At 29.4% G+C, this 112,991-nt stretch overlaps 2 protein-coding genes across 3 annotated transcripts; one reads left to right on the forward strand and one right to left on the reverse strand.

Annotated features, from left to right (window-relative positions):
- Positions 1–2,979: 2,979 nt before the first annotated feature.
- Positions 2,980–41,582, reverse strand: Noc1 (Nucleolar complex protein 1). 2 transcript variants are annotated; one of them, XM_043043517.3, is made up of 15 exons: positions 41,422–41,582; positions 39,365–39,473; positions 37,572–37,760; positions 34,292–34,359; positions 20,096–20,308; positions 17,518–17,715; positions 14,730–14,984; positions 13,194–13,373; positions 12,957–13,106; positions 11,526–12,086; positions 7,831–8,062; positions 6,537–6,579; positions 6,404–6,440; positions 3,265–3,346; positions 2,980–3,174 (listed from the first exon to the last, which is right to left on the reverse strand). In XM_043043517.3, the coding sequence occupies exons 1-15, from the start codon at positions 41,470–41,472 to the stop codon at positions 3,068–3,070; spliced, it is 2,475 nt and encodes an 824-aa protein (XP_042899451.2). In that variant the 5' UTR covers positions 41,473–41,582; the 3' UTR covers positions 2,980–3,067. The 2 variants fall into 2 exon arrangements, with proteins under 2 accessions (XP_042899451.2, XP_087016720.1); XM_087160594.1 differs by lacking the exon at positions 11,526–12,086 and having other exon boundaries at positions 41,422–41,580.
- Positions 41,583–41,612: 30 nt separating this feature from the next.
- Positions 41,613–108,273, forward strand: Pi4KIIIalpha (phosphatidylinositol 4-kinase III alpha). Its single transcript, XM_016051775.4, has 47 exons — positions 41,613–42,094; positions 45,150–45,269; positions 47,464–47,557; positions 49,033–49,118; positions 50,351–50,438; positions 52,626–53,113; positions 54,485–54,550; positions 54,641–54,737; positions 55,265–55,474; positions 60,210–60,310; positions 62,180–62,430; positions 63,894–63,989; positions 66,092–66,278; positions 66,873–66,976; positions 67,681–67,840; positions 67,922–67,972; positions 70,530–70,635; positions 71,102–71,232; positions 72,734–72,867; positions 74,659–74,812; positions 76,308–76,432; positions 76,514–76,595; positions 77,370–77,453; positions 77,640–77,729; positions 78,767–78,886; positions 78,981–79,073; positions 79,549–79,648; positions 80,771–80,830; positions 80,908–81,035; positions 82,827–82,985; positions 83,076–83,224; positions 83,297–83,404; positions 85,574–85,695; positions 86,696–86,940; positions 87,761–87,942; positions 90,239–90,371; positions 90,451–90,576; positions 91,978–92,031; positions 92,952–93,072; positions 95,809–95,938; positions 96,024–96,167; positions 97,524–97,695; positions 100,347–100,451; positions 102,154–102,279; positions 106,438–106,558; positions 106,735–106,894; positions 107,910–108,273. Exons 1-47 carry the CDS (start codon positions 42,002–42,004, stop codon positions 108,133–108,135), a joined length of 6,282 nt encoding a protein of 2,093 aa, XP_015907261.3. The 5' UTR covers positions 41,613–42,001; the 3' UTR covers positions 108,136–108,273.
- The last annotated feature ends 4,718 nt before the right edge of the window (positions 108,274–112,991 follow it).

A 112,991-nucleotide genomic window follows, 5' to 3' on the forward strand; every position in this document is an offset into this window, starting at 1 on the left:
TAAAGGAAGATCTTATGCATTTCATAGTAATTTTATCAATCAATTTACAACTACATTATTTACTTTATAAAAGTACTTTTAGCACAGCACATGCTGTTTTTCCTTAAAATAGGGCTGCACAACCTTTTTGAGTGAAGAGCAAGTTGATTAACGAAGGGCCACAGACATACTTAGTCAAGTTGGTAGCAAATATGACAATTTTTATATAAACGTTAGCGTTCTAGCGCTAAATTTCTGTATAAAAAAATTAGTATATTGCAGAAAATTAAATACTTTTAATTACTACTTTTCATTACATTTCTATACTTTTCCTAAAATTTTTTTCTTTTTTATCAATAATTGATTTTGCAAAGTATATATATACATGTACACACACATATATATTTATTGGATGAAAATTATAAATTAAAAAAAAAAATGTAATGCTCAAAAAATGAAAGTGTATAAAAATGCATGCATATTTTAATGAAAGAAAATAAATAGGGTTTAAACAAATCTATTATAAAACAAGATAAGATTTAATATTTTACATTAGATATTTCGATTTCAAGAATTATTAGAAGCATGTGAATTTTAAAAAAGAAACTTTTTCGTTTCGCTCTTTAATTTAAAAGTGAGAAAACTTTCTCTATGTGCCTAATGGTTTTAATTAAATTTCCAATAGATCAGCAGTTTTGGACTATCACTACCCACTAGATCAGCAGATAATTAAGAGAATATTCAAATATTTCCGATTCTGAATTTTGGTTTTAATGAACCCTAAAAACAAATAAAATTTAAACCATATGTACAAGTTTACCGCAGAATAAATTTTTTTCAGAGAGGAGTGGGGGGGGGGGGGATTCCTATCATATTTGTGATATCTGTATTGAAATTGTGTATCGAGTTTAAATTCCACAAATGTAAAATTTAAACAGGCAATAATAAGCACTTTTAAAAAAAAAAAACCTTTTGTTATATTTTTTGAAAATTGTCAGAAATGCAACATTTTGGCATAGGGATAATTATTACTTATTAGCTATTGTAAATATGAACATTTTTAACATACATTTAAGTTAACATGCATGTTAAAATTACAAGGGTTCAATCCTGTTTTTGAATTATTTTAGCATAAAACACTTGTTATGAAAATTACTGTCGAAAACTTAAATTTTGGTGTAGAAAATATTTAATAGTAAATAAAAATTTGTCAAATTGCAATTTATATAACCCTTTAATTTGTTTAGTTACTAAAAATAAAAAAACAATTATCATATAAAAAACACCTAACAATCATCCTTTTCTTTACATGCAAAATCACTTTTTATTTACTTTCATTTTAACTTCTCTTTTCCCCAAAGCATACAGTTACAAAAAAAATAAGTTTTGAAGCCCTCTGTACTGCAAGTTCATTTTTCAGTTTTCTATATGACCGAAATTTGAAACTGTTCTTTTGATTGATGCTCAGCTGTATAGACAAGAATGTTGAACTACTAAACTATTGTAACATAATAAAATAACATGTTTTCAGGAAATTTATTCTAATAACTGTGCTAAATATTGATAATAACTTAATTCAACCTTTGAGTTGATTGATTTAAAAAATTATTAACGCATTGAAACAAACATTTATAGTTTTTTGTAAACCTAAATTAGTTTACTTATCAGGAAATATAATTTATTGAAGGACTTATCAAGAAATAAAATTTTCCCAAAAATTTAGTCTTTTAATACAGTAACTTTTTAAAAATATTTTTGGAAAGTAAAGTTTGTAAAAAAATTTTTTCTTCTTCGTTTTATATAATTCTTGAATAAACGAGCATTTGTTAAAAATCAAAATATAGTGAAATAGTAATAATTTATTAAATTAAAGGTTCCTCTTGTATACTTAAAGAATTCAAACTAATAAATACACAAATTGGCCTTTAACAAGGACACATTTGCAAAGCGACACCCACTTTATAAAAAAAAAAAATTTGTATGAATTTTTTTAGACCGAAAGGTTCCTGCCCGAACTTCTCTCAAAACCTCGTTCGCATGATTAGGCATATTCTGCTAATCTGCATTTAAGAATAAGAACATTAAGAATTAAAAAACTTCTTTTTTTTTTTAAATAATTTGAGATCCCTCAATCATTGGCGACCACTTTAGTTTTGCTTTATCTTAAAAATCTGCCTAAATTGTGGCAGAAAATAATTAAAATCAATATTTAGATTGATAATAATGAACAATTTATAGTTATTACTTGTAATATATTAAGAGTAACATATTTTTAGAAAAACCAATTAATAGTTTAATGATTTTGGGTATATTTTTTATACATGATGTATTAATACAAATTATAACTATAGTAGTAATATAATGCAAGTATTGTGCATGATTTAATGTCTAATAACATGTCCCCAATGTTAATAAGAAAAACTTGTCCTAGGTGTTTGATAGATTTTATCAGATTTCAACAATTTTCGACTTAAGTCAAAAACCAGTTTTTCAAAATCCCAAGCCTTTTATTAGGATATGCGCCCTAAATCAATTTTTTTATCTTCTTCTTTCTATTATCCTTAAGTTCTTAAATACATAAACTAAATCCCCTCCTCAACTTTAGCTGCCAAAAATGTTCTGAAAATCTTCAACCTACATTCAGAAATATATGGCAGTTATTATTTTTTTTAATTGCTTATTTATTATTCAATCGTATGGTTGGCTTTATGAAAATAATTATACAACCTAATAGAATAATCACCCAGGAACTATAATTCTAAATTTTCACTGTCTTTTTCCAGTGAAATAGGTTACTTTTCTTAAAGCATTAAGGGTAAACATTTACTTTGGTATAATAATTTCCTTTAATGAATTTAACTCTCACCAATTTGTATTTTTTTACTATCATTGTTTATTAAGAAAAGTTTTAAATTTCAAGAGTAGATGTCCATGTATTTTTAAAAACTTATACCAGAATATTTTATCTACACTATTCAATTTTAGTAAACTGGGCACTCATTTCATTAAAAACGTTTATTTAAACTCAACAAAGTTCTTTATCGGATTTTACAACACATATAAAATATATTTACAAATCGAATAACCATTAGTTCCTAGATTTCTTATTTCTTTTGAAACTTTTTTTCCTTTTCTGCCATTTTTGTCCTTTGATAAATCTATCTCTTTCCATTTCCCACGCAATTTGCTTGACAGCTAAAGAAGGAAAAAAAAAGAAGTATTAGTGATATAAAATTGCATCGATTAAAATCAAACATTGTTTTAAAAATAAAAATATTTTCATACAAGATTTATCTTTGATTTTGAAAGCTTGTCCAGTTAACGTATCTAATTTAGTCCCAGCATTTTCTTCTAGGAGAGCTGAAAACTGCAAGACACAAACAATAATAAATGCAATATATATAAAAAAAAAGTGTAAACATAATTTTAATTTAAAAAAGCTATTATAAGCTATTTCCAATAGCAATAAATGAAAATTGATAAATAGTTTATTTATTACATATGTCGTCGATCTTTGATATAACGACTCCCGTGTTCGAAAAGGAAACGGATGTTATAACATAAGGTCGCTATATCATGAGAACTACAGGAAATATTTACTAAAAATTCACAAATATTGGACTTTTTTGACAACATTATTCTTTTATAATCTTACATCTTTTTATTTCTGTTTCGAGCTATGTTATGGTGTTATAAATTGCTATTTTTGCTAAATAACATGCACCCAGAAAATTAAAAAGTCTGAGAAGAAAGTGAATACCTTTGTGTATCTGTGTTTAAGTGTTCAAATCAATTGTCTCTTAGAATGTGTGTTTACTGATACTTCTTTTTTAATGGTTTCATCTAATTTATCGGAATATGCAAAATTATGCATTTGGGGAAAATTCATTCCTATAAAAATTTTTTTTTACAGAATACTGCTAAAAATCATTGAATGAGGTGAATTTGACCAATTTTCAGTGTGTGTGAAAAATTGCAATTATTTTACAGGAAAAGTGACTTTTCTAATAAAATAGTGACCTCACTTAAAAAAAAAAAGGATTTTAAGTGACTTGCTGCTACTATTGTATACGTGGTTTATAAAATGCACAAATCACACATTGAATTTATGAAATTAATAATTAAAGATGTTATGTTAATGCAAATACTTATTTACTCCTTGGCACTACAACCCATGAAGGACCTTGGCTTCCTTCACCACACAGCTCTACTTTTTTCTATCCTTTCAATTATTAATTTTTATCTTTTTTTAATCGCCCTCATCCTCATCTAATAATTTTTTTTTTGGCAGGTCCAACCTTTCCCTCTAGTCTCTTTTTATAGATTTCCTTTGCTCCTGGTGCTCAAGTTATCATATTCTTTTTTTTTTTTTTAATATTTACAATATATTTTTTCTTTATAAAGCTTACTTTTAACTCTAAATAACTCCCAATTCTTCATCCTTGATTGGCTAATATATTTTCCTTTCAAAGGAAATAAGTATTTTTTTCTTCATTCTGAGTAGTAATCCAAGTTTCTGCTGCATATGTGACAATGGGTCTAATTATTAATTAATATAATTTCAGTTTTAACTTTGAGAGTAGAGAGGCATTAAACAACTTACATAGTGAACATAGTTTCTAGCTACCAGTCTAACCTTTACCACTGGGTTTAATTTATTTTTTTCAGTTATAATTGAACCAAGATATTCAAATTCTGTCACCCTTTCAAAACAAAGTTTAGTATTTACTGAACTAAAGGTTAATCAATTACCTCTGTCCACAATATATTTAGTTTCTTTTCCTTGTTGATTAAAAGTCCCACACTCTTGGCCTCCTTTTTCTAATTATTATTTTTTTTACCGCCTATTTCTTTGTTCCTGGTTTCACAGAAATTTATTTTAGGCTGGTATCCCTTTTTTTGAGGTTTCTATTATAGAATACATTCAGCTGATGTTTCCTATCTTAGATTGGTTTCCTACTTCCTGTATTCTGCCTCGTTCAAATGCTTTTTCCACGATGAAATATTTTTGAAATGATCTTCCTCTTTTTCTTTATGGAGCATTTCATTTTGCCTTGTTCCATGAGAAAGTATTTTTTTTTTCAATCATGAATTCCCTGCACTCTCCAGCAAACTATCTTTTGCTGTTTTCAGTATGACATTTTTCCCATTTTACTTCAAGCAGATCCTCCTGTTCAATTCTCGAATATTCTTTGTCAATTGTCTCTGTCAATTTTTTTCTGGAAATCTCTTTTTATAATGTAATCGTCCTAAAGCTTTGGTATTTATTTTTTCCTGTTTTTCACCTTTTTTCAACCTAAATCTGATAATTCTTCGTCTATATTTTGTTACAACAAGGTAATGGTCATTATCTGCACCGCTAAAACATTTAAAATAGCGATGGCATCATGACATTGTTAATCTGGTTTTTTGCTTGGCCCTCTGGTGTTTCATGTTTATTTATGTATCTGTTTGTGTCCAAAACAAGTCAAACAATTTATCATATTATTATTACATTCAAAATCCACAGTTCTGAGACCATTTTCATTACACAAGTCATGCAAACAGGGATATATAATCCATAAATTGCAAAAATATGAATAATGTTATGATGCTGCAAAACAATATTTTAACCTTTTTTAAGGTCATGGTAAATATACTAACAAGTTTATTAATAAGGTCAATTTAATTTGTCGATGGGAAGCAATTGTCCCACCTATGATTTGTACTGCCATCTTCTGATAACTTTAAAAAATACAAAACAATACCCATGAAGGGCTTTGTTAACATAAATATGGGCAACAGTAATGGTTAGAGTGATCAAGAAGAGAGGGCAACACTAGAAGCTATTTTCTTTTGCACTTTATGTGATTGTTCATTTTTTAAGTTTATTTGTAGTTATTAACAGAGAATTTATAAATTCGATTGTTTTTAAGCATGAAAGTTCAAATTTATGGCTAATTTTTTATGATAGAAAAGGTAAAACTAGGAAAATTCACCCCACCTTTCAACCAAAAAAATAGCACTAAAAATCAAATCAATTTCAGGTAATAAACTAAATGAATGTGTTTTTATAACTCAATTTTAATACTAAAAATATTTAAACATAAAACTACTAGAAAAAAATGGCCTTATAATGAGTTAATTACAGTTTTTTAATTATTGTTACAGAAAAAAATGTAAGTATTGACTTTATGATATTATATCAGAATCACAACTCCATTCATTTTTTAATAACAACTTTAGTTACACCCTGTTTTATCGAAAGATTCTGTTTTGTCAATAATTTATGTCATGTGATTTATATCATCACCTGAAGTGATAGTGCAAAAATAAGTAATTGAAGAAGGGATTGTATTCGATAAGTAATTGAAGAAGAATGGATTATAATATTTATAATAATCTAATTTATTTAATGCACTTGAAGAAAGAAAAACGAACTTACTTCATCCGCATCGGCTAGTAGTTGCCCATCAGTCAAACTATGTGAAAAGAAAAATAGATTAATTTTAGCTAAGAAATAAGCAAAATGACAAAATTATGTATATAAAAAAAGTTAAGAAAAAAAGAGAGATTACCTTTCACTTTTAGACTTCTTTTTTGGTGGCCTTTTTGATATGCCTTAAGAGATAAAAAAAAAACTTTAATTAAATATTATTGAATTTGTTATTGATAACAATTTTAAAATTAATTATTATTCATAACAGTTTTAAAACCAATCATTATAAAAGTTATTACTTTATTAGTATTGCTTAATGAGACCCACCATTTTAGACAATATTTGGTTGAAATTTTTAACCTAAGAAAAATATTTTAAGGTTTATTTTAATGCACTTACAAATAGTAGCCTAGGTAAAAATGGAACTGATTTTACAATCATTATTCTGAATTTTAAGAACTAATTATAATGAATAAAAATCTATATCAAATAAGTAGAGTAGCATACAGACAAGGGTAGTCACTAAGATTTTTTACAAAAAAACAAAAAATTCTTGGTTTTTCAAGCCCTGGTAATAGGAACTGAAGAAAAAAATCAGAGCAGCATTTCTCGAAAAAAAAAAAGGTTTTTTTTTTTGGAAGGGTAACTGACAAATAATGAGTATGATTTGCTCTACTTAAGTATGATAATAAATATAAGTACTAGAATAATTTCATTTAGAATAAAGGCAAATTTTATTTTGTAAGAATAATAAAATACTATTTTTAGTTTCAGAATTACTTTGTTTGGAACAGTTTTAGCAGTTTCTAACCTAATTTTATTAATGAAATACATAACAACACATAATAGTTTAAGAGTCACGGCACTCTTTGCATTAAAAAGTAAATAAATTGTAAGCATCATAATTAAAATTCCTTGAAACCAATAACTCATTTAAATTTGTGATGAATTTCCGTTATCAAATAATTTTTAAAGTATGGATTAAATAATTTGAAACCAAAAACAGGGTGAATTATTCACTTAACATTTTTGTATATACTTTAATTGATGATCAACTAAAATGTGAATTAGTGGATGGTCCTTAAATTTGAACTATCAAATTTTGCAACTTTTTAATAGCATTATTAATTAAAATAAAAAGGTATTGACTCAAAATTCTACATCCTTAGATTTTTCAAAATTTAAATTTTAATTTTCAATAAATAGAGTTTTTGATATCAAGAAGCGTCTTCCTTTAAGTTTGTAATAGCGAGGCTTGATTTTATTATGTTAAAAACATAGTCTTAATCTTGTTTATCAGATTCAATAGCCTATGGATATAACCTGCAAAAAATAAATAACTGAACATTTCATACATTTTTTTCTTATTAAATTCTTTCAGGTTTTCCTCCTTTAAATTAACATTTAACTTTCAAAACACAATATGGCTTTACCTCCAACAAAATCCTCTTCACACAAATCTTCTTCATTCAGATCATCAAATGCATCATCTTCAAATTCAATTTCTTCATCATCCAAATCACCATCAAAGTCTTCATCCTCATCATCATCAAGAACGTCATCAGGCTCATCATCTGAATCTTCGACTTTTCTTTTATTACCTTTTTGCATTCCTAATTCTTTAGCAAAGTCTAAAGTATCTTCCCCATCATCTTCCGGATGAATCTAAAATATATAAATATGAAAAACTTACTCTGTGAAGCTTAAATATGAATTTCTAATAAAATATACGATAAGTTTAATAACCGAACTCATTTAACCGGAATGTTCAAATACTCACGAAAAAAAACTTTTTTATATTTTTAAGTAAGATTTTTTCATAATTAAGATTATATTTATAAATTCGAATTTTGAGAAATGGCTGATATCAGCTTGGATAGACTCTTGTAAACTATTTTTCAAGACAAATATCAGACATACAATGGCAGTTATGCAGAGAAAGCTGAACTTAGTATGATAACATAAAACTTTAAAATCGTGGTATCCAAACTAAACAATTAAAATTAACAATTAAAAATAACATATAAAACAAACTAAACAATTAAAATTACAAATTAAAAGATTTATTATATTGAATAAAATTTAAGTTAAATTATGAAATTAAAATATTTTTTAAAAATATATTCACTTTAAGTTAAAATGATTTATCTGTTAGCTGTTTTAAAATCATATCGTAATAGGAAAATTTAAAACTTTTTTTTTTTTTAAAAAAAATAAAAATTTAAGCAGATGGATATTTACAGTGGTGGCCGAAAGTGTGGACACTTTTTGAAAGTTTCCTGTTTTTCAACTTTGTGTGCTTGTAGAATAAATTAATTTTCCCTTAAATACAAAAGTTTATATATCAAATTGAAGGTAATTTAATGTAGAATTTAATAATGAATACAGTATTACAATATCTGTATTACAAAAAAAAAGTTATGCAACTAATAGTAAGATCTATCTTAGATTTGCATTTTTTTAAAGTGATACTTACACAATCAATACTTAGTAGGATAACCCTTATTTTTTAAGACAGCTTCCCAGCTTCTTTTCATTGAGTGAACGACTGTTTGAAGTTCATCTTTCGTAATCGCATGGTGCCAAGAATCAATTATAGCTTCAATAAGTTGTCTTTTATTGGATGGACGTTTTTTTCGTGCAAGAATTTTCAAACGTCGCTACAAATTTTCAATTGGATTGAGATCAGGACTGTTTCTTGGCCATGGTAATATATCTATACTTTTATTTTGAAACCATGCTTTGCATACTTTTGCTGTGTGGCATGGAGCTGAATCCTGCTGAAAAATAAATGGTGCGTTGTTGGGGAAGAGATCCCGGATGGAAGGTATCAATTTTGGTTTCAGGACAGTTTCGATGTATTTTTTGGCATTCAAGATGCCAAGAATCACTTGAATTCGGCCCACACCATCTGCAGACATACATGCCCAAATCATAACATTTGTTGGGTTTTTTGTGGTTGCTTTAATGCAATCAGGATGAAGTGCTTCACCTTCTCTACGTCTCACGTATTTTCTATCATCACTACCAAAGAGCGATATTTTACCCTCATCGCTCCAGATTACTTGCTTCCATTGATTTTCTGACCATTTAATGTGTTCTTTTGCCCACTTAACTCGTTTTTCGCTTTGCTTTTGATTTAAATATGGTTTTTTCCTTAGAATTCTAGCTTGTAGTCCAAATCCTGATAACCCTCTTCTTATTGTTCTTGAACTTACTGAAATTTCCCGCCGCATTCATTTCACATCTAATGGCATCTGATGAAGTTTTTCTGTCTTGAAGGCATAGCCGTTTAATTTTTCTATCGGCGGTAGCACTTGTGCATTTTTTCGGCCTGATTTGGCTTCATTTTCCACTGATTTCGTTTTTTCATAACGTAAACAGAACTTTCGTACACCAGAACAAGTCACTGAACCACTAACTTGTCTTGCAATTTCAGCATTAGAGAGGCCATTTTCTCTCAATATGACAATTCGGCTTCTTTTTGTAGATGGCCAATTAGTTCTTCTTGTTGATGACATTGTTTAAAATTAGTTTAATTAAAAGAAAGGACTTTAAAATTTAAAAAACAGCAATACTCTATTTAATTGTACTAGTATGCATCATTCCGCAAAATATTTCCACAACAATAACTCTTTTGCCATCCAAATAACCTAAACTATAGTTACAGACATTTGATTGGTCCTAAGAACAGTGTTTGTGATTGGCTAGTACGCTTTTATTACAAAACACGTCTTTATTCAAAACGATTTATGTTTGTTTGTTCTACTAAAATAGACATAACTTTTCTTGTAATACAGATATTTTAATTCTGGTTTTGTTATTAAATTTCACATTAAATTACCTTCAATTTGATATATAAACTTTTGTATTTAAGTGAAAATTAATATATTCTACAAGCACACAAAGTTGAAAAACATGAAACTTTCAAAAAGTGTCCACACTTTTGGCCACCACTGTAACAAACTAAAAATTTGTAAATAAAGTGCTTCACTAATTTTAATTACAACTAAATGCTTAAAAATTAATTAGTGAACGAACCCTCAGTTAACCATTTAAAAAATTATGCGATTAGTGAATAGTAATTGCATAAAAATAATTTTAAATGCACTGTACAAAAATATTTCAACTTAGTACAATTCAACTTATATCTATCATACAAGATTTGATTTATTCTTCTAAAAATAGTAAATAAGTATATGACCTCCAATTCTCCTCGATAAAATTTCATCATTAGAAAATTTATTTAAATTAATCCTATAAAATCTGAAACAACAAATTGATTATAATACATAACATACTTTAATCACTTTTGTACAATTTATGGATGGTCCCCAGAGGCAACATATTAAATTCAAGCAATTTCAGAATCATCTGAAACAGCAGCTTTCAATTTATTTTTGGTTATGGAACCTTAAATGACTGAAAATTTCTGGTGGAATAAAGTTTTAATAAAGTTATTTAGCAACTGTGAATCTGTTGGGGGAAAAAAAAGTTTGCTGATTATTTTGAAAGTATTTAATAAGAATGATTTTTTTTAACACTTTACAAATATATTAAAATTAAATTCAAATTATGCTTAAAATTAGGTTTAAAGACAAATAATGTAAGTTTAATTTCCGAAGTGACAAAATTCACAATTAATGAACACTATTCTTGGATTTATTTATCATACTTTGAATTAATATTAATGCATTTCTTTTATAAATGTGGACATATTCAATATATTGTTATTGGAAGAAATATTTTTCTTATTTTTTTGTTCACAACTTTTTGCCTATATATTTTCATAAAAACAAAAAAATTAAATAATTATGGATGTTGTCAGCTATCATTACACGCATTTATTTGTAATTATTTTTCACTTTCATGTCTACTTTTTAGAGTAATATTTTTCTACTTTTTAGAACATATTTAGTTCTGAACTCGTTATCTCGAAATTTTTTGAGTGTCTCTTTAACTTTGAGACACCGAGAGTATACTATAAATATAATTACAGGTTTCAAAAATCGTTACTGGGTAAGAAATCCTTTCTCTCTGAACCCTGAACTTTTCTGGGGACTCCCAAGGCTCACAGAAACATCTTTTGGGAAATGCTGTTCCGAACCTTATAAAAACAAATGCTTACATTGTCAAGTAACTGTTCAAACTCATCACTGCACACGCTATCAAGATCCGAGTCTTCTTTGAGGGATTTAGCAGTCACGGTTCTATTACGCAAATACTGGTAGATGAACTTCTCATCCTCAGGTATTTTTACAGACTTCTGTTGGAGATACTCGTTGCTGGTCACGTGCAGCTGCTTGGATGCAGATGCTTTGAACTTTCTGCTCCCAAACACTCTGGTCGTTGGATTCATTTCCAAACTTTCTGAGATCTTTTTTGGATTCCTGTACACAAACCGGTCCAGAAATCGAGCGTTGGTAAAATCGAGTAGTGGGTCGCCGCCGTATTTGATTTCTGATGAATTGGACACTTGGTTAGCGAAGAGGGAGACAGAAGGATGAAAGCTCTGTTTCAGGAACACAAGTTCCCACATGGCTTGGCAGTTTGGGTTGGCATGGAGGGGGTTTCGACAGTCCAAATCGTAAACTGATTTAGTTTTCTGTTTTTTGGATTCGTGCTTGTGAACCCAAGATGATCCAGGTTCATGCTTTTCAACTTTGACAGTAACTTTGTTGTCTTCGTTCTGAAATTTAATTTTTTTCACAATTAAAACTTAATGAATGTTTCAATCAATATAAAATTGTCAAATAAGGAAGTTCTAAGTCTACAAGCGTTTAAAGGCATTGCTTGTGAAAAGTGTCTATTTCAGAATATAAAAGCATTTTGTAGCATTCCAAATTAATTTTTTACATTGAAATTTATAAAGCCAATTAATACATAAAACCATAATCTCCAACTGCTACAGAATTTCGATAGTTTCCCAAAATATTTTTCCAACAGGTAGGAAAGGTACTTCAGTGATATTTTAATAAAATTAAAATTTAAAGAATTTTGTCCATCACTACATATACTAAATAATTAAAACAGATACATAAAAGGTCTAACAGATGAATTTTCATGTTCTTATGCACTATAAAAATTTAATTTATGTTTCAATTCACTACCGCAGAAAAATATATAGTAAGAACTTTAAATAATAAAAGGTTTATAAAACTTATTTTTATTAAAAAAAATTGATAGGTTTTCATAAACTTAGGAAAGTACAGTTCAATCTATACATTCCATTGCATGACAATCAAACAGATAAATAAGTTGTGAAAGTATTTCATAATTTGAGTCAGAAGAAGCAAAAAGTGGATGGATACAATTGATAACAAAACTCAAAATCAAGAATTCAGGAGAAAACTCAAAATATTTTCCCGAAAATCAGGATTACTTGGCAGGTATGGTCACTGAACCTATAAAAAGTCCTAATTTTAAAACAAAGAAATAAAAGGTACCTTACACAGGGAACCAACTTTTTACAATGAAAATCTTTAAACATATAGGCTAGATGCTGCAAAATGTCACTTTTAAAACAATAAAGCATACCAAAATTAATAGAATTACTTACAACTTCAACTACATCTTCGTAATGTTCGTCACTATCTGAATCATCAGGAATCGAATGTTTGATTTCTAAAAGGTTTGGATGCAACTTATTCACTTCAGATATTAAAACTAATATTCCACATTGAAGATTTGGAGGTTGGTAAAGTGCTATCTGCAAACAAGAGAAAAAGACAAATTCATTATTTATGGGTTTTAAAGAAAAAAAGAACAGAAAATGAAAAGAGGAAGGTTAAATTACCTGCAATAAACGTTTTACAAATGCTTTTATTCTTACAACAGCAACATCTTTTTTTAAGGCTTTGTATACAAGATTTAGAAAAAAAGCTTGTTTGGAAGAGGTTGCTAAAGACGTGTCTAAGAGTTTTCTGTATAAAGCACCATAGAATCTATCAGATACTGAATCACTAGAATCTAATACCTAAAACAATGTACAAAATTATCAAATCATATTTATAAAGGTAATATACAGCTTATAGGAAAACATGTTAAATGACACCCAATTATAATCAACAATAAGAAATTAATAATTTTCATCAAGTCATCTAACCTGGTTTCAAAAAGTGATCCAGTTAATTTTATTTTTGTAATGTTTGTATAAAATAAAATCTTTCAAGTCATTCAACCCTATAGCAGAATTTTTTTTGGCTTTCTGCGACGTATCTCACTAGCACAAATAATTTTCTACAAGATATTTTTTTAAAAAAAAGACCTACATCTATATAATAAAACCAAAAGCGATTTTTTTTAAAATTTTGCAACTTTGGTCTAAATTTTTCCTTTATCTAAAAGATTTCTAGAATTTATCTCTTAAATTAAAAAATAATCAAGAAGACTTATTATTAACTTCTTCTTTTGCATAGTAATGAGCTAAAACAAAAATCAAAATTTTTTGTTTCCCAAATAAAAATCTTTGCGCAAAGTTTTTTAAATATAAGATGATGTCCTGCAACAATGTCACTTTGTCAAATCAATTCTGCCACGGGGTCATACAATACACAATGAATCAATTATTATTTTAGGTGTGTTTCCAGATTTTATCCTCATAGCTGCTAGCATGGATAAGAAAAAAATCCAGTAGATATTTGAAAATAATATATATTTCATGATAACTATTGCATAATATATTAAATATTTAACAAAAGGATTTTTATTTCCATCAAAATACAGAAACTTTATCGCACTAATAACTATAAATGATCTGGAATATTTTATATTTATGATTGACATTGAACAAAATTTTTAATTATGTTAACTCATTTTGAATACTATAAGACAAGTAGTTTATTACTGGTAGTTTAAATTTTTTTTTATTAATTTAAAAAGGGAGTTCTGAATAAAAATGAACTGAAAATTTTAGGAAAAAAAAGCTTAAAACCAATTACTATAAATAAAGCTCGCTTCATTATTTATTAGTAATACTTATTTAAATATTCTAGCAAGCATTAAATTCTATTTTTATAGGGATTTTTTTTCAGGAAGCTTACTCAACTTTAAGGAAATTTTTAAGATGTACAAAAATCAGGGAAATTTTTATGAAACCAGCAGACCAAGAGAAACTGGTAAAATCCAGTTGAGTTGGCAACTATGTATCAGAATGTTGCACAACTTCTTAAAAACTTAAATGCTCACAAATGTAATATTCAACACGATAGCATGTTATGTATAATAAAAAAGTTTATGCCTCAGTTATTTCGAAATACTGACAGAATGTTTTAAATATGCACAACTAACACACTTCCTTTAAAGTCAAGTAGCATAATGAAGGATGGCTCACTTGAAATATTAGCATCAGTGCTTGAATGCTTATGTTGAAGCTGACCAGGTGGACAAGCCTGTACATGGCATCCATTTGATCCATGACAATATTGTCTCGAAGTTTGGCATAAGGGTATGCCCTGGCTACTCCAGATAATAAGGCACTCATCATTTTATTGTTCACTTCACCCTTTTTAACAAAAAGTTTAAACTGGCTGAAATAGATCAGTATTAGCTGATTGGCTATCTTGAAGTCATCGTGGCTCAGAATTATCTGAAATAAACAAAAAGTTTCAGTTGAAATACAGAAAATGTTATGTGGAAAATGTTTATATGCAAACATACATGCATAGTAAACGTGTACATATGAAGTAAAATTAAATATAATGAATTTAAACAATTGGGTTTACTTTCTGGAAACTTTTTTGTTGTAAATAAGTGTAAGTTAGGCTTAAATAAATAAAAGTCACATGAGGAATAAAAAAAAATTTCTTTGTCATCAAGTAATTGCAAAGGGTATGGAACTAAATAAAATTTAACAAATCTAGTAAGAGTACACACATAAGTGAACATATTTACATCTAATAAGTGTAAGTCAGACATAAATAAATAAAACAGTCACATGAGGAAATGTTTTTTTTTTCGTTATCAGGAAATGTCAAAAGGTTTGGAACTAAATAAAATATAACACATTTTCGTTAAAAAAATTAACTCATCAAAAATTTAGTTTTAGACATTTTCTAATGCTGACTGCCAATGTTTTATGCCAGAGGCGTCTTTGGGGTTCAATGTTGAAGAGGGGTGAAATTAAAAGAGATTTCGAAATTCTACATACAACATAAACAATTCTTATGTCTGTTAAACATCCACAAAAAAAAAAAAGGAATTTTCTTCCTTTTGTTTTTATCTTTCATACATTAAATCGATGATGATTCATAAAAATTTCTTTACTTGTCTGAAACTATTGTTGGGGACCCTCCACTGTGCTCCAACAACACTCACGTTTTATGCATTTTTGTAAAGAAAGTAGTATATGATTTTTTTCCAAAGCAAGCCATGTGGACAGTTTTGATTTCTTTTGCATAATGAAACCGTTTCTTGCTTTTCTCCTTAAAGTTGCGTTGTTAAAAACAACATAATTAAAAATTTGAATTAAAAAATTAAGATAATCATTTGTGCAGTTTTTTGCTTGTAATACAACAGTAATTTAAATAGTTTACACTTAATTTGAGTGTCTCACACTACATTAATTTATTGGTCAGATTCAGCTGCAATCTTACAAGACACAAAGCATCTATTTTTATTTATTTTTATAATAGTAAAAAAATAATAATAATAAAAAAATACATAATTCAAAATTTTTTTCCAGCTATTTATATTTGCAGTTAAGCCTAAATTTTTTACGTCTTTTTTAGCTACTGAATGCCTAACATGAATAGCAAGAATGGGATAAGTTCAGTAAAAATAAATGCCTTATTTAAAAAGGGAAAACAAATTATTGCAGTATTGAATTCCATTGATTTTAAGGCGGAAACTAGTGAGATGGAAAGGTGTGATTTTTGTCACTTCGGCAACATTCCACTTTAATATTGCTTGGATTAGCAAAATGATATAAGAGGGGAAAAAAAACTACATGGAGTAAAATGTATTTCATTGATTTCGATACATTTAAACTCCATAATGTGCTACATTGTTCAACAGCTTATTTTTCTAGAAATTAATAATTTTATTTTCCAAAATCCTGTTTTTAACTTAAAATATTCTACATTCAGCTGTAATGTTTAGATGCAATTTTATCATAGTTACTGTAAATTTTTTCTTGAATACTATAAACAATTTGTCGATATACCATAAACAATTAATTACAACAAAAACAAAACAATAGACAAGAGCAGATAAACATCTTGCAAATACAAAGAGAACTTACAATATAAATAGCAAAATTGTGATTATAAGCCAGTTACTTCCTCTATTAATAAAAAGAGTTCTAATATAGGAATTATTAGAGAAAAACTGAAAATTGTTAAACCGTTATAAGGCCATGAAAAATATACTTTGTCACCAAAATTTATCATCTTTCAAATGTTAATGTGAAGTTTTTTTCCCACTTACAATTTGCACAGCCATCTACTGATAACTTCGGAAAATAGAAGAAAAAAAATATTATTTACATAAATGTGGCTGATAGTAAATCTTAGGAGAACAAGAAGAGACGATGGCACTGTGAAGTTATTTCACTTGTGTGTTATGCATTCCTTCCTTTAATCTTTTTTCATCAATATAATTTCCAATTATGAACACAGAATTTATGAATTTTGCTATTTATAAGCATAGATGTTCAAGTTTATTGCCGATTCTTAGAGGCTGGTAAAATTTTAAAAAATCTTCTCTCACCTTTTCACTAAAAAAATGGACTTAAAAATTAAATTAATTTGAGGTATTAAATAATTGAATTTTATTTTAAAAATGAATTGCAATCTCAAAAATATTTTAGCCTAACGATACTTGAAAAAAGTGGTTCTATAATTAGTTAAAAAAAATTTAATTTAAAACTGAAATTTGGCTTTTTTTTCTTCAAAGGAGAGCTTATTCCTTATTAGATTAGATAAGAACTGGCTTATGGATATTCTCAACTATTTATATGTCATCAAAGATAATCAGCTGAACAAGCTGATATCAAATACTATTTGAAATAATACAAATTAGCTAATCATAATGAATTAAATGAATAAATAAAAGTTATTAATATACTTGTTTTTATATATTATGTCAAAAGTAAAAACTATTATCAAGGTTATTGAAGTTACCTGATTTAAAAAGCAGAGTGAATAATATTTGGCTCTTTCAGCTAAATTTTGACGAAATATTAATCTTTCAACTTCTTGTACCACAACACTTTTCATGTGTTTGTGAGTATTGAGGAGCTTTCCTAGTAGAAAACATACATGTGAGCCTATTTTAGGAATGGGATCACCTATTTTGTTTACCAGATGATCTAGCAGAAACTGAAAATGGAAGAAAAAAAAATTAATTAATACATTATAGTCCATAAAAGGAAATGAAATAAATTTAAAGGTTTCTGTTTTATATACACTGGTTATCATAAATTAAGGAAAAATCACAAAAATAGCGATAACTCTTTCAAAAGTAAGCCAAACCGTGCAAAATTTGCATATGTTGTCCACTAAGAGTAGCTGAGTAAAATTGCAATATGCAAATTAGTGGCGCTGCACTCGGCTTACGTCATCTGCCTGGAGCATAAAAGTCCAAGTTTGAGAGAAAGCACACAAATTTTACTGTGATTGCGACATTGAAAATCTGAGATAGCCAATTCGTAATAATGACCTCTAGGCATCATTTGCCTGAAGAACTACGATGGAGAGCCATCGGGAGACTAGAGGCAGGGCAGAGTCAATCAGAAGTGGCCAGATGGCTAAATGTGAGTCCATCTGTGGTTCATAGACTTTGGAGGCAATTTCAAACCACAGATTCGGCATCTAGGAGGTTCAGTCAAGGACGGCCAACTGTTACGACCAGTGCCGATGACCGATATTTGACATTAAGTGCACGCAGGAATAGAACCGCTACTCCGACACATCTTAGATCCTCTCTTGCTGCAGCCACCGGAAGGTTGGTGTCAACGTCAACTGTGCGCAGAAGGCTCCACGAAGGTGGTCTGTATGCGAGACGACCAGCCATTTGCGTGCCGCTCACATCACGCCATAGGAGAGACCGTTTGCAGTGGGCCCGACAACATGTCCACTGGACGTCAGATCAATGGAGGCCTGTTCTCTTTACGGATGAGTCCAGGTTTAGTCTAGAAAGTGACAGTAGACGTTATTTGATATGGAGAGAACCTGGGACCCGTTATCATCCATCAAACATCCGTGAAAGAGATGCATACGGAAGAGGCAGTGTCTGTGTTTGGGGAGGCATATCCTTAGGAGGGCGCACATACCTCCATGTCTTTCCAAGGGGAACCGTGAATGCTCAGGTTTATCGAGACAACATCCTTGATGCTTATGTGCGCCCATATGCCGGGGCAATTGGTGATTGCTTCCTGTTACAGGACGATAATGCAAGACCACACAGAGCTCGCATTGTTGATGATTATCTTCAACAGGAAACAATTACTCGCATGGAGTGGCCAGCTCGATCCCCGGACTTGAATCCTATCGAGCACGTTTGGGATGCTCTAGGGAGGCGTGTATCTGCCATCAATCCGCCCCCTCAGACCCTTGCCACGCTTGCAACTGCTTTACAAGAGCAATGGCTCTCACTTCCTATTGAACTGATAGACCGCATAATTGAAAGCATCACACATTGCTGTTTGTGCTGTATTGCTTCTAGAGGCAATCATATTCCATATTAAAGGTACTTTTTCTATTGCAAACCGATACTTCCAATTTGTTTATTTTATACATGTGCTAATTTCTATACTACTATTAATGTCTGATAATTTCTTTTTATGTTGTTTAATACCTTACTATGTGTTGTATATTGTGGGTAAGTTTCATAAAATTCCATGTGTAATTTCTTGAGTTATCGCGATTTTTGTGAATTTTCCTTAATTTATGATAACCAGTGTATAATAAAAATTCAATATAGCAACTCCACTATGTTACAAGAAGTCCGATATTTTGCCAAATTTCCAAGTCATTCTTCAAAATGTTTATAATAAAGATATAAAAATGAAATATTTATAATGAATTAGAAATTATTAGTTTTAGGCTATTATGACAATATATATTTTAGAGAAATACATTTTTCTGCTGTTTAAAAGAGCAATATAATACAAGAAAGGTTTAAATGAAAGATATTTGTATTTATTTCTGATATCAATGCAAAATTTTAACCTCAGTTAAGTTACTTTCTTCCTGACAAAAAAAATATTTTTAATCTACCTTTTTTAAGAACTCTTGTATTTAGGAAGAGTAGTCCATTTATTGACAATATATCTATCAGGTCCTATTTCAAGATGACTATTAAAAATTTTGCAATAAAATATAAGGTTTTCTGATAAGATATCAAATTTCAGGCAGTAGCCTGGAAAAAATAAACTCTGCAAAGTTTATTTTATCCCTCTTACACAGAATTTTTTTTTTTGGCACATAATCCATAGTGGTAAGGTTTTGTTTTTAAACATATCAGAATTATAATTTTGACATAAATTATTATGTTCTCTTCGCAGTATCGATTCATTAATCGGGTTTAATGAATCGAACTTTCTGAAAATTTTTAAAACCAAAACCAATTGTCTCTTTACATGAATAAGAATATGAAGAAAATAACATGTACTATAAAGCATAGACTTTAATTTTTAGACACCTTACACTTAATTATTAATTCTGACAAAATGAAAAAGCTAGATAAAAATAGACTTACTTGTTCTTCTTCAGGATTTTCCTCCAACAACTTATGCAGAACACTCACAGCTTTTATTTTGGTCTTCTCAATAGTATCGTGGCTCACTTTATCAACATTAGTCAAGAACTTTTTATACAGACCTTTTAGGATGTTCTCAAACAGCCAAAGAATAAGGCATCTCTTCCTTGTGGCAGAGTCTTGGCAAATTTCATTAATTTGTGACAGAGGTTGCTGTGTAAAGTAAAACAAATCAGCATGTTTTTTAAATTAATAATTTAAATTAAAAAACTATGGTTCAAAGTATATGTTTTAAAGTATAATTCCTTACAGGAGTATTCTTTTAATACAGTAAACGTGTCACATCAAAATGGAATGAATTGGTTGAATATTAATAGATATTCACACACACAAAAAAAGTACTAATCAGTTATAGGGACCGTGTGTTGGCCACTGCTTTGAGTCGCCATCCACACTAACAATTGACCTTATGACTGATAAGTACAAATTGTAATGTTGTGAGGCATTGTCAACAAATATTGACACTTATCAATATATCAGGATATTTTTCTCCTTTAACTAATTTGTGTTACCTAAACATTGATCAATATTTACAATAAAATTTAGTAACACTCATAATAATATCTTATTCTATAATCATCACTATGAATAATAATTATCATATTATTTTTCTGTTATGTTATCAATAATGATCATGATATTGTTGCATTTAATACATTTATGAATATTATCAGAAGCTTGTAATCTGTGTAAATCTGAATATGGCATTGTTCCTATGTCTTGGCAATCTTGTTTTTATGGGTTCTATAAACGATAAGAACCGAAAGAAAAAAAAAATTATAAATAATCAGATTTAAAAAAATGTAAATCCTACATTACAGTTTTTATTTAGAACAGAACTATTTGTGCCACCATCCCAGCAGAATAATTTTTATAAATCTGTTTAAAATTCTGTTAGCAATTTTTATTCAATTATCTAGGCATTTATGCCTAATTTGATATTAACTAATTAATATTTATTTTATGACATTTTGAAAAATAAAATTGTTTGTCAGTTAAAAAATTAAAATTAGAGAGAACTGTTTATTTTTAATATTATCCACAGCACATTTGCAATTATTAAATCTTGTGGCAGAACATTAATTAATTCAGTTTAATAAATCTGTACTCTAAAGAAACTTGGATACCCAAATAAACATGACTCAGGAGAAATGAACACAATGTTTATTTCATATGGACAGCACAAGAGGGAATAAAAATATAACAAATATGAGAAAGTAAATAATTGGCACAGCGCCATCTATTGATATTAATTTTAAACATAAATTTTAGATATAATTTAACACTCCCCACCATGCATCCATTTATTGGATGCATTAAATATTTATTGCACTTCTAGATTATACAGTCTTCCAATGGGTCTTTTAACAACATTGTTTTCCAATTGAATCTCACATGATCTAATTTTTCCATCTCTACCTGTAAACAAACTTTTTATCCTTCCTAACTTCCAATTATGGCGCTTAACATTATCTTCTCTCACGAGAACAACATCATCAACTTTATAGGTATTCACATTTTTTGATTGTTTAGAAAACATAACAGATCTTAACTCTAATAAATATTCCTTAAAATATCTTTTCCAAAAATGATCCAACAATAGTAATCTATATTTCCACTTTTTAGTTAATTCCACTTTATTTGACATTAAATTCAGATTATTTGGAGAAGGTAAAGTAGTTAAACGTGATCCAACAGTAAAATGTGAAGGAGTTAAGGGGTCAGGCTCATGTAAATCATTGTAAACATAAGTTAATGGCCTAGAGTTAATAACCGATTCTACCTCTTAATACAGTAATTAATTCTTCATAACAAAGAGAAGTTTTACCCAAAACTTTTTTTAAGCAATTTTTAACAGATCGCACAAGACAAGCCTTTCCCAAAAGCCTCCCCACCATGGGACACCTTCTACAATGAATTTCCATTCTAATTGATGCTTCTCTAAGAAGTTACACACATCATTTTTACACATTTTACACAAATATTTAAGTTCTTTATCGGCAGACTTAAAAGTTTTAGCATTATCAGAGTATATAACTTTACTAATACCCCTACGAGCAAAAAATCGTCTTAATGATAGCAAAAAACATTCAGTGCTTAAATTAGATATTAATTCTAAATGAATATTACGAGTAACAGCACATGTAAATAAACTTATATACACTTTAGTATTATCTTTTAAATACAATGGCCCAGCAAAATCAATACCAGTAATCTCTAATGGTTGAGATTTCTCTACTCAATCAATAGGTAAAGGTGAAAATAATTTCTTTACCCCCTTTAGCTGTAAATTTTTTACAAATTCTACAATCATACTAAATAGATTTGACAAATTGTCTCCCTTTTAAAATCCAAAACTTACTTCTTACCTGAATTAAAGTTTCATTAACACCATTATGTAATACTTTTTCATGACAATCATAAACAATTAATTTTGCAAAATAATCATTAGAAAGAACAATTGGACATTTTTCATACACATCTAAAGATGAATTAATTAATCTAGTTTTAACTCTTAGAATACCTTTATCAACTAGCATAAAATTAACATTAGCTAATTAACAATTTTTATCTACACATTTATTTTGTTTAAGATTTTGGATTTCTGAATAAAAACTCTGTGCTTGAGTTATTTTAATCCAGTATTCCCAAGATTTTTCAGTTTCCAGTACAGTAATCGGACCTGTGCACTTTTGTTTTGTCTTCAGAATATTAATAAATCTGAAAACGTAGGATGTCACACGCACTAATTTTCGAATTTTACTGAACTTTGAAATGCACAAAATAGGTTGAATTTCACAATTTTTAACAACAGGTGTCATATCACATTTTTCTTCATCACAAGAAGAAAGTAATGCGATTTCAGAAGAATTTTTATCAGGCCAGTTTTCTTCTGATTCGGATAACCAAGAAGGACCATAGGCCCACACACTGTCACACACTAAATCTTTGATTTTTACACCACGGGTTATCTTGTCAGCCGGATTATCACTGCCTGGACAGTGATACCACATTTCTGGAGATGTACTTTCTTTTATTTCACTGACACGATTTTTCACAAAAGTTTTCCAACGATATGCTGATCCTCTAATCCAGTTGAGCACAATTGAGCTGTCAGTCCATAGACGAGCTTTTGCATCAGGAAATTGCTCCTGCACAACTTTCAACAATCGCACTCCAATAACTGCAGCCATGAGCTCCAACCGAGGCAAAGTCATTTTCTTTAAAGGAGCTACCTTTCCTTTGGATAGAACAAACGCTGTTCGAATTTCACTAGAAACGGTAAATCTCAAATAGATAACAGTTCCATATGCAGTTTGCGAAGAATCACAAAATACATGTATTTCTTAACTCTGTGGAGTCTCTCTCGATCGAAAATACCAACGTGGTATATTGACTTCACATAATCCTTGTAGTTGGTTGTACCAGCAGTTCCAATTGGCTTTTATTTCTTCTGGCACCGGTTGATCCCAATCAATGCCATCTAGCCAGAGTTTTTTAAACATAATTTTTACTTGAATGGAAAATGGCGACAGGTAGCCCAAGGGGTCGAACAATCTCGATGAAATCTGAAGAATAGTTCTTTTGGTCAGTTTCTTCTCTGAAGGAGTATCCACAACATCATCTGGTGAGAATGTAAAACAATCATCTGTTGAAGAGTATCTCAGTCCAAGCACCTTTGATGTAGCTTCAGGCATATTTAATTTTAAAATTTTACTTTGTGGGAAAAATTCTTTCTTTAATTTTTCCGAATTAGTGTTCCATTTGGTTAAATTCATTGATGCTTCATCCATAATTGTTTTAGCTTCATGATAGACTTGACGAGCCTCGTCTTTTGAGTCTACTCCAGTGATGAAATCATCGACATATAAAGAATTGTCTAGTAGTTGGACTGTCTTAGGATAAATATCTTGAAATTTCCTCAGATGATGCTTAATACATGCAGCAAGCAAAAATGGACTTGGCTTGGCTCCAAAAATTAGTCTACAAAATAGGTACACTGTAATTTTAGGATTTTGTAAATCAGACTCATCATCAAGCCAAAGAAAACGGAGGGCATCTCTGTCCTCTGGAGAAATAGAAATTTGATGAAAAGCCTTTTCTATATCCGATGTCATAATTATTCGATATTTTCTAAAGTTCAGGAGAATTTTTAGTAAATCCGGTAAAAAGTTCGGTCCATCCAGTGGCGTAGCGAGCTTAACTCGCGCCCGGTGCACAATACCCTTTTAGCGCCCCCCTCCCCATTCGAAAACCATATAATATTATATGTAAAATATACTCGCAAATTAATAAATAAATAAAGTAAAATAAATAAAGTCATAGACTCAAGCTAGGCTTTAAATTAGAGGCTAAAAATGTAGTTGAGAGAACAAGACTAGATTTTGAAATGTATATGATCATTAGAGCCCGGAAGTTCAGGCAAAATGCCATAAATGCCCTTTTCTGCCTTTTTTAAACGTTTTCTTCTGAAAATGCCTTTTTCTTTCCTTTTGTTCATAAATGCCTATTTCTGTCTAATTTAAATTTTTTCTGCAAAGCTTTTTGTGCTTTTGACCGAGCATAAACGCAAAATGAAGAAATTTTGAAGTACAGAAATGGTTGACTGTCATCCGACGTATTGTAATGCATTTATAGAGAATAGGACTTTATTCCTTTTGTCTTATTAATATTTTCTCTCCGTCTCTTCGCGGCGTCACCTTCGCCCGATGCGCTTTGCAAGGAGAGAGAGAAAGGGAGTGAAAAGATAGGAGCTATTTTTACTTACAGTCAATAGAATTTATTCTTACTTACGGCCCATATAGCCCCATATAGCATACACCATCGAATAACTCGTATGCTCTCTCTCTTATCTACAAAACGAATTCACCAAGCTGGTTGAGCACATTGTAGCAGGAGCACGAAAAAGTTTTCTAGTACTAGTTATTTCAAAAATGCCTAAAGTAAAAGCCTGTACAAGCAAAAAACTGGACAGTTTTGTGAAAGAGTTTGGGTCGGATGTGTTTTCTACTGATGGGAGCATTCTGTTTTGTAAGGCATGCGAGAAGTCAGTAAATTTTGAGAAGAAGTATTTTATATCTCAGCACTTGGAGACATCTAAGCATAAAACAGCAAAAGATAAAAAAGATGGGAAAACACCGACTCTGATTCCCACCTGTTTTCAATTATCTTCTCGCAAATCGGAATTTGCAATGGATTTATGCAGATCATTTGTAGATGCCGGAATTCCGCTGTGGAAACTTGAAAATAAAAGCATACGAGCTTTTTTGCAAAAATATACGAATCAAAGTGTGCCCTGTGAATCAACTTTAAGGAAAACTTATTTAGATGACTGTTACACCGAAGTTCTTAAAACTATTCAAAATGAAATCGGAACGAAAAACATATGGCTATCTATAGATGAAACGACAGATGTAACTGGACGATATGTTGCGAATGTTATTGTAGGTGTTATGGGCCCATTTGAAAAACATAAAATCTTTTTGTTGACATCTGAACAGTCGCAAAAGACTAACAGTACTACAATTGCACAGTTGTTCACTAATGCACTGGCTTTACTTTGGCCAAATGGTACTGAGCATGAAAGAGTGCTATTATTTCTTACAGATGCTGCCTCCTACATGAAAAAAGCTGGAAATGCCTTAAAAGTTTTATTTCCTAATATGATCCATCTAACGTGCCTTGCTCATGCATTGCACAGGATAGCAGAGGAAGTAAGAGGTCTCTATCCTGAGGTAGACTCGCTTGTTTCTAGTGTGAAAAAGTATTTGTGAAAGCCCCTTCAAGAGTTCAAGTGTTCAAAGAAATTGCACCAGACATTCAATTACCTCCTAAACCGATCCTTACGAGTTGGGGAACATGGATTTCAGCAGTCTCAAACTACTGCACAAATTTTGAGGAAGTTACTCGAGTCCTTACCAGCTTTTCGGATGAAGAGGCAATATCCATAAGAAAAAGTAAAAATCTGCTTAGCAGTTCTAAAATAAAAAATGAACTGACTTTTATTTCAACTTATTTTGGGAAGCTCCCTAGAGCTATTGAACACATGGAAAAAAGAAATATGTCTTTGTCCGAGTCACTAAAGATTTTCTACAATACTATTGAAGAACTAATGTCTGCCAGCTGGTGACAGAATAAGGAAGAAATGTGAAAACGTCATCTCTGCAAATACAGACTTTGAATGCATCAAGGACATTGCAAAAGTAATTTCTGATAATACTACAGTTGAACTTACCATTACCATATCTCCTACCATGGCAAGTTGTTTTAGGTACGCGCCCATAACCTCTGTCGAAGTAGAAAGATCCTTCTCTTTGTTTAAAACTATATTGACTGACAGAAGACAAAATTTCTCTTTCGAAAATTTGAAAAAGCATCTAGTTGTGATGTGCAACAACAACCAATCATCAGAATAAATCTGCATACAATATTATTGTAAGTACGAGTTTTCAATTTTTATTTCGCACCTACGCAGTTGAGGTTTTTTTTGTGTGCAATTATGTCCACTTCTTTTGTACTATTGCTACGACAGTCGAGTGAAATGAATATGTAGGTATACCGGATACTTCTAGCAACTTTTTTTATACCTTGGATACCTATATGGGCTTTTAGGCATTACCAACTACCATTTTGCTCCAATTTTAAGTGCCTTTTTTAAGTGCCTATTTCAAGCTTTTTAAATGCCTTTTTGCCTGCCTATTTTTGCATTTTTTATTGCCTGAAATTCCGGGCTTTAATGATCATCTAGAATAAGTTCAAAAGATACCTATTATTTATTTTACATATTTTTAAAGAAATATTTTAAAAACACGCAGTTTTAAAACAATAAAAAAGAAAATATTTATTATCTCTAAAGAGATACATATATTTAATAATCATATTATTATAATACATTAATAAAACTAATTACTATGTCTAAATTTTCCGTGCTTTTGATGAAGCAAATGTATCAATGATATCATCAAAATTGATCATTTAAAATTTTTCTCTTTCCATACTTAAAAATGCTAGGTCACTTAGGCGATCTGTCAAAATTAATTTTAATTTGCTGAATGAACGTTCGCAGCTAGCAATTGATACTGAGATAGTCAGGAGTATTTGAAGTGCCGCTCTCAGATATGGGAAAACATCTTCTCCATTCGAGATTGATTATAAAAGTAAGAAATTCTAATGGAGTTTTAGGTTCAATTTCTTTTCTACTGCGGAGTAACATTTTGCTGTCACATATTTTGATAAAAAGTTCTAATACATTGAAATCTGTAATATAAAATTCACCCAAATTATTATAATTTTTTTTTCAAGGTCGTTATCAACATTATCCTTGTTTAATAAATTTTCAACGTCTAGTAGAAATTCAAATTTGAAATTAAGGTCACTTAACCGTGTACACATTTCTTGTTGGAGACGATCAAGAGTGCTTTTCATAACGCGAGAAATTTCACTTTTTGCGGAAAAACCACCATAGCCAATTGTCCAGGCACGTATTGTTGTATCCATATCCCATTTTTCACAAAGAGACTCCGCTTTTTCTATTGCCTCTTTACAGAGGTTGTCGCAAATTTCGGCTAGTTCAGTCGCTAATGATTCAAGATCATGGAACACTTCTCTAAAATTCATTCTAGGATCTTGTAATCTGAGCTGCACACGATCAATCCTTCTTAAGATTTTATACCAGAAATGAACTAAAGTTATAAAACTAAAGGTTGTTCTATTTTGCAACAGAATTGTAGCTTCACTTCTGTTGTCACTAGTAGTGGTAGTGTGCTCTGCTAATTTTTATAATAGTTCTTTTATATTCTCTAGCCCATAGATGATAACGCTAACAGATTATATTCTGGCGCTCCATCGCGTTTCAGATGTGTGATCTGCCATCACGCAGCATTATCGTAACATTCTGATCTGCAGTTTGTTAATGAAATTTCATCGTAATTTAATTTCTCTAAAATTGTATTTTCGATCGAGGCTGCATCTTTAGCATGTATTTCAATAAAACCCAAAAAAGATTCTTTGGTGGAAACTTTTTTGGTGATAAAATCAGCATCTACATGCCTAACGACTTGGAACATTTGTTCTCGATGAGAGATATCAGGAGTTGAATCAAACAAAAGTTCATAATATTTATTTCTTTTGATATCGTTTATTAGTAGATTTCGAACTGTAGATGCCAGAAGATGAATGAATTCATTTTGAGTCTGTGGTGACAAATATGAGAACAACACATTTTTCTGTTAACAAATTTTTTCATACTCTATTCACTTAATAATAGAATCGTCGAGTAGATGTAGTAAGTAATCTTATTTGATTTATTACTTACCAAGAATGCCTTGAACTTGAAAGGTAGTAACATAGTGAAATATACAATATAATTTATGCTGACATTAAACTTATATGTAAAATTTAATATTTAATAACATTTCATTTTTATTCTAAGCAGAGCGCGATGACAAGTATCCCGAAAGTAACAATTAATCTTTTTTTAAAAAAACAAATAATTCTCAGGCACACAGCAAATACGGCGTTGTTTGTGTCCTTTCCTGGAAACGACAAAACGCTATATTTGTTGTGTGTCTGAGAAGTATCTATATTAAAAAATAGACGATCCTTTAGTTGTTATTTTCCGGACACTTTTTTTCCGTGACTGTACATATAAGTACATTAGAGTGTTATAGTTATCGTTTTAAAATAACAAGCGTAAGCTACATTGCGTTTATACAAATAAAAATAGTGTTCTGAAAGAAAGAATGTTTGTACTTTGTACACTGCAAATATTTATTATAACATATTATGAGATAATTTATGTAACCACACAGCATAGATGCCATAAAGAAGTGCTGACAGACACAGGTCGAGTTAGACAGACATAGGTCTGCCAGTAGAAAAGTCGTGCCATTTCTATTATGAATATATTATTACAGTTTGATTTAGACTATTAAAGTGACATTATGAATTAAATATTAAGAATAATATTTATGAATTAATATTTATTATACACTGCTGGACAATGGATAAGGACGGATAACACTATCATCCATAGTAACCACAAAATGAAAGGAAGCAAAATGTGGAAAATTAAAATAAGTGCGGGATATAGTAAGAAGAGGTATGCGTATGCAAATGTTTTTTCCACGTCTGTTCATCACGTGATAGCGCTGATAAGAGCTTTAAAGGTTTTGACGCGTGTGGAGAGCTGTTGTTTCAAGTCAAAGTTTTACAAGAACGATTTAGTTGACGAACTTGAAATTTTCAGCATGTCTTCCCGATATCACTTAGATGATTTTAAGCGTGGCCGAATTATTGGAAAGATCGAAGAAGGGCAAAAAATAACAGATGTTGCCAGGGAGTTTGACATCGCTCACAGCGTTGTTTCTCGGCTGTGAAAATCATTTAAAACTACTGGAATATGTAGTAGGCGGCACGGGGGAGGCCGTGTTAGAAGTAAGACTCCTGCAGAAGACAGATACATCGTACTATCAACAAAAAAGAACAGTCGCACCACAGCTCAGCAGGTGGCAAATCAGTTTCTTGCTGCCACAGGATCTCCCGAAAAACTGTTGCCAGACGCTTGAGGGGAGGAGGACTATACGCCCGCAGACCTGCTGTGTGTGTCCCATTGACCAGACAGCACCGTACTGCCCGTTTACAATGGTGTCGTGAGCATCACAATTGGACTGAACAGGACTGGGCATGCGTACTATTCCCAGATGAGAGTAGGTTCAGTCTGTCATCATCGGATTGTAGACTCCAACTGATCTGGCGCGAGAGTGGTACTGGTTATCGTCCAGAAAATATCCAGGAAAGGGACCAATATCCGACATACAGTGTCATGGTGTGGGCCGGCATCATGATCAATGGCCGCACGCGCCTACATGTGGTTGCGAATGGGACTATGACGGCCAACGATACATTGATGAAGTTCTACTTCCTCATATTCGTCTTTTCCATGGAGCTGTCGGTGATAAATTTGTTTTTATGGAAGACAACTCAACATGTCGTCGAACACTCGCTCTTCAGGATTGTCTAGACAGCAAGGGTATTCAACGCCTCCTATAGCCATCATGTTCTTCAGATCTAAACCCCATTGAAAATGTTTGGGATGCTTTGGGGAAGCAACTTGCTGGTCGAAACTATCCTCCGACAAACAAGAACACCCTCATCCGCGCACTGACATAGGAATGGGATAAATTGCCTCAACAGCTGCTGGATAATGTTGTGCAAAGTATGATACGACATGTGGAATGTTGCATCACACTCCACAGTGGACATATCCCGTACTGACACCTTTCTTCAAGTTGCCTGCTGACATTTAGATGCATTGTTCCATTTTTCCGTACGCAGCATCAAATGAACTTTTTTTTTCTTTCAGATGTTTCATAGCTTTTGTTCTTTCCAGAACAATGAATATTCTTTATTCTAATGTCTGAACATTGTGGCAACTATATTTTATCCTACTAGGCCTCATGTCTCGCTTAATGTTATGCTACATTGCAATTTGCGATCCGTCCTTAGCAATTGTCCAGCAGTGTATTACACTGGCACTAAATTTGAAATATATTTTCCAGAAATCAATTATAATAAAAAAAAAATTATCCAGCAATTTTTTGTTTTGCGGACCATTTGGCGCCCCTTTGTGAGTTGCGCCCGGGGCATGATGCCCCCCCTTGCAAACCCCTCGCTACGCCACTGGGTCCATCTAAAAGGCAGTCATTGAGAGAAAGTTCCTCTTTTTCTTTTGATGAAGCATCATACACAATCCTTAATTTTGTAGTTGCGTGTTCAGGCCTTATCACTGCATGATGAGGAATATAGTATATTATGTCACTGCATTTTGAATCATCACCAATTTTTTCTATTATTTTTTCTTTTAATTGCCCTTGAACAACTTCTTTATATTCTTCAAATAATTCTAAGTTCTTCCTAAATGTTTGCAACAATTTGAAAAAATGAAATTTTGCATTTTTATAATTATCTTTAAGTTTTATTTTTTCTTCCTTCCACGGTAATTTAATTTCATATCTCTTTTCCTTCTGAGTGATAGATGAAGAAAATAATTCCAAAGCTTTTTCTGTTTCTTCGCAGATATTTTTTATTCCAATTGATTCGGTTTCCCAAAACATTTTCAAGGACTCGTTTATACTCATATTTTCTTCCAGGGTCGGATTAGTCATAACATTCGTCAATTCATTACAGTCTGAGGAGGGGAATTTCCCTTGCACACACCATCCGAAAATAGTTTCAAGTGCAACAGCAGAATAATTAATTCTTTTAATTCGATCATTACTTATAGAACACAATATGTCGGCGCCAAACAAAATCGAAACACTTTCACCCATAAATCTAGAATCACTCCACTTAGGCTCTAATAACGTTATTCCAAGGCTCTTCAGTTTATTTTTTATTTGATTACCTGGCATTTTTATGTTCGCTGATGTAATCACTGAAACTTCGATGAAATCAAAAGTGATACTTTTCTCAGGGTCATTAATATTTCTTAAAGTTAATTCTACAATTTTGTTTTTATATTTTTTCGGGTGATTTTCACCAAATGTATGAATTTGCATTTCTTTTTCTCCTTTAACTTTTAAATTTAATTTTCTGGATAATTCTTTAGTAATAACTGAAATTTGAGAACCTCCGTCAATTAAACATCTTACAAAACAATGATTCTGAGGTCCTTCTGCTATAGCATCTATATTAGATCCAAATTTAGATGAAGAATTTTGACTTACTTCTAATGTTTTGGACTCCTTCTCTTCTTCTTTGTCATTCAAGTCCGATTTTAAACAAATTGATTCATGATGTTTTCCTCTGCATTTTCTACACGAAAATTTATTTCTGGATTGAGTGGACATATGATTTCTTCCGAAACATAAAAAACATCTTCCTTTTCTTCTTAGGAATTCTAGCTTCTTCTCAATATCAAAAACATTACAGTTATACTTTGAATGATTTTCACAGTCACAAAAAATGCATCGATAATTTATTGCTGACAAGGCGGATGCAGTTCCAGGTTTATTCCGATAAAAGTTAGATTTTCCCTTCTGCTCAAATCTTGATAAATCTTGGCTATAATTATTCTTCGTGTGACTAACTAAGCTAGCCACTTCACGACAGTTTATTTCCTTTTTCAAGAAACTCAAAAGTTCTTGTGTATCAAATTCTTTTTCTGATTTCCGACATTGATTGAATTCAAAATTTAGCTCTTCTGGAAGCTTCTGCTGAATAATTGGGCATAGTAAATTTCCATAACTTCCTGCAGTTACATTCAATGATGACAGGCTTCTTATTTGTATTTCACATTCATCATATAGCTTCTTAGAGCTTTTAAGTTGGAAGCATTTCGAATAGGTTCAATAGCAAGAAGTTTCGTCATATGAGAGTTTATTACAATGTCCGTTCTTCCAAAACGCTCTTTCAGAATCTCGATAGAGGAATCATAATTCTGATCACTAATGGCAAATCCAGATTTAGATGCGAGAGCGCTTCCTCCAAGCAAGGATTTCAAATATGCAAATTTTTCAGTCTTTCGTAATTCGTTGTTGTTATGAATAGCTGTTTCAAATTGATTATAAAAATCCAACCACTTGGTAGAATCTCCGTAAAATGTTCCTATTTGCAGACGAGGTAGGTTCATTATTTTTGATTCAGTTTTAACATTAACAGTTTCGTTTCTATCACTTTCGATATTAATTTTAGAGTTAGAAGAACAACGATTTAAAAATCTCTGAATCCTACCTTTCCATGTAACTATTTTTTCTTGATATTCTTGGCAGGTGGTTATTTCGTTAGCGAACTCCTGTTCAGCAACAGTGTATTCCAGTTTTTCATCCAATTGTTTTAATTCCATCATTTTTGCATTTAGTTGCTCACTTAAATCCAATAAAAGTTCTGCTTTTTCAGCATCCTGCGATTCATCTGCAAAACTTGCTTCAATTTTCGATATCAATTTAGTAGTTAGCTGTCTTACCACAGTTGGTTTCATTTTTTGATTCCCTATTACTTCTTTCGCAGCCATCGTTCTAAATTAATTTATCCAAGTATTCTTCCAAAAATTTTCAATTCCATAAAAAGACCCCTATTCCAGGGATTTCGGCACCGTAATTAAATCTGTACTCTAAAGAAACTTGGATACCCAAATAAACATGACTCAGGAGAAACGAACGCAACGTTTTTTTCATATGGACAGCACAAGAGGGAATAAAAATATAACAAATATGAGAAAGTAAATAATTGGCACAGCGCCATCTATTGATATTAATTTTAAACATAAATTTTAGATATAATTTAACACAGCTTTTGGGTGAAATTTCATGAAACTACTGAAAAATACAGTTGTCTAAAATAATTGAAATCAGATCAACTTGTGACAATAAAAATATTTGAATTATAGCGGAAGCATCAATTATTTTATCCTTAAAATTTGAAAATCAAGGTCTTATCAATAATAATACCAGGAGGTATTTAATTTTAAATTGTTATTTTCAGTTGTTGAATAAACCTAGTTGAAATTATAATAACACACATCTTGTTTTACATATATATGGATGACAGATTTAAATGAATATTATATACAGTTTACTCTTGACATCTCAAAGTTAAAAGAGATACTAAAATTTTTTTGAGATAAGACAACATGTTCAGAATTAAAATGTTTCAAAAAGTAGAGTAAGAATAACTACTAATATATATTTATGTATTGATAGCTGATTGTAAGTCTAAATACAGTAATGATAATTTTATTTTTAAAAGTAAGACAAAAATAATTATGCATTAAAGAGAAAATAATTAGTTTACAATACTAAACAGTGTGATTTTTCTGAAAAAAAAAAAAAAAAAAGAATTTTCTATTTTGAAAAATATTCAATTTAACAAGGTTTTGAGCAGACACTATTCAATATATTCAAATTAACATTATGTGGATATGTAATGCGAAGGGGAAAATATTTTTTTGACACAAAAAAGTTTCCGAGATATAGAAATTCAAGATATTGAGAGTATACTGTATTTAGTTACCAATATAAATCTTTTTACAAAATGCTTTTCCAAGCTCTATTAACTGAATTATAAATTAATTTGATCTAAAAAAATAACATTTAACAGTTGCAAATAATAATTAGTTGAATGGAAGTTTTAACTTACCTCATTGAAATATTTAAGTTTTTTATCTTCTATAAGTAAATTACCAATAAACAAATCTCGTAAAGAATCTAAAACAAATCAAAAGTTTTTTTTATAAAGAAAACTAGAACATTACATTTAAATAATAATTAAATACAAATACATAGTTATAAATTAAATTGGGGTAAGCAAGTGTTTGACAATTTTAACCAGAAATAAAATTGCTATGCAAAAAAAATCTGTTTTAAACTTGAACACACTGATTGGGCTTTAAAACAATTTTTAATGCTTAATAAATTAATGAACTTCCTAAAAAAATTACTAAGATAAATTATTTATTCATTAAAGTACCAAGACTTGACTAGATTAAATAATAAAAATCAATGAATAATTCTCAATTTTCGCATTTTTTTATAAACTGAGACAATGCAGTAAATGGAATAACTTTTCAAATACAGCAAAAACATGTTTAAGTTGGCCAACTTAACAGGTCTCAGTGTATTCAAACAACACAACACAAACATTTTCCATTTTCAAATTACTGTGGCTTTATTTCATTCTTTCCACTGACAATGCAGTGGTGGAATAACTTTTCAAATGCAGTTAAACCATTGTAACTGAGGGATAACAATTTGATGGCTCCACTCAGACCCATATAACATACACGAATTTACAAACATCATTCGCAGAAAATTTGTTTAACACCACGAATTTCATCTCTATTATTATTAAAAAAGGAAACAAAAAAAATCTTCCACTTCAAAGAAAGTTTGTCTTTTTTGAATTCCTGAGAAAAAAATATTTATTTCTACGTCTTCCTACCAATGTAATTGAGATTTAAAATTGCATTCACATGATTTAAAATAACACATCGCAATTCCTATTCACACAATTTAATATCGAACATCATGTTTCGTATTTTCTCCATTTCATAGCAAATATCGTGTTTTGTATCACGCATGGTGAAGTGGCTTAAAAATTATACATCAGAATTTGTATTCACGCAAATTTTAAAATAAAACATTGAGATTCATATTCATGCGATTTTGAAATCAAATATCAAGACTCATATTCACGCAATTTTAAAATTGAATGTAGATATTATTACTTTCTTAATTTAAAAATGAAACATTGAGATTCATACAGTTTAAATCATATCGATACTCTTATTAAAATGTTGATAATCTTCTGTGGATAAATGCTTCCTACATACACTTTTTCTTGCACAAAATTTAGGTATTTTTTCAATTATTCAAAAAGTGTATTCTATTTTCAGTTTTTTTTTACAAAAACTGAATTGATATTGATTCATACCCTGTGGTATGAATCAATATCAAGTTCTATAAAAATTAAGCATTTTTAAAATTTAAAATTTTTTTTGTTTTGTTACCAAAATGAGGTGGCGACAAGAGGGTTGAAACTAATTACAAGACTAAATCAATGTGCAGAAAGTTTGTTAATAGTTTTTATTTCTAGTTTCAGTAGTTTTCATTCTTTACAAAAAGTTTTTCATTTTATCTAAGTCTGGCTCCACTCAGTAGTCAACTTAGAGAGGGAAAATTTAACTGTTTTTGAAGTTAGATATTTAACAGGTATTCAAAATAATCACTGTATTCAATAATTACACAGCCAAATTTTTTTTTTACGGTTATTTTATTACACTACAGTTCACACCATTTTCTTAATCTGCACAGAGGAGGATGGCTAAATATATTCAAAATATAATCGAATATGCAAAAATAATTGTTAGAATAAAACCTGTTAAGAAACTTTTAAAAATGGCTTCAAGGTACAGAACTGTGTCTTTTTTTAAACAAAAGTGCCAAATCAAAGATTTAAGGGATGTTTTTACTAATAATAAAGTTAATTGCCCATTGTAAATAAATTGTTACTTAATTATTAAAAATCTAAGCATTATTCATTACTTACTAAATCACAAAAGTGACGCAAATGTCTTACTACTTACTTAATAAATTTTAATGCATTCATTTCTTACTTACACTACATTTTACTTAAAATATATTTTAATAAAATATCTTGTAAAGCTAATCAGCAATTTAAAATCATAGAGTGTTATGTCTGTAAGACCACCTGTTATGTTCGTGACAAATTTAATTTGTGCTCTTCATAATTGTTAAAAATTAGAATGTTTAAAACTTGAATGTGTTCAAAAACATCATACTCTCCTGAATATACATAAAAAACTTTTCCCCCAACAATTTGATATAATTTGTGGAAATACGTAAATTAGCTGCTTACAGAACTACTTTGACATTTGAGTGAGTTGAATCCCTAACAGTAAGTTTATATTTGTAAAATTTTTTTTTCAAAATCATGAAAATTAAAAAGATTTTGAACAAGTATAGAGGACTCCAAGATCTATCTTTAAAAAAATTTTTGAAAGCGTTTGATGATTTTAAATTAATTATAGGCATTCAAAATTTATGAATTTTATGTCCTTGAATTACCCTTAAGCTCTATGGAGAATTTTAAAATTAATATATCATATTATTAAAGGGGTTAACCTGTATACCTGTACTTAATTATAAAAAAAGAAGTATGCTATTTGTAATTGTGAATTCAATGTTTGATTCGTCGTTTACTTGTTTACTATGCGAGTTATTAATTTAGTACTAATAAATTTTGATTAAATTTTAACAGTTCCTTATACAATTATAAATTTAGGTTTTACTATAATCATTTACATAAAATATTGAAGATCTACAATTAATTTAATTTCTTAAGAAAACCATTAAATATTTTTTTTCTTCCAATTATTGCGCTTAAGTTTACTCTATTTAAAAAATAATATATTAAATAGCTTGGAAGTTAATATATTAAACAATTATAACTGTGTAAAAACTATTTTAATGCTATTTCTTTTTAAAAAAGGGTTTTTTCCACTTCGGTTATAAAAGACGTGTGTCTTTGCAGTGGTTTTTTCCACTATGGAAGAAAAGTGACATCCCTGCTTAATTGAAATAATATATAAAGTTACAATGGTATTTTCAGAATTATAATGCATAGCAAAACATTTCGTTTGAATAATTTAAATTTTTAACTGTAATAGTTTAACTGTAATGAGTTTTTTAAGACACTTAATTTTTTTATTCAACAATTGTGTTGAACATACACAAATTTGTATTTAGTACAGATTTAAACTTAAATACAACAGGCACCCTGCTTTTTAAAATATCAATAATAATGTAATTACTAATATATAAAAATAATTTTTGAAGATTTTGACAACACATAAAAAAAAAAAAAAAAGAATGAGATAAATGAAAAAAAAAATACTTACCCATAGCCATTAAGCACTCTCTTTTGCCCTTTGTATTCACCATTCCAATTAAAACTTCCAAACTGTTCAAATTATAAACAGGACAGTCTTGTATCAGAAGTGTGTGAGCAGAAATCTTATCGGACAGAGTGCCAGCTTTTAAGATCTTCTTAATCCACACAAAGTCTTTATCTCTTTTATTCTCTTTCACTATTAAAATCAAATTAAAACTTAATTTAACACCATAGTTAGCAAAGTTTCGAAATCAAAATAACAAAAATTTGCATGTTAACAAAATAGGCATTGAAACAGTAATTACAGAGAACTCAGGTTTATCTCTGACACATTAGAATAAAACATTCCAGCAATAACCAAGAAAGAATTCGGGCACTAAAACTTGTCACCTGAGTTATAGTTTTAAGCGGTAAGCATTGAACACAAATCACCTTTACCCCATCCATCAATCTGAAGTTGTAAGGCTTAAAGCCATCACTGGGGATCGAACCCCAAGCTTTCACAATGAGATTGCAATGCCTCATATGATTGAGGTTCTGCTTCATCTGTAATTCTGTGACTAACAGTATGATGGTAGCATTTAACATTCTGTGACCAGAATAGGAAATGCTTTATAAATATATAATTTTTATATAAATTTTAATATATTTAAGAATAGGCAATATATCACACATATTTTATATTAATAATAATTAAAAAGTACTGAAAAATAATAGAATGATGAAAAAGTACAAAAATGATATGAGTTGCATATAAAATAGCAAAAGTAAATGTTGGTACTGAGGATCTAATAATAAATAAAGTATTTACTACTTTTTTTCATTTATTTTAACATAATAGAGCTTTAAATTTAATAACATCAGAGTTTACAGCTGTGTGGAAATTTCTGATGCTCCTGATGAAACACATTTTATCATTAATTTGTTCTTTATTTTCAGCTTCTGTCCCGATATTTCTGATTTGAGTAAGTTCGAAACAGCGCATTTTCCACAAATACTAATTACTGCACTTCTTAGAATAGTAGCTTTGGATAATCGAAATAGTCGAGCATCTTTCTCTATCTTTTTATTTTAAATAATAGTTCATACAGAAAATTACTTTTGAACACAAATGCTAAGACAATTATCCACTCTGTTTTTGTATCGAAACTAACGAAATCATCCTTAAAAATATTCGAATAAAGAAGTCATGAACTTGATTGCAAATTTTAAATAAATATATTGGTATGAAGAAATATTAACTAATTGATACTGATTATTTTTTAATGAAACAGTTCAACTAAATTTCCTAAATATTGACCTCAAATTGCTGAGTTCCTCAGGGCTCCATTTAAAAAATTCTATTGAAAAAATTGGAAAAGTTTTTTTAAAAATTAAATATATCTGATATAAAAATAGTAAAATTCATTATGTATATATTTTTTTGTATTAAAATTTTTCTTATTAAACTTTAGCAGAGCAAATTAAACTTTTTTTATATAATTTGTTTACTTTTTTTAAAAGTAGTCTGGTGCATGTGCACTGTGAAAAAATTTTCCTGTTTTGTTCTTTAGCTCACTTTGAGGTCTGCAATTTGCTTATAAACATAATGCAGCATTAAATAAAATAAAAATATTGTAAATGAATTCTATTTTTTGCTAGAATTGTTTTTTTAATATAAAAAATACATTTTAAAAATATCAGACAGAAAAGTCACAGAAATTTTTTTCACATCAAAAAAATTTAGTATTAAAGTAACAACAAAATTAAGAAAAATGAAATGAAATTACAGATACGATCAATCAAAATATAAGAACCTACATTTGTGATAAACTTTAACTTCAGAATCTAATAAATTTTCTGCTTCAGCCTTCAGAGCAAAAACTGTGTCTGGTGAAGGCACATCCTTATTTAGAGAACATTTAGGAATCTAAGGATAATAAACAACCAGTATGAGATTTACCATATTTATATTGTATCCATATTTCATTTACTTATGTTTGCATATTTTTGAAATACTTTTTCCAAATTAATATTCTTTAGATATTTTGTAGACATTATGCATTCCCAACAAAGGAAATAACATCTTAAAAAATTGAAGAAAAACTTCCATTTTTGATATTTGCAATAACCAAAAGGTAAACAACCCACTAAATGGTTTTATTTTATTTTATAACTGCTATTGACCCAGTTTTGGGTTTGCGACTTTAAATATTCAACAGCCTACTGGAGAAGGTGAAGAAACTTCTGGATGAAGCATTGAGAGAAGCTAGCCTTTGTGAAGGAACTCACCCACACTTGTATTTCATGGAGAAGAAAAGTCCGAAACTTTTATGGATTAGATAGATGGCAAAGGGGTTCCAGTTCATGATCCATCTACCACTGACAGTATTTTATCTCAGCACTGTGGTCAGTTCAAGTCACAAGCAGAAATCCTATTGACTAGCCATTGCTCGACCGCAAACCTGGAATAAAACCTAAGTTGTCGAGATCTCGGCTGCTCCGGCTTAGAGCAGATGGGAGTGAACAGCCAAAAGGCCAGAGCGAAAAAACTTGGAAAGAGAGCCTTTAAAGACAAGATATCCAATCTATAATAACAGTACACTTAATAGAAATTCTAGATATTGTGAATATTATATATTTTTGGCAATTTCTTAATTTTTTATCATAGTCTAAAAATCATTATTACTACTAGCTTTACATAGTTCAAGACTAAATAATTATGTATATATAAGATATTTCGATTTTATAAAGGAAAAAATCATATTCAATCATGAACACGAGGGGTGGCTATGAGTTGGTCCCTTTCCGTGATGTTTTTCTTCCTCTTCGTTTCTCGCGGGCCACTGCATGGAAGTTGCCAGGACTTGGCGATTATTCTGCCCCAGATAACGATACTGAAATCTCCCCATGAGCACAATTCTTAAACTTCATTCCAGGTGCTTTTAGAAAACCTAGAAAAAACTTTACCCGCATGTAGTATTGGGAACTGGACGTAGTGGGACGACTTATCTGGGTAATTAGCATCAAGAACTAATATTGCATGTTTTCTTGTCCCCGTGTTATATACAGGGATTTTAGTATGGAGTTGTTTGCAAGATTTTATTCAGACAAAAAGTCATCAGAAAGAAAATCTTATGAGTAACTTTATATTACAAATATGCAACAAAAATAGAACATTACTTAATATGAAAGTGAATCAAAATTTAATAAAAAAAATCCTTGCAGAATAAAGTTAGTTACAATTTTGTGTACTAATATCATCTATTTTTTTTAAATAGTTTTTTGTTAATACATTACAAACACAGGTCCAAATAAGGGTTTAATTAATAAGATTATTTTTTACAACATTTTGTTAAATTTTTCACATTGTTATAATAATTTTACAAATGGAGCTACTGCAAAATTGACGTAGGCAGAAGAGTTTTGAATTTATAGCATAGTTACATGGGTTCTTGACAGATTAAGACAATTTTGGACAGGATTGAAAACATTAAAAAAACTTTTAAAAAATATAACCAATGTAAATTACAACAAAACATTTCCAACCTCAAATATTCAGACTTAAATTTTTGTAATCACATAAAAGCTGGAAAAGAAATGAAATAACTAGAGACTGTTACAGAATTCTATGTTAACAAATTAGCTTCGTTCTTTTAATAGGTATATTCAGTTGACAACTAAATCAAATGCATGAGGGTATGCTGTATTCTGGTTACAACCGCAAAAATGTTTACACTCATAAATAATTAGATTTCGAAAAATTGTCATTATTTTTCGAACAATGCTTTATTATTTGCATTGCTCTAAACATTGAGAAATTCCGTAACATAAGGACACATTTAATTCATTCTACAAAGATATAAAAATTTCTAAACCTGTTTGAACCATTTTTCATCAGGTTCTACACTAAGTACTTGTTGATTCATTGTTAATTATAAATAAATTACAACGTGCTATTTAATGTCTGGACATCGCCACACAGATTCACCATTTGTTTTGTTTGTTGACAATTTTTTTTCTTAAACTAATACGATTGCAGTTAAGGTACAAAGACTTATTGTGCATTAGTCAAGAAAAAATTATCAATGAAACCAGTTTTAATAATTTTTCTAAATAATAGTTTTTGAACAAGTGTGTTTAGTTTAAATTACAAAATTAATTTTACAAATTTTGTTTGTGATTTTGATATTTATTTTTTTTATCTCGTGAAGAGAACAGAGCAGATGAGCGAAATTTTAGTTAGCAGAAAAATGTAAACAAACATGATAATAACGAAACTTCTTAGTAAAAAGTATAATTTTAATGAAATAAAGCACGTAAATTGCAATAATTTTAACTTTAGAAGCTTAAAATATTGTTATCAATAAATCCTTGAAAAATTATGATTTCTCTGTTAAGTTTTCCTTGTTCCCTATAGAATACCGCATATAGGAAAACTTAGATAAGTAATTCACAATGGCTGGCGTTAGTAATAAAGAATTTTATTTTAACGCTGTTCAATTATTAGCTCGATCACTTGCAAGTTTAAAACCTTCACCATGGGAAAAGGTATGTAGCTTTGTTTGTGCTAATGTATTGTTTGTACTGCTTGTTGCTTTCGTTCAAAGTTCAAACAAAGCAACACCGATTATAATGTATTTTTTCAAACATGATTAGAATCTCGTTTCATTTAATTTAGTGCTAATTATTGTGATACTTCAATTAGCTATTTTTTATTTAAAAAAATTTATTGAATGAACTTTTTTTTCTTCTATTTCTTAAACATGAACTCATTCTTTAAGAAATAACTTCCTTCTGTAAGTAATAGGTTGGAATGCTTTCCAAAGGATTATTTTTGAGGATATTTCGATATCGCTACCACCAGTCAATTGAAGAAAGATATATAGGGTGACCCGGGGTAATTCACGATCACTCTGTTTCTGGGGTAAATAATGATCACCTAAGTTTTATTTAAAAAAATAATATTTTTTTAAATTTGAGGCATGGACAAGAATGCTTGTACACTTTACTAAAGTATAACTACATTTACTTAATAACAGTTTTTTGTTTAAACTAACAAAATAAGTATCTTTTAAAATGCTTTCTGTATTTTCCATTTCAAAGATGCGTTTCAAACTGTGCACATTTCTGCTAAGATCCCCCTCCTTCTCTTAATAATAAATATTTTGAGTTACTTTCTTTTTATTTGATATAAAAGTAGTGTAGGCTTTTGCTTAATTATTTCACATCTACTACTGTAAACACTATAATTGATTACAGGAAACTATATCAAATGTGGCCCCCTACAGATGGGGTAATTATTGATCACTGGGGTAATTCCTGATCATTGTCATTTCTTCATATAAATACTATAAAAAATAGCTAATAAATAGTCAATTGTCTTTTCTTAAATAACAGTTCATATTTATTAAGTGAAACAACTATGAAATATATTTTAACTATAATCACAAAATTTGTTTTTAACTATATACAAGAAAAATGTGTTCTGATATGCAGCATTTCTAGCTTGTCTTACCATGCTTCTATCTTAATTTTATGTGTGTACATTGTTAGAATAATTTTTAAGTTGATAAATTAACCTAATATAAATATGGTGAGAAATTATAAGCTTAAAAAGGATACTAAGCTTCTAGAAAGCAAAAATAGTGAATTTCTTTTAATGATTGAAAATGAAAATTTCAGTGTGAGAGCTGCTGCCAGAGCTGAAGTGTTAATCTTTATTCCTGACTTTAAATAAAAAGTTTTATTAGCGCTTAATCATATCTTTTTGGTTTATTTGTTTGATCTTAATGTCTTATTTGTTAATTACCATTGTATAATTATTTTTAAACAGCCCATTTACTATAAAAACTGGTGATCAGTAATTACCCGAGAAATGATCAAGATTTACCCGAGAATTGATCAAGAGAAGGGATAATTCCTGATCACTAAAAATTTAAAACCTTTTAAATTCTAATTAGATTTTCAAACAAAAAAAGGTAGCATAAGACTCATCTCATATAGCCTCAAACTTCCAGTAAATATTAAAATTCTATCTTGAATAGTTTTTTCACAAAATAGATGTTTGCATTTTTTGATGAGGAATTACCCCAGGTCACCCTATCAGTTAAAGATTTTCGTGGCCGTACCTATGCCAAAATAATCGCCAAGTTTTTAACAGTTAGTGTCCACTGCGAAAAATTAAAAACATCACGGAAAGTTAACTCGTAACCACCTTTTAAAAAACCTCTAAGCATATGTTTTTATTAAAAGTTTTTCAAGTTTAAAACTGATTTATGATTGCAGTTTGCACAAATAGGAAATATCTTAGATAGCAGCTCGGTTGGTGGAAAAACTTTCTAAGTGCCATTCTGTGATGTTTCTCTCTCTTAGTTTCTTGCCTGTCACTGTCCAAAAGTTGAAAAAATTGGTCATCATTTTGGGACACTTTAAATACGAAAAACTTGAAAGCAAAAGATTCAAGTTCAGTGATTACATTAACACTTCATATTTAAAAAGTTAAAGAATTGTGATATCAAACAAAAAAAATTTTATACATTTTTAAATGCTAAGTTATATTATTTGTTCTAAATTCACTTAAATGTTTTCTCAACTCTTTCTAAGAATCATTTTCTGCTGCTGAAGAAAGTAAAAATATAGTTGTAAATGGTTGGAAGTGTGTCTTCTAACCACTTGAGAAACAGCCTTAAATCTACCTAAAAGTTTTTTTTTAAAAAATGTTGGAGAAAATTTCTACATTAAAACTTGTGAAAAAATAATTGTCAAGTTTTGACGACTGCTGGACAGTGGCTTGCAAAACTGAGAAAAAATCATCCCAGATTTTGGGAAAATCAAAAGCTACAACTTGAATCCACCCCCCCCCTCTCCATCCTCCGAAGAAAGAAAAGCCATCATATAGTTTTTTTTTTTTTTAATTTATTTCAACTGAAATAACCTGCTATTTCATTTGATGCTTTCTCAATTTCAGTTCGTATGAACAAGTACTGATGTCTGATCCTAACTACACTAACTGCGATTGCTAAGTTTCTCAAGTGTCATTGCTCAGAAATTGCCAAAACTTGACAATTATTTTGGTCCAAATTATTACAATATATTTATAGTATTTATCTACTATAGTGCAGTTAATCTTGGTATCAAAGTTTATTATTTTTTATTTTTTACTTATTTCATAATTTTTTACTATCTGCCTATGTATCCATCAATATCCAAATTTCCTTGATGCATATACTACTTATATATATCAGGACTCAAAATTAATGGTGATTTGTTCGCTTAAGATCTTTAAAATTTGATTCAGACTATCGTCAAATAAATTATCAATGGTCCCTTTACCCAGCAAGTAATGTAAGGGGATGGTAAGTTTTGGTAACAAAACACCTTATTTCATCATAATTGTGAATATCTGAATTGTAATTTTTCATTTATATTCACTTTATCAGCTTTTAAAAATAAAATCTAATCAAAACATGAAAACCAACCAGTGCAAATATGTATGAACTAGTAATTTTTTAGTTATTGTGAACCAGTGACAAAATTTTCATAATTTCTCCTTCTGTATATGTTTATCTCTATTACATTTGTTCAAAAAAAGTTTTTCTTACAGGTTAATCATCTAATGTCTATGTGCCCTCAAGAATCTGCTCAGGGAATTTATAAGTTTGACCAGAGAGGTCAAGATGCAGTATTTAGTCTTGGAATTTACTTTTTGCAATCTGGATGTCAGGTTTGTTTTTATTAAAAACATTATTTATTTGTTTGCTAGAATTCACAACTGGAGCACTGAACTAGGACTTCTGGCCTTCAGTACATAAACTATGGAGTCAACTATAAATGATTTTTTTTCTTGATATTTTTGGACCCTTACTTCCCCTTTGTCACAAAGTGTCATAATTTATCATCCCCACTTATCGTATGTCATGCTACATTACATAAACTAATGCTAACAGTTCGGAAGCAAAACATATGTTCCTGATCATATTTTAAATTTTTATTTTTAAACTTTTAACTATCAGTTTTAATGGGGCTGGGAAACCCTGGTTAGCAGGGCGCTTGACCATCGTTCGAGAGAAGGGGAGCTCGAACCCAGCTGGCCAAGGAATCCTCGTGTAGTAAATGGTGACTGGTGCACATTAAGTTTGTCGGGTCAAAAAGTCCTCCATGTTCCCATTTCAAATTATACCTCTGGGGTACTGAATTGGAGAGTGAATGTCCTCTGGTTCAGGTCAAAATTACGATCTGTGGATGAATAAATGGATGTATGAGTGGGTCCGTCTATGAAACTGGTGTGACCTATGGGTGTGACGGAAGTCGAATTCTTGGCCATAGATAGCGCCACTGGAAAACAAGAACAATTGCATCCCCTCTGCCTTAATGGCTGATGACAACAACAACATCAATTTTATTGAGGTTTGTGAGCATTACAATTATATAAAGATGAGGCATGTCCCTATTTTGCGGAAAAAGTATAAAAACAAATAATATAAATGTATTTAATGTGCTAATTTTAAATGCTTTTATTTTAGACTAAAATGTCACACTCTCCCTTCTTGTTCCAAACTTTCACAATTACAGGGATCTGAATTCCATTCTCCCCCTCCAAGCAGTTCCCTTTTTTTTATAAAGGAAAGATTTTTAAGTGGCTATCAGGTTAACTCCTGTGGACAATAAAACTTTGGCAAAATATCTATCACCTAACTTAGACTGTTTACCATCTCACATACCAATCTTCCTCAAAAAAAACTGGCTTGCCAACCTTTTTTTCTGTTGTTATTGTTATAATTATAATTTCAATCAGTTGTGAATATTTTTTCCAAATTATTCTACCCTTTTCAAACTAGTAATCTTGATTACATTCTTAAAGGTTATTGAGCATAACTTTCTTAATAAATTTTTTGAATTTTCAATAAATAAAGATGAACTAAATTTTGATTTTAAATGATAAAAGACGTTTTTACTCAGCAGAAATTAGCACTATAAGCTGTTTGTATTTAACCAAAATCTTTTATCTTAATATCTAAGAAAATTAAAATGTTCTGTAATTTACAACAACAATGTATCCTCTAAGTTAAAATAAAATTAATGCCTTGTCAAATTCTTTAACAGATCCATGTGATTCTGATACATTCTTCAAATGTTTATAAATTGTTATTTTCTACGATAATAATGAATTTTCATCATGCAGACAGATATGTATGAACCCTTTTGAACCTCATGAGACATATATGTCCCATCAGATCTTCCAAGTAGACTGTTAGACTAAATAGATCCCATTTTAACATTAGACTTTCACTTTACAGTCTTTTGAATTTCTCTCCTTCCATTTGGATGGTTGGCAGCACTTTTAGAACTGTCATGGCAGCATAGCTTTGACAAAATCACATTTTTGTGAATTTTTCCGCTACATTTTGTGAGAAATATAACTTAAATAGAGATACGAAAAAGTGAGTGCCATAATATAAATATTATTTATATCTTTTTTCGCTTTGAATCGTAATTTACAAAACTCTGACTTTTCATCTTATGAAAACAATAAAAACAATCTTATCTTTACAACTTCGGATGCATATGCCCTAGTAGTCTTTTTTCTTGAGTCATTAGTCTAGTCACTCAAAAAGACTAATGGGACATTAACGACCCAAGGCCTGACTGCAAGAAGCAAGCCCAGATTTTAAGAAAACTTATTTATAATATTATCAATGGTAAAAATACAATGTGCTGTTAAAAGAAAAATTTTGTTTATAAAAAATTATAGAAGGGTTAAGAATGTAAAAAATAAATTATATTTTGTCTTTTAAACATTTTGAAGTTTCTGATTATAATACTTAAGTAGTTAAAGAAAAGTTATTTATGGTTGTCATATTTTTGTTTGCTATGTTTATATGTTCTGAAAAATAAGTAATGTATATTTTTTGTTTTAGTATCAAGATGCTATTGTTCCATATTTTATGAAGCTTCTCAGAGGCTTAGCTAAAGCAATTTGGGTTGATGAAGCACGGATTCATGATACAGATAGTATGCCTCATTACATTTCTATCAAATTTTATTATTTTATGTTTTGTATTTCTTCCCCTACATTAACATTTGCATTTTCTCTATATTGTTCTTGTTGTACCTTATGGGTCATGTGAAACTAAACTAAACTCAGCGGTGCGACAGCCCTTGGGGGCCAAGGCCTACTGTGCCCATCTCAGTTTTCTTGACCTTGGACTCTGGGGTGCAGGAGCAGATGTTCCGGTCAGGTGGTCAGCCGAACGCGGAACCCCCAGTGTTTAGATCCCAAGCATGCTTGGTACTCATTTATCGACCCACTGAAGGGATGAAAGGCTGAGTCAACCTTGCCCGGCCCGAGGATCGAACCAGGGACCTGTGGCACGACAGCGCACTGGGCGTCATGTGAAACTAGCTTTGTGAAACAAAAAGTAAAGGAAGTCCTTATTTTGAGTTTTCAGAAAAATTCGTAGCAGAATGAATTCATTTTTTATTTTTTTATATCACTTCCATTTAACTTAATTATTCCTTAATATAAAACAAACTTAATTGTATAGATAATGAATTGTATAATAAATTGTATAGATAATACAGTAAAACTTCACCTCTATTTACGACCACTTTTGGGAGGCACAGAATTTTTTCCATAAACTTTGTGTTGAAGAAAACCTTTAAGGGAGACCATTAAAACCTCTCCCAGCGACCGGGCAAACATCTGCATCAAATGTAGAAAAGGTCATATAAGGAAGCGCGAAAAAATATAAAAATGGAAAAGTTTAACGAGACAAATAAGTAGATTAAAATGTATTTAAAATATATTCAAAAAGTATATCTTATCAAAAAGCTCTTTTTGACGATACAACTTCATGTTGCTGTCAGAGTGTACTAAAGGCTATGCTATCAATGATTTACTTTACTCCTTATCTTTTAAAGCTAATTAAATTTTATGATGTAAAATTAAATGTAAATTTAAACAAAAAAAATTTCTAGAAAAGAGAAATTACATTATGCTGTTGCAAAAATAGTTTTTTTCTTTTCTTTTTTTGTATGCTTGAAAGTCTTTATTTTCTTTTAGTAGTGCTTAAAAACTACTGTAGAGGTACGATATAGGTCTGTGAAATGATCACAGAAATTTCAGCTATGTTTTCCACTTGTGGGACATGAGCCTTATAACCATTTAAGTACCATTTTCTTTAAGTATATAAAAATACTCATCTTTTAATTATTAAATAAATCTATGAATATGTTTTGGTCAGTTCAAGGCCATATGCCAACAGGTTTAAAGCTTATGACATTTCAATTTATTTTGGTGAATTTTATTTAGAATATACAATTTGCCAATAAATAATTTTTAAACTTTTATTCATACTTTAAGATGATTTCTGAAAATTTATGATGATGTCTTGTCAGAAATTCTTATATTACTTAATTTGTTGTTAAGTTGAGTTAATTTGTTGTTATGTTGTCTGTTAACATTCAGTGCTCTCTCTTTTTTTTAGGAATTCCTGTTAGTGAGAGATTTGCTTTTTGCATTAACACTCTGCTATCAGATATTGCATGTCTTTGCGAAGACATACGAGATGAGGTACTTTTATCTGTTTTCCTTCATAAATTTCTTATAATGAATAATTTCTTATAACAAATATAACTTAATCTTTTAAAATCAAAATATTATTTATTAATCTTTATATTGATAAGGAATACACAAATTAACAGTTTTAATATACAGTCAAACCTCCCTTAATGACCGCCTCTAAAAAACAGTTAATTCTGAAAAACTTCCATATGTTTAGGGAACTGAATGTCCTTTAATGGGAACTTTTGATCAATGGCCAACCATAGGTAGTATGAATTTTGTTTTGCTAAATGAACTCTCAAAATATGAGTGTTAATAATAGCAAAATATTTCTTACATTGAAAATTAGTGTTATCGAAGATTGTAATAAGGAAAAAATGTGCAAGCTTTCTGCATATTCATGGCAAAACACAATGTTTATCATGTAATAGACTGACACTGCAGGAATGCCTCTGCAATAGCACAAAAGTTTCAATAAAAGTCTGTCTTCATTATTTAATAACAAGACTTTGGCTTGGTACTGTCAAACAAACCCTTAAAATGTTGAATTTATGTAAGATGAGAAACAGTCTTTATTCAGTGAAGATGCCACTTTTATCCTCTGGGGGGGAAAAAACGAACAGAAGAGGAACCACGACCAAGCAGTGGCTAGTTTAGAAAAAGACTGAATCTATGTGTGAACCGAAAATTATCCTCTAATAAGCCAAAATGAATTGACGCTTAACAGACAATTGACTAATCAAGTGCAAAAAAATTGAGGTCACTAAATATGGTTATCCAAACGTACCCTTGTGAACAACCCAAAGTCAGCAAAGCTTTACTATACCCTGAACACATTGAGAAGAACCTCGTAGTGTAATAAAACAAATTAACAAAACCAACATCCAAAATGGGGAAACAAAAAAATCAGTTTAACGCCACTTTTTAAGACACAAGTCATCAAGGACATGAAGATAAAATAAAATTGGACAATTTTCTATTAGTAAAAAAAATAACTCATTGTGCCTGAATATTCAATACAATATTAGCAGTGGATAGGGAGGTATTATTAACAGGAAATAAATCAACTTTTCTAGAAAAAAAAATTAATTAATGGTTATTCCAATAATTTAAATACATAAGTTAGCAAAACCATCAGGGAACACTGTGACATTATTTTTTTATTTATTTTCAAATTTTAAGCTGAATTTGTTGAATGTATTCTTGGTACTGTTTTTAAGCACAGTTGCTTGTTTTACTAGATTATTGCTGCACAAGTTGATTTGCTGGGCACTTTAGCTAACCTTTGCAGGAACTTTAAGGAAAAAGAATCTACTTTTGCTGCAAAAAGTATATATACTTTATCTTATGTATTTGTGTCATGTTTTTTTATGTCTTTTATAAAAGCTGTACTATGTGTTATCCTTTAAAATGTTAAAAATTCAGAGTCAAAATGTGATTGCTAATTAAAAATGTAATTTTGAAAATTAATAACCGACTTAATAATTAATAATTTAATAATTAGTTAGTACAAATTTTTCTTTTTATACTTTTAATTTTTCTGTTTTAAAAAATGTATTTTTTCTTCTTTTCTTTTGAACTATAAATAATAAATCACTTAAAAACAGTTTTCTTTGCATGTGTATTATTTTTTCTTCTTTCAAAAATTTTCTACAACAGATGCAAATAAACTTGGAAAGCTAAATCAATTAGATAACTATTTCAAAGAAAAGCTTATTTTTATGCCATTTACATATGAAAAGTGTCCTGTAAATAATGGTTCAAGCCTTAAGATGGTGTTGGGTACATGAAAATAATGGAGAATTACATAGCAACCCATAACCAGAAACGTGAGTGTTCATCGGTTGTGGCATTGATGAGCTATTTCTTCGTGTACCTTGGATAAAGTATTTTTATTTATCTAAATTATTTTAATTTTATGTTTTCAAATAATTATTCTTGGAATAGATTCAGCATAAGCGGTTTTATGGTAATTGAATGTTGTTTTTTTTAAACTTGATTTAATCCCCAAATTGTTATATTACAACAAAACAGCTATTTCTGAATCAGTTTTTGGCCATTATTATTTGAAAAACACGAAATTAATGTAAAATTAAGCTATTTTAGATAAATACACAAGTTCTGATTCAAAGATCACATGAATAATATCATTAACTCCATAAATCATTAAATTAAGATGAAATAGTTATTTCTTTGCTTATATGAATACAATTTTTCAACAATAATTATTAAAAAACACAAAATTAAAATATTTTAGATTATTACAATTGCTGGTTCAAAAGCAGACAAACAATATTTTCATAATAGGGAAGAATTCTCATTGACGGTCATGGGTAGCTGTGTAATTCTCTATCATTTTGATCAGCTCAACATACCCTTAATGCTTGTACCATTATTGATAGGAGACCAAGTATATGTGAGATATGTTAAATAGTATGTATGTATTAAAAAATAAATTTTTAAAATTGAATTTAAATTTTTTTTTTAAAAATCAAATTTAAAAGAAAATATGTTATTTGATGTCATTATTTATATTTCAGTTCATATATTCTACAATTGTGTTATTTTTGTATTATAATTGTGCTCATTCATTTCTCTCTTTTGTGATCAGGCCTTATTTGTGTGAGTGCTGCACACATAAATTTTGTATTAAATTTCATATCCTTAATTTTACTATTATAATTGATGTTTTTACACTCAAAACTATAGTAGTTATAGCATTAACATCATTGCATTATAATTGAGCTTTTTGTTATAATTTTCATGTTGATTACGATGTTTAGAATAATGAATTTTTATGAATAGAAAATATTAACTTTGGGTCTGTTCTCTGACACAGAGCTTTTGGATACCTCTTCGAGCTGCTCTGATGATGCTGTTTAAAAACAAACTGAAAAGTTTAATCGGTTTTCATTTTTAAAGAAGAATTGAGATATTCTTTCTTACTCTTTTTGTTGTAAATAAACGATTTTGTGTAGAATTCAGATGTTTTGAAAACAAAATTCCTTTTTAATACAAAATGTTTTCCAATGCTACAAAAAAGAAAATTGACACTTTTTTTTTATCAAAATAAAAATTTATCTAAAATATTCATTTAGAAAGTGAGAATATGTGTAGTGATTTAAAGTAGAAAGATCAACTCACATTCAGTAGAATGTGAATTGTATCTTATTATCTTTTAAGATTTTTAACTTTTTTATTGTAGTTTAAATTTTCTGAAAGAAATATTTAAAATAATGATATAAAATTTTTTATTAAATAGAGAATGATGAAGTTACATGAAAACATGAATTGAATCAATTGAAAAATTAACAGTTTAATGATTAACAATCGTTAGACAACAAACTGAATTTGAAGAAATTTAGAGTGAGTTGCAAAAGCTCTGTGTGGCAGAACACACCCAATATATGTTTTGTTAAATTTTCAAGTAGTGCATAGTGTTTAAAAACGTGGTGTTGTTTGTGTCTAATGATAGCTCTATGTTTTTGATACATTATCTGATTCCTTTAATTTCAGTTACACTTTGCAAGTCAGTAGTACCTGTACTGATTGGAACAGCCAGAGCTATGGGAAGGGGCAGTAAATCCGGCCCACCCTTCTTCCTTCGTCTTTTTCCTGCTCCCTCAGCAACGACACCCACGTCACCCGATTCGCCTAAATCGTCCCTCTATGGTTTTCCTCCAAATTGCTCTAAGCAGCGCACTTTCCACAACTTCAGGCCGATACTGCATCGGTCCATGTCCGCCGTGTCCAGGAATGCATCCAGCACCGCCTTGACCAGCCAGGATTCTGGAGCTGATTTGAATAGTTTTGTGAGTAGCAGTGGATTTTCAAGCAAAAGAGCTTCTTTGTACAGCCAGTCTTCCCTGACCTATGACCCAACAAGCTATTACTTCTACAAGTTTGGATCCAGTTTTGGCAAGCTGCCTGCTTTGGGAATGATGAATGATGAAGAACACCCACTACTCTTTACTGTGGCTCATCTTCAAGTAGTGTTAGCCATGGTATGCACCATTGTTTAATTAGTTTTTATTCCTATTTTAAAATCAATTGAAAAGTTAGAAGGGCAGTTTTTAAGTAGTTGGGTTCAGAAATTATAAATTATTTAATTATTGGTGTACTGCTTAAAAAGTTGTGGCTTTGGGCTCAATATGGATGTACACCTGAAATTTTGCCTTCTTCTTAGAGGAGATTTTTAGCTGCCATTTTGAATTAACTGAGGAGTAGACGGAATCAAAAGAGGGTAAAATTTAAATTTCACTGTATAAACAAGTAAAGGTATTGTTTTTTATAAATCTTTTTATGCTCAATCAAATGATAGGAAACTCAAATCCATAGGACTCAGAAGTTGTGAGGAATTTAGCAAGCATGAAGAACATGTTTTCATTATACCTATAAATGCCTCTGAAATCACTTTCAGGGCAATTTAGGTATTATTTCTTTTTTTTTTTTTAATGTTAAATTGAATAAAATCGAAAGAAAACTTATAGGACTAAAAGAACCAAAGTTATTAAATTTTCTTCAGTTTTATAATTCTTTAAATCTCTGAACATGATTATATTGGCAATTTGCATTTTTTTATAGTGCCAATATATTGTTTCAGTAAGTGAAAAGCACACATCATTCCATCTTATTTCCTTTTTACAATATTAATCTTTTTATTCAGAATAAAAAAATTGTAAATGTGTCTATTTCATCTTTTAGTTTATTTTAATGTTAAATATGTGTATTTACCTGGGGTGAATTCTGGTCTCTTTTCTTGCATCATTTTCTTCAGAAATGTCTGAATTTCTTGAATCTTAACAGAATTTTTCTAATTAAATTTTTTCAGAAAATTCAGGTCAAAGTCACTTTTACTCTTTATTATTTTACAATCTCTATTTTGTTAGGCGCTGTCCTTTGAATAAATTTGTTTCCTAGATGTAATTTAGAGGTTAACTTTTATCTTTTAAATGAGTCATTAAATTTTCATTTAAGTAATTTTGAAAAAATATATTTATTATTAAATACATTTATTATCAAAATACTACATCTCAACTTTCTCACTTAGAACCTATAAGGTTTAAAAATTTATGTTTTTTTATTCAAAGCAGAATTATTTCACTAATAAATAAAAAACAGTTAAAATTTTATTGGGTTTTTATTTTAGTAGCTTTAAACTTATTATAGCAACAATTTCATCTAATGTTTTAAGTTTTTGTTATAACTGACTTTTACTATAGTCTACTTTATATTAAAAACTTCTCACAAGGAATTGATTTTAACTTTAGCCAGTTATGACAATTTTTTAAAAAGTTCTTAGTGTTATAAAGTTCTCTAACTATTAATGGCTCTTGTGTTTAAAAAATTTTCAGCTAACAATGTTTATTTTTTAGGCTAAGAAGTTACTTACTACCGATATGCTGAGCTTTTTGGATTCTCAGGCCAATGAAGTATACTCGGTACGATACTTTTTATCTTCCATTGATTCTGTTTGGACTTTTGTTTTATCTGAATTTCTATAAATAATAAGCTCTGTGTTTCTTTTACAGTCTGGCCAGTTGAAGATATTCCCCTATAAAAGTTTTAGTGAGACATTAAATTTAGTTCTTGTCTGTTTATTACGAGAACTACTTCAACCTCAGACAAGTAAGGAAATTATTTTAATGGTTTTAAAATTAAATTTCTTTTACGTGTTGTTAAACATATAAAATTAGATAAAAAGCAGTGTTTGTATTAATTGCAGCAGAATCTAAATTATTCCAGGGTTAAATAAGACAAATATTGATTTAAACAAAAATCTTATAATCTTAAAATTGCATCTTTTTTAGCAGAATACTTTTTATTAATAAAGAAAAATTATCAAACAATGAAACCAGTTTATGCTCCTGCTCTAATAAAATGTAGCTCGTAAAATTTTGAGGTTTTTAGAATCCTTTTTAGTCAAATTTGTTACATGCTAGCTAAGCTAAATGGTGCTCAGATAGTGTCAAGGATAAATTAGAATTGTTTTCATATTTATTTTCTTTTCAAGCTATATTGTCCATAATTATATTATCCTAACATCTTTAATTTCTAGCTCGTATCTCTTAAGTAGGAAATGAGAAAGAAGTATCATTTTAAAATGTTTTTTTTTAGCAAGTAAGATTAATCTATTATTGTTTTTTAAATTTCAGATCTTCCTCCACCATTTACAAAAGATGTGCAAGAATTTGTAAAAGGCTTGTTTTTATCTGGACAAACAGAGCTTCAAACTAGGCAGCATGATGCCAGTGAAAGAGAAGACAAGGAATCAAATTTTACAGTTGTCAACAGGTTCAAAGTGAATGTACAAACAAATGCTGCTTGTGTGGATCTCCTAGTCTGGGCAATAGCTGATGATATAGGTAAAAATGCTCTATTAATTTCATCTTTTTAATATTTTGAACACATAAATAATGCTTTAAGTTCAACAAAATACACCAAATTTAGTGTTCATGCAGTTCAGTTTTTTTTTTCTCGATACTAACAATTTGTTTGGCTTTTAATGTGCGCAGTCAAAATAAATAAATAAATAATTGGTAGCACTACAATCCATTTAAAAATTTTCTTTAGATTTCCTTCTGAGTTATAATAGCAATAAATTTTTTTTTTAAAAAAACTTACATATATTTATATATGTTTAATCACAGATTTCTTCTTTTGTATAATTTGTTAAAAGCATTTAGTATTTATTCTTGTGGTATTTATGTTATCACTAAATTGTATATTTTATATTGGGAAAGTAACTATGTATTTGAGTTTTGGTTTAGATCATACTCACTTTGATAAAAAAAAAAATCGCATTTACAATTAATTATTTTCTTGTAAAAAATTTTAATTGAATTTAAATTTGTCCTTTTAATAAATTTATTTAACATTAAAAAATAAATGTCTAGCTTCTGTATAAATTCTGCAATTTTACTAAAGATAAATGAGATAAGAATTTATTTGCTCATAATCTTGGTGTCCTGGTGTCTTGAAATCCTCTTGGAAATTTCGGAAAGAAAATCCTGTCAAAAAACTTTTTGTCATTTCGATTTTGAATTTTTATATTTTTTAGAAAAATTTGTTATATTCTGACATACAATGCATTATGTCACAAAACTATCAAAATCTAAGGGCTTTAAAATTAGAATCTGCTATGAAAAATAAGCATCTCTTACAATTCCCTCATTTAAAAACAATCTCTGTTAAATTCAGTACTGTTGTAATTCAGTTTACAAGAATATCAATTTTATCAGATTCATAATGCTTGATCAAAGTTGTAAATTTTTTTACCTCTTTAATGACAGTTAATAAATATCTTCTCATGAATTGACACTCAGTTTCTTTTTTAGCATTTCATATCAGCTTGATAATTTATAAATTAGCGTTGAATATTTGCTAAAATATTGCAGTCTACACTCTTTAGTATGACTCCCATTACTGCAACCCTTCCCTTATAATGACTGATCCATGAAGTTTTATATGCTATTCCATGGACACAGGGTTATTTTAACTCTAATGGTGGAACGTTCCAACTGAATCGCTCATTCCAATTTAGTGATCTAAATGTTATTTGATTTTTGCAATTTGAAGAAAATTACTCTCCGATGTAAAGCGATTTTGTGGTGTAGATGCTGGGTATTGTAAAAAAATAAAAAAATATTAAAGAGAAAAATAACTGGGTGTCCAGAAAAAAATATAGAAGAATTAATAAAACGTATAGTGGTTCGCAACAAGGCGAATGTGTTCCGAAAAATGTAACCCTTGTAACAACTGACAAAAATACAATCTAAAAGAAAACAGGGATGAGAATTACCACATACCTTTAATTTTGAAGTGAAGATAACATCTCAACTATTTTTAAGAACACTACTGTAAAAAAAGGCAAACTAAAATAAAAAGTCCAGTGTTCAAATAAATGGAAGTTCACTTTTATTTCATGGTTTTCTGACGTCGGGACATCAGCAGAAATCAACTTATGGCAAATTCAGAATCATGGAGAGTTGGTCAAATTTTGATGGGGAATTTTCGGCAGGAGAATTCAAAACAAACCGCACATAATTGAATATCTATTCTATGTCCGCAAGAGCTGGGATTCACTGAAAACACCGGCCATCATGGCACATGACTCAGAGAAAGAATCACTGGATATGAAGTCATTCTGAATCATATCTTGGGGGGAATGATGGCGTCAACCCCTTCATAGTGGATATCAAGATGGTAAAGCCGATGATAGCAAACTCCCATGGTGTATAAATAAACAACAGATGCAGAGTTAAATTAAACGCATAAATGGTGATGACGACAGATCTTCCATATTCTTCAGGGCAGCAAATTTACTATGTCAAATTTAAAATGAAAAAGATAAAATTCATTTGTAAAACTTAAGGCAGATGCCAATTTGATAGAAAGACTAAAATTGGCGTTGATGACGCCATGTTAAAATTAAACTCCGACCTCAGGTGAGAAAGGTAAACTCGAATGCTGATGAGCGTTAATCGCTCACGGTATTTATACACATCTAGAAAGTTGAAGTATAATTACCTATTTTTGAAAATTGAGGTGTTATTACCTATTTTTCGAAATTAAAGTGAAAGTTTTTTTAAAACTTGATCTCGGCCACGGTTATGAAAATTCATGCACTCGCACCCTTCACGTGCGAGATCAAAGAAGCCGCTTTCGTGAAAAGAGGTGAGAATGGAATTTCTGGTGGAGAATGTCCCTATTGCACTAAGGTTTAAGGGGCGATGTATGAATTGTATCAGGATTTTATAAATTGGATCAGGATTTTATAAATTAGCCTGTGACTCGATGTCACAGATTTGTACTTTCAAAACAAACTTTTTGCATTGACACTGATATCAATGGGCAGTAAAAGTCTCAAAGAGATGATTCATATCACTATTTTTTATATATTTCTTTTCTGTTATTGCTCAACACACGTAAAAATTACATTAAATTCTCCATAAATGAAGGAAGAGTTTCGGGAGTTAATAACGCCTAGGTGTTCCTGGGCATTATCTATGATCAAAAAGATGGTTTAAATATCGAATACTTTTTCATTATTGAGAATTAAAAGTGTGTTCTTGTGGGAAATACCAAGTTTTCTGTATGGATTCATAACCTTTTAAAATTTCTTCATAAAGAGTTCAATTAATTTGTTAATTATATTTTCCTTGTTTTAAAATTTTATTCACTCTTTTTTGCTTAGACTTTGCATTTCTATGGTCATACGTTATTTAGCCAAAATGGCTATTCATAAACACTGTAACGCCATACAAATCAAACAGAAATTGAACTTTTTTAAGGAAGTGTATTGAAGAGTAATGTTTTCATGAAAATTAGTCCAGTTTGTATGAGTTATGTTTTAAATGTATTTTTTGTACTCATGATACGGGTAAGTTGTAAGATAACAAAATCTCCTTACATCAAGACATAGTTGTAGATACGAGGTGGAATGCCATGCTGAATAAATTTTTTTCCTTGTTTTGGTCTGTTGGTCTAAATTGCTTGCTTTTGTTTGATTATTTGACACGACTTCAATTACAAACTTATGGGAACTAAAGTTAGGCCTAAGATTTGATGGCTTGATTGTGTGGAAGAGGATTTTTAAATCCTGAGAGTTACTAACTGGAGAACAATCGCAATGAAAAGAGGAAGGTTCTAGGAAAGGCTCTGGCCCACAAAGGCCTGTCGTGCCAATAGAAGAATTTGACATCACTACTTTCAAAAACACCTATATTGAATTGAAGTAAAGAACTGCTCTCTGTTCCCCCCAAAGGTGATATGGATGGTGACTACCTCTAGAATCTCCCCATTATGTTTGAGTTTTTTTAATGACAACTCTATAGCAGCTAACCCACTGTTTCCCAACAAAGGGGCCCACGCCCCACCAGGGGGCAATTTAATTGCAAAGGGGGGCAATTCAAAAATGGACTCGATATGAGTTTAAACCTTTTGCTCTGGGCCATTTAAATGCAATGCGAGATTTCGGTGACAAAATCGAAAGAAAAAAAGCAAATTCTTAAATAATTGCGGTCAATAAATATTATGTGACTAAGGGATTTTTTAAGTGACAAACCTGAAATGAAGTATCTGTTTACAGTCGATGGTAAATCATTTGTGAGTTATTTAGTCAATATCTTTGAAAAACTGAATATATTAAATAAGAAACTTCAAGGAACAAATAAAACCTTGTTGATGCAAAAGCGAAGATATATGGCTTCATTACCCTTATTGAGTTATGTCAGAAATATATTAACAACAAAAACTTTGAGCAGTTTCATTGGCTCCAAAAATGTGAAGTAAATGATACCCTTTTACTTGTTATTGTCTATCATCTGAAAATTCTATCGACTGATTTAAAAGAAAGATATTCTGATTTAAAACAAATTTATTTTCCAACATGGATGTTGTAGTCCTTGTTAGTGGATTTGTCTGATATATGAAATATATCAAGAAGAACTTGCAGAAATGCAAAATGATGAGCCAGTTAAAACCTTATTTAATATGAAAGGAGTGATGGCATGGCTTCTAGAGGAAGCAGAATACAAATACCCAAATTCAATCAAATGTGCAAGAAAACTATTGTTACCAATTCCATCTTCATATTTAGCTGAATGTGGATTTAGTGCTGTAAATGATTTTATTGGTAAAAAAAAATCAGCTAGATATAACACAAATGTTCTGAAAATTTACTTACTTTGTTTCGCTAACAATTTCCTAAGTTTCTTAAGTGAACAATTCGATTTTTTTAATATTAAAAATTATGTATATGTTACATAGGGGGACATAAGAATTTTAGAAAGGCTTAGGTGGGGCAGGGTACAGAAAAGGTTGGGAAACACTGAGCTAACCTCTATTCTGACTTTTGTTCTTCTTCTTCTGAGCTGCTCTTTGACTAATGGCAGAGATCCTGATGATGGGCATAGTATGAAAAAAAGATGATATAGCAGCCTAGTTTTATCAGTTTTTGTTTTAAACACAGGTCATTGTATTGAGCGTCTTAATGTACCAACATGTGTTTTAACACTATTTATTGAGGAAATGAAATTTATTCTCTCTTCTATTTGAAATTTTTTAAAAAATCATTAAGTTAGTTTTTTTGTTGATCAGGGGCTGATAGTCTGTGTATGCGTCTTCAAGAAAAAATCCATTCCTCTCATTCTGCTAAAATAGCTCTAGCCCATATGCCATTGTTAATGGTTTGTTTGGAAGTAAGTACTTCTTTTTTCTCATAAAATTTTTAAGTTTTACATATTTTTTAACATTTACGTTTTTTTGATAATTATTTTTTTCTGATATACTAAACTAAAGCAAAATGTTTTAAAAGTGAGTAAAACAAAATATCATTAAATTTTTAGGAAATTATCAATGCATCATTTAACCTTTTAACATAACCTTTTGTGTGTGGGTTAAAATGATTTATATTTGCCTCTTGCTAATCCTTCATGATCCAATATCAAATAAATCTGAGCCACATGTCTATGTACTCTTATAAAGGGAATAGTATTATAATGCTAAATTTTTTTTTCTGGAATAAAATAACTACATTGAGAGGAGAGAGGGTGAAATCTAAAATTTTCTGAGATAATTTTTGATCTATAGTTATCAAATTATCTGAAGTTAAAATATTTTTACTTAAACTTTCTTAACATTATTTTATTTTGACCTCTTCTATAATCTTTATCTTCATTTATTCAACAATGGACAACTAGTCAAATTTTCATTTTGTGACGTAGCTAAATTATCTGATTGCCGAGCTTTAATCCAAAACTTAAATATTTTCCTCATAAGGGCTTTATTTTTGCCCTGAATATAGAACAAAACTGATTCTGAAGTATGTGAAAAGGTTTTCCCTTTCTAAAGCAAACACAAAGCAGAGCTTGTTTATTATTAACGTATTAGAACCTATTGAACCTTCCTTACTTTGGAGATCACCTTAGTTAGAAGGCAAACAAACATTCGTAACAAAAAAGTTTAGAGGCTATGTCAAATTTACGTTGTCAGTTCTAAGTATTTTTATTTTCACTTTTTTCTTGAAACTTAAGTCTATTGAAGCTCACATATTTGTGAATTATTTATTCATAAAGTTTAAACATCAAACTGTTTTAAATAATTTTGAATATTTTTATATACTTAAGTTTTTTCTTTATCAACCCATATTCCTAGAAACAGCTTTGAAGGTATAAAATATCATAATTGCAGTATAAAAATATAAATGTAGAGTAATCTAGATGGCTAATTTTGCACTTAACGTTTTTTCTTTATTTAGCATGATTGCTTTCAAACTTAGCGCATTAGCAAAGTCAGCATTAAACTTGTTAGTATTACAAAAAGATTATACTAAATATTTTTAAAATAAAAAAAAATTAGACTATAAAGTTAAAATTAGCAATAGTGAAATATCATAATTTAAGGGTTTAACTCCGACTGTGGCTCCAATCTACATTCTTTAAAAATTTCATCAAATGCTTGAAAAGTATTAATGTAAAAATTGATGTAAATGTTAATTTCAGTAATTGCTAATTTCAAATGACGTGTGTTTATTTATTTTCCATTTACGAATGAAGCTAAATATGTTTTATTTTAATTATCAACATATTTTCTTTTAGTTCATTAATGTTCCAGAACCATATTCTTCCACACTAAAAAGTAACAGAACATCACACTTGTGCATTAGTCCCACTAAGCACCTGAAATTGAGCACCAAATGAGAATGCGAGTAGATGTTTTTAAGCAATCAATGCTCTAAAAAAGCCTAATTCTCTTCCCACTCGTCACAAGTTGACAAACGGTAATTTATGCCAGATTCAAGGATTAAAATAACCATTTAAAGTGGCAATTGAAACAGAGATGTGGAATTGGTAGTTTAAAGGTTTAACTCCAACTGTGACTCCAATTTACACTCCGTAAAAATTTTCATCAAATACTTGAAAAGAGATAATATAAAGTTATTATAAATATTAATTTCAGTAATTGTTAGTTTCAAATTATATGTTTATATATTTTTTTTCCATTTGTGATTGGAGCTAAGCCTGTTTTATTTAAAAATATCAACTTATTTTCTTTTCTTGTGTATGCAGGGATTAGGACAGTTAGCAGAAAAGTTTCCCAGCATATCTCACACCTGTATAGATGCTCTTCGTGATTTTCTGGTGAACCCTTCCCCAATACTGTTGAGACTTAACAAGCAGTCAGATCATCATGTTCGAACTGCAAACCTAAATATTATGGTTACCTCAGATGCACCTACCACTGTTTATGCCGCAACTACTACCAGCTCTGGAACTGCATTTGAGAACTTAAGAGACACTGCAATTGAAAACTTATGCAGGTATGTTTTTATATGTATTATTACTAAGGCACGAAAGCAGTTAATAGGCATTACATAGATATGATAATATTTTATACTGTTTGTATCTTTGTTTCTGATGTGATTGATGATTGATTTTATCAACTAATCCGTTTATTGTTTTATTTTTTTTATTTCATAACTGTCATTAAACAGCTGATCCAATATTTATTTTGGTTTATGACTAGTAATGTTCAACTCCGTAGCCTTGTAATTTTGAACCCAATCCAGAAGACAAAGGAACTTCCTGGAATGAGTATTGGGCGAAATTTGCCTTCAAGAAGGACTTTTTTTTTTACCACTGAGGATATTTTACTTCTGCAGTGTTATGTCAGTACTTAAGTTTTTAGACTTTAGTAATAATCTTTTTAAATATTCAATTTGATATGATTCTGTTGAAAATCCACCTAATTTTCCGATAATTTTTTGGTCATTATTTATCGATTTGAACATGGTTTTTTAAATTCCGATTTTTTTTATTATTGACTATTTCACCTACAATCTGAATCGTTTTTCAATCACTTTCACAGCCAGTTCTTTTTTCATTTTTGCAGCCTTCTTCATGTGGTTTTTTTAATATTTTTTATTGTGATGTCATTTCAACACACTTCACCTTTGATCTACCCCTTTTTGATACTCTCATTTCACGACTATGACGCCATAAATCAACCTTATTTTCAAATCTTTTTCTCGGCAGTGCTTACAGTTAGTTTTCTTATTTACAACCTAGCAATTTCCTCGTTGTTTTTAAAATCTTGATGTTTTAAATATGTTAGTACTACCAACGCATTCAGAATGGCACATTTGAGGATTTAAACTTTTATACGAGTATAAATATTTAATATTTACCATTCAGTGATTGTTTTATTGTATTAAGTCACACAGTAATGATTATGTTGAATTTTCTTCTTCACAAAATGTGTTGTCATACTGTTTGAAACAGAGCTTTTATGAGCTCTGATTTTGCTATTAGTATTTTTTCTCACTAGCAAACTTTGCTACCGATTTAAAAAAAATGAAGTCTTACCTTAATCCTGATTATATATTTTATTTTATTTTATAATCCTCTTTGAACAATCGACCCAATTTGGGGGTTATGACTCCGTAATGTTCAACTCTGTAGCCTTGTAATTTTGAGCTCTATCCAGAAGAAAAAGGAACTCCTGGATCTAGTATCGGGAGAAATTTGCCTTTGTGCAGGACTTTTTGATGGAACTAACCCACATTTGCATTACATGGAGGGGAAAACCTCGCACGGTTAACCTGGCAGCAAGGGGACTCTAACCCATGATCCGTCTACCACTAAGGATATTTTACGTCAGTACTGTGGTTGGTGCGAGCCGGGTGCAGAATTCCTATTGATCAGCCATCCCTGACAGCTCGGATAATATATTTTGCTAATATTATTGTAATGAAAAGCGTATAAACCAGTTATTTTGTTTCAGAGCTCTTAATGCTGGATTAAAAAATGACGCCCACTGTGTCCAGGCATTTCTAGCATCTGTGTCCAATAGACTGTATCAAGCTGAAAAGAGTGACATGTGAGCATACTTCTTTAGATTATTATATAGCTGTATCAGTTTAATATTATTAGTGATGTGCTATATTAAAACTTGTTTTTCTTAAGATAGACCAGCCATTAAATATTTTGAAAGGAATATAAAATGTAAAATTCGGTTTAGTAAAAAAAAGTGGAATTTTGCTATAAGGTTATATCGAATTCCAATTACAACATAGCTATCTCTCATTAGGATTTCTATCTAAACACAACAATGTGCATTATGTCGAGTATGGACTACTTGCAAATTTTTTCTATTAAATAATGAGAGTGCCTTAAAACAATATATTTTGAAATTAAACATTTTTATTTAGTATCACTTTCAATATATATCCCTGCTCTATCCCTCCATGCAAATTTTTCATTGTTTGAAACATTATTAGAAATCTTCTTCTGTGAGCTCCTTCATAATCTGCGCTGCTTTTCCTTTTTACGTCTTCATTCGACCGAATTCTTGTTTCTTTTAATGCTGCCTTGTGTTAATCTACCCTGTATTTTTATTAGGAAAAAAAGAGAAGTTGTTTTTAAAATTAAATAAATTTATAAAAAGTTCCCTATATTTGTAATTGTTGCTAACTTTGATTTGATGCAGTCTTCTTTGATGGATGATCAACTTTGATGCCTACTTTGATTCAAATAACGATAATTGTGCCAATTATTTGTATTGGTATGGTGGTGTCCACCATTCAGGATAATCTCTACACCATTTGTCCTAGACAGTTCTTGTAATAAGCAGCTACCACCGCATGATAATTGCTCTTTCCTCTTGCCACTAAAGGTCATACTTCTAAATTCTGTTGTTCTGCTCTGAATGTACTCATCTTTAATTGATCTCGTGCGAACTGGATACTATTACTCATATCTATAGTGTTTTAATAATTTTGATTATAGGTAATACTGGCTGTATAGTTATTGGTTTCGTTTCAAGGCATACCAAATTACCTATTTTAGGTACTGTGGTAATTGGCATTTTAGAGACTCGTGAAAAGAATAAGTACCAGAGAAAATTTTTACTATTATGAGTTGACCTCAATCAACAGCATTATGGCGTGTTTTGCTCAATCTTGTAATGTAAAACCACTGAGAAGAGCAAAAAATAGTTATAAATAAAAGATAATGAATTGCTAAAGCTCTGTTTATTGTGTCAGTAGATGTTTTTCTGTTTTGTGCAATGAGTTTGTTGATCAAAACAGATTAATTGATTTTTTACTTTTTCACCCTGTACAAAGCACAAGTATTCAGCTAGTTAGTTCTATGCAAACTGTGGTGCACTCCTCCTACCCTGTTCTATAATCCTGAATGTTGGCTCTACTATCTCTGCTGTTTAAATCTCTATCTCTAAATCTAAATCTCTATCTTTACTTCCTGTCTTACTTAATTTCGGACTTAGATAAAATGGAACACTTTTTGCAACATAAATTCTCAATTAAAAAACTATCCTCTGGCAATTTATTAACTTTTGTAACTAGTTTAAACACTTTAATCGTTACTTACTTTTGACAGCATTTGTTCAAGAATCACTTTTAAAAAATGTTTTCATTTTAAAAGACTGTATTGATTATTATACATATCAGCTTACATTTTTTTAAAGATAGCAGTTTTAGGAATAGATAAATATAAAACTAGTTTTGGATTTACCTTACTTATCCTTTTGCTTGACTTTCTTTTTGATAAATGTTCACTCAGAGGCATTTCAATGCAAACATGTAATAGATATTTTTATAAGAATCATTTTTAAAATTTTCTACATTAATTAATCTTGTTCTCTTGCGCTACTTATTTTACAATATACAATAGTATGAAAATAAAGAGAATTAAAACTCAATTGTTTCACCATGTCTTATCACTGACAAATATTACAGATAAATTACATATTGATATTACCATTTTAAATAAAAAGTGATGCATACATGCATATAACATCATTATATTTTAAAGCTTTTTTTTCCTTCTTATTTTAATAATGAGTAAATACTAGCAAATTTTCCTTGAACGGTGTTCACACGTTTGAGTATATTATCCATGTCTGCTTAATCATTTCCTTTGTGGTGATCTATTAGTAAAAGTTTGTGTGAAAATTTGCAGGGAGTCAACGCTGGTGTCAACCAACACAATTGTTGCTCTGGGACACGTAGCCGTGGCATTGAAAAGCACTCCTCGCACCATGGAATCCATTCTGCAGTTCTTCCAGCAGAGGTTTTGTCAGCCACCTTCTAGGTTAGACTCTCTCATTGTGGATCAGCTAGGATGCATGGTCATAGCCAAAGGAGACGTAAGTTTTGTTTCAGTCATTTATTCTCTCTTTAGCCCACAAAGCTTTTTATTTTTTAAAATCCGTAACCTTTTAATGCCCGAGTATTACTCAGGGTAACTTTTTTTTAAATGCATCATATTATTTAGTCTTCATCTCTTTGTCAAAACCAAATCTATCTCCGGAAAAGTTAATTTAGACGCAATTTAGAACAGTGAATGAGAGCACTTTACTTTAAAAGGTTTCAAAGGATAGGGGTTTATGTTCAAAGTGCACAAAAGTTTTTGTTGCAGAACGGCATCCAGTTCTTTGAAACGTTATATAGATACATTTTTTTCAGAATGTAGTAAAATTATTTTTTTTTAATTTTTAGAAAATAATGCTATAATATAAGCGAACTTTACCCCTGCCACGCTGAGGGGCAGCTGCCTGAAGCAAATATGCAATGGCTACAAAGCCTTAAAATTTTTGTAAATGAAATTCAAAATATCTATTTTTAGTTACTAAGTATATTTTATTTTGTGCTGAATATTTGATTTTGAATCGAGAAATTGACAATTTATGTACCCAAATTATCAAAATAACTTGACAGTTAAAAAGTTAACATATTTTCAGCTTCACGTTCATGAAGAAGTGATGAAAATGTTCACCATGATCACTGTAGAATCAAGTTCTGCCTATAATGTTGGAAGCGTTGATAGTAGGAAGCAGGGCTACAGGTTAGTGTGATTACAGTGATTTTGTGGGTTCTTAGGACCCAGGACTTCTGAATATCTGGGTGCTTTTTTAAAAAAAAGTGTGTCACTACTTAAAATATATATTCCTACCTCTTTATTCATCTATTAATATGTGCATTAACAATTATTTTATCAGTTCATAGATAAAGTAAAGAATTCGAACACAAGAAAAGAGTTGTATTTGAACATTTAAATAAAATAATCAAACATGCGCATCAAGGATAAGTAATGATGGTATTCTGAATTATTCTAATCTTCGCCTTCAGCTATTAATAAAGAAGAGAAAGAACGTCTAGATACATATTTAAAGTTAGGTTACGTTATAATTTTACCTACATCGATATTTCAAACAAGTGTAGTATTCCATGAATAAATGATCAGTTAAAAAAGTTCATTGGCATAGTCATGATTATTTATCTGAAAAGTAGCTTGATTTAAGTTGTTTTAAGCTTTTTATAGGGCATCTTAAAAAGAACTGAGTTACTCAAATGTCCCGAATAATTACCAGTCTTGCGCGTAAAGCTAATACTTGGGGTTGCTTTAATTGAATCTCTCTAGAGCACATTTAAATAAATGGAGAAACTCATGAGATCCTTCCTCAAATGTTTCTCTATTTGCATTAGTTCATTTTGAATATGTCAAATTATTTATTGTTAGTTAGAAAGAAGTAAACTTTTCATTAATAGGCATGTATCATTGTCAGTGATTAATGCATTGGCTAATATAGCAGCTGATCTAGAAGGGGAGGCTGAACAGAATGAGCTACTTGTGCGCTTGCTCGAACTCTTTGTTCAGCTGGGCTTAGAAGGAAAGAGAGCCAGTGAGCGAGCACCTGCTGCTTTCAAGGTAGGTTTTATTGATAAATATATCATAAATTTAACATGTACTCTTATTTCCTTTAATGAATAACTGTTATATTTTTTACAGGCATCAAGCAGTGCTGGAAACTTAGGTGTACTTATTCCAGTAATATCTGTTGTAAGTTGAAAATTCCATTACTACTGATCCTATTCATGTTGTTCATTTTGTGTTTAGATTGCAATTACTAATTTCTAGGATTGATAGGAAAACTTTTATGTGAATATTACAAACCCATTTTATGTAGTAATTTTTAGAGTTGTTATGAGGCAAGAATGATATTCTGGTACTTTTTAGTAAGGTGGAACATGGTTTCAGAACTTTAGCAATTACATTACTGATTTTCAATTAATAATCTTAACTTCTTTTATTGAAAAAAAGGTTTTAGTGTAAGTTTCATTTAATACTACTAATCTGCAAGCAAACTTTACTAATGTATTAAGTAAGTTTAAAAACACTTGTGCTCAATTAGGATTATTAGTCAATTGTGAGGAAAGTAGCTTTTTATATAACCTTGTACTTCTATTTTTAAATATATGACCTGTGTACTCTAATGTATAAGTCAATCCCCTATTTTTGGTGATAAGATCGCAAATTTCTGATATGCTGTGTGCATAAGCTTAAAAAATTGAATATAAAAATTTCTGAAATTTAAAAAAAAAATATTAAGTCCACAATTTTTTTAAAGTTAAATTACTATCTAGATATGCATTTCCCATCAAATTATGGTGTGATGAGTCACCAAATATAGCAAAAAAATTTCTCTGAGGATAATTAAAAGTATTATTTCTAAGAAAAAGCCTTTACGTATAATGAAAATATGGGTGAAAGTTCCAAAATTAATTGCATATAGCATATTGTGTTCTTGTAGAAATTTTTTTATCACTATACCACTGGTAATCTTTACTTCATAGCAATAGTAAGGTGCTTGAGCTATGTTTATTTAAGGTGCTTCGGGTTTTGAATAACCTTTTTTTTTATTCTCTCTTTCTAATCTTTCTTATTCTCTTATAATATCTTATTTTTTACTCTACCGCTTACATTATTTTTTCATTAATACACTAATCACTTTCTTTAGTACTTTAATTTAGGTTTTCCTGTAAAGTGAAATTCCTTTTAAAATTATTGTCTTCTGGGCTCGGCTGTAAAAGTTTCAGAAAGAACTGTTGTCATTTTCTTGTCAAGTTCATAGTCATTTTCTTGTTTTATCATTGGTTTCAAACTTTGTTCCCTCAAGCAATTTTTTCAGAAAAAAATTAGAAGCTTGTGTGTACAAAGTTGTGAGACTATTATTCGTTTGTAAAAACATGCTTTATGAACAAAGCAATGTGGGAGCCATTGTGGTACAAATGAAGCCAGACGTTATATTCTGTGTAAAATCAGGTCTTACTCAGTGGGATTTTTTTTTCCATCTGTCTCAGAAATTCAAGTCCAACTTTGATAAACAATTCTCAATGAGAGAACAATCTGAATTTCTCATAAAGAAACAATCTCTATCTCATTTTGAAGCCTTTCCTCTTCAACAGAAAGGATTTGCCTTTTTTTTTTGTTCCCCAATGCTTGGCTTTAGATTGCATTTCTAGTGAAGACTTTTTTATCTGACATAAAGATGGCAAAAATCAATAATCCTTCATATTCTCCAGTTATTGCACCTGCAGATTTTTATTGTTTCCCAAACTAAAACATTTGCTGGACAGAACACAAACATGTCCAACAAAAGAAGTAATGTCATTCAAATTGAAAAGCGATAGAAGTAATATGTCTTTAAAAGTTTTTTCCATCACTTTTACAGTCAAGCGGGGAAGTGCCAGAGTTATTAGTCAATTGTTTTATAAATTAATAACTGCGTCTGTCATGAAATTTTTTTTTGAATCATCCAACTGTTTTTATTTTTAATTTTGAAATATATTAACTAATCACCCCAAATTTGAAACATTAGTTTTAGGGAAAAAGTATGACCTATTATTTTTCAGTATCCATTGCAAATCTTTATTATGGAGTACATTTACATTAATGCATAAGTACTTAAAATGAATAATTGTTTTCAAAAATAGAAGGTGAAAAAATAATACTAGTTAGCATGTTGAGCGCACATATTTGTAATGGAATGCCCCTCGGTCCACATGCACTACTCAGAAATGCTCGTATTGTGGTATAGGAAGCAGGTTACTAATAATTTGAAATAAATGAATGTTTGATTTGTAATAAATAAAAATTAAGTAAATTTGAAATACATTTTCAGTAATTACTTAAAATACTGAAAATTTTTTAGTTTTAAGTTTGATACCATATTTTGCTTTGTCAGTTATTGCTGAATGACAAAGCCAAAACAAAAAGCCCAGCATCAATCACCAGTGACTAATGTGGCTATCAATGTGTTAATTATATTTTTAAATTTTTGCATTTATTAATATCTTTAATAAAATTATGCATTGTGGCCGAATTATTATGTAATTATTGGGCTGGAAACTATGACTAAAGTAAATGAATAGCTACATTGCTTGTAATTTTTTTTTTAAATATTTAAATTTATTTTCTTTGAGTGTTTAAAAAGAAGAAAACAAAGCTTCAATATAGAGAAATTTTGTTTTGTCTTATTTCTATTTTTAATAATTTTTATAAACCTTTCGAAAAATTTAAAATATTTGCTGATTTTTGTATCTCTAAATTTTTCTAGCTCCTTCGACGTTTACCACCCATTTCCAGTCCAAAACCTAGGCTATTGAAATTGTCCCGTGACTTTTGGTTGTACTGTGTCGTCATGGGTTTCACATCTGAAACAGGTATTTTTATTTATCAGTTTGAGAAACATTTTGAAAGCTTAGACACCAGAATAGTCTTATACCAGCAAATGAATAAACAATGGAGTGTATTAATTTATTAATATCGATTTTTCAATGGTTTCTTAGGCTTAAAAATGCTCAAATATGATTCAATAAATTTGTGATAGATTATAGCTTAAATTGTTGTTACAATATTTATTTGAGTCATATTTTTTATTAATTATAAGCATTTGTATGTATATTCTTCATGAGAAAGCTCAAAAACTTTGATTTTTATTTTTAGCATACAGGGCCTAAATTTAATCTAACTGGAGTCAGAGTCTGACTCCGGAATACTTTTCTTCAATTTTGACTTCATAGGCATGTTTCTCTTAACTACTCGTTTGTATTGATCACATCATTGTTTTAAATTTTTGTAACTTTATTTAATTAATTTTTTAATTACTTAAAACTGTTTTTTGTGAAGGTCTATGGCCTCAAGAATGGTTTGAGCAACTAAAAGAAATAGCTGCTAAATCTCCACTCTTGGTATCCAGGGAGCACTTGAGATCTGAACTTCAGTACAATTCCGCTATAAGAAGTGATACTGTTTCAGTGGTAAGGCATTTTCTTCACTGTAAGAAAAAATGTAGTGACCCTTGTGGTCATTGCATTCTGCAAGCACGAAATGCTGCAAATATTAACTCATAGCTAAAAAAAATTACATCGATTTTAAAAAAGTGATGCTTTACTTAAAAAACATTTTAAGTAACAGAAAAACTGGCAACAGCGTAACTTTTTTCTATATTGACATATACATACGACTATCCTCTAAAATAATGCTTCATATGTGGAAAATGCTTTAAAAAAGATGCTTGTTCAGGGATACCATTTTTGTTAAATAATATAAGTCGAGAGAACTGTGAAGGCAACATTTTAACTCAATAAACCACAAAAGACACTTTTCACAAAATGAGGGACTACAATTTTCAAACAAAAAAGTGTCATTGATAAATTTGTTATATTCTTTGAAAATAAAGTTTCACAGATAAGTACTGAAACATGCTTTTCTGGTTGTTAGCTCATCTGTAGTTACAGCGTAATAACTTCTCGATCAAACATACCCTTTGATAATGAAATTATTGAAATGAGAGAGGGATCTATAATACTTTTTATTTTTATTATTTGATTTATTAAGATTTTATAATTTTTTATATGTGGTTTTATTTATTAGATTATAAAATTTTTTTTAAAGTTAAGTGCTATCTGGCTCTATATAATTCAATAAACGTACCATCTATAATTACAATTGTAAAATACACTAAACCTTGTATAAATTTAATCTATTTATGATTACATTTTATTATACAATTTTTAGCGTATTTTTTAAGGTTTTTTATTTGTTTATTTTGAGCTATATTCTATTAACATTATGACCAGGGCCAGGATGTTGATGATAAAAGAATTTTTACTTATTTGTTATTTATTTTATAAGTCATTATTCTTGTTTTTTTAAAGTTTTTTTCTTTTTTAATAATATTTTATTAATGATAATATTATTAATAATAATATTAATAAGAATTTTTTTTATAATATTTGATTTTTTCCGAGTATATTTTGCTTGTGAGTTAATTTTTATATCTCTATTAATTAGAATAAATTTTGAATTAAATCATGTTACTTTAAATAATCTCCAATAATAAGTGTTAATGTTGAATCACAGTCATCTTACAATTTGAAGAATATTAAAATTCCTTTTATAACACAATGCAATTCTGATCTTCTTGAAAATTTTAATTAAAAATTAATAAATTCATACTTAATTTTATCAGTTATTTATTTTAATTTTATTTTATTCATGAATTATATGTTTATAAATACCAAGTTAGCATTTAGAATTTGTTTTCTAAAAAAACTAATATAAAATATGATTTTAATAATTTTTAAACACAATATTTTTCCTTTTAATAGAATCTTTTATATTTTTAGGGTCTTTTGGGGGAATTAAAGGAAATTTCTTAAGAATTTTTAGGTTATCAATATCTTGCTCTAATTATGGCACTAAATAATGTCTGAGTTGTAGGTGTTTGTATTCCATTAATATTATTTTTTTAAACAGGCTGAGTTGCAAGAATTGAGGAATCAAATCTTGGCTTTACTCGACCACCAAGCTGATGTGACTCCTTTGATTAACAAATTGAATTTTGCACAATGCACCTACTTACTGTCTGTTTATCACTTGGAGACTCTTAGGTAATTTATTTTAAATTAGACGATACTAGTAAAGTTATTAATATGTAAATTAATTAATAAATAAATTAGAAAGTTATTAATGAGTTATTACTAATAAGTTATTACTTATTAAAATTATTATGTATTAAATGTTGTTACAGAATAAATAATATTAGAAAAGTTATGTGTTTTAGTTTAATAAGTAAAGTTCTTACTAATTAAATTTAATTACTGAGTATACAATATTAGAAAAGTTATTTCTGTGTAAACTACTGTGTGCAATTGAAAAATATAACACCAGCGATTCACTATAAATTTTGTGAAAAGTGGCTTGACTTTATTATCTTTCTATCGCCAACGCTATGAATGTTAAAATAGAATTTATTTTAAAAAGAATTATTTATTTCTGAAATATTTATTTATTTATTATTTTTTTTTTGCAATATGTAGTTTATCATGCAAAAATACCAAGCATATAAATTTAAAAATCCCATTTGTTAATTTTTTGTTACTTGCGTTGATCTTTTTATTGCATAGCAGTTAACGCGATTTTTTTATTTTTTTAGTCAAATAGATTTAATAAGATTTAAACACACAGTGGAAAAAGGAAGATTTCAGTCTAAAAGAGGAATTTAGGTTTATGGTTTTAGGTTTAGGTTAGGTTAGGTTTTGTTGTTGTCGTAGGCTATTAAGGCAAGGGATGCGATTGTTCTTGTTTTCCAGTGGCGCCATCTATTGGCCAAGTATTCGACTTCCACTCCACATTAATACGTCACACCCGCTTATGGGGAGGACTCATTCATACATCCATTCATTCATCCACAGATTGTAATTTTGACCTGAACCAGAGAATGATCAAATTTACCCCCAGAAGTATAATTTGTTATAGAGCATGGAGAATTTTTGACCCGGCAGATTTAGCGTGCACTAGTTACCATTTACTACACAGGGAGTCTTCGGTTGGCTGGATTCGAACTCTCGTTCTCACGAACGTGAATCCAGCACCCTGCAGACCATGCTATCCCGGCCCCAGCTGTGAATAATAAAAATGCCAAATAAAATATAAAATTTATTTGTAATAAAATTAAAAATAGGCGTTATATCTTAAAACAAAATAGTGTTTTTGTCCCATGATTGTTCATAAAGTGATGACTATATTCTGCTAAATTGACAGTTGTTAAGTAACTAAGATTTTTTTTAAAGTGGAAACTGGTTTAACGTTGAACCGATGCTATTTTACTTTTGCATCCTGCAATTATCTTCAGGTTGCTAATTGCTTTATTGTTTCATTTTTAAAAAAAGTGTTTTAAGCAGTTAGATTTCCATTTCACCCTATAAATTTAGTTTTAAGAGAAATTCTGATTTAAAAAATTATTTTTTCTAATTGAACATACATCTTTTTATGAATATGTATTTTTATATCTGAAAATATCTGGGTTATGACAAATGATTTGTAAATTATGGCTCTAATACTTTTTCAGTTTAATAAATGCACAATTCAATCTAAAAATTCAAATTGATATTTCAAAAGTTCCAAACTATTCAACTAATTTACAGGCAGGTGAATGCAATCAATTGAACAATCAATCAATGAATAGTTCTGTTGCCAACAGAGGCAAATTAAAACATAGTAAGTACTTAAATGGTTGTTGCTGACATTCATAAAAAGTGTTATGATTGCATCTTAGTGTGTGAAAATCAAAAATAAGAAAATGAAATCAGCAGTTATTCACTGGATAGCCGTTTTTTTTAAATGGGCTCACCTTATACGCTAATTAAATATCAGAAATAATAATGTGTTCTTTTTAATAGGGTTCGTCATGTTCAAGAGAAGACTCCTTTCCACTGCATGATTCAGTATCTCGAAGATACTACCATTCAGAAAGACAAGGCTGGAATGTGGCAATGCATTTTAGCAGTGTCTGATAAAGTATTTCAAACATACTTGGAGGTCATGTCAGCAAAGGTACCATTGAATATTTTATTCAGCTTATGTGACTTCCCAGAGTTACAATTGAAAGTAGAATAAGAAAATTTTATTTAAATTTGTAGAATTATTGTATATAATTGTTGAAAGTGTGAAATAAACTTCTATACCCTATTTACTTTCCTTGACATTTAATGTCATGCATCACTCACATTATATAAGTTTACTGCTGTTCATTCTTGATAATCTAGACTGCTTGGGAGTTTGTAGAATTCGGATTTTGAAAAATTACTTACTGTAGATGTTCTAATTAATCGAGTAGAAGAATCAAATTTTGAACTCAAAATTATTTTAAAATATGTGAATTTCTATTGTAAACCTATATGATCTTACTCTTGTTTTTTTTTTTTTTTTTTTTTTTTTTTTTTTTTTTTTTTTTTTGTAATTATATGAATATTTGTTTAGTTTTTTAAAATCTTGACATTATAAAGCAATGTTACATCCCATGAAAATTAAGTGGTACTACCTAGTAATCTTACTTTCTTTCTTTTTTTGATGTACTCATTTGTGACTATTAAATTGTAAATCCACATAGTTTTGCCACTTGGTTTACTGCTATTACGCCACATTACTACATATGTTTCAGAATCCTGATATTTTTAATTGCATTGCTATTGCAGCACATGAATTTCAAATCATACATAAGTAAGAATTGATTTCTATATAAATCCGTGTGATTTGCAAGCTTGATTCACAATGGTTTCTGTTTTGTTTTTGTCGTTTGCTTTTTCAGGAGCTGTTAATAGGAATATCTACATAGTCTTCAAATTGATATTTTATTAATGCAATATTATAATGATACTCAAATTCATGCATCTTGATTTTAATTTAAAACTGATATAAAAAAATTTCTCTTCATGATTTTAATTCTACCTCGAATTAAAATTGCAAACAAATTGTTCTAATGCATCTCATCTATATGATAAAAAGAAAATATTCCTTGTTTGAATGACATGCAAAGAAAGAAAAGGAAAAAAATAAATTTGATTTTCTATTATTTATTTTTTACCTATTATCTTGCACTTTTATTAAAAGTTATACATTCATGCTAAAGAGAATATGCTGTATAGTTTTTTTTAAGTGTTAATTTATAGAAAAAGTTTGATTTTTGGGTGACAAAAATGTTTTCAATTTAACAAAACCACCTAATAAACTACCACCTAACTTTGAAAAATAATTAAAATCAATGCCAATATTTTTGGGCAGTGATTTTGAAATTACAGTTAAACTATATCTGATCATTTATAATTTAAGGTTTCTTTAACAGTAAATTTATTTTATATTACTCATAAGGATATTTTTCTTCTCTGTGTTATAAATGAATGATTTTTCTTTCTTTTGGGTATTATAAGAAAATAACTTTTCTTCTATTCTGTGTTATATGTAAATGATTTTTCTTTTTTAGTGATATATGTTATTGATTTTTTTCTTTTGTGTGTTATATCTGGAGGATTCTTCTTTCTTTTGTTTTTAGTCACGTAATGAACATCGTGATGATGAGTTGGAAGAGCATGCAACGTTTCTTTTAGTCAAATTTAATCATCCACAAAAACAAATCAGGCGTGTAGCTGATCGTCATCTTTCCATGCTTGTTGATAGGTAATGCATAGTTCTCAAATATCCACTGTTTCTAATTAAGAATGCTTTACAAAATGTTTATTTTTTTCTTCAATTTATTAGATTTCCTCACTTATTATGGAGTGGCCGCGTATTGTGGACAATGCTCGATATCTTGCATATTTTATCTTTATCCTTAAAATGGGTATGTAATTTTTTGACTGTTGAAAAAATTGAGAGTATATTGATTTTGTTAGCAATAAGATACAGTTGTTTGTGAACTTCTAATCAATCTCTAATGTTATTCCTGAAGTTCAAACTATGTTTTTAAAATGTTTAAAACCCTCTTTAAATGGCTTCTCTTTTTCATAAACAGGACTACTATTAGGTACATGATTTTGTTTATAGCACTGATCTTGTTTAAGTAAAACAATTGTGAAAGATAAATTGTTTTTTAAATCAAAAGTTACATCTGATAGAAGAAAATATTCAATTAGTTTAGAGCCGCTTTTCATATTGAAGCAGTATAAAACTTGTTGTGTTAAATAAGTTAAACCTGAAAAAGGAAGTTAATGAGGAATTTAATGTATATAATATGATGGGAATTTTGTTTTAAATGTTTATCCATTGATAGAAAATAATAAACAGTTTTCTAATAACATAAAATGATTTAATTTGTATGCATTGTATACTTTTAAAAATTAGCAAAAAATTGTTATTTATATATTCTTTAATTTTTTTTCTTCATTAATGTGTTCTAACAAAATATATTTAATACGGTTTAGTCTACCTTATTTCTTCATTTAATTGAACACTTTAGATTATGTGGTCATATGCACTTGTTATTTTAAAATTATTCAGTGTATTGTTAAAAGGAAAAATGTTTTAAAAAAGTAAATGAGCAAGAAATAATAATTTTTGTACTAGTATTAACTGGTTTATATGTGAATTCATTCACGTTGTCCTTATTTTTGTGAAGGATTCAAATGAGGATAATCCTGAGTTGACTGTTCCTAGAACATCTCATAAGTTGACTTTGACTGATACTTTGGAAATAAGAGAGGTAAGCATTGTCATTTTTTTTCCTGCCAACAATAAGATCATTATTATTATAAAAAAATAATAAACTTCATGTTGAAACTAAATTTTATATTCAATTTTAAAATAATGCTGGGATTTATACTTAACAGTTTCATGTGTAAAATTTATAATTTGTGATGTGACTTAGTTGAAATTTTATCTGTTACAGAATATTGTCAATGATTTTGCTGCCCGAAGTCAGGGTATTTTACAAGAAGCTGTTAAGTGGGCACCCACTGTTACACGATCTCATTTAGTGGTATGAGTTTATGTTTATTGAATTTTCCTACTAAAAATTTTTTGTGATTTCTTTATGTGTATTATATATAAAGAAATTTCTTTACTGAAGTTTTATTTTCTAATATTTTTATTCAGCAAAATGTATTCTTGTCTAAGTTCAATTTAGTTTTTGTACTGTATAAACTGGCTGTATTTACAGTTTTAAAATATTTTTATTTACAATTAAAAGTTGCATACATTTTATTTTCATTGAAAAAGTTGCTATAAAAAATGCCGTCACTCCAGTGCCAGATAATATTTTTCCTTACAAAGAAATGTTTGTAATTTTAAAATTCTGATTTTTCCATGCTGATTAATATCTTTCTTAATTTTATGTAATATTCATTATACAGTATACTCTTGATATCTCACAGTTGAAGGGACGCTAAAAAAATTTCGAGATGGCGAGTTTTGGATATAGCTAATTAAACTTAGAGATAGCTAACTAAACTTAGATATAGCTAACTTAACTGGAGATAACTAACAAACTTTGGAACTAAGTATGTTCTAAAAAGTAGAAAAATATACTCTAAAATATTACTTTAAAAATAGAATCATAAAACATGAGAATAAATTCTGATAAATATGTATGTAATGATAGCTGACTATATGTCTAAATACAACAATTATTACTTTAGTTTTAAAAGTAAGACAAAAATAATTATCCTTTGAATTGAAAATTATTGGCTTACAATAAACTTCCGAAAGATTCTAGAAAGATAAACTTTATGATTTTTCTGAAAGAATTTCATTTTCTATTTCGAATTTTTTTTGACATAACAAGGTTTTGAGAAGAAACCCTTTGATATAGAAATTCAAATTATCATTAGGTAGATATATAATGTCCAGAGGAAAAAATGTTTTTACAACATAACAAGGTTTTCAAGGCATTAAAGTTCGAGATATCGAGAGTATAATGTATATTATCAGAGAGGGTTAAGTGATTATGCTTTAAAAGAAAGAATCAGACTTTAACCAGCTATGCTTATGGTTAATTATTAATGTATTATCTTGCAGGGATATCTTTCTGTTTGTCAACATGCCAATGAAGGTTTAAAACATCATAGTGGTTTAGCAATGGCCGTAGAGAGTGTGCTTAACTTCTCTGGCCCCAATGCAGTCTCTGCACCCTTATCTGTAGGTTATCTACTCAATGTTAAATGAAAATGTATTGATTGTGAATGAAAAGTATCCGTATATTGATACTTTCTGTTTTATTATCTTAATGTAGAATACAACACTTGATAAATGGCCTCCCTGTGTCAAAAACAACTACTCTGAATCTGTCGCATCACTACATATAAGATGCCATTTTGCTGGACAGGTGGGTTGTCATCTTTTATTTTTTACAATTCAAATATTAAATATTCAGTATAATTCTTATTTAGACAATACATGTTTCGCATGTACTAGATCAAACATCTCTTATGTTTCACTTAATTGGCAATTTTAGATAACATTTTATAATAGCATGCTTTACATGTGACACATATATAAATCTCTATATGTTGGTTCACTATCAATTTGTTACCTTCTTATTTGTTTTTTAAATCTCTTTTTTTATGTTTCATTTTTTAATTTCTTCATGAAACAAAGGTTTGCTTTCTTTTTCGACTATATATTTGAAAAATTAATAACTATCAATGAAACAAGACAATAGCAAGGAATATTTATCATATTGCAAGCAAAGATTGTAAATATCTCTTTAAATTATTCTTTTAAGTCATTATAAATACATTATATAATTAAAAATATATATATTAAATCCTAGTGTTAATAATAAAACTGTTACTTTTTAGATTGTAGGATTATTATCTGCTGGGGATGGTTCGACAGAGTTTGTAGAGGGCATAACCAATAAACTCTTGAGTGATTTGGCCAAAACATGGGAAAACAAAGGTATTTACAGTGAAATATTTAGTTTTTATTCTTGCATGGTACTTAGCATTTATAAAAAGTGATTATTTTTGATTTTCATTTTTTAAAAAACCTTATTCTTTGCATGTTTTTAAAAAGTGCTTAATTTTTTATTTTTGACAATGATATTTTTGTTTTCTTTATCATGTTAATTTTCACCATGTGTTATGCAGAAGCACTGTTTTTCACATTGTTCTATTCAACGTTTTCACAATTCATCTGACCACAATCCATTTCAGCATACCGTTGGTTCGTAGTGTATGAAGGCACCAATCATTTTACATGTTTGATAAAATACTTGCTAGTCCGCATGTGCATCTACTAAGCTGGGTTCAGTGAAATTCTTGCACTGTCATGTACAACTCTGCTGTATTTTACAATTTCAGGCTTCGTTTTCCACCCTCTGAAATTGAACCAAAAATTCTCTCAATCTCTTTATGGTGGCTAATGTAATCAAGAAAAGAGTTCTTTGTCAGAAGCTAGTTATTTTAACATGATCATGCATTCTTTGGAAAATTATTTTGCATTTTGTTACTGTATGTAGTGCTTAAGAATGTTTTTAGAGTCCTTAAAAAGTACTTGAAAGGTGCTTATTTTGGCTATGCACCCTATTATAGCAGAATTCAATCTAGATCTGTAAAAAGCAGGGCGTTTAAAAGGGGCTCTATTTCTTTCTTTTTTTTAAGAAAAAGAGGCAACAAGAAAAAAGACAGTCTTTAGTGATAAAAAGGTCATTTTACTTCTAAAAAAAACGGACAAACAATTTCAAAATGGGGCTTATCATTATATTGCCCAAAGCTCATCATGTGATTTTTTTAAAATAATATAATGTCGATATGTTTTTTAAGCAACAATAATGAGTAATTTTATGATTTTTAACTTTCATATTTGCAGAGTTGAGAAACATGTAAAAAATTTTGAAATTTATAAAATATTCTAAAAATTGGAGTATGTGTAAGTAACGCTATGACTTATTTTCACAAAAATTATTTGAACTACTCAAATTCTTTTTAACTAAGTTATGTATTTTCAAAGTCTACAAATTCAACATTTGTAAACGGCAAAATTGTCCTAATATAATATGTGATATTCTTTTATGAACAGATTCTGAAAGCCATGATAAATGCTTGAATCGTGTGTGTGCTCTGCTAATTGCCACAAAAGGTATGTTCTCCATTTAATCTGTTTTTATTGTTAGAAACTGTTGAGTTTTATTAAATCACTTTTTTTCTTCCGTGTAGAGATTGATCGTCGTCTCCTTCACGCCCTCTGCTGGTCTCCCGTGGAATTATTTACAGACGAAGCAATGAGGTGTGCTATTTCATGTTGGCAGTGGCTTCTAGCTGACAGATCTGACATGGAACTACAAGTGAGATTTTTTATTTAATTTTAATTTGAACGCACACAGTGTTACCATTTAAAGTCTGGGAACATTCACCATAACTAGGAAGGTTTCATATGAAACAAATTAACATTTAATTTTGATTATTTGCTGCAAGTTTCATTTAGAACTCACTCTTAATACAAAAATAACAGGAAATAACCGAATTACGCAAATAACGCCAAAAAACAAATCGGTGGTTGAAAACTCGAAATCAAAAAATTCCAAAATCAAAGAAAAAATTAATCTATGAATCAGTGAATCTTTAAATGAGCATATCAACAATAGGTTTAATGCATGAATCAGCTAATCAATGAATATACAAATTAGCTCATTAATTAATCAGTGTTTTAAAAGTAACTAATTCTATGAGACATTGATTAAACAGATTAACATGCGTTCAAACCAATAATTGAGTGATTTTTCATGTTAACAAATTCATGAATGAACGAATCAGTTTATCCACTGAATAGTTAAATTATTGTTTTTTATATTCTTAAATTCAATGGTTATTTATTTGTTGACATTTTGATTAATTGATTTGCAGACTTATCGAGTTACTCATTCATTTATTCACTGAGCAGTTTGTCATGTTGTTTTATTCTTCTCCTAGAATCAATTTCCTGTGTTATTTGATCATTTAGTTTTATATGTGTAGTCGTAAGAAGGCATTTTCACTGAAAGTTGTTGTACATAGCTGAAATAAAAGTTTTAAAATCATATCATTAAGCTTATCTACTAAACAATGCATTTGTCAAGAACAAATCACTATTAAAATGTAAAATAATTCTCAAATTCAAATTACTTTTTAAGACAAAAGCAGACATAAATATTTCTTAATTGTGGGGATAAAACTAAAAACATTATAACTGGTTTGCTATAGAGATTATAACCCCTTACCAACTATTTATTTTCTTGCTCAGTTTCGGAACTTAAATGAAATTTTTATTTTTCACACCTGCAAAGTTAATGTTTTATGTGGAGGTTAAACTACAACAAATTCGAGCTTTTGACCTGCTCTACTTCCCATTAGAAAGTATACAACTGCATATTTTATGAAGCATTATTTTCAAACAGATAGTTTTGTTTTTACTAAAATAAATAAATAATCTAATTTTTTAGCTCAAATCTGCTGTATTTCATAACATATTAATGATATTAAGTAATTCCTGTGAGTTTGAGGTGAAAATTTGTTTTAGTTATTTATAGATGTATTGTTAAAAAAAGGTGTACTCGGCAGAAAGTACTTGCTTATTTGGCAGTCCTGTTTTGGTCTCTTTTTACTTGTTTATTACTGTTCTTGTTTCAAAAGTGTAGCATCATACTTTAAAGTTAGCATATTGTTTGAGCAGCAAGATTAAGTTCATTTTGCAAATTATCATTTAAGTGTAAATTTCTAAGCCGGTATATTTTTGACAAGGTGAGAAGTGTTTTATAAAGATTTTTTTTTCAAATGGTGATTCTGGAGTCCTGAAAAGACAGGTCTTCAATTGATGATTCTGTTTTAAACGCAACTAATAAATCAGGTCATAGATACATGTAAACAAGAAATACTATTCAAGATAGTCTTAAAACCCAATCATCATGTTGTGAACCAAATGGCTTCAAAATACACCGGAAAGAGTAACTCAGAGGCAGTAAAGAGTTTGCAGTACTAGTGTAGAAAACACCTTCCATAGAATTGTATTACATAGATCTACTGTACATTTAAGCAATCAACGAAGCTAAGTTAATTTGAAAAATATTTATGTTTTTAACTTTGCGTTTTTTTTAAAACAGTTTCTTCAGGAGATGTCAGCCGCTTGGCAAATGACCATTGATCGCCAAATTGGACTTTTTGCAGAGGATCCAGAACAAGTGGATCCCTTAGCCGCTCACGAAGGCTGTGAATTGAAGCCAAATGGTCCTTTCATTGGTCCACATTCTTTGTGGGTGAAGGTATCTAACACAATTACATTAATGATTTCTTTTAGTAAATCGATTGGTGAAAATAAAGCAATTGACTCACAAACTGAAATAAATTTTTAGTTTTTATCTGAGAGACTTGAAGTTGCCAAGTACTGCAACATGAATGAAGTTGAAATATTTGCAAACATCTTGCATCACTCTTTGCCAGTGACGGTGGGTCGTCAGAATTACAACCATCGCCATATTGCTTCCATGAGTACCCGGTTCAGGTAGGTAATTCTGCTAATCTTATTCACTTTCCAAAATAGTCTGATGTGTCTAATTATGTCGTATTTTTGCAGACTCTTATCTTGTGGCTTGTCCTTATTGCAAGGCGACATATTACCCCGAACTGTGTGCAAAAATGTTCTTCGTGAAAGAATATACACGGCTGCATTAGACCATTTTTGGTAAGTTCATTAATTTTAGGTTTTTTAAAAATATATATTTGAATTTCCAAAGAATTTACTAAGCCTTGTGTGTAAAAAAAATAATGTTATTATATTTAAAAAAATTAAATTTGCATTTGCAGTTTAAAAAATTTCTGATGTAAATTAAAATATTTATGTTTACTAGTGGCATGCATATTTTTATCCAGTGCTTTGTCTTTCCAATACTCTATAGGACTGTGATATTTTTAAAAACCATTCATTACTGGCATTGATAATTAAATAAAAAGTAATCATATAAATGGATACAATAACACTAGATCTTACAAAGAACCCTCTTCTTAACCCTCTGGTGGTTTTTAATTTTTCATTTTTACTGCTTCCAAATGTTTTTCTTTATTTTACTATGATTGAGGCTAATTTCACTCCTCTCTCGTATCAGAAAACTGGTGTGAATGGTAATTTTTCTCCTCTTTAATTCCAGATAGATAGGTAGTACCGTCTTTAGGCATAGGCATAACGGGGCAGTACCCGGGGGCTCCAAACACTCTGAGGACCCTTGAGAATCCTACTTTTGAAAAATAGTAATTTTAAAAGCAAAACGAAGAAGAAATGCATTGCCTTAGAAATTTTAAAAGATATATTCTATGGAATAAATCAAATCAATGAAATATGTTCTGTTGATTAAATCTATTCAAATGAATGTGTAATAATTTTTATAATACATTAAATTATATTATATAACTATATTATCAATAAACTAGATAAGTATTAAAGCGAAAAAAATTATTTCATGTCTCATTATTTTAAGTATATTAGTTTAATGCAGTTGGCTGGTTTAATTGAATATGGTTTAAGCCATATTATATAAACCAAACGTTTTTTTTTTTATAGAAAATTTGTTTATTAATTACATTATTTTTGTATTTTATATGAATGCTTTTAATTTGACTCGATAAAATTTTTGCGCACATATTTTTTAAAAAAATATTTGATATTAATTATTTAAGCGCAACTGTTTTACTATAAATAAACATAGATATGTAACTTTTTAATGCTTGCGTATCATTTCTTTCCTAAAAATATATCCTTGTAGAACAAATGAGAAAGTTTTAGGTTAGTTCGTGTCTCTAAAACTGCTTTTAAACTAAACTCAGTGGCACAATAGCCCATAGAGGGCTAGAGTCTACTGTGCCCATTGCAATTTTCTTGACCTTGAGCTCTGGGATGCAGTAGCAGATTTTCCTATTCAATCAATGTGGAACCCCCAGTGTTGACTCCCCATATATGCTAAGTACTCATTTTATCGACTCACCAAAGGGATGAAAGGCTGAGTCAACCTTGACCGGCTCGAGGAGCAAACCGAGGACCTGTAGCACAAGAGCAAGAAGTGCTACCACTCAGCCACCGGGCTATTTTTTTTAAAAATTTTGAGCTTAATTGCTAAAGTGAATCTGTCCTACTATAAATAAGCATAAATATGTCATTTTTAAATGTGTATATATCATTCCTTTCCTAAAAAAATATTTTTGTAGAACAAATTAATGTGAGAAAGACTTAGGTTAGTTCATGTCTCTAAAACTACTTCCCCAATGCTAAAAAAACAATAAAAGTTCGCTTAAAATTGCTTATTAAAATTTTTCATTTCGCCTAGTCATGCGTTTTATCTATTTAATTATTTTAAATATTTTCTATGGTTTTCAAAATTATTTAAATTTTAAGTATTGAGGATTATAAATGGTTACCATCTCAAATTTTTTCAAAAATATTGAGATCTTAAAAATAATCAATTTTATGCACGTGGATTTTTTGTTGCTCGATTTTAAACAGTAGGACATGTTATAGGGGCTCAAAATATTTCTGTATTCCGGGGCCCTCTATGCCATTAAGACATCCCTGGTGATATATGTTTACAATAAAAATCAGTTGCTTTTTCTGGTCAGTCTATAAGTGTAAAGTAGAGTGAAGTTTAGTACATAACATAAGAGGATAAAAAGACTTTCTTCCTGCTGAACTACTGGTGGAATGTAAAACAGGAGCTTCTAAATGAATAGTTTAAACATTTAGAAAAATAAAACCAATTTAGCGAAAACACTAGAAACATTTTTAAAAGGAAATATTTTTATTATACCTTTAAGAATTGTTGCTGCCCATTGAATGAAATAATAGTTATAATTGTTTTCATTGCAGCGCTCCGCCAATGTGTCCTACGCAGAAAGGTCCTGAATTGAGAGATGATATTACAATTTTAATAAAGTTTTGGAATAATTTATATACAGATAAAAAATATTTGAAAGCATCCATGATGGGTGGTAAGTCTTCTTGGTTTCGATATTTATGAAAAATTCTTGCACCATTAATTTAATGTTCAGTATCTTTATATTAATTAGAAAATTATCTTCAATAATTTAGGGTGGTGTATATTAATAAATTCATATGATTCATTTTTTAAAAAATATTTTCACGTTTTTTTACTTAATGATGAAAGAATTACTTTTAAACAGCATTATGACAATAATGTGAGCTTAGTTTTGACTGCTTTGTTATAAAAATGCAAAATTTTATTTTTATTCTCTTGGGTTGTACTTCATAGAAAATCACTCGTTTTTATCACTTTACAAATTAAAACAGATCCTTAATTGTTGTTACAATGCTACTTATTTGTTTATTTAAACCATTATAAGAATTTTTTGTTTTTTTTAAAGTATTTAGAGACTTTTTAGGAGTAAATCAGAATGTTGCGTAGTCTATTAAAAATACCCTCTAGACATTAAGAGGTTAGGCCACTCACGGTTTTTAATGAAACCATTTTTTCTTTTCTTCTTTTGCCTAAAAAGTGTCTTATTATTTTTAATCTGCATACTTTATTTTTAATCAGACATGAATTTTTAATGTATTCCTTTACAGTCCACTGTGTACACCCAAAGAACATTATAAGCAAAATCTCGCAAATAAATATTCAGACTCAAAATTTGAGCAAATCTTAATCTACTAATTTATTATTTGAAATTAGTACCTGGCAATTATATTATAATATATATACATATATGTATTTACATGCAGGCTCTAAATTAAGTCTTTCATCATATCTAAAAACTTAAAAAAACTAATAGAAAAAAAGCATGCTGCCATTTTATTTTGGAAAAATTAATTTTAGTATTCAACTGTACTATAACAAAGACCTTTTCCACAGTATAATAATTTATTCTACATTCTTGCTGAAATAATTTCCTTTAATTTGCAAATTTTTTTCTACTGCAAGAGTAGTTTAGCCTTTACAAATATATCACATAATATTGATGTCACTTACAGATTTGAGTGATGGGTCCGGGAGTCAAAATCTTTCATTGAGCCTGAGTTCAGATTTACGAAGCAGCACTGATTTGTCACAGACAAGGGCACCCCCAACTGGATGGATGAATACCATGCCACTCAGCAGTAACATGTCAACCATATCACGCAGGTCATCAGGGGGAAGGTCCGGGCGTCGAGAAAATCACTCTGATAGTTTCATCAAAGGTTATGTTAAGAAAAGAAATCTTATTTTAGGACTTTTAGTAAGTAGCTTACTAACTGCTTTTAAGAATGACATTTAAGCCATTACTAGTTTTACTTATTTTTAAAATCCAGACTGCAGTTTATTTATTTGAAAAGAAATATTTTTTAATATTTTTTATAAGTGTTCTTTGTAAGTTTAATACTTTTCATTTAACTTAAAAAAATGAACATTGAACTTTATTTTCAAATATCAAATAACAAAAAAAAATCAAATTATTATTATTTGTACATGGTATTCTGGTAACATCTCCCTTAATGTGTAATTTTAAAATTATAGTCGGAAATTAGTATAAAAAATTACACGTTAGTAGTTAAGTGTTAATATTTAAGTTAACAAGTATTAATATTGAGTAAAACAAAAGCATTTTTTTTAAATTTTGCAAATTACTATGTAGTAATTACTAGTTATAAAGTAATTACTATCAAATTATTACTAAAAAGGCAGTATTAAAAACATTGATAACAATGTTATTGCCAAATGAAACTTGATGGCATTTTAAAAGTATCTTTTTGCTTCCTTCAATTTGTCAATGAGAAAATAAAAGAAACTTGCTGGAATTAAAAAAATTTTTTCACAAAGGCAGTGTACATAGAAGTTCAAGGAATTTTAATTAAAAATATTCTAATAATTTGTTGAACTTTTTTTTCCTAGCTGTAACAATTAAAATATTTTTATTTATTGGTCATTATTAATTCTTAGTTCACTATGATTCTTCAAAGCCTAAAAAAGTTTGTCCCGTAGAAAATGTAGCTTGCTAAAAGTTGAATTAATTTAAAATCCCAATGCAACTTTCTGGAGATTCTTTTACTTCTTTGCAGGCCGTAGACATTGAGTTTCTTATTACGTGGAACAACCCTATGTCTTTGCAAGAGAATAGTTTCCCTGAAGAAGACATGATCTCTTCTTGGAAGTCTCAACAGATATCCGAGAAAACGTGGAGGGAAACTGCCCGATTGTCCTGGGAAATATCACCTGCTCTAGCTGTTTATTTACCCTGCAGGTTTGTATTGAAGCATTTATTACTTTGATATTTTTTTTCTAATCCTTATAGTTTTATAACTGTTGCTGAACAGCTGACCCAATCTTTTGAACTTAAATCTACCAATGCTCAACTCCATCGCCTTGCAATTTTGAACCCTTGAACCCAATCCAGAAGACAAGAGTGTTTCTTTATTTACTCTATGAAATGAAAAGCTTAAAGTTTCATTAAAAAAAATATTTATTAACCATTATAAATTAGACAGCAACATGCTAGGCCAGAACAGAACAAGTACTGAACGTGAACTACGACCTCCTCCAAGCAATCCAGAACATCAATGCATCCATCTCCTCACAGTTACAGTTATTTCTATACAGTTAAAATACATATGTTACAAGGAGAGTTCCTGGATCATGTATTGGGAGAAATTTGCCTTCGTGGAGGAATTTTTGATGGAACAAATCAGCGTTTGCGTTACATGGAGTGGAAAACCACGAAAACCTCCCTCGGTAAGCCTGGTGGCAAGAGGTCTCTAACCTATAATCCGTCGATTTTCGTATTTACTGATTCTAAACTTACTCATTGTAAATCGTATTCTCATGATTTAAAAATCGTGCATCGTGATTCGTATTAACGTGATTAAAAAATCCAATACCTGTATTTGTTTTTACAAGTTTTTAAAATCAATATCGCTATTCTTATTCACGCGAGTTTAAATTTCAATGTAGTGATTCGTATTCACGCCAGTTGAAAATCCAATGTTACTGTTAGCATTCACAAGATCTAAAAATTATGCATCGTGATTAGTATTTACGCGATTCAAAAATCCAATATTGCAAGTTGTATTTTCGCGTTCTGAAATTCAATATCGCGATTCATATTTACGCGATTTTAAAATTCAAAATCTTGATTTGCATTTTTGCGTTCTTAAAATCCAATATCGTGATTCATATTCACACGATTTTAAAATCAAACATCAATTTTTGTATTTACCTCATTAAAAAGTCATTCATTCAGTCCATTTAGAAATCCATTACTGCGATTTGTATTTTCGCGTTCTTAAACCGCGATTCATATTCATGCTACTTTAAAATCCAATATCGCGATTTGTATTTTCGCACTCTTAAAATCCAATATCGAGATTAATATTTACTCTATTTTAAAATCAAATATCTCGATTCTTGTAAGAACTAAGTTTTTTTCTACATTAGTTTCTGTAAAAGTGTGTGGTAGGTCATTTAATTATAAATCTTAGTTCAAAAAGTTATATTAAATATGAATGGTAAATAAACTGATATCTTGTTATCAAGTTTTTGCACACTGTTCAATTGTTTATTCGAGTTGGCTACTTTCGGGGCTTTTCACTTTGTGTCACAATTGCCCCTAAAGTCTAGTTTATTGCATTTTTTCTTGGTTTATTTTTCACCTTTATTTGTCCCTATCCTTGCATTTTCTTCTTTCTTGAAATCTTTTGTTTACCTCATTCACCTCTGGTGAGTTTTTGAGACTAAGCTCCTGTTTTAAAGTGCCCCAAACTCACGAACTTATCAGATCAGACCTATGCCACAGTTTCTGTTGTTTTTCTTCCTAGTTTTGTGTAAAAGCTTGCTGTATTTTCAGTTTGAATATTTTTTATGTGTTGAATTTTTTTTTCTTCTTTTTTTTCATTTTAAGTATAAAAACAGTAAGCTTTTTTTTAAATCATTTTTTATTTTATTTTCAATAGTAGCGTAAAAGCTTGCTGTATTTTCTGTTTGAATATTATTTAAGTGTTGAGAATTTGATTTTTGCATTTTCAGTTTAAATTTATTTATTAAAAGACAGTAAACTCTCTTTTTATTTTCAATAGCAGAGAACTTGACAAAATGCAGCAAGTAAAAACAAATATTTAATAAGCCCATAAAGGGGGCTTAGAAAGATATCAATCTTAAATAGATGGCAGTCATGTTTAGTAATACATTGTCAATGTCTGACAGTGAAGCCTCTCGAGCTTGTATTTTTTCCCCTCTAAAAGCGACCAACTTTAAATCCCCAGTTTCTCTTGATACAATAATAAACCTTAAGATATAAACTAAACAATGTAAAGAGAAATTCATACTTTGTTTAGGTGCATAATATATTAGTTTTCTTAGACTTATTTAAATTTGAAGGATAGGAAATCACAGATTTAAATTCATCACATGGATTGCCTTTTTCTTTATGGTACTAATAAAGAAAAATAGAGTAATATATTGTTAAAGTTTTTAGTACAATATTTGACATCTTTTCTTTCGTTGTGTTATTGTGAAAAATTACAATGTATAAACTTTCATTTAAGGTTTACTAATTCAGAAGTCTTGGTGGCTGAAATTTCAAGATTAGTTCAATGTAATCCAGCCAGCGTCTCGTACATACCAGAGGCATTGCAGTACTTAACTACATCAGAAAGCATCATTAATGATTCGTCAGAGGTAAAGGATTCATTTACAGTCATAATAATTTGCTATATGTTTGTAAGCGCATCGATTTAAACAACAAATTTCTTTACAGCTTACACATGTGTTAACATGGGCTAGAGTTCCTCCAATCAAAGCACTGGCTTATTTTTCACGGCAGTTTCCTCGCCACCCTCTCACTGCTCAATATGCGGTTCGAGTCCTCTCTTCATTCCCCCCTGTAAGTGAAACAAATGCTGTTTTATACTTTTTAAACAAATGATATGTTAATTGTTTTCAGGGTTGGACCCAGAACAAGGAGAATAGAGAAGATACAGGGAATTTTATTAATCGGGGGGAAATATCAGTGAATTTAACTAAAACACCAAACAATTCAAGGAAGATGAATAATCCTTTTTTAAGGCAACTAAAAGTCCTATTTTTCTTAAAAATAAATTGTTTATTTTCAACTTTAATGGTTCATGTAAATGTTTTGCTACATTTTCTGTTTAAAAATTCAGCATAATTTAAAAATTAATGATAAATTTTCTGCCAATAGTTATAAAAGGCATGGAAAATCAATTAAATCAGTCTTGAAAAGTTAGAAATTTTTTTTTCTGGGGTTTATCGTTGCCTTATAGTAAAGTGCCTCATTTGTATGATCCTCTTTTTGCCAAATACATCTGTTATTCAAGTCAATTTCAAAGTGATTTTTTTGCATCTGCATATTGTTTTCCCCCCTCAATTTTCACTATGTACTATTATAATTTCTCTAAAATGAGAGCTTTAGAATAAAATTAAAAATATCTCTTTGTACTGCAAGACTACATGAAATGTATCATAAATAAGCCTATGAAATGTATAATATAATGCATCTTAAAAAAAGCCTTTTGTTAGTAAGTAAGGTTTGCTGCTTTTGTTTTGCTGAAGAAATTTGAATATTGAAGTTTCTGTTGCTTCAACCATCTTTTATTTATTACTGTACTCTTTGTAAATAGAATGGGTGTCTCATTACAGTGTGTGATTTTCAAACTCACCACATTTCTCCCCTCTTTCTTACTATGGTTTTGGCAAATCATGTTTATTTCCATGCCAGTATATTTCAACTAAATTGTACTGCCATGAAGAAAAAGAAAGATTTGCTAATAACCTGTAACAGAGGGAGGAAAAGTGTGGAGAGTGGGAAAATCACGTAATGTTGAGATGCCTAGGTGTCTAGCAGAGTCTAGTACTAATTGCAAAGAATATTGCGCAGTTCACTTCTGATAAACTGAGGTGAGGTAAGTTATTTAGGCACAAAAATGCAATACATCGTGTAAATGGGATCAGTGGAATGCTTGTAATAAATATAAATCAATTAAATCAGCTAAGGATTAAGAAATAGATATTTCTTTTTCGCAAATGGTTAATTAAAAAAAGGACCGAAAAATTACTGCGAAGTGGATTGGTTTGTTCTTACAACTGGTTAGACTTATTTTTGCAAATATTAAAAAAAAAAATTGTGTTTTATTTTATAAATAAAATATTTCATTTCTATTCACCTTTATTTTTTGTTAATGTATACAATGCATTTGTAACTTTAGCATCTTTTCAGTTCCAAAAAAAGAGCAAATAACAAATGTAAATATTCTTCTGTTTGCAGGATGTGATACTATTTTACATTCCACAACTTGTTCAAGCAGTGAGACATGACAGTGTAAGTATTCTTAACAATACTTTTGTTATATATTTAATCTATGTTTTTTACACCACTTTATTGTCAGTTTTCTAAAATTGAATATTTATATACATATTTTAGTTATTTTTTTTTTAAAAAAGGGATAAATTATTACTTATTTAAATATCTGACTTTTTTGAAATTCGATTTCTCAGGAACTATTAGACTGATTTCGCTTAAACTTTGTATTCTGCCTTCTAAAAGTACATACTTAAAAAAGCAAAACTATTCCCTCACTAATGTGTTTCTGGGTATTACCCACCTTTACAGTTTCTTTAGAAACTTATATAGTTGCTGAAATAGTTAAATTCGCATTAACATTATTCACAATTTTTCTATTACAGTACAGAACCCGTTATCCGGAAATCAGAAAACCGGAAAACCAAAAAACCGGAACGAAATTCGATTAATTTTACCCGCTTTTTTAAAAAAAAAAAAAAATTTTTTTCCTCATAAGTTTTGGGATTCTTCGTTCTTTTCTGAAAGCTGTTTACCTTACCATCATTTTGGAAATAATCATTAGTGTATTACTTCATCGTTTTTTCTTCTTTTTAAGATTATTTCCAATTTTTTTGTTGTTGTTGGGTTTAACTATAAAAAAACGGCTTTTTGTAGAGATTCAGAAAACCGGAAAAATCAGTTATCCGGAATATCGATGGTCCCAATCGTTCCGGATAATCGGTTCCCTACTGTACTTATAATTTTTAAATGTAATTAAACTTTGCATGCCTGTTCTAATCAAAAGATATTCAAAATGCTCCTTGTATTTTTCCTTTTTTTTTTTTTTTTCTCTGGCAAAATTTTTTCAACACAAATTTTTTTGAAAGAAAAATTTATTTGTTTAGTTAAAACTTCATTATTTTCATGTGTAAAACAGCAATACATTTTTTATATATTAGATGGGCTATGTGACAGAATTTATTAAAAGTGCTTGCAAACATTCCCAACTACTGGCTCATCAGTTAATTTGGAATATGAAAACAAACATGTACTTAGATGAAGAGGCTGTGCAACAAGACCGTAAGTGACTTTTTCTCCTATTTCTTTACTAGTGACTTTTTCTCCTATTTCTTGCAAGCATTGAGCACTTGGGCAAAATTGCATGGAAATTTATTTGCTATGTGGGGAATTTTATCAGTCTGGAAAAGTCAGGGAATTTTATCTATCTGAAAAAAAAAACTTGTAAATGATAAGAATTTTTATCAATCTGGAAAAGAATAGGCAATTTTATCAGTCTAGAAAAAGCACAGAAAAGTCAGGGAATTTTATAAGTCTGGAAAAAACAGGGTGTGAAGGTGGTTAGTCCAATTTTTATATGGAGGTTTCTTCATTGTAGTATTTTTTGCATATTTTGGCTGTAGCAGATACCAAGGGCGCCGGCAGCGGGGTGCAAGGGGGTGCACTTGCACCCCCCTGGCTTTTTTTAAACAATTAAAGAGATACAGAAAAAAAATCGATTATAACATTTTTTTATTAAAAATATTTTTATTCAAGAACAAATAATTAAGTAATTATTGATACATAACAATTAAAAAATTGTATAATCAAACAAGAATTGTTATCGTCTTGTTAGCTGTCCAAATCTGCTTATAACTTTTTCAATGAATTCTGAGTCATCTTTTCTTATGCACACTGAGCATGCACAAACTACTTAATCTCTCGTGAGACATTGTAAACCGATTCCATGTTTTAATGCTTCGCATTGTACTAAAAGTGCGTTCAATAGTGCACGTAGTAGCTGGAAGAGTTAGGCAAATTTTGACTGCCTCCCCTCTACAGCTGGATAAAACGGTGTGGCCTGAATAACTAAATTTATGTATTCGAGGAATTCATAAGAATTTTCTCTATTAAAATAGATTAAAAAATTAACAGATTGAAGTATATGTAATAACAAAGCAAAATGTAACAAAATACTTTTTTTAAGAAGGGAGAGTAGTTTGTTAGAGGGTTGCACCCCCTTTTATATTATTCTGCCGGCGCCCTTGGCAGATACACTTGGGTTTCTTACGAATGAGTAATGTTTCATTGGAGAGAATCGAACAAAATCATTAAAGGAAAAATGTTGCTTTATTATTTTGTAAATATTATTAGGAGCAATATGGCAATATAGTTATTAAAATGATAAAATTAAAATAAAATTCTCCCTTTAAGAGATTTAGACATTCAATCTTCTCACATCAAGAATTTTGTAAAATTAATTATCAGACAGACTAAGGAGCGTAACCCCCAATCCTAACGACAAGAATAAACAATTTAAATTAAAGGGACTTTTCCCAATGAACAGTTAGGAGCATGGGAAGACATCCATAGTTGGCGATTTATAGAATGATGAAATAACCAAAAACAAAGCCAACCCCTCGTAATTAATATTAAATTTTGAAATCATTCACCGGTTTTGGCTTCATCGCCTAAAAGACTGTGAGAATTTACATAACCCTGTAACTGAAGTATTTTTGTGTTAAGAAAAATAAAGAATAAGGAGTTGTAAATAGATTTGGATGTTAGATTTAGTAAATTGTAGTTTTAATATTTGTATTGAATCCAAAGCCATTACAATGATTGTTTAGAAGGGAATAAAATATTTATGTTTGCTTTTTATAAAATGTAATAAAAGTTAAATAGTTAGCTTAATTTAATTAAAATCTGATTAAGAATGATTGAAAAATATAAATTTAGTAAACTATAGAAATTTTAAAAATGAGGAAATATGTAATACCACATAGCGCAAGGGAATTATCTACTACCTATATGTTTCTTATATTAATACCCAAGAAGTCAAAGAAAGTATTTATTTGAGTTAGAGTTGCCATAAAATTGGTATTTTAGTGATTTTTTTAAAATTGTTTGTTTTATTAAATAAGTTAAATAAGACAACCGAAAAATTATAAATCAGATTAATACCATTAATTACAAATTCAGGGTAAGTATAGAAAACTCAAGGAAAAGTTGTAGATTTTTTTTCTGAGTTTTTTTTGGCTTCCCTGACATTTCCTGTTGATTAAAATAAAATAAAATGGTTTTATTCATTAAAATGACATGGAAAGATTGTAGTGTTGCAAGAATTTATCCAGAAAGGTCAAAATTATTAACTTTGTTTAAAACATATTCTCACCTAATATCATGAATATGACAAATATCTACAATAATCAATAATGAGAATTACTGACAACAATGAATATCTACAATGATCAACATTGGTAATTTATTGTCATTGAAATATATTTTCAATGATAAACATTGATAATTATCGACTGAAAAATATATTTACAATAATATGCATTGATAAATATTGACTAGAAAATATGTTTACAATGATGAGCATTGATAATTAACAATTACGATAAATATCAATGATTATATACAACAATAAATGTCAATAATTATATACAACAATAAGTAATGATAATTACAGACAACATTAAATGACTGTAATTACAGATAAATAAATGTTAACGATGAAAATGATTGAAAAAAAATATTCATATTAGGCATAGAAATCTGTGGCTTTGTTTATACACTAAAACTATGTTTTTTCAATGTTCCAGTTATTGTTAAATTTTTATACTTACTCTGTTATTTTTAAATTGGTGGGTAAAAGTAGAATTTTTAAGAAATGTCTCAAGATTGAGATCAGGATTTTAGATGAGGATTTTATAGATTGAGTCAGAAATAAACTCGTTGTATAAATTATTGAACAAAAAATGTTTTTTTTGTAATAAACTTAAAAATTATTAATTACCACTTCCATTTTTGTAGCTGTAATGTTCGAACCTTTGGAAAACATAATGAATCACATAATTGGTTCTCTGTCTGGTCCTGCGAAACTGTTCTACGAGAGGGAATTTGACTTTTTTGGTAAAGTGACTGCCATTTCGGGGGAAATAAGGTACTCACAGTAATCTCAGCTTTTTATTGCACTGCTTCCTTTGACTGGCACTTTTAAAATGTTTATGTTTTGCATTTATCCATAGACCTTACCCTAAAGGACCTCAACGTAAGCAAGCCTGTTTGGATGCCCTGGCCAAAATAAAAGTTCAACCCGGTTGTTATCTACCTTCTAATCCAGAAGCAGTTGTCTTGGATATTGACTTTAAATCTGGAACACCCATGCAAAGGTAACTATTTGAATTCAAAACGTTTGAAAATTCTATTACAGTGAAACCTGTCAAAGGAATTGTTTCTTAAATTGCTGTTACCCTTGTCATCTCGGATGTTAGGTTAAATTTTTGCTTTGCGTTTTCTTTAAGTTCGTTTCACTTTTCAAACTTTTTAAAAAATGAGGAAAATAAAAGGGCCACTTTATTAGATTAAAAGAAATAGTGTTGGTCATTTTTTTATAACTTCTATGGATTTTTTCTCAGAACTTTAAAGCAATAAAAATATGCAATTCATGGTTTTGGACCTGTCATTTAAAATTACACTTTTTCAGTTTTTGAAATTTAATTTTATTACAGTTTAAACTAATCAAATCCGATATGCCTGTTGCTAAAAAATACTTTTAATGTTCATTACGCAAAGATATATCAAAAATTTTAAAACTTAAAACTGTATTCCATTTAACTCCCTTTCCAAGACTGTTGGTTACATTGTGCTGGTATAATTTTATCAGAAAAAAATTGAATAGAAATATTAAATATTGCCTACCTTATGTCTCAAATTGTGACTGGTCGACGGCATGTATCGAAAGAAGCTACCAAATAGAGAAAATATCCACTATTCGTTTATTGTTTATTTGTAAAAATCAAATAAAGAAATTAATAGCACTTTTAATTTAAAAGCGAATTTCAAAATTTAAGGATATATTTAATTTGTCCTATAAATAACAAGGATGACTGAACAAGAAATTTGATAATTGCCTCAACTATTAAAGAACCTAAATTCATTTCTGTACTTTTTTTGTGCTTTGTTCACATTATTTTTTCCCTACACCTACATAGGTTTGGTAAAGTGTACCCTATCCTCCTTTTGGATGACATAAACTCTTTTGGGAGTTATATGATATATTTTTTATAAACGTTACATATGAATGAAAGAATAACATGATATAAAAACTATTTGATTATTTTCTTACATTTCTTTAAATAAATATTCTCTGTCAACAAAGGCATAAAAAGAAAAATTGTAAAACTAAAAAAATTGTAAAATTGTGAAAAAATTGTGAAAAAGAAATAAATTTGCTCTTTTATTATTCTAAACCATTTCTTATGAATTTTTTCTTTCAATCTTCATTTTTAAAAAGAAAAAAAATTGAATCCTCTATCAAAATTAGTCTCCTAAACGTAGTTATATTTCAGAAGTAGTCTGTCATTATTACATTTAAAGAAAATTTTAATTAATTACATTTTTAATAAAGAAGTTGTAAATTACTGAAAGAATTGCACTTTTTCTGACCATTAGTTACAGTTAACAAACAAAATATGGAATGAATTTTTTTCTTATATGCAAGAAATTAATGTAAATTTCTTTTTCAGTGCAGCGAAAGCACCCTATTTAGCAAGATTCAAGGTAAGGCACTGTGGTATCCATGAAATGGAAAATAAAGTGATGAGTATTGGAAAAGAAGAAGATGAGAATTCCAAAAAAGAAAGTGGTAAAGAGTATTGGCAAGCGGCCATTTTCAAAGTGGGAGATGATGTCAGACAAGTACATACAATTCTTTTTCGATCATTAAATACATAAGGTTAAGCCATAAATAACTTCTTGTAGCCCACTGGCCAGTTTCAAGAATTTTTTAACCATCCCTCTTTTGACAATCACTTAAACTGGTGGTTTCCAAAAACGGAACCCTAGAGTTTCGAAAAAGCGTAAGGATTCCAAGTGTTACAACTTTTATTTTTAATATAAGCATAAAAATTAAATTAAACGGTAATGAAGACCAGAATTTAAGTAGAGGAAGTCAATATGGAAAAGCGCTATAAGCAGCTAAAACCAAAATTTTCTTAAACAAACTCCTTAAATGAAAATGGGAGAATTTAAATAAAAACCAAACAGATTTTAAAGATGCACCTGTTAGCATAATCAGTACTTCATTAGGGGACATGCAAACATGCTGGAGCCTTTCTGTTAAACAAATAACTGGCTGCCTCAAAGTCTCATAATGGAAAACAAAATAAGAATATAATACAATACCTCAAAATAAAATTGAATAGCCAGAGAAACACTATTTAAAACGAAAATACCAAAAAAAGTCAAAAGTACACTGACGTCTACATATAAAATCGGCAAAGAGAAAGTTATAGTGAAGTAACAGAAAATATTAATTTGCCAGACCCTTAAAACAATGAAGTGAAATTTAAAAATTCCAATGCTGTTTTCTTTGTAAAAATAGGAAAACAAGACAAAATCCTGAATCAGGTAAAATCATTTTAATTTAGTACTGCCTTCTATATTCAATAGGGACAAAAAATCCTGATTCTCACTGCATGGGTCCACTTATGCGGGCTTCAATATTGACCAAATTAATTGAACATTTTTAAACATTTTGAATTAAAAGATTATAGTTTCAATAATTAAAAGGAAAATTATTATTGTCCAAAGTAATTCTGAAATTCTTAATCGCTATAAGAAAATTTGTTTTATTATTATTATTATTTTTGCACAGGGATGATTTTTGAAGGCTGTAATTATATTTTGATCTAATTTATAATGAGCAATTCATTTAAATTACTTTAATGAAATTATTTCCAATGAGATGAGAAATAGCAAAATTTTTAAAAACAATTTCTCAAAAATTACTGTTAACAGTTTATTGAATAAGTTATAAACAAACATTCATTAGAATTTTCCATCATGCTTTTCAAATAAAAATAAAATAACTAAATTCATTATTAAGAAATATGTTTCCCAGATAAACATTATCAATTTTAATATCAGTTTTATTCTGTTTTCATTTCAACAAAAACCATAATTTGGCATATTTATTTCGCTGCTTATACATACACTAAAATCAAATTCAGAACTGAAGTAGATTAAGCTTTGTTCTTGGAAATTTAGCTGTCAAATATGAAACCAAATTTATTATTATGAAACAATGAAAAAATTGCATGTTTTTCCTTAAATATATTTTCAAAATAATTAAGTCTTCCATTGATTACTGCCATATTATTATACTTTTCACAACTGCCGTAATATTATACTTTACACATAAAGTCGGGGTTCCATTGAGAGAAAATTTATCATTTAGGGTTCCATCGCTGATAGAAAAATTGGCAGCCACTGATATAAACCTCCAAAATTGTAAGAGTTTTTAACTCTTAAACAATATGGTTTTAAATTAGCTGCTAGTAAGTAAAATTCAGATAATTGAAAGGCACCTACCAACACGCTTTTTATAGAACACAGAGTTTATAATTCCTTTTTTTAAAAATTATTTGTCGTCTTTCCTTGTGATTTTGTGTTATTAAATTAAGATAAAACAGTTTTTTAAGTTCAACTCTTGTGCCAACTGAAAGTAATCTAATTTAACCACAATCAAGTAATTTTCCTCATTAATTTTTCAATTTAGTACTTAACTCTTTTTTTTTTTTTTAAATTTCAATTACCATTGATTTTACGTTATTTATGTTTATAAAAACACATTTCAAAGAAAAGACTATAAATAAGTATGTGATTTTAAGTAGATTTAAGAATACTAATTCAAAGTCCTTCCTTTCGCTAAGGATCCAAGTTGATTTTACTTGAACTTACTAGACATAAAAAACCACATATAAAAAATTGTTAGATAATAAATTATAAGGAGCATGTAAAAGACTAAGTGAAGCTCATTTTTGATTTAAAAAAACTGTATGCTAACAAAAATCAATGATGTTTTCTCTTAAATAACTGGGTTAAATAACTCCAGCGAAATCAACTTAGATGGAGAGTTGGAGAATAAAAATTAAACAGATTGTAAATTGCATGGAAGACCTATATGTTTTTTATATTGGTCTTCCATGCAATTAACAATCTGTTTAATTTTTATTCTCCAAGTCTCCATCCAAGTTAATTTCGCTGGAGTTTGCCTGACATAAAAAATCAAATATAAACAATTATTAAAAATGCATGTAATAAACTCTCAGTGAAACTCATCTTTGATTATAAAGAATTGTAAACTTGCACAGAACACTGATGTTATTTCCTCAATATTTGATGAAACAGAATCCCCTTCAGTTTAATTTGCAAGAAATTGCATTTGTTGTTTTATTTTTATTCCATAATATATCTTAAGGTAATAAGTATTTATAAAGTATACTTATTTATGCAATTAAGAAGCATTAGTTTATCTTGAGTGATGAAATGTTTATTCTGTTATTTAGGATATGCTAGCCTTGCAGGTGATTGCACTTTTTCAAAATATCTTCAAACAAGTTGGATTGGATTTATTTTTATTTCCTTACAGAGTTGTTGCCACATCTCCAGGGGTATGTGTTTTCGTTTTATTTTAATTATTATTTATTGGCATGTTCAGAATATTTATATAATTTGTAGGATTATTGTCAGGATTTAAAATTTTTAAAAGAAAATAATATATTTTTAAATTGTATGGCTTTAAAAACAATCTTAAGAAGGTTTGAAGAAAATTCTTTTACATTGAATAAATGTCAAATTTAATAGGTAGTGTTCCCTCGAACGCTAGAAAAGTGTTTTATAAATTTATAAAAAAATTTAAATGCCTTGATAAATAAAGCAATTTTTGTGCTGGTTTACATATATATATATCACAAAGTTATGCAGTAAAAAAACTGATATTTTCTGTTGTAAATATCACGTTTAATCTTTCTAGTTGATATACGAGGGCGTTTCGAAAAGTAAAGATACAATGGATCGTATTCCTTAAAAAAAACATTTATTTAGAAAACGTCAGTTACATCTTATTAACTCGATTATTTATTATTTTTCGACATAATCACCCCCATTATCCAAACATTTGTTAAGTTGGTGCACAAGCTTTTGTATCCCACAGTCATAGAAGGTTGCCGGAACCACATTTCAACTTCATCTTTGATCTCATCATCGTCGTGGAATGATTTTCCACCAAGATGTGACTTCAGGTAAAGGAATAAATGGAAGTCCCTGGGAGCAAGATCCGGTCTGTATGGCGGATGGCCCAATACTTGCCATTTGAATTGTTTGATTAGTGCTTTGGTTACGAGCGCTGTGTGAGGCCGAGCCTTGTCATGAAGCAAGCGGACTCCATTTGTCAGCATTCCCCTGCGTTTGTTTTGAATTGCCCTTCGAAGACGTTTCAAAGTCTGGCAATAGGCAGCAGCAGTAATTGTCGTTCCGGGAGGCATAAATTCCAACAGAAGAATGCCTTGTCTGTACCAAAAAACGGAAGCCATGATTTTTTTCGCTGAAATCGAAGTTTTGAATTTCTTGACTTTGGGTGAATTCGAATGACGCCATTGCATTGATTGTTGCTTGGATTTAGGTGTATGGTGATAAACCCACGTCTCGTCACCTGTCACAATGTGATCAAGGAACTCATCACCTGCTTCTGCATAGCGTGTGAGGAAGTCGAGTGCAAAGCCCATCCTTTTCTTTTTGTGCTCTTCTGTTAACATTTTTGGAACCCAGCGCGCACACAATTTCCTGTACCCTAACTTGACAGTCACAACTTCATAAAGAGTTGTCATTGCCACTTCCGGTATGATCTGACGCAATTCTTTCAATTTGAGACGTCTATTCGCACGAATTGCTTCCTCCGTTCTCTGAAGAAGGGCATCACAGGTGGCCGACCTGTTTTTTGTTCGTCATGAATATCAGTCCTACCTTCAGAGAAATGACGACACCACTTCGTTACATTTTGTCTATTCATAACGTTCCCATAAACAGAAGCAATTTCTTTGTGAATATCCGCTGGTCTCTGACCTTTTGCATGAAGAAAACGTATGACGGAGCGCACTTCGCATTTGGCGGGATTCTGAATCGTCGCAGTCATTTTAAACACGACCTACTCCAACCAGAATCAACGTTGAAATGCTGAACAACTGCGAGGAGAAAGCTAACGGTTCAAGGTTAAAACCTGTGTTGCCAACTTGCTCACCAAAACTTTTCTTTTCCTCTGGAGTAAGGTGTATCTTTACTTTTTGAAGCACCCTCGTAATATACTTTTATTTTTAGTGTGGTGTTATTGAATGTGTTCCCAATGCAAAATCAAGGGATCAGTTAGGAAGGCAGACAGATATTGGATTGTATGAATACTTCATTAAACATTATGGTGATGAAAATTCAAAAGCTTTTCAGACGGTAAGCTCACACCTATCAATAATTATTTTAAATTATGTATCAATTTGTGATTTTTTAGAACTTCATGAACTCTCAACTTCGTGAATGTAACTTTATTAATGCAAGGGAATTTTAAAAGTAACTGTTCAGTAAAAATGTTTTTTTTTCTGTCCTAAGTGGGACCTACAGTAAGCTGATTCAACAAAAACATGGATGTAAAACACCTAATTTTCTTTAAAAATTTTAAAATTATGAAGTTATTTAAAAATCAGGTAATAAATACCATTTAAATGCTTATTTGAAGTTTCATTTTATTATGAAACACAAATTTGTACTGTTTTTAAATGTAAATTTCATGCTGTTGGTTTTAAAAACTTCTGAAAGTTTTCAAGTTTTCCTAAACTTTAATAAAACTCCCTGATACCTCATTATTTTGGCATAACTGAAACGTTTGGTTTAAACTTAGCCAAATATAAAAGGTGTAAAATCTTTATCTGTTTCTGAACTTTTTTAAATCAACTTTTATCTACCTGTTGTTCTATTGATTTGGCTTACCAAACAGAGAAATGAGAAGAAGTAAAGCTTAGAGATATTATAATTTCTATCCTGGGATGTTGCCAAAAGTGAAGGCAGCCACAGAAGTCATACCTGCTCCACATTGTTTGGAAATCATTTAGCATGTAGATTTAGTGGTGTTGCTTTTCATATATAGTTGACCCACTAATTCTAGAACTGGTCCTATTTACTGATATTTTGTTAAAAACAATGGGTTGTTTTTATCTGCGTAATTGCTATAATTTTATATAATACAGCATACTCTCAATGTCTTGAAAACTTTGTTATGTCAAAAAAATATTTTTTCCCTTGTCATTATATGTCCACCTAATGTTAATTTGAATTCCTATGTCGAAAAACCTCTTATGTCGATTGCGAAATAGAAATTGAATTTTTTTCAGAAAAATCGCAATGTATGTTTATTGTAAACCAATTCTTTTTTATTTAATCAGGGGTCTGTCCAGACATTTTGTGAAAGGTCCGTTTTTGTAAAATTGTGAAAAAATTACTTGTAATTTGTGAATATAAAATAAACGTTAAGTCACATTCTTTCAACCAGGGTCCGCTTTTGTGAATTTGTGCTAATAGAGTCCGTTATTGCAAAAAAAAAACTTTTTCAGGGAGTTTTTAAATTGTAAAGACATACAAGATTATGCTCAACACTGTATAATTATAATTTAAAAAATTAAATTTTAAAAAATAAACAGCAATTATAGCTACTAAATTAGAGATGCAACATACAAATATTTGGTATTTAGCCTATATTGCTGAACGCAGAATATTCATTTCGGACGAATAAAGGAAGAAGCTTCTGCCGAAGACAAAACTTAGTTCGTTTGCATTTGTCTTTCTTCCCCCACCCATTCCTGGGAAGGGTTTATTGGATTAACAAAACAATAACGAAGATAAACAAATTTGTGAAGGGTCCGATTAAAAGATAAATTATTTTGTGAAGGGTCCGTTGTTAAGTTAAAATATTTTGTGAAGGGTCTGTTTGTACGAAAAGATATTTTGTGAAGGGTCCATTAACGGACCCAAATTTCTTCTAAACAGACCCCTGATTTAATGCATAATTATTTTTGTCTTACTTTTAAAAATAAAATTATCATTGTATTTAGACTTATAGTCAACTATCATTACTTCCATATTTAATAGTAAGTTATTCTTATGTTTCATGTCTCTACCTTTTAGAGTAATATTTTCTAGAATATAATTTTCTACTTTTAAAAACATATTTAGTTCTGAACTTGTTGTCTCGAAAGCTCGCTTTCTCGAAATTTTTTAGCGTCCATTCAATTTGAAGATATTGGGAGTATACTGCAGTTAGATAAATATTTAAATCAATAATAATGATTTAAATTTTATTAAATAATTTGTTAAATATTTCAATCAAAAGTAATCAATTTAATTAGAGTTTGTTGAATATTTTAACCAAAGGTGATTACTTTAATTTTATTTAATTATACAGTCGAATAGTGAACCTGGGATATAGTGAACACTCGGATGTAGTGAACTTTTTTAGCGGTCCCGTCCGTATTCCTATTTAAATAATGTTATTTTTAACGCTTATAGTGAACAGCTTTGAACTTTGAAACTCGGTTATAGTGGACTCAAATTTCATTTCTTTAAATATCTTTTTCAGTCCTCCATCTTTAAACTTGTAGGTGTTGGGACTGAAAATGAATGCATTCCTATAAAATGTGTCATATTACTCTCCTTTATGCTTATCACTTTTAACTATACTGTAATAATGTCAAACAAATCATTCATCTTATACTCCCCCCTCCCTGACAAGCCTCGCTTTATCTCTTTTCCCCAAGCTTGCTCTACAACTAGTTAACTTGGCCACCTGCTGAATTTTTGGAATTTTCTTATCTGTTCAAACCATATTCTTTACAAATCACCCCTTGACAATCAAGAAGGGAAACAATTTAACTCATTCTACAGCTGCTCTCTTCATATTCTTACATTATCTATTTGAGACAAGATTTTTATTTCAAAAGCAGTGAAAATGGCAAATTCTCTAAAGAGAAAAGCGTTTTCGATAGAGGACAAAGTTAAAATTGTAAAGCGTATTGATGATGGAACCAATCAATCGACACTGTGTAAGGAATTTTCCTTGTCAAAATCTACAGTTTCAAACATTTGGAAAAATCGAAGTGCAATTCTTGCGGCATACGACAAAAACATGGTTTCATCGAAAAAACTGCGTCTAGCTGAAAGAGAAAACGTAGAAGATGCTTTGTCAAGATGGCTCGAAATCTTGTTCAAAATGTAAAAATCTTGCATTCTTTGCACATAGTCGATAAGAAAATTGATGAACTCAATTTAAAATCAAATTGTGTTCAATCAAAAATCACAAATTTTTTTCATAAAAAGTGAAAATAAAACTAATATTTAGCGACGTAATTACTTTTTCCATCAATTTTTTCTTTATTATCTGTTAATTAGTTAATAATTTTTTAAATAACTTATGCAAAATTACAAAGCCAATTTTCAATCATTCAACTGTCTCATGCAAAAAATATTCTTCAAAAAATTTGGATATAGTGAACCATCGGTTATAGTGGACACATTACTGAGTCCGCAGACGGTTCACTATAGCGGGGTTTAACTGTAGTTTGTTAAATATTTGGATCAATAGTAATCACTCTAATTTTATTTAATGATAATTTCTTAAATATTTTAATTAATATTGAAATAATTGCATTTTAATCGAAAGAAGGTGAAAATGTCTAGTGTTAAATCCTGACTATTAAATTAAAAAGAAAACAATTTTTAAAAATCTTCAGGTTAACATGTTGGGCACTCATTCACCCCAAAACTAGTTATCTCTCATTTTATTCCCTTTTTCTGCTGTATTTATAAATCCCAAAGCAGAAAAACTTGTTTTAAACTAAATTTTTGTGAGTTTCACTTCTTCCGACCTTGATATTTTTTAGTCTTATCTCTGTAAAGTAATTTAAGCTTATATCAAATAGCCACACCGTATGAATTGAGTCTATGGTCATATTACTATTTCTGTAGCATAAGCAACATCACCATATTAAGCAATTTGACTTAAATAATAACTGATTCTGCTTATGAGTTAGTCAAATATGTCAGAAATCATTGTATAATTCTCAAATAAAAAATACCACACAAACTGATTTATGTTGGCTGAATTAAAATAAATTTCAGGTGAAAAATTTTTTTTTCCTGCTTTAATAGCATAAGGAGAAAATTAAAATAATTCTAAGTATCAAAATATTGTGCTGCTTTTACTTAGTGTAAGTATTTGATCAGTTCAGATTAAAAACTTTAATTTGAAATATAACTCTTTCCTTGTTGACAAACTTGCCCTTCCTGTCTTTACTTCTCTTTAACAATACTTGAAATACAAATTTATATTATTTCACATCTATATACCTTGTAGTTTTTGAAAATTTTAAATGTTTTAAATGGTTTTTATTAGTATTTTAATGGGGATCCACTTTTATTAAAAAGATCTAGAAATTCCGAAGTTTTGTTTCCTAAGAACCTGTAGTTTCCAAAGTCTAGTAGAATCGCCTAAATAAATATAATGAAATCACTGAATAATATTGCAAATGATTTTTTAAAGCATTTATTTTCTTTTTTTTCCAGGCTCGTAGAAATTTTGTAAAGAGTATGGCAGCCTATAGCGTTATTGGATTTCTTTTACAAATTAAAGATAGGCATAATGGCAACATCATGGTCGACACTGATGGTCACATCATTCATATCGGTTAGTTTCATTTGTTTTAATGTGGCATACTTTTATAAAAACTTCCATGATTCTTAACTATGGAAATTTTCATCGAAATCTAATATATTAAAAGTTATTCAAAACTCTTTACCATAAGTGACTATATATATTTATGTTAAAGATGTGTGATTTAAAAGATAATAATTTTATTTTAGACTTTGGATTTATGTTTGAAAGTTCTCCTGGTGGAAATCTTGGATTTGAACCTGACATAAAATTGACAGATGAAATGGTCATGATTATGGGTGGAAAAATGGAGGCACAACCATTTCGATGGTTTATGGAATTGTGTGTGCAAGCTTTTCTAGCTGTCAGGTATGTTGAAAATACTTTATTGAAGTTGTTTGACATTTTTTTTTATAATTCTTTTTAAACATATGCAGTTGAGCCTAACGGCACAAGACGGTTTCTATTTAGAGATATGTTATTGTCTGGGCTGTTTCATAATAGAAAAATCTCTTTATAAGAGTGACTGTACTTTTAAAGATTTTTAATTTGTACAAAGATTTTTTTCATTTTTTATTTCAACAAAACGATTTTCTGTTAGAGGAAATAAGTTTCGTTGCAATAGAATTAAGGAGGATGTTAGGTTAGAGGATATCATCAACTGTGATAAAAACATTTTAACTCATTTAAGAGATGTAGATGAAATTTACGAGTATATTATAAATGAAAATGAAGAAAGAGACATTGAAAATGAAGTGATAAATGAATCATCGCTGCTTTCTTATACAGATGCAACTATTTCTATTTTAAGAAGTCTTATTATCTCTACCTCTGTGGAAGATGGCTCCCTTAATATGTTTGAAAAACTAGAAGAAAAAAAAACTTCTCGATTAATTTAAAAACTTTCGGAAATGACACTAAATACTAAAAAAATGAAATAACATTAAAAGTCTCAAACTTTTGACTGCGCTCATGACTGAATTAAAGCATTTCTGTAACAGACCGTTCTAGGTCAGCATGTGGTTAAGGTTTCACAATTTTGTGATTGTGGTCACTGGTCAACATTGGACACCCTGACTAAATTATCGGGACATATTTTTCAAATTGGAGCTGCATCCATATTTTGATAGCCAAAGATCTAAACCCATTGAAAAAAATGGTTATTCGGAAAAAGTATATTTTCATGTTTGAATTATTCGAAGCAATTATTTAGCAGCATATTTAAAATAACATCTTTGAACCATAAAGTTTGGCACTTAGTTTGTTGAAATCCAATCCTTTCAACAAAAGTTATGCTAGGTGATATTTTTTTTCCAGCTCACTGTAAAACTCATTTGATTGTGAAACACATTTGCATTGTAAAACTCGCTTGTTTTGGTTGCAGGCCTTACAGAGAAGCTGTCATATCTTTGGTAACGTTGATGTTAGATACTGGATTGCCCTGCTTCAGGGGCCAGACTGTGAAACAGCTTCGAGCTCGTTTTGCCCCGAATGCCAGTGAGAAGGAAGCAGCAGCTTTCATGCTAAAAATAATCAGAGACTCTTGTTTGAATTTCCGCACCAGGACCTATGATATGATACAATACTATCAGAACCAGATACCTTACTAATGTATCAATCATTTGTTGATGTTTAGTCTCATTTAAATTATATACTTAAATATATGTAAATTTGTTAGTTTATATTTTGTTGATCTTGTATTATAGTTTATGAAAAAGACTGAAATAAACATATTATATATGTGTTAAGTCACTGTGTTATGTATGTCTGAAACATACATTATGTGCCTAAAAACTGATTGACTTGATTACACTCTCCTAAATTATGTTACACCAAGAATTGTAGAGTTAAATAATAAAACTAGATAGTATGTTTACTAATTAGTTTACTAATTATGTAAAATCTTTTATTTTTTTTTTGCAATTCTTTTCACTTTTTTTATTTTTTATAATTTTTTATCATTATTATTTTTTATTAGCTTTGATTGTTATAGTTTTCTGTTTTCATTAATGTGCAAATTTTTAAAAAAAATAAGATTTTCGTTGCTCAAGTGTCCTGAATAGTCAAACTTATACTGTATAGGGATTATCATATGAGTTACAAGAGATAATAGATATATTTCCAATCCATGCAAACTGGTGTTATAGCTATATAATAGTAACATAATCTAAAATGCCTCATGCATCAAGGATGGATTCTAAATTTATTTTTTATAGTCCATTTTTGAGAAAAAAAATATTTCTATAAATTTTTTTAAACCGTTTAAAATATTTTATTTTAGCTGTCGCTATATTTTATATTAAAATAAGTATTTCAAAACAAAAATGATGCAGTGACTTAAAAACTTTTTATATATTTTTGTAATGCCTTATTAAAAACACATATTATAATCTGGATTTTTGGAATAGTTGGTTACTCCTTTAAATTTATAAAAAAAAAAAAAAAAAAAAGGTTTATGTCTAAAATACATGATTAAGTGATTAAATTATTGATAATGATTTAAGTTTCTAAGCTCTTGTAAATGGTCATTCATATATTTTGCTTGTCTGGTTCATTTTAATTTATACTGAAAAACAAATCTATTAAAATTTACAAAATAATAACTTACGATTCTATTATAAATTACTTGTAGTAAAATGTGGATCTAGTGTAAATCCTTAAATAATTATAATTTGTAGAATCCAGAATAATAATAATTGCACTTTTTTAAAAAAATTTTTAGAGTAAAATTTAAAATAGAGAACTGAATTTTAAAACAGAGATAACATTTGTAAATTACGGACATTTTATAGCATAGATTGTAATAATTAACAGATTAATTGTACTGTGTACACACTAGAATTATGGTTTAAATATTTAACCATATAGAAAAAACTTTATTTTACTTAATTTCTAATTCTTTTTAACTATTTACAGGCTAATTAGTCTAAGGTTTCTTATAAAAATTAAATTATTAATAAAATTAATTGAATTTTAATTTTTTTTATGAATTTTTTTTTCTTTTCTTTTTTTTAATTATTTATCAGTGTGTTAGAAATTTTTGTTGCTTTCATTGTTGGCATGAAAAGGGAAGATCTGAAAAGGTTATAAAAATTTTTTATCACCAAGCAAATTTTTTTTTATTTTTAATAGCAATTAATTTTTGTAATTCAGAATGTATGAAAAGGGTGTCATCATTCACTAATTGATGTTCAAAGCGACTGCAAGAAGAAAATGTAACAATTTTAGTAAAAAATTTAGTATTTTAATTTTTTGATAGCATTCAATTAATTAAGATAATATTAAGGTGAATTTTTAATTCGTCTGATTTTAGGAGTGTTTTTTTTTTTTTTTAAATAAAGGTGGTATGAAAATAAAAACCAAATGAAAGAAAATTTTCAAGAAGCAAATTTATTTTCAGATTCTGCATACGTTTATCTTTTTTTCGGCATAGTTGTCGGGTTTGTTTAAACACTTATCATACCTTACAACTTGATTTAGAATACCCTCTTCATACAAACTTGACTCCTACTCCGTTAACCAAAAGGTAACAGTTTTCACTTATTTGTGATCATTGCAGCGATTGCAACCAAAATGATGTTTGAAATCACGGGAAAGATGAAAATCACTTGGGGCAAGGTCTTTGTGCTGTAGGCAGGGGCGGATTAAGCGTACGCAGGGCCCTAGGCCATTCTTTGGGGCTCTTAGATTAAATTTTTTATTTATTCAAATATAAAAGTATTTATATATCTTTTAATTTAAGAAAGCATATTTAAAATTAAATTTTATTTTATTAAATTAGAACTAAAAAATAATCATAAAATTTTGAAAAATTGTTTTTCTTAATTTATTTTCAAAAAATCCATTTTAAGGGGCCCCTAATCACTTGGGGCCCCAGGCCATGGCCTAGTCTGGCCTAATGGGTAATCTGGCCCTGGCTGTAGGAAGGGGTGGACCAAAACTTCCCAACCAAAAGAGTTCAATAAAGCTGGGATCTGAGCTGCAGAGAGAGTCATTGTCATAGAGTAGTAAAATTTCCTGTCAGCATGGCAGGGAATTTTGCTACTTCACAAATCTGTCAACGAATGCATGCAGCAGACAGGTTTTTTGCTGACTAAAAACAGATCACTGACATTATTTCGTATGTGGCGGACGATTTGTTAAATTTGAACATTTTAAAGACACAGAGCTGACAGCACAATTGTTCCAAAAGAATGCAGAGATGCCTACTTGCTCCGGACAGCAAATATATATTTTAAAGTGGTAGTTTATCATTTGTGATCCTTGGTTTAATAAATTCAATTAAGTAGATTTTTATCCACCACTATTTCTAAATAATTCGTAGGCTAATATAATTCACCCCTTTACAGTACTTTAGTCATGCTATACCTTTTAAAAAGCAAGCAAAAATAGTCAAATATTTACTTTGTAGTTATTTACCGTCTTTTTAAAAAAATATTTTGGCGTGTCCGGAGCAGTTGGCATCTTTGAGGAATGCTGGGACCCTTATTAATGAACACAGCAAAACGGCCCTTACTTAAAAAGCAACCCTCGTATAGTACAAATAGTGCATTAAAATCCACTATCTAACCATGTGAGAATGAAAAAGCTGTTATACAGGCTGCAATTAAAAGTTTGGGGAAAATGGTCTTTAATAACTTTTTTAACTGTTATTAATATACAATAGTTTTTTTAAATTGCTATTAGCTCCAAATAACATTACACAAATACAAAATTGTTCCTCATACAGTATTAGTATGTTGTCTGCAATATTAAATCCTTTTTCTGTTAAGGTCACATTTAAAAAGTTAAGATTTCAGATAAATTGGATTTCAATTGTAAATAAAACTGATTTTTTTCTTTTAGAAAAATCATTGATTTAAATTAAAGGATTTTTTTCAAAAAGAGAAATCATCTATGTAAGAATTTACCAACATTTGTTCCGTACATAGTCCGTACATTCTTACATAGATGTTACCAATCATCTATGTAAGAATTTACCAACAATAACCCTCGTATAGTACAAATAGTGCATTAAAATCCACTATCTAACCATGTGAGAATGAAAAAGCTGTTATACAGGCTGCAATTAAAAGTTTGGGGAAAATGGTCTTTAATAACTTTTTTAACTGTTATTAATATACAATAGTTTTTTTAAATTGCTATTAGCTCCAAATAACATTACACAAATACAAAATTGTTCCTCATACAGTATTAGTATGTTGTCTGCAATATTAAATCCTTTTTCTGTTAAGGTCACATTTAAAAAGTTAAGATTTCAGATAAATTGGATTTCAATTGTAAATAAAACTGATTTTTTTCTTTTAGAAAAATCATTGATTTAAATTAAAGGATTTTTTTCAAAAAGAGAAATCATCTATGTAAGAATTTACCAACATTTTATTTTAAGACTATTTCAGATTTTAATTGATTTTCATATTTTTAAAGTTTAAATGTAATGCCGTACCATTAAGTTTCACTCAGTGAAATTACATTAGTTATTAGGTTGTAATAAATAACAGCACTTTTAAATTGACATCTCAAAAATCATATTTATTATTTTTGATAAACATTCATTACTGCAAATAATGAACAATGGGAAAATTTAAGGCCGTTTTTTATACATCTGTAAGAAAAAGGTAGTACTTTTTGCAAAAAAAACATGTCTGTAATGAAATGCCTCCGGGATCGTTCACGGGGATGTTTCCTAATCGCCACTAATAGCCCATTGGTCAAACTCTAGTGTGACGTAAATAAGTACCACTGCTAAATTATGTAAAAAAATATACAATTTCTATGGTTAAATCTACAAATGGAGAAAAGTGATTAAGTATTCAAAAATTCATTAATAACAAACAATTCATAAATTAAATTACATTTATTTGGTTCATTCAGATCAATTTTATCACAATTTTCGACTGACAATAGTAAAAAGAGAGATAAGGAAGAATTTCGATGAAAGATGTATATTTGTACAAGTTTTAAATGCATATGAAATATAAATTCAAGTCTATACAGATAAACATGCAAATGTTTATCAAAAATTCACTGTTAATTTTCAAAAACAAGGGGAGCGTACTGTGTACGCCAGTCAATGAAAAGACAGCTGCCATTTCCATAATAATCACGTGATTCACACCAGCATTTTATTAACCCTCTTTTTGAAGTCTATTCAGAAGTTGAAAGTCACATGAAAAGGATGAAAGAAAAATAACTACATGACCATAAATTGCATAGGATGCTTACATTTTGTATGCAATCACATAAAAATAACCAAGCACATTTGTGACACTTGCAATGATCGTTTAAAAAAATGTCGGTGATCTATCCGAAATTGTTTTTGTTAATGCCCATATTTTTGGTTTTATTTAAAAATCGTAATATAATATATAAAGGATAAATTAGTGAAACTGGAAGCAATGCAGAAGAGCACGTTCAAAGTTTAAATTGCCACAGTTTATTTAATAATATATAATAAATTGTCAAT

Source organism: Parasteatoda tepidariorum, chromosome 4 (assembly GCF_982258835.1).
Source record: "Parasteatoda tepidariorum strain Cologne lab strain chromosome 4, Ptep-v5.0, whole genome shotgun sequence".
Classification (NCBI taxonomy): domain Eukaryota; kingdom Metazoa; phylum Arthropoda; class Arachnida; order Araneae; family Theridiidae; genus Parasteatoda; species Parasteatoda tepidariorum.

Coding starts and splice junctions, on each gene's coding strand:
- Noc1 (XM_043043517.3), bottom strand. CDS start 41,472: ATGAATCAACAAGTACTTAGTGTAGAACCTGATGAAAAATGGTTCAAA. Junction 34,360..37,571: donor AGAGTGCTTAATGGCTATGG/GTAAGTATTTTT, acceptor GATTTGTTTTAG/ATTCTTTACGAGATTTGTTT. Junction 13,107..13,193: donor TTGTAAAACGTTTATTGCAG/GTAATTTAACCT, acceptor TCTTGTTTGCAG/ATAGCACTTTACCAACCTCC.
- Pi4KIIIalpha (XM_016051775.4), top strand. CDS start 42,002: ATGGCTGGCGTTAGTAATAAAGAATTTTATTTTAACGCTGTTCAATTA. Junction 77,454..77,639: donor ATACTTTGGAAATAAGAGAG/GTAAGCATTGTC, acceptor TATCTGTTACAG/AATATTGTCAATGATTTTGC. Junction 85,696..86,695: donor GAAAGCATCCATGATGGGTG/GTAAGTCTTCTT, acceptor TGTCACTTACAG/ATTTGAGTGATGGGTCCGGG.